Consider the following 137,441-nt stretch of genomic DNA (forward strand, 5'->3'; position numbering starts at 1 on the left):
GCACCTCCCCCACCCCCCCCACCCCCCCACCGCGGGGAGGGGCGCCTGCGTCTGACCAGAGACCGAGCCCGCCTCTACCTCCCAAGCACAGGGCAGGCACCGCCCCGCCGGCCACAGGGCCCGTGTCCTGGGCCACCGGCCTGGAGGACCCGCCCACCGTCACTGCAGGCCCCCGGGAGTGGGGCTCCCCGCCAGCGGCCACCCAGCCCGGCCGGGGCCCCGCCTCCGCCAGGCCCGCATCCCGTAACGCCTCAGGGCCTTCCTCCGCCGCGGAGCTGGGGCTCGCCTCCCTCCGCCCGGGGAAGCTGGGGGACCACAGGGTTTTCTGGAGGCTCCCCGGGGCTCAGGGAGTGGGGTCGTGGCTCTCTGGTGCCCCCCCCCCCGCAGCGGGAGGGAGGGGCGGGTGGTGGCGGCCAGGCCCCGTGGTGGCGGCGGTGACCGGGCCCGGCTCTGCGTCCCAGAAGTCCAAGCTCACGCTCCTGCGCTGCGCCATCGTGCACAAGTGGGAGTTCCGGAAGGAGCTGTTCGGCAAGCTGGCGTGGGGCGAAGGGCTGGGCGCGGAGAACGACGTTTTTATCTACGTGGTAAGGCCGGCCTTCCCTCCCAGGGAGGCCCTGCAGGAGCCCCGGGGGGCGGGGGGACCCCAGCCCCCGGGAGGAAGCGCCACCTTCCGTGCTGGGGCCTCCACGGGGAGCCCTGGAGACGCCGAGGCCCAGGGGTCCAGGTAGACCTGAGCACGGGGTGCCCCACAAACTTCCAGGCCCACGCGTGGGGGTGGGCGTCCCCATCCTCCTCCCCGCCAGGGACCAGGACGGCAGGCCAGGACTCTGGGGCCGGGTGTGGTGCACTCCAGGGCCCGGGAGCCGCCTGGCTGCTGTCCCTGGGCCTGGCCCCCTCCCCCTCGGGCCCCCTTCCCCTCCCACGGGCTAGGCGTGGCCGGTGTGGACAGGTCCACGGGAGCGGTCCGGAAGGCCTCTCGCAGGAGGCGGGGCCTCGGCCGGCTGACCCAGGACTGTAGGGCCCTTCCGCCCTCGCGCGTCTCCCCTCTCCCATCCCGAGGGTGGAGAAGCTGGGGCGCGGCCTGCTGTGAAAGCCTGGGAGGTGTGCAGCCGCGATGACGCCCACCCAGTCCTCTTAGGTTTAAATAACGGACTCAGGACACACGGGCGATCTCGGGGAAAGCTTCTCGGAATTCTGAGGAATTCAATCCAGGGTGGGGTTTATATGACAGTAATGGCGGCAGGAAGGGGTGGGATCTGGAGTGGCTAGCTATGTCGGGATCTCTGAGGACCCCTTCTCCTCGCTTCCCTGGAGGAGATGCTCAAATGTTGGGGTCTCGAGGACCCCTTCCCCCCGTCTCCCGGGGGGAAATGCCTGAACCTTGATTCTATGGAAGAAACTCCGCCCTACCCCTCATACCGGCTGAAGGAGTGAGGCGTGTCCTTTCTGGACTGCCCTTGGCTGAAGTGGGATGCGGAAATCCCTTCCTCGGTCCCCCCATAACGTGTCAGGAGCCGCAGGACAAAGATAACAGGGAGACGCTGTGATGGTTGAATGAGTCTCAAAGGCTTTAATTTGGGAGGGGGGCTTATATAGCGGTCATGGCGGGAATGGGAAGGACTTGGGCCATTGGCTAAGCCGGGCTGCCCATCAGGTGATGTCATGAAACTTCCTTTGTGGGTGGGACAACCCCATCATGGTGGCATGCACGTGTTCGCCCCCCAGGGGCGGGGGGCTTCTTTTCCGGTTGAGGCCGGAAGGTGGGAGGGGCTCCCTCCCACACTGTCCCAGGGCGGGGGGAAGGGCAGCGTCTCGCTCTTGGCGCCCTTCCCCCACCAAGGCCAAAACTGAGTCCCCAACATAGCTAGACACTAGCGATGGGCCGATAGGGGCTGTCCATCCGAGGGCGGCGTCCTGGGACCTCTCCACGGGCTAAAGTCACATCCCACATGTCGCCATTTTTGGCCTACACGAGGTCCGAGACGGGAGGCGGGGCTGGTTAGAGCCGCCTTTCTGGTTCCGGACCCGGGAAAAGGTGGGCGGGGCCCCTGCCAGGACGGCCTCTTCGCGCTGCAGCCAGTGCCCCACACTGGACAGGCATGGCCTTCGCTTTGTGGGGAGCAGCCGGGCCACCCCTCTCCCGCAGGCCCGTGTGTGACCTTGGCAGCTTGCTCCAGGACGCCCCACGGGTGGTGCCCGTCTGTCTCCTCACTCACGGGGTCTCCTCGCCCGCCTCTGATTCTCCCCGGAAGCTCGCGGGCTTCCGTGGCTGGCGCGTGCCCGGCGCAGTGGCCCCTCTGCGGCTCCGGCCCTCCTGTCCCTGCGCTTCCGGAGCTCTGCCCCCTCCCCCGCTGCTGCACTGGGGGGGGGCATCCTCCCAGGTGTCTGCTTGCTGCTCAACCGGGGTGGGCTTTCTGTGACCCTCACCCCTGGAAGGGGGGCACCGAGTGGAAACGCTGTTGCGCGTGGGACCCGCCCCGGTGCTGTGTCTCGGGGGCCCCCGTCGCCTGCTCGGCCGGAAGAGCTGGGTCTCCGGCGTCCGCCGCCTCCGGGCCGATCCGTCTGCGCTGCGCTGGGGGTGGCAGGCCTCCGCGCGGGGGGGGGCCAGCCTGGCACCCGAGCTGCGTCGGGGCGCGCGGGGTCCGTGGGGGTGCCCGAGCGAAGGGTCCCGCGGAGCGCGAGGCCCCCGTTCTGGGTGCTTGCTTCCAGTGAGCGTGAGGTGCCTGTCGGGCGTGGGGGCTCCAGGTGTGGGTGCCCCGCTTGCGTGGGAGCACCGTGGTGGCGTGGGAGCACTCCAGTGGGGCACAAGCGCCTCGGTAAGTGTGAGCAAGGGGTCTTCAGAGCCTGGGCCTCCCGCCGCGCCGTTGGGGGGCCCCTGAGCCCGAGCTGGCCGGCCCAGGCGTGTCTCCCCCCGCCCCCCCTCCCCAGGTGGAGAGCAACTTCGGCAGCTACCACCAGTTCCTCATGCAAGCCTTCACCTACCTGGGCAGCTCGCAGAGCAACCTGAAGGTGGCCGCCATGAAGTTCATCGGTAGGCGCTCCCCGGGCCACCGCCAGGCGCCCTCCGCCGGGCCGGCCGGGCTCCCGTCCCCGGGGGCCTGGGGAGCAGCCGCTCGGGGCCCCGCGGGCGGGCGGGCCCCGGCGGGATGCCCACCGCCCGCCTGCCCCCTCCACGCCCGCCAGGCGGCCTGCTGCAAGACTACTTCACCGACCTCTGCTTCTACTTGAAGAAGAGCGACGTGAAAACCCTGAAGAAGCGTGAGTGGCCCGGGGAGGCGCCGGGGCCGGGGCCGGGCCGGGTCCCCGCCGCCCCCCGGTGCCCCGCCGGCCCCGCCCAGCCCGACCTGTGGTCCCGCAGACCTGGAGGCCCTCAGCCAGGACACGGACTCGGCGAGCCGCAGGTTCTACCGGAGGTCCTTAGCGGACATCACGGAGCTGTCCTTCTACGCGTCCTGAGCCGCACGCAGCCTACCCCGTCCCGGTGGCCCTTGTTGAGTTCTATCTTTATTAAATACGAACAGAGCACGGTGGCTTCTTCTCTGGCCCTGCCCGCCCCTGCCTGTCCCGTGGACGGGCTGCCCAGGCTCCTGACGCCAGGCCTCGGGCAGGGCCTGGCCTCTGATCCCCGCAGAGGCACCGGGACAGCCTGGCGGTGGCCGCCCGGACTCGCCACCACGCGGCCATGGCAAGGTGTGGCTGGGAGGACGGGGGGGGGGGGGGTGGGCACCGAGGGGGCGGGCCGGCCTGGAGAGCTGGAAAGGGGAAGCGCGGAGCAGAGGTTGGGGCTGCTGAGACCCCGTGCTGGTCGGGACCCGGCGGTGATCCATGGCGCATGGGGGACGGCGCTGGCCGGCCGCCGGCTCCCGCGGTCCTCCGCTTCCCGGGCTGGGCCTCGGCAGCTCGGCAGCTCGGGCAGAAGGAGCTAGGCCTGCGCTGTCTGTGCGTTTTTGGTCCCCAGCGAGCCCCAGGACATGTCAAAGAGGCGGCGGCGGCGGCAGCAGCACAGCCCTGGATCTGCCGAGCAGAATGACAGGAAGACCTGGGGAGGCCCTGGAGCAGAGCCCTCCCGCCCTGAGAGGAGGGCCTCGGGCACGGTGGCCAGACCAGCCCTCCCAGCCGCGCTCAGGGACCTAACCCGCTCCGGCAGAGAGAGAGAAGCCCGCGCAGGACGCAGAACTGGCAGAGGAGCACAGAAGAGAGCAGAAGAGAGGCGAAGAGAGGAGCCGAGAACGGAGCAGGAGACGGCGGCTCGGACGCAGCCCGCCGGGCTCGGGGTGCCCCTCCCCGCCCCGCGCGCCTCCCGGGGACCAAGCGCAGCAGACCCCGGGCCCGCGGGACGCGCGGAGGTGGAAAACGCCTAGAAGATAACGGGGAGCGTCTGCGCTGCGAGGGTTTAGACGCCACATCAAAGACAAGCACGCCAGGAAAGGCTCGGCTTCCTTCAGGCGAGAGCCGCCTGCTCTCACAGAAGGCGACGCCGGGTGCGGGACGCGCAACGCCGGGGGCCAGGGCCGCGCAGGGCCGGCGCCGGACGCTCCACGAGGCGGCCACGAGGCCGAGACCCGGAGGGAGAGGTCGCCGGCGGCCCAGGCGCGCGGAAAGGCCGCCACGTCTCACTAGGGAGCCATCTGGTCGTTTGGTACACTTCTGCTCTCTTACTGGGTTCGACCCTCGGTACCACCGGAGAAGAGAGGAGGAGGAAGAAGAGTTGCGGCTGCAGGCAGGGGGCTGGGGGAGGGCTTGACCGGGGCCGGGGCGGCATGAGGGACTCGGGGTGTGCTTGTGCCGTGCCCCTTGGGACAGGTGCCCGAGTCTGGGGAGGAGGGCCACGACGCCCCCCGCACCCAGAGGACGCGCTGGCCTTCACGTGGGGGCGGGCTCTCGGACAGGAAGTGGCCCTCGCCGGGGGCAAACGCAGTGGCACTCCGGCGCCATCCCTGGAGAACCCCGTGGAGTTCGGCTTCCTGTCGTCTGGCATGACTTGGCTGTGTTTTTTGTTAAACCATGTTGAGGAAGAAAAAAAGTAAGAGCAGAAGTGTACCAAACCACCAGATGGGTCGCTTTAAAAATGTGCTTAGTGGAAAAATTTTAAACCCTGAGATATAGAACAACATAATTTAAATAAGGGTGCTCTCGGATCAGTGCTCCCTTGTTACGTAAGGCAAAGCTGGAGGCCGCCCACCGACACCCTCTGTGGGCGCCCCATGTTTTCCATACCTGAAGGGCACTCACAGCAAAAGGAACCCTTCTATACAAAGACCACCCACCCTCGGCCAGCAGAGAGACTGGGGCTTCCAAGGGGGCGGGGGGGGGGAGTAGGACGGAAAGGGGCACAGGGAGAGGGAGAGAGAGGAGGGAGAGGGAGAGAGGAGGGAGGGAGAGAGAGAGGAGGGAGAGAGAGAAGAGGAAGATAGAGGGAAGAGAAGAAAAAGAGGAGGGGGGAGGAGGGAAGGAGAGGAGAGACAGAGAGACAGATAGACACACACACACACACTGGAGTAGACACAGCCAGCCCCAGGGGCTCCCATCAAGAGCCCCCCTGCAGGCTGGACAGCGGCGTGCAGGGGCCCGATGCCTCAGGACCTCAAGGCAGGGAGGGGGGTAACTGCACGGGGGGGGGGGAATTTCAGGACGACGTCTCCAAAGCTGGTTAACGCCGCTGAGGGTGGTGCGGAGTGGGGCTGAGCCACGGGGAAGGAAGTGCGCCCGTGGGTGCCCTGAGACGCGGGTTCCTCCCCCCACCAAGCAGCCTCACTTCCAGCCCCCGGGGGGCGCCCTGCAGGCTCGCCCCACCCCGACACCGTCACACACCCAAGCTGTCCCAATGTCACACGCAGCAGGAAGCCCTCTGCTTGTCGCCAGGGGCTACGCGTCGTGGCTCCCATAACCCACTCATGGATTTGCTCGGGTGGCTCCCGGGGCGTGGGGAATGCCTTGCTCACTGCAAAGCGCACGTAAGACACGGATGCCCACATGCGGAGAGATGCCAGGGCTCCGTCCATGGGGACCCCCTCACCTGGACACCGGCACGTTCAGCCCAGAAGGAGGCCTCCACACCCTGTCTTTTGTGGGGGTCTGGAGGTTTCACTATATGGAAAGGTGGGCAATGCAACCCTCAGCCCCTCTTACCTCCCAGCCGCTGGGGCTGAGGCAGAAAGTTCCGCCCTCCAACCCCACCCCAAAGCTCTCGGTGACCTCCTCAGCTTTGGAGTCGTTGCACTTGTTTACAAAAGACACCGTCACTCCGGGGGCTCCGGGAGTCTTCAGAGCCAGGGCCAGATGTCCTAACAGCACCAAAGTGAAGAAGATTGGAGCAATGACACTGAGTATCTCAACTCAGGGAACAGAGATGATTCTGTTCCCAGCAATTAGAAAATGCACACCAAATATTTACAAAAACGATCCCATATTATGCAGCAAGACAACTGCCATACAGACCTCAAAAATAACTTATACAACCAAGTACAACTGAGGATAATAAAAACAATAACATAGGGAAGCTCTCAGAGTGAAGCTAAGGCAGCTCCCTGAGAGAAATGTATAGGCTAAAATGCTTACATTAAATAATGCCTAATATCTGAAGTCCACAAATTAATGTGTAAAGTATCTAGAGTTCACAATAACTCTAGCTCACACAAAACTCCAAGGAGGCAAAAGCCTAAAATGAGGAATTCACGGTGGGGGTGGGGGGAAGCACCCATCCCAAAAGACATGGACACACTCGTGTGCAGGAAAAGGAGCTTATAGTTTATGTGCCAGGGCATGTTAATGGGGGGGGGTGCATAATAGAGGGGCCTGTCAAGGTAAGCGAGAGAGCACGATTCAAATGTGATGGGAGGCAAAGGGACACCGATGGCCGACATGAGAAAATGGAAACATTATCAGAGCGAGTTACCAGCAACGCCAATTCCAACACACTTGAAAACTTGGCTGAACTAGAGTCGCATGAAGCACAATGTACTGACGATGAACCCACTGGGACCGGGCGGCTCACATCTGTAATCCTACTCAAGACGCTGGGGGGGGGGGGGGGGTCTGAGGATCACAGTTCAAAGCCAGCCTGGGCAGAGAAGTCTACAGGGCTCTCGTCTCTGACTAACCAGCAAAAGATCCAGAAGTGACGGATGGCATGACGCTTGAGACAGCGTGTTAGGACCTGGGAGCAGAAAACCCACCAAGGCACCGCTGAAGGTGGCAGATGAGTTTTATTAGTCAGTCTGCAACTGCCCTGCCCCGGGCCACCCCAGGGCGGGGAGCGGCTTCCAGGGGGAGGGTTTTCCTTTCCCCTTTCCCCGGGCCTCTTGTTCTCCGCAGTCCTCCCGGCTCTTCGCTGGCCTCCACTCTCCTCGGGCCTGGGATGCGGGGGCCTCCGCTCCCCAAGCCCACCTCTCCTCCCGCGGGCCCCGGGCGGGCGCGGGCCTCTCCTCTCCTCTCCTCTCCTCTCCGCGGGCCCCGGGCACCGGCAGCTGCCGCTCCACCCCAGCCGTGGTGCCAGGCACAGGGCGCGCGGCCTCCCCGTCCCCGGCCTCCCCGAGAGCGCGGCCTCCCCGTCCCCGGCCTCCCCGAGAGCGCGGCCTCCCCGTCCCCGGCCTCCCCGTCCCCGGCCTCCCCGAGAGCGCGGCCTCCCCGTCCCCGGCCTCCCCGTCCCCGGCCTCCCCGAGAGCGCGGCCTCCCCGTCCCCGGCCTCCCCGTCCCCGGCATCCCCGTCCCGGCCTCCCCGTCCCCGGCCTGCCTCCCTGCGCGTTGGCTGGGCCCGAGGCCCCCAGCTCCGCGGCCGAGGTGGTGTCCTGAGGCTGCAGACGCTGGGGCGCGTGGGGCTCTGGGTGCAGCCTTGGACCCGACCCCCGCCTGTGCCCATGCTCTGTGGCCTCTTTGCCTGGGTTCTGGGAGAAGCTTCTGGAAGCTGCGGCTGACGTCTCTTGGTGGTGACGCTGGGGTTCCGGCTCCGTCTGCCAGGTCCTTATTCGGAGGCGTTTCCGCTGCCGGGTGCCAGCGCCTTCTCAAGCTGCTCGGGGTGCCCCTCCTCCTGGTTATTTTTAGGGCCTGGCGGGGCGAGCCCGGAGCTTCCCTGCGGCTAGAGAAGCTTCGAGTGGCAGACTGAGGGGTACCAGAGGGCTCCACCAAACCCCCCCCCCCCGCCTGCTCCCCTCACACGGAATGGAGATACTGAGGGGGAGGTCGGGGCCGTGGGGGGACTGGGGCAGGCAGGAGCCAGTCCTGGGTGAGCAGCCAGGGGGACAGAGGCTGTGCGAGTTGGGCCTCTGCCCTGCACTCAGCGCTGGGGTCTCCCTTCTCTTCACGCCCCTCGTGGGCAGCTCTAAGCGGACCCCCGCCGGGGACTCGGAAGGCCTCACCGGGTGGGCCACCGTGTGGTGGAGGGCCGACCCCTTTGGGCCAGTCCTTGATGTGGGGGAGCCGGCAGCCAGAGCCCCAGACTAATCTGCCACAGTGCCCTGGCTGCCTGCCCCGGTCAGCCACAGACACTTGCTCCCCCACGGGGGAGCCGGAGCCCACACGTGCCCGGGGAGCGGGCAGTCGGCTTAGCGGGGCTCAGTGGCTCTCCTGGGCAGCAGGTTCCAGATCGAGCCCCGAAGCAGGAATCACGATGCGTATTTGCTCTCCTCTGAAGCCCAGGTCTCACTTGAATCCTGAATGGAACCCGGAGAACCCAGGACAGGGCCAGTCAGGGTGGAGGGAAGAGGGCGGAGCTAGAGAATGTGCCCGTGGCCACAGGAACCTCTCCTTCTGCTGCACAAGACCGGGTTAGGCGTGGAAGGACCTCCGGACAGCAAGTCTGTGTGCCGGAGTGCAGCCAGGAATGGAGCTGACAGAGCTGATTATGGAGAGCTCTGCCAGGAAGGCCTCTGGCCTGCCTCGAGGCAAGGCTTGGGGAAGGGATGGGGGGGGGGAACTTCCCCATCCCCGCGCTGTGTGTGCCGGCGATGGAGGAGACGGGGTGATGAGGAGGATCCCGGAGTGTGGGTGTCCGTGCTCAGCACAGCACCTGGCGGCCACCATGGCTGCTGGCTTCTCCCCCAGCTGACTCAGACTCCAGTCGTTGTCCTTAAGTGCCCATCCTTCCACCCACCCACCCGGTCCCAGATTCCTTCAGCCCATGACAGCCGGGGCAGAGCGCTGAGAGCTGAGATCGTAACCAGCCTCACGGCTGTGGAGATGGTGGCAGCTGCTGCCTTGGCTAGCACCGTCATGGAAGCCACTTCCTGTCACAAACGTGGCTATGGTCATCACCACCACCACAAACACCACCAGCATCAGCACCATGCCATCATCACCAACATGCCCTCACCACCACCATCCCCTCACCACCACCACCACTGTCACCACCACCACCATCACCACCACCATAACCATCACCACCACCACCACCATAACCATCACCACCATAACCATCACCAGCACCACCACCATCACCATCACCACCACCATCACCACCGCTACCATCACCACCGCCATCACCATCACCACCACCACCATCCCATCATCACCACCACTGTCACCCATGTCCCGCGCTACCATCTCCGCCACTGCTAGGAGCACCCTTGTCCTCACTGCCGGGGGGGGGGGGGGGGTTTAGCCTCCTGCGCTCTCCTGTCCTGCAGGAGAGACAGGAAAGCATGCCCCACGCAGACGAGTCCAGGAAGAGGAAATAGGGGGCTGACAGATCACCACCCAGCCCTCCTCTCCATAGAGAACAGACAGGCAGCCTGGGAGCAGGTCGAGCCAACTCGTTTATTCAGGAAATGATCTGTTCTTTTACAGAGGTTGAAGGGCAGCGGAAGGGGAGGGGTACGTGCACCTACGTAGGGGCTGTGATTTGATGCCTGAGCTGTCCATCAGGGGTGACGTCATGGGACCTCCCCCAGGGGCGGTCGCCACGACCCACAGGACCGCCTCGTGGGTTCATCACCCGCCGCCATCTTGGCGCACACGCGGGCGGAGGCGGGAGGCGGGGCCAGCGGGCAGGCGGCCCCAGAGGTGGTCCCGCCAGGACCCCCTCTTAGCGCTGCAGGCAGTGCCCCACATTCACCACCCCCTCGCGGTCACCGTCCTCCACCCACGCCCAGCACAGTGGCCATCACCGCTCACCCCTCGCTGCCAGCAGCGGCCCCTGAGAATCCTCACCGCAACATCTTTCTCCACAGCCCCACACTGCCCCATCATCTGCCCCGCCCGCCCCGGCCCTCCCCCGGCCCCGGCGGGGCGCTGCTGCGGGCAGGCCCGGGGTGGCACAAAGGAGGCTGCTGAAAGGTGGCACAGGGCAGCGAGGCCGTCACACGGGGGGGAGCGCCGCAGGCCTGCCCGAGAAGACCTCTCGAGACGTGGGGCGCTCTGGCGTCGGCAGGGCGGGCGAGGCTGGTGGTCGGGGAGCAGGTGGAGAAAGCACGGGTGCCCCCGGGGGGCAGGTCCCGGGGCCGGAGCCGGGAGGGTCAGGCTCCAGGCGCATCCCGACAGCCTCGCCCGGCCACCCTGGCTTGGGCACCGTCACCGCAGAGGGCCGCGGCCTTGCGCGCTCGGTGTTGAGCGCAGAGGACCTGGCAGCGGCCCCCGGGGAGGCTCTGCCTTCGCCTTGGGCACCTCAGAGCCCCTGGACTAAGCGAGGCACGGGCAGCAAGCGCCGCTTCCTACTCTGCCTGGGGTGCGGCAGAGTGGGGCCCAGAGCATCTGTGTGTCTGTGGGGCCTTGCCCGGGCGTCCGTGGGCGTCCGTGGGTCCGGCGCGGCCTGGCCCGGTGCCCTCCTGCGTGGAGGCGGGGAACAGCACTTTCAGGGCTGAGTCAGAGCGAGGAGGCCCTGAGCACAGATCGGCTGAGAGTGGAGGGCGGGCGGGGAGACGTGGGCCGGGGCTTCTCCTGGTGCACACGCGGCCCTCTGGGAAGGAGGGGAGGAAGGCCGGCCTGGGGTGGGAGGAGGGTCCCCCCGCAGGCCCCAGGGAGTGACTGAACCCCGAGCCCAGTGGCTCAGCCGCCCTGCTGTCCTGGCCCGGCCTGCGGCAGCGTGTGGCTCCGGACGTCTTTGTCCGGTGACGTTTCTCCTGTTGGCTGTAGAGCTGGGTGTGGGCAGGGCCAGGCGAGGGCCAGGGTCTGCCCACACACGCCTGGGGCACTGGTGGGCTAGGCAAAGCTGAGGCCTTCGGCCTGGCGCCAGGCAATGGCTGGGGACACCGACCTCTTACACCAGGCCGGCCGGGTGCTCCCAGCACCCTTCCCCAGCAAGGGGCGGGCAGGGCAGGGACCTGGCCACAGCCCCCCAGGAGCGCAGGGCGAGTGGGTGCACATGGAATGTCACACAGGCCGGGCACACAGGCCAGCCACGCGGGAAACCTTCTGGGGTTTTGGCGTCTGTGGATTGGGGTGGTGCGGGGCGCTCACTGGCCATCCCTGGGGCTGTTGTGGACAGCTGCCCCCTCTCTGCTATCCAGCGGCCCCCTGGGGTGCTCACGGCTGCCCATGGCTACGCAGCTGGTGGGTGGGTCTGGTGCTCCCTTCCCCCTCCTCCTCCACGCGGCCCGGTTTCAGTCTGGGGAGGCGGGGAGGAGGTGACCCATCTGACCCGGAGCCGGTTCACAGGGCCGGCGCCCTCGGCCGCGGGGCAAGGCCCAGGTGGGCAGAGCCAGGGCCGCCGTGCCGGCGCCCGGCCCTCCGCAGGTCCCCCTGGCGTTTGCTGTGGGATGATGACGCGCTCGCGTGCGGGGGACCCCGAACCACCTGCCCCGCACACCTCTCTCCTCGGGGCTGCTGGAGCCAGGCCCAGGCGGGCGTGAAGAGGAGCCCAGCAGGTCGATCGGCCCTCGGCCCGCGGAGGCCCAGGTCTGCAGTCCCGGGACCGGAGCGTGGGGACGGCCTGGCGCACGTGGTGACGTACGCGCGCGCACGTAGGCGCAGCGCGCGCACGCTCCCGGGCCCCTCCGCCCCGGGGCCTCGGCTCTCCCCGCTCGCCCGCTCAGGCGCTGTGAGAGGCTCAGGCCGCCCCCTGCTGGAGGAGCGGAGAGAGGCACCGGAAAGCCGCTGGAGGCTCGGCGTTTGCAGCGCAGTCCGCGTGCGCGGAGCGCGGCGCCCACCTGCCGGGGGTGCGGGGCGGGGGGCGGGGGGCGGAGCGCGGCGCCCACCTGCCGGGGGTGCGGGGCGGAGGGCGGAGGGCGGGGGGCGGGGGGCGGAGCGCGGCGCCCACCTGCCGGGGGTGCGGGGCAGAGGGCGGAGGGCGGGGGGCGGGGGCACCCGCTCCGCTCCGCGGCCCGGGCGGGAGGCGCCTCCGCGGGGCCCTGCGCCTTGGGGAGGGGCCGGGGGAGGGGGCTGCATCGGGAGGCCACACACAGAGAAGCCTGGGTTTTTAGTTCTTTTTATTGAAGAAAAGAAAAGGAGAGAAAAAATAGATTCCCCACCCTGCTTCTTCCCAGAGCCCGCTGCGTCCTGCCCCTGGGGCCTGGGGCGGGCTGGGCTCTCCCCTGGGGTCTGGAGGGGCCCGGGGCCCTGGAAGGAAGGTGGGGGGGGGGTCTGGCTGCTTCCCGAGGGGGTGGGGGTGTCTAAAAAACGGAGCCAGGCTGGCGGGCCCCAGGCAGTCCTCTGCGGTGGCGGCGGAGGCGGGCATCCTCGGAGGGCGGGCCCGCGGGGCCGCCCGTGTCCACAGCCGCCCGCCCGCCCGCCCGCCCGCCCGCCCGCGGGGGCTCCCCCACGCAGGGCAGAGTCTGAGGCACCTTGCTGCCTCGGGAGCCCCGTGCCGGCCGGGCCGGGCCGCCTCCTGTCCTGCTTCCGACTCTGGTCCCGGCACCGCGGGCCTTCGCCGGGCCGCCTCCCGGTGCCGGGGCGCGGGCCTGGCCGCCGCTGCGCGCGCCTCGCCCGTGGCGCCCTCCCGGCCCGGCGCGGGGCCGCCGCCTGCCGCTCAGACCTCGGTCTGGAGGTCGATGATGTCCTGGCCCACCAGGGGGATGGTGGCGCCCGCCTTCTCCCACTCCACGCTCCGCAGCTCCAGCGGCGACGGCGGCAGGGGCTCCAGCTCCTTCTTCACCCAGGCGGGCGGCCCGTGCGGCTTCCGCAGGCTCTCCCAGGCGCGCTTGCTCGGGGTCTGCTGCTTCTCCGGCTGCGGGGGCGCGGGCGGGGGCGGGGCGGGGGGCGGAGGAGAGGGAAGGCGGGCTCAGAGACAGGGCCGCGGGGTGGGGGGCCCGGGGAAGGGCATCCCGGAGGCCTGCTGCCCCCCTCCCCCGGGCCCGCCCCGCCCCTGGGTGAGGGGGTGGGTGACACCCCGCGCGCGGGCCCCGTCCGCCCGCCCTCAGACCTTGCTGTCCTGGCCCAGGGTGTCCTTGTCCTTCTCGGCCGCGTGCTGCAGCTTGCGGTTCAGGTCCTGGAACAGGTCCTGGTGCCGTTTACGCGTGTGCATGATTTTCTGCGGGTGGGGGCAGCCTGAGACCAGGGGGCACGGGCCCGCCCCACCCCTGCCCGCCCCGCGGCGGCCTCTGGGCCTCACGCGCGGGGAGGGAAGCGCGGTACCCACCTCGAAGTCCAGCTCTGCGTACCGAGACTTGCGCCGCTGCGGGGAGAAGAGTTGGGGTCGTGGGTAATGGCTCCCCCCAACTCCTGTCCTGCTCATGAGGAGACCTGGCCACGGGCTTGAAACCCGCCCAGAGGCGCGGGGGGGGGGGGGCCGCGACCCCAGGGCGGCCCCTCGGTCTGCATACCACGTGCCCGGGCCAGCACAAAGCTGGGCAAGGACGGCCAGCTCGGAACAGGCGCCCGCAGGCAAGGCCTACACTGGGGGCCATGGAGGAGCCCGGCCAGCAAGGAGCCACGTGGGGCCCAGCTGCACCGCCCGAGCCCAGAGCCAGGCGGGGGGGGGGGGGGGGGGTGGGGGTGGGGGAGTAGGGGGGGAGGGCTGAGTCAGGGCGGCCCGGCTCCAGGTCTGGCGGGCTCGAGATCAGGATAAGCTCGGGTTGAGCTAAGCAGAGACACCACCACCCTGCCGGCTGTCCCAGGGCACAGCGCCGGCCTCGGCCACCCGGGCTGCGCCAGGCCCAGCAAGCACCCGGCCACCAGGGTGCCCCCTCCTCCTCCTCCTCCTGACCCTCAGGCCCAGCGTGCCCACTGACGGCTAGGCCCCCCACCTGAGCCCTGCCCCGCCCCTCACCCCCTGCCCCCACCTGTGCCCCACCCTGCCCCTCACCCCCTGCCTCCACCTGTGCCCCGCCCTGCCCCTCACCCCCTGCTCACCTGTGCCCCGCCCCTCACCCCCTGCCCCCACCTGTGCCCCGCCCCTCACCCCCTGCCCTCCACCTGTGCCCCGCCCCGCCCCTCACCCCCTGCCCCCCACCTGTGCCCCGCCCTGCCCCTCACCCCCTGCCCACCTGTGCCCCGCCTCTCACCCCCTGCCCCCACCTGTGCCCCGCCCTGCCCCTCACCCCCTGCCCACCTGTGCCCCGCCCCTCACCCCCTGCCCCCCACCTGTGCCCCGCCCTGCCCCTCACCCCCTGCCCACCTGTGCCCCGCCCCTCACCCCCTGCCCCCACCTGTGCCCCGCCCTGCCCCTCACCCCCTGGCCCCACCTGTGCCCCGTCCCTCACCCCCTGCCCCCCACCTGTGCCCCGCCCCGCCCCTCACCCCTGATCCCCACCTGTGTCCTGCCCCGCCCCTCACTCCCTGCTTACCCCACCTTTGCCCCGCCCCCCTCGACCCCCACCTGTGCCCCGCCCCCCTTACCCCTGCCCCCCCAAGCCCTGCCCCAGCCCCTCACACCCCCCAACCCAAGCTGGGCCCTGCCCCGTCTCTCACCCCCGACCCCCACCTGAGCCCTGCCCCTCACCCCCCACCCCTCCTGAGCCTTGCCCCACACCTCACTCCCTGTTCCCCACCTGTACCCCGCCCCGCACCCCCCGACCCCCACCTCTACCCCGCTCCGCCCCTCCACCCCTCCCCACCTGTGCCCCGCCCCGCCCTCACCTCCAGGGAGCTCACGGACAAGGTGGCGACGTTCTCGTTCTTGGTCCCGGTCCCGGCCCCGGCGCTGGCTCCCGAGTGGGCGGCCGGCTCCCCCGCGTCCCCCAGGCCGGAGGGTGCTGGCTCCAGGGTGGGTGGGGGGGGCAGGGGCTGCTGAGGCGGCGGGGGCGGCGGGGGCGGGGGCGGCGGGGGCTGGGCGGGGGGCACCTCGGGGGGCCCGCCGCCGGGCGGCTCCCGCGAGGGGGGGCTGCGGGTGGGGAAGCCCGCCTCGGGCGCCATGTTCAGGTGGATGAGCCGCGTCTGGGGCATCTGGTCGATGTGGATGCTGTACTTGGGCTCCTCCTTGGGCTTGGGCCGCAGCGTGGCCGTGGCCGTGGGCAGGATCACGTAGCTCGTGTCCAGAGCCTTCTCCTGGGCCCGGCTCAGCTCGGAGTCCAGCTTCTTGAAGATGTCCCCGTCGCCCACGAAGGAGGACTTGGGCGCCTTGTCCTTCTTGAGGGTGAGCGAGTGGTTGGGGAAGTCGGGCAGCGGCCCGCCGGGGTAGCGGGGCGAGCCGTGCAGGTGCAGCTTGGAGACGTTGGCGGGCAGGCTGTTGAAGGTGGGGGGCGGGCCCTTGGCCAGCTTCAGCTTCTCCTCCTCGGGCAGCGACGGCCGCTTGAGCGTGCCCGTGATGGTGGCCGTGCGGCAGGCCGCGATGTCCTTGTTCAGCACTGGGGGTGGCACACACGGGGGGGGGGGTCAGGACCCCGCCTGGTGGCCCGCCGCGGCCCCGGGCCCCTGGTTTTCCAGACACGGCGGGGCGCGGCCCGGAGGGAGACCCCAGCAGGACCGCGGTGGGCTCCCGCAGCCAGCAGGGGCCCTCTGCGCCGCCCGAGCTCGGGTCGGAAGGGGTGCAGGGACGGGGAGGCTTGGCACGGGGCCCAGCCCAGGGCCCCCCGGGACACTCGGGCCCTGCACCCCACCCCGGCAGCCACGAGCCTGTGCCGGCTCCACGGCCCGGGGCCACCCAGCCCCACACCTGGGCAGTCAGCTTTGCGCCACCGTCCCAGGCCATCTGACCTCGGGCCTGGACTCCTGCGACCCCGACGTCTGCCCCGCCGTCAGCGGGGCGCCCGGGCTGGCCAGGCCCGAGCTCCGCCCCCCCTCCCCCGCCAGGCCGCCGGCCCCCGGTCCACCAGGAAGTCTCCTCGCCCCGCCCGCGGCCCGGCCACTCGCCGGCCCGCACTCCCTTCCCCTCAGCCCTGCCAGCCGCTGCCGCAGCCCCGTCCCCCTCGCCCCCACCTGCCCTTGCTCCGCCCCCCGTGTGCGTCGCAGGCTGGGGCCCCGCCCCCCGTGTGCGCGTCGCAGGCTGGGGCCCCGCCCCCCGTGTGCGCGTCGCAGGCTGGGGCCCCGCCCCCGTGTGCGCGTCGCAGGCTGGGGCCCCGCCCCCCGTGTGCGCGTTGCAGGCTGGGGCCCCGCCCCCGTGTGCGCACGGCTCGACCCCGCCCACGGGCGCCGGCCACCCCGGGGAGCACACCGCAAGCCCCGCCGTCCCTGAGCCGTGGGGACCCAGCTCTGGGAGGCTGTGGGGCGGGGTGGCGCCCCGCCCTGAGCAGACTCCCCTGGAGGCCCTCCCGGGACCGCCTGAGCCCGCACCCCGCACCCCGCGGGGAGCGCGGCCCCGGCTCTGCGGCTGAGGCCTTCTATCGCCCTGGCTTCCAGGAAGCTCCTCGCCGCCTAGGGCTGCGGCTGCCAGCCCTGCCCTGGCACTCCCGCAGGCCCCGCCGTGAGGAAACGAGGCCGCGCAGGGCACGGTGGGCGAGGGAGGACAGCCGGGGCCGGGGCGGCGGGGCCAGGGGGCTGGGCGGGGCCGCCGAGGCCCCCCGCTCGAGGAGCAGGGGGAGGGCCGAGGGGGAGGGCGGAGGGGGAGGGCCGGGGCCAGGCTTGGGCCCTGGCGTGGCCACGGGACAGACAGCCGTGGACGGGAGGATGGCAGACACACAGGGGCTCTGGGGAAAGAGAAAGAAGAGGGCGGCGCCCGGCCGCCCTTCGCCTCACCTGTCAGGCGCTCACCTGATCTACAGGCCAGGTCCACGTCCTTCTCAAAGTCAGTCTGCAAGACAGAGACGGGGACGGTGAGCCAGGCCCGGGGAGGGGGGGCTGCCACCGCGGGACGGCCTCACCTCGTGTGTGCGTGTGTGTGCAAAGCAGTCCATGCGCAGTGTGCCATGTGCTGTGCTTGCCAGAAGCCCAGTCCCACGCCCCTGCATTCACACAAGTGCTCTCGAGTGTGCACATGCCTGCCCACGGCCCGCCCTGGAGGCCACGCCCCTGCGCTCACACCGGTGCTCTCGAGCGTGCACATGCGTGTCCACAGCCTGCCAGGTGGCCACGCCCCTGCATTCACACAAGTGCTGAGTGTGCAGCGTGCATGTCCATAGCCCACCCAGGAGGCCACACACGTGCGCTCACACCAGTGCTCTCCAGCACATGGGCGTGTCTATGGCCTCTCAGGAGCCACGCCCCTGCACGCACGCGTGTGCTTTTGAGTGTGCACGTGCACGTCTGTGGCCCGCGAGGAGGCCAAACCCCTGCATTCACACGAATGTTCTCGAGTGTGCATGTGTGTGCCCATGACCTGGGAGGAGGCCACGCCCCTGCGCTCACACGAGTGCTCTTGAGTGTGCGTGTGTCTACGGCCTGCCAGGCGGCCACGCCCCTGCATTCACCCAAGTGCTGAGTGTGCACGTGTGTGTCCATGGCCTGCGAGGAGGCCACACCCCTGCATTCACACGAGTGCTAACGAGCGTGCACATGCCTGTCCACGGCCCGCCCTGGAGGCCACGCCCCTGCACTCACACGAGTTCTTGAGAGCTTGCGTGTACGTGGAGGTGCCGTGAGCGGCTCCCCGGGGCATTCACAGTGTGCGTGAGCGCGTGTGTACCTGAGCGCTCAGGAGCGAGCGTCTGTGCATGCATGCGCACCCCCACCTTCAAGGCCGAGCACCTGCGTGTGGTGTGTGTGCGTGTGTGCCCGTGCCTTCACAGGTGAGCGGCTGTGTGTGGTTCATGGCGTGTGTGTGTATGTTTACTCACGTCTTCATGGGCGAGCATTTGTGAGTGGCTGTGTGGCTCATGGTGTGTGTGTGTGTACCCGCACCTTCACGGGGGAGCGCCTGCCTGTGGTTCATGGTGTGTGTGTGTGTTTGTGTGTGTACGGCACCTTCACGGGGGAGCATCTGCCTGTGGTTCATGGTGTGTGTGTGTGTTTGTGTGTGTACGGCACCTTCACGGGGGAGCATCTGCCTGTGGTTCATGGTGTGTGTGTGTGTTTGTGTGTGTACCCACACCTTCACGGGGGAGCGCCTGCCTGTGGTTCACGGTGTGTGTGCACGTGTGTACCTGCGCCTTCACAGGTGAGTGACTGTGTGTGGTTCACGGTGTGTGTGTGTGTACCCGCACCTTCACGGGGGGAGCGCCTGCCTGTGGTTCATGGTGTGTGTGCACGTGTGTACCTGCGCCTTCACGGGGGAGCGGCTGCATGTGGTTCACTGTGTGTGTGTGTGTGTACCCACACCTTCACAGGGGAGCGTCTGCCTGTGGTTCACGGTGTGTGTGCACATGTGTACCCACGCTTTCACGGGGGAGCGGCTGCATGTGGTTCACTGTGTGTGTGCACGTGTGTACCTGCGCCTTCACAGGTGAGTGGTTGTGTGTGGTTCATGGTGTGTGTGTGTGTTTGTGTGTGTACCCGCACCTTCACGGGGGAGCGCCTGCCTGTGGTTCACGGTGTGTGTGCACGTGTGTACCTGCGCCTTCACAGGTGAGTGGTTGTGTGTGGTTCATGGTGTGTGTGTGCACGTGTGTACCCACGCCTTCACGGGGGAGCGGCTGCATGTGGTTCACTGTGTGTGTGTGTGCACGTGTGTACCCGCATCTTCACAGGGGAGCGTCTCCCTGTGGTTCACGGTGTGTGTGCACGTGTGTACCTGCACCTTCACAGGTGAGTGGTTGTGTGTGGTTCGTGGTATGTGTGTGTGTGTACCCGCATCTTCACGGGGAGCATCTGCCTGTGGTTCACGGTGTGTGTGTGTGTGTGTGCACGTGTGTACCCGCACCATCACGGGGAGTGCCTGTCTGAGGTTCATGACGTGCGTGCACGCGTGTACCCGCACCTTCGTGGGCTTGTGTCTGTGTGTGGTTCACGTGTGCGCGCGTGAACCTGCGCCTTCACAGGCGAGCATGTGTGTGTGGTGTGTGACGTGTATTGACAGATGCGTGCTGTTGGTTACCTGAGCACAAGCACGTGTTTATGCGTGTGCATGCGTGAGGGCGCTGCGTGTGTGTGAGCACCGCGTGTTGAAGGCCACGGGGTGCTGGCGTCTGGCTGTGTGGGTGCAGCAGGGCGGCCGGCGGCCGGGGGGGCTCTGGTCACGGTGGGCAGAGCCCCGGCCCCGCCACAGTGCGGGGCCACCGCGGAGAGTGGGGTGGCTGAGCGCCCCACGCGGGGCGGGTGGGGAGAGGGGCAGCGCTGAGCCCATCCGGAGGGGGCCCAGCTGCCCTGAGGTCAGAGGTCAGGCCAGAGACACATCAGGGCCAGGGAAGCTGTGTCCCCACGTGCCCAAGTGTCCCTCGTGTCCCGTGCCACAATGCCCGTTTTCTTCTAGAGAGATGCTGAGGTCGGGGGGCCCGGGGGGTGCCCTCAGGGCCGAAGCCCCCCGCTGCCCAGCCGCCCCTGGCAGAGCCGGGACAAGGCGGGGGCCTGAGCCAGGGCTGGAGCCCCCAGAGGGGGAGGGGGAGACGCGGCGCGCGGACGGGGCAAGGCCACGCTGACTGCCCCCCGGGGCCACGAGGGGGCAAGGCCGTCCCACACGGGAGCCTGGTGCCGGGGGTGCCCGAGGGCGCCCCGGGGCGGGGACGCGGCCCTCGGCAGCTCCACGCCCGGCCCGGGGCTGTCACCGTGGCAAGCCTCCGTGTCCATCGCTAAGCGGGCTCCGAGGCCGCCGCTCCCCGCCCCCAGTCCTACCATGAGCTGGGCGTGGCCGTTCTGGAAGGAGCCGCCCGAGTCCCCGTTGCCCTCCTCCTGGCGGTCCACCACGCGGCACTTCACGGCGTCCTGGACCTGAGGAGGGGGCGCGGCGTCAGCGGGAGGGACGCGCGGGCGGGGGGCGCCCCCCGCTGGCTGCAGGAAGAGCCACCCGCCGCGGCGGGGAGGGCAGATCCCGCCAGGCACGCCCCTGGGGACCAGGTTACACCCCGGCATGCCCCTGGGGACCAGGCCACACCCCGCACACCCCTGGGGACCAGGTTACACCCCGCACGCCCCTGGGGACGGGGTGTCCAGCTCGGGTGGGTGCCACCGCCCAGGGGACCTGTGTGGCCAGTGCAGGCGGCGGGTGGGCTGAGGCCAGCCCTGGGCCTGGACGGAGCTTGTCCGCCGGTGGTGACCAAGTCCCCAGGGTGGTCTCGGCAGGAGGAGGGACATGGGGGCAGCGGTCCCCCCGGGCCTGGCGCTGCAGGAGGTGAGCGCATCCCACCGACCCTGGAGAAGGTGGGCGCCCTGCGCCTCCGCCCCATTCTGAATTTCCCGACCTCGAGGCTGCGGGCTGGGCCGGGCCACCGGCTCTTCTCTGCCAGGGTCGCCTGACCCGCCGTTCCTGCACCGCTACTTCAGGCCCTGCGGACTTCCCCCTTCTCCTCCGGAAGCCTCCCTCCTCCCTCCGCCTGGTGGTGGGCAGCGCCCTCCCCCTCGGGGTGGTGGCGTTTGAACTCCTCGGGCTCCTTCTGTCCCGGGGCGTTCCCCGGCTGAGGATCCCGGGGCGGGGCGCGGGGGCTGAGGGGGCGGCGGGAGGGGTCTGGGCGAGGTCTGGCCCCCCGGCCGCCAGCGGCCCCCTCCTGCCAGCCCCGGTGCGCCCCGTGGGGGTGGAGGGCTGCGGGGCCCGGGGAGCTTCGGCCGCTCTTCTCCTCCGGGGGCAGCCACGCGCTGAGCGCCCCATCCCGCGGGGCCTCCGCCCAGGCCCCCCCGCCTCTGCCCCAGCCGCGGGGGCCGCCCACCACCGGCTGCGGGGTCGGGGAGCCCGTGCGCAGCCCACGGCACTGCTCTGGGAAGTTCCGGGAGGGAAGGGGGGGGAGCCCCTCTCCCCTCGGCATCCTGGCGGGGGGCGGCCGCACCCCACCGCGCACGCGGCTCTGAGGTCCAGACACGCCTCCCGCCTCGCCGCTGGCCTCTGGCGCGGCTTGGCGGGAACCTACTACGGGCACCTTCTAGAACGTTCCAGGGAATTCCAGAAGCACCTGCCCCGGGCCTCCGGCGGCAGCCACCTCGCGTGGGGTTTGGCCGCGGCCCCGGCCGCCCGGCCCGCGCCCCCAAGGCCGAGCCGGTGCCCACCTCTCTCCGCAGGATGCAGTGCACCATGACGATGACGAAGCCCTCCAGGGAGTCGAAGACGGCGAAGAGGATCTGGAAGAGGGCGGAGCGGCGGTCGGTGACGGCCAGCACGGCAGACATCCAGGTGAGCGCCAGCAGCGGCAGCACCACGCACGAGCTCCACAGGGAGGCCCTGGGGACGGAGCGCATCAGCCGCGGCCCCCGCCGCCCCTCCCGCCCCGCCCCGCCGCCCCGCCCGGCCCGCAGCACGCTCGGACGCAGACTCGCGGCCCCCGACTCCAGGAGGGGACAGGAGCTGGGGGGACGAGGAGACCTCTCGGCTCCAGCTTCCGGGGACCCGGATCCCAGATGGCGGGGCAAGATGGCGGAGGGACAAAGGGGGAGGCGCACCGGCCAGCCCACCGTGGGGGCGCTGGGCACGGAGAAAGGGAGGGACGGGCAGCTGAGGGGAGACAGGACAGACAGCGCACAGGACAGCCGGACAGGGCCAGAGGAGACCAACACAGACAGAGCCACAGAGGACGTGTGTTCCTACTCTTCAGGGATGCACCCCTCCTGAACCCCCAGTTCCCGGCCACCTGTGGGTCCACCCGGGGACCCCCTACCAGGGCGACACACCTGCCGCCGGAGGGGGCACTGAGGAGATGCGCCCTGGCCCCGACTCGACACCACGGTTCTCAGAGGCCACCTGGGCGGGGACCACGGGGGCTGTGCCTGCCTGCGCCGGCCCCCGCCCCCTCCCCCGCGGGGCGCCCTCCTGTCCCCACCGAGGTGGCGGGCCAGTCCGTTGGACATGGCCCGCACCGGCCTCTGCCTCCGGGCAGCTGGGACGAGAGGCAGGGGCCCGGCCTGCCCTCATCTGACCCCGTGGTCGGCCCGGCCAGCCAGCTGTCCCCCCACCTCGACCCCCGCGGCCGGCTCCGGTCCTTCGCCGGTGACCCCGTCCCGTGAGCTGCCGGTGCCAGCGGTGGCATCACCGCCGGACACAGCCGCCACTCCTCCCAGGGAACACCAGGGTGGGCTCTGCCCAGAAAACGCCTCCCGGGCCCCAGGGACGGTGTCGGGGGGACCACAGCCCGAGCCCCCCTCGAGCCCCCACGGGGCACCGCGTGGCTCCCTCCGCGGAGAGCGGCCGGTCTCTCCAGCCCCCCCCCCCCCCCACGGCGCTTCCGCCGGGCCGAGCGCAGGCTTCCGGGGTCTCCCCGCTGCTGAGCCGGGGTGGGCCGGGCCTCCTGCGCCTGCCGCCCAAGGGCTGCGTGGGGCGCAGGGCCTTCTGTGCGGGGTGCATGCGGGCACAGAAAGATCTGGAAGGGCGCACAGCAGCCTGACTGCCTCGGATTCCGCTGCCGTGGGAAGGTGTGGGTGAGGTCTGGGCCCGGCTTCCGGGTCAGGTGGGCTCCAGGAGCAGCTGCAGCCCCCACCCCCGAGACCCCTGGGCTGGGGCCCGTGGGGAGCAGGCGTGGAGGGGTCGGCCACCTGGCGGCCTAGGACTGGGCCGTGACTGACTGGCCGCAGGTGGGGCCCTGCGGATCTCCTCTCGGCAGCCCGGACGCTGAGCCCTCAGGCCGAGCCCACAACGCCCTCCCTGCTCTCGCCTGGGACGCCGGCCAGGCCAGGGATCGAGCTGCTGCCCCCCCACCCAGGCCAGGGAACCAGCCACTGCCCCCCCCAGGCCAGGGAACGAGCCACTGCCCCCTCCCCAGGCCAGGGAACGAGCCGCTGCCCCCCCCAGGCCAGGGAACCAGCCGCTGCCCCCCCCCAGGCCAGGGAACCAGCCGCTGCCCCCTCCCCAAGGCCAGGGAACGAGCCGCTGCCCCCCCCCAGGCCAGGGAACGAGCCGCTGCCCCCCTCCCCAAGGCCAGGGAACGAGCCGCTGCCCCCCCCAGGCCAGGGAACCAGCCACTGCCCCCCCAAGTCAGGGAACGAGCCGCTGCCCCCCCCCAGGCCAGGGAACGAGCGCTGCCCCCTCCCAGGCCAGGGAACCAGCCACTGCCCCCTCCCCAAGGCCAGGGAACGAGCCGCTGCCCCCCCCCAGGCCAGGGAACCAGCCACTGCCCCCTCCCCAAGGCCAGGGAACGAGCCGCTGCCCCCCCCCCCAGGCCAGGGAACGAGCGCTGCCCCCTCCCCAAGGCCAGGGAACCAGCCACTGCCCCCCCACCCAGGCCAGGGAACCAGCCGCTGCCCCCCCACCCAGGCCAGGGAACCAGCCGCTGCCCCCCCCACCCAGGCCAGGGAACCAGCCGCTGCCCCCCCACCCAGGCCAGGGAACCAGCCGCTGCCCCCCCCCCCCCAGGCCAGGGAACCAGCCGCTGCCCCCCCCACCCAGGCCAGGGAACCAGCCGCTGCCCCCCCCACCCAGGCCAGGGAACCAGCCGCTGCCCCCCCCCCCCAGGCCAGGGAACCAGCCGCTGCCCCCCCCCCAGGCCAGGGAACCAGCCGCTGCCCCCCCAAGTCAGGGAACCAGCCGCTGCCCCCACGTCCTCGGCTGCGGCCTCACACACCTGCTTGCATAGGTGATGCACACACAGGCACGCTTGCAAGTCACGTCCCTTACCTGGCCACACGCCCTCGTGCATCCGCACACACCGTCAGTCACAGACCCCAGACCCCCCCCCCCGTGTTCAGACCTGCCCGCCTGAGTTCTCCCAACACCCCACGCTCGCGCACACGCGCTCCGCACGCACGGGGTCTGCACAGGCCCCGTGTCCCACACGCACACCTGCAGAGCCAGTCACACGCACAGGGCTCACGCGGCCCCGGAACTCGCTCTCACAGGGGCCCCCACCCACCTGCACACCTACCGGGGGCGCCGCCCATCGGGCCGGCGGGGTGCAGCACGCAGACCCGCGGGGCCGCCAGACGGCCCCTCCGGCCCCCCGTGTCTCAGGGGCCTCACTCAGCCTGGAGCTGGGGGGCAGAGGGCGTGGAGGGCAGGGCTCCCCGGAAACCCCGAGGGGGACCAATGGTGGAAATGAAAGAAAAGGAAAACACAAATCAAAGAAACATGACCGGGGAGTGTGTGGGGCCTGCGTGGGGCTGTGTGGGGGCTGCGTGGAGCTGCGTGGGGCTGGCGTAGGGCCCTGTGGAGCTGCGTGGGGCTGTGTGGGGGCTGCGTGGGGCTGGCGTAGGGCCCTGTGGAGCTGCGTGGGGCCTGTGTAGGGCGGCGTGGGGCCTGTGTAGGGCTGCATGGGGCCCGCGTAGGGCTGCATGGGGCTGTGTGGGGCCTGCGTAGGGCTGCATGGGGCTGCGTGGGGCCTGTGTAGGGCTGCATGGGGCCCGCGTAGGGCTGCATGGGGCCTGCGTAGGGCTGCATGGGGCCTGTGTAGGGCTGCATGGGGCCCGCGTAGGGCTGCATGGGCTGCGTGGGGCCCGCGTAGGGCTGCATGGGGCCTGTGTAGGGCTGCGTGGGGCCCGCGTAGGGCTGCATGGACTGCGTGGGGCCTGTGTAGGGCGGCGTGGGGCCCGCGTAGGGCCGCGTGGGGCCACCCAGGAGGTGGCAGGCACTAGCGTGGCACTCTGGTGGCGCTGGAGGTGGCTGGGCTGTGGGGAGGCCTCCACACTCCACACACAGGGGGCAGGTGGGGGGGCTGACTGCAAGCGAAATCAAAAGGCTGAAAGAAAAGCAAACCCCAAAGCAATGGCAACAGAAAAGGGCAGAGCCACCTCGTGGCTGTCACTTGTGGCCAGCTGAGGGGCCCAGGCCAGGATGTGGGGTGTAGACAGGGTGCCCAGGATGTGGGGTGCAGACAGGGTGTCCAGGATGTGGGGTGCAGACAGGGTGTCCAGGATATGTGGGGTGCAGACAGGGGTCCCAGGATGTGGGGTGCAGACAAGGTGCCCAGGATGTGGGGTGCAGACAGGGTGTCCAGGATGTGGGGTGCACAGGCAGGGTGCCCAGGATGTGGGGTTCATAGGCAGGGTGTCCAGGATGTGGGGTACAGACAAGGGGCCCAGGCTGTGGGGTGTAGACAGGGTGTCCAGGACGTGGGGTTCATAGGCAGGGTGTCCAGGATGTGGGGTGCAGACAGGGGGCCCGGGATGTGGGGTGCTGACAGGGTGTCCAGGATGTGGGGTGCAGACAGGGGGCCCAGGATGTGGGGTGTAGACAAGGTGTCCGGGACGTGGGGTGCACAGACAGGGGGCCCAGGATGTGGGGTGTAGACAAGGTGTCCGGGACGTGGGGTGCAGACAGGGGGCCTGGGATGTGGGGTGTAGACAAGGTGTCCGGGACATGGGCTGCACAGACAGGGGGTCCAGGATGTGGGGTGCAGACAGGGTGTTCAGGATGTGGGGTGCAGACAGGGTGCCCGGGATGTGGGGTGCAGACAGGGGACCCTGGATGTGGGGTGCACAGGCAGGTGACCTTGGATGTGGGGTGCACAGGCAGGTGGCCCTGGATGTGGGGTGCAGACAGGGGACCCTGGATGTGGGGTGCACAGGCAGGTGGCCCTGGATGTGGGGTGTAGACAGGGGACCCTGGATGTGGGGTGTAGACAGGGGTGTCCAGGACGTGGGGTGCAGACATGGTGTCCAGGACGTGGGGTGTAGACAGGGTGTCCAGGATGTGGGGTGCACAGGCAGGGTGTGGGTGTCCAGGATGTGGGTTCATAGGCAGGGTGTCCGGGATGTGGGGTGCAGACAGGGTGTCCGGGATGTGGGGTGTACACAGGGGGCCCTGGATGTGTGGTGCAGACAGGGGGCCCTGGATGTGGCGTGCACAGGCAGGTGACCTTGGATGTGGGGGTGCACAGCAGGTGGCCCTGGATGTGGGGTGCACAGGCAGGTGGCCTTGGATGTGGGGTGCACAGCAGGTGGCCCTGGATGTGGGGTGCACAGGCAGGTGGCCCTGGATGTGGGGTGCAGACAGGGGACCCTGGATGTGGGGTGCACAGGCAGGGGGCCCAGGATGTGGGGTGTAGACAAGGTGTCCGGGACGTGGGGTGCAGACAGGGGGCCCGGGATGTGGGGTGTAGACAAGGTGTCCGGGACATGGGCTGCACAGACAGGGGGTCCAGGATGTGGGGTGCAGACAGGGGGCCCTGGATGTGTGGTGCAGACAGGGGGCCCTGGATGTGGCGTGCACAGGCAGGTGGCCTTGGATGTGGGGTGCACAGCAGGTGGCCCTGGATGTGGGGTGCACAGGCAGGGGACCTTGGATGTGGGGTGCACAGGCAGTGGGCCTTGGACGTGGGGTGCAGAGGCAGTGGGCCTTGGACGTGGGGTGCAGAGGCAGTGGGCCTTGGACGTGGGGTGCAGAGGCAGTGGGCCTTGGACGTGGGGTGCAGAGGCAGGGGGCCTTGGATGTGGGGTGCACAGGCAGGGGGCCTTGGACGTGGGGTGCAGAGGCAGTGGGCCTTGGACGTGGGGTGCACAGGCAGGGGGCCCGGGATGTGGGGTGCACAGGCAGTGGGCCTTGGACGTGGGGTGCAGAGGCAGGGGGCCTTGGATGTGGGGGTGCACAGGCAGGGGGCCCGGGATGTGGGGTGCACAGGCAGGTGGCTGGGCTGGAAGGCAAGGCTGGCAGTCTGGGTTCTCGACACCGGTGCCGGCTAACGCAGCCCTCACAGGTCCCCTGAGCAGTGAGCCCCCAAAGGTGGCCACGGCCCCCCTCCTCCTGTACAGATTCACCCGTGAGACCCTCCTGGGTGGCAGGAATGGGCGCCTGCCGTCCCTGAGGACTCGTGGGAACAGGTAGACAGTGAGGCGGGGCAGCGGCCTCTGGCAGGTGTGCCTGGATGTGTGTGCGCGTGAGCACGGATGCACGCCGGTGGCCTGTCCATGCCAGCAGAGGGTGGGAAGCAGCCCAGGGGCCCGCCGGAGAGCTGCAGCCCACCCGGCTCCTGCGGCTCTCACTTCAGAACCTGGGGTGCCTCCGCTGTAAGATGGAAGCAGGGAACAGAACGGCCACCCGGTGCGCCCCGCGCAGTTCAGCTGGGGAGCGCTCGGGACCACAGGACGGCGGCAGGCTGGCGGTGTGCGGCAGGTCCCGGACGGGGGGCGCTGTGCCTCTGTGGGGTGTGTCAGGTGTCCCACAGTAAGGGGGCGGGGGAGGCCTGCAGAAGCTCTGCCTTCTGCATGGCAGAGCAGGAGTCAGGGCAGGGAATCGGGACCAGGCCCTTAGCCACAGACACGCTCGGCTCAGACCCCAGGGCCCAGAGCCTCCCCTCGGCCCCCCCGGCTCCACAGGCTCCGGGCGAGACCCACCCGGGACCCACCCGGCACCAGGGGAAGAGTTCTGCTACTCTGCTCACTGGGGAGAGCAGGAGGAGCCAGGAGGAGACAGACAGAGAGAGACACCAGGTGGGACCGGCACAGAGGGGAGGGGGGCACGCAGATTCCAGCAGCAGGGCACAGACAGAAGCGGGCAGAGGGCGGAAGAGGACGTGGAGGGCAGGCGGGCCGCTCCGTTCTCCTGGGCTCGCACACCTTCAGTGCCGTGAGCCCGTCTGGTGTCCCCTCCCCACGACAAGGCCTCCCACGGGGCACCTGGCTGCTCAGGCAGCAAGCTCCTTCCTCCAGGCCACACAGAACCCTGTGCTGGGCAGCAGAGCCCCGGGAGTGGGGGCCTGGACGCGGGCACCTTCCACGAGCCTGAGCCTCGAGGGGAGACTGAGCAGCCAGTGCCCGTGGTGCTGGGGATCCTACAGGGCCCCGCTCTGTAACCACACGGACAGAGAAACTGAGGCACTGAGTGAGGTCAGGACCAGCTGTGGTCTCCGCTGTGCCCGCAGCCTCGCGGGACCAGAGGGCGGGAAGGGGCCGCTCCGTCCCCAGGGGCTCAGCGCGGGTGCGCGCTGCGGTTTTCCAGCGCACGGCGGCGGCCAGGCGCTAGGGCAGCCCAGGCCTACCCTGCCCGCTCCTTCAGCTTCTTGTCCGTGATGCCGTCTTTGGACACGAGCTTGTTGAATACCAGGATTCCGATCACCATGTTCACCTGCCGGGCAGAGGCGGGGTGTGGGCCGGGGCACCCCTCTGCACCGCGGCCGGCCGCAGCCACACCCAGGTACCTGGCAGGGCACCAAGGTTTCTCCCAGGCCCCCACCGCGAAGACCCACGGCACCGCGGGCCAGGCGAGGAGCCCCAAGGGGGCCACTCGGCCCCGCGCTCCGCGCTCCGGGGTCCCGGGACTGCCAGCACAGCCGGGGCGCCCCGCCTCTGCCCTGCCCCGCCCCTCCCCGGCCCCGCCCCTCCTCGGCCCCGCCCCGCCCTATCTCAATGCCACGCAGCTCCTCAGCCCCGCCCCTCCTCAGCCCCGCCCCTCCCGGCCCCGCCCCTCCTTGGCCCCGCCCCGCCCCATCTCAATGCCACGCAGCTCCTCAGCCCCGCCCCTCCTCAGCCCCGCCCCTCCCGGCCCCGCCCCGCCCCATCTCAATGCCACGCAGCTCCTCAGCCCCGCCCTTCCTCAGCCCCGCCCCTCCTTGGCCCCGCCCCGCCCCATCTCAATGCCACGCAGCTCCTCGGCTCCGCCCCTCCCCGGGCCCCACCCCTCATCAGCCCTGCCCCTCCTCGGCCCCGCCCCTCCTCATCTCAATGCCACGCAGGTGCTCGCCCCATCCCTCCCCGGCCCCGCCCCTCCCCATCTCAATGCCACGCAGCTCCTCAGCCCCGCCCCTCATCAGCCCCACCCCTCCTCGGCCCCGCCCCTCCTCATCTCAATGCCACGCAGATCCTCAGCCCCGCCCTTCCTCAGCCCCGCCCCTCCTCGGCCCCGCCCCTCCCCATCTCAATGCCACACAGCTCCTCAGCCCCGCCCCTCCCCGGCCCCGCCCCTCCCCGGCCTCGCCTCTCCCCGGCCCCGCCCCTCCTCGGCCCCGCCCCTCCCCATCTCAATGCCACGCAGCTCCTCAGCCCCGCCCCTCCCCGGCCTCGCCTCTCCCGGCCCCGCCCCTCCCCATCTCAATGCCACGCAGCTCCTCAGCCCCGCCCCTCCCCGGCCCCGTCCCTCCTCGGCCCCGCCCCTCCCCATCTCAATGCCACGCAGCTCCTCAGCCCCGCCCCTCCCCGGCCCCGCCTCTCCCCGGCCCCGCCCCTCCTCGGCCCCGCCCCTCCCCATCTCAATGCCACGCAGCTCCTCAGCCCCGCCCCTCCCCGGCCCCGCCCCTCCTCGGCCCCGCCCCTCCCCATCTCAATGCCACGCAGCTCCTCAGCCCCGCCCCTCCCCGGCCTCGCCTCTCCCCGGCCCCGCCCCTCCTCGGCCCCGCCCCTCCCCATCTCAATGCCACGCAGCTGCTCAGCCCAGTTTGAGGATGTCCTCCGCTCAAGACAGCAGCTGGGCCTGTGCCCCATGACCAGCTCTGCACCCTGAGGACCCGACTCTCTCTCTCCCTGGGTGTCTGCGTACTCCTCACCTCCAGGCAAAGAGCTGCGGGCCCCTGGGCTCTCGCTACAGAAAGGCTGACTCAACCACAGCCCCTGGGGTCAGGTCCTGAGGCTCAGGGTGGGAGCCCGCAACTCCGGCGGAGCCCACGCGCAGGTCCAGGGCCCGTTGCTAGAGGGCAGCCTGGTGACTCCCGGGGCGGAGGGGGAAGCAGCAGTCCCGCCTCGGCTACCCACTGGCAGCAGGCTCCTCACAGCCCGGACATGGAGGGGTGGCTGCCGCTGGGGTTCCAGGGGGATGGGGCAGGGGCGAGGCCAGGCACAGACCCAGCTCCGCCTTCGCCAGCCACTGCCCCTTCCCAGTCTCCAGCCCTCAAACGGCACCAGGGCGCCAGAGAGGCACCGCCAGGGACTGGGGTCTGGCCTCTACCACCTGGGCGCCTTTAAGGAAGAGCGAAGGTCCACCCATGGGTGCTGCACACCGCGCCAGGCTCCACACCCATCTCCTGCAGGGCAGCCACTCTGCCCAGGTCCGCTCGTCCCCCACGTGCAGCCCTATCCACAGTCCTGGGGTTCCCTGCGCTGTCGGCGGTCCTGGGGATCCCTGCGCTGTCCATGGTTCTGGGGATCCCTGCGCTGTCCTCGGTCCTGGGGATACCTGCGCTGTCCATGGTCCTGGGGATCCCTGCGCTGTCCTCGGTCCTGGGGATCCCTGCCCTTGTCTGAGGTCCTGGGGATCCCTGCCCTTGTCTGAGGTCCTGGGGATCCCTGCGCTGTCCTTGGTCCTGGGGTTCCCTGCGCTGTCGGCGGTCCTGGGGATCCCTGCGCTGTCCATGGTCCTGAGGTTCCCTGCCCTTGTCTGAGGTCCTGGGGTTCCCTGCGTTGTCCATAGTCCTGGGGATCCCTGCGCTGTCCTCGGTCCTGGGGTTCCCTGCGCTGTCGGCGGTCCTGGGGTTCCCTGCGCTGTCCATGGTCCTGAGGTTCCCTGCCCTTGTCTGAGGTCCTGGGGATCCCTGCGCTGTCCTTGGTCCTGGGGTTCCCTGCGCTGTCGGCGGTCCTGGGGATCCCTGCGCTGTCCATGGTCCTGAGGTTCCCTGCCCTTGTCTGAGGTCCTGGGGATCCCTGCGCTGTCCATGGTCCTGGGGTTCCCTGCCCTTGTCTGAGGTCCTGGGGTTCCCTGCCCTTGTCTGAGGTCCTGGGGTTCCCTGCGCTGTCCGCGGTCCTGGGGTCCCCCGCGCTGCCTGCAGTCCTGGGGCTCCCTGCGCTACCGCGCAGAAGGGGGTACGGGAGCTGGGCCTGGGGCCAGGCAGTGCAGAGGGCCCTGGGCAGGGTCCTACCCCACCCCTAGCTCTTGGCTGTGCTTGGCATCAAACAGACAAGAAACCATGGCCCATGACTGGAAGGTCCCCCTCCTGCTTCAGACCCCGAAGACAAGCCCGCCGCACCCCGGGTCCCGGAGGCCACTGGTGGAGGCCTGGGCCTGGACCTGTGCCGCCTTCTCCCTTGGGTTCCGCCGTTCATCTGTCCCTCTGGCCCCTCCCACACGTCACTCGAGCCTCAACCGAACCTGCGCTGCCCAATAACTAGGCCAGCTGTGCTCTCTAAGGCCCGCCCCCTGCCCTGCCCCAGCCCCGGCTGTGAGGCCCAAGTGGGGCTGGGGAGCTATGCTCCTCTGTGACCCACACACCCCGGAGGCCAGGCCCCGCGCGAGGCGCCCGCGGCGGTGGCCCAGAGGCGGGTGAGCTGAGGGGAAAGGGCCGGATGGAGGGGGCGGGCCAGGCCAGTACCAGCACCACAGCGGCGGCGGGTCCCACGAAGGCATAGAGCAGTCCTCCCTCCAGCGAGAGCCAGCAGCTGCGGAGGAGAGCGGAGGTCAGTGTCCGCGGCTCCCGGCAGGGGCTCCCGCCGGCGCCCAGCACCGTCCTCGGGAGCCCCACGGACGTGAGAGAGGGCCCAGCGTGGGGGGCGCGGGGAACGGGCCCGTCGAGCCCCAGCCCCGTCCACAGGCCTCACCGGATGTCCCCACCCCGGCGCCTAGCGGTGTGCCTGCACCTCGGCCTGGCCTGGCCGTCCCCAGTGCCCACCAGCCCCGGCCCATTCCCTGGACGCCACGGGGACACTTGGGGGGCTGCCCGGGTTCCACGGGGTCCTGGCCCATTCTGGCTCCCACATTCAGCAGCATCAACCCCTGCTCTGCCCCCCCTCATGCCCCCCAGGTCTCTGTTCTCCCCCTGCCCCCTCTGAGCCCCCCCAGGTCTCTGTGTCTCTGTGCTCCCCCTGCCCCCCTCAGCTCCCCCAAGTCTCTGTGCTCCCCTTGCTCCCTCCGAGCCCCCCCACAGGTCTCTGTGCTCCCCTTGCCCCCTTCAGCCCCCCCAGGTCTCTGCTCTCCCCCTGCCCTGCCCCCCCTCAGCACCCCCCAAGTCTCTGTTCTCCCCCTGCCCTGCACCCCTCAGCTCCCCCAGGTCTCTGCTCTCCCCCCTGCCCTGCCCCCTCTAAGCCCCCCCCAGGTCTCTGTTCTCCTCCTACCCTGCAGGAGGGGGTACTGGAGGCTGATGGGGGGTGTATCTGCCTTGCCTGGCTGTTCTGGGGCCTCGTCTTCACCAAGCTTGTGTACGGGAAGGCTGACACCCCGTGGTCACCCAATCAGATGGGGCCACACCATTTTACCTCATGAGGACTAGGCAGGGCTGACCGGCTGGGTGCAAGGGGGCTCCCCAAGAGCTCACGTGGGGTCCCCCGGGCCCGCCCTCCCTGAGAGCAGCTGAGACCTTGCCAGCCAGGCAGAGGGCACAGCGAGCCCAGGCCTCCTGGGCTGTGGAAGGTGTGGGGTGCGGTGCGGCTGTCCCGTACCCCCCCCACCCCTGCCCAACTCACTAGTTCATGGTGCTGTAGCCTTTGGCCTTGGTGAATCCCACGGAAATGGCCACCACCAGCGCAGGGAGCCCTGAAGAGAGACCGGGAGAAAGCACGTGGACCCCCAGCCCCTTCCCCTCCACCTGTGGGAGGAGGGCTAGGAGGGAGGTAGTGAGTGCTACCCCCCCCCCCGCGTCTGTGGACAAGGGGCACGGGCTGCGCGTCCCACGTCTCCCACCGACAGGGGCACTGAGTGCGAGAGGCGGGCCGAGGGTGGGGGGGGAGGAGATCGGGGACTGTCAGAGCACCAAGGCAATGAAAAGCCCCCAGTCCACGCCCAGCGCCGCGGAGAGCAGAAGGCGCTCCTAGTGGACGCATGCGCGGCTCACACCGCCGGACGGGCCATCTCCAAGCCCGAGCGGGCTGACGGCACACGGGCCCGGCGGTCCCGGGAAGGCTCGGGCGCAGGACAGAGGGCCCGGGGTGTGCACGGGCCGGAAGCCCCGGCAGGGCAGGGACAGGGACGGGGACACCAGGACGCTCGGCGAGCAGCCACCCCCGTGCTCACCCCAGCCCAGGCAGAGGAAGCGCTTGCGGACGAGCCGGCTCCGGAGGCGTCCGGTGACGGCCATGTAGGACTGCCAGGCCTCGGTGAGCACCCAGCAGAAGGAGGACAGGAAGAAGAAGTGCAGGAAGGCCGCCACCAGCGTGCACACCACCTGGGCAGTGGGCGGTCGGGAGGGCTGGGCGGGCGCCCGCTGGCCCTGGCCGCCCCCCGACCCCCCCGGAGAGCACCTGGCGGGCGGTGCCGGGAGAAGCCCGGGGCCAGGTCTTCAGCTGGAACCCACGAGTCCCCAGGCCGGAAGCGACCTCTGCCCAAGGGTGGGGTGGGTGCGCCCCCAGCTCCCAGAGTGGGGGTGCAAGGTGGATGCTGAGCCCCAAGCTCCCAGAGCGGGGTGTGTGAGATCCACAAACCGCCCGGAGTACACCCCTCCTGCAGCGTCTGCCTAATGGCAGCCCTGGGGCTCCCTCAGAAGCCCCCCCCCCCGGCTCGAGCCCCGTGCCTCGGGCGGGGACGCGGAAGCCCAGAGAGGGTGCGTCCCCACCAGGGCCTCCCAGCTCGCCACAGACAAGCTGACCGCGGCTGAGCGACGGCCACTGCACACAGGTGTCCCGGGCAGAGCTCCTCCTCCCCGACTCGCGGAGTCCCTCCGTCCCCACACGGCAGGGCAGCCCCTTGAGGAAGCGGAGGCCCCGCCCCAGCTGGGCTGAGACCGCAGGACGCGAGCAGGGGTGCGAGCCCAGGGGCCCCACCATGAGCTGCCGGGCCCCGTGGGGGGCGCCCTTACCCCACCGGAAGATGAGGGGTGCACGCAGCAGTCTGCAGGCTGCCTACCTTGTTGCGTGTCTGCGTCTGCCCGATGAGGATGAGGGCGTTGGAGGAGATGATGGACAGGCAGAAGTTGATGAGGATGACAGAGCGCTCGGAGCGGATGTACCTGCGGGAGAGGAGGGGCCTGAGCCTGGCACCCCATGGAGCCTCGTCCACACAAGGATCGGGGTGGGGCACCATCCTCTAGGTCCAGATCTGCTCCTTCTCCCCACAGTCATTTCCCCATTATCAATGTCACCACCACCACCACCACCACCCTCAATCCTCACCACCATATCCACCATCAACAACTCCATCACAACCACCATCCCTGCCACCACAACCACCTACCATCACCACCACCACCACCATCACCACCATATCCACCATCAACAATTCCATCACATCCACCATCCCTGCCACCACAACCACCTACCATCACCACCACCACCACCACCATCACCACCATATCCACCATCAACAACTCCACCACAACCACCTACCATCACCACCACAACCACCTACCATCACCACCACCACCACCTACACACCACCACCATCACGAACATCACCATCACCTCCACCATTGTGAGTACCACCATCACCATGGTTACCTCCATCATCATCACCACAACCAGCACCTGTACCATACGCCCAAACCACCATCACAATCTCCACACCAATATCCCCATCACTTCCATCATTACCATTACTACTAACACCAACACGATCACCACAACCAGCACCTGTACCATACGCCACAAACCACCATCACCATCAACGCCAACATGATCACCACCACCAGCACCTGTCACCATACCCCACAAACCATCACCATCAACGCCAACACGATCACCACCACCAGCACCTGTACCATACCCCACAAACCACCATCACCATCAACGCCAACACAATCACCACAACCAGCACCTGTACCATACCCCACAAACCACCATCACCATCAACACCAACACGATCACCACCACCAGCACCTGTACCATACCCCACAAACCACCATCACCATCAACACCAACACGATCACCACCACCAGCACCTGTACCATACCCCACAAACCACCATCACCACCAACGCCAACACGATCACCACCACCAGCACCTGTACCATACCCCACAAACCACCATCACCATCAACGCCAACACGATCACCACAACCAGCACCTGCCACCACCATACACCACAAACCACCATCACCATCAACGCCAACACGATCACCACCACCAGCACCTGTCACCATACCCCACAAACCATCACCACCAACGCCAACACGATCACTACAACCAGCACCTGTCACCATACCCCACAAACCATCACCATCAACGCCAACACGATCACCACCACCAGCACCTGTACCATACCCCACAAACCACCATCACCATCAACGCCAACACAATCACCACAACCAGCACCTGTACCATACCCCACAAACCACCATCACCATCAACGCCAACACAATCACCACAACCAGCACCTGTACCATACCCCACAAACCACCATCACCATCAACACCAACACGATCACCACCACCAGCACCTGTACCATACCCCACAAACCACCATCACCATCAACACCAACACGATCACCACCACCAGCACCTGTACCATACCCCACAAACCACCATCACCACCAACGCCAACACGATCACCACCACCAGCACCTGTACCATACCCCACAAACCACCATCACCATCAACGCCAACACGATCACCACAACCAGCACCTGCCACCACCATACACCACAAACCACCATCACCATCAACGCCAACACGATCACCACCACCAGCACCTGTCACTATACCCCACAAACCATCACCACCAACGCCAACACGATCACTACAACCAGCACCTGTCACCATACCCCACAAACCACCATCACCACCAACGCCAACACGATCACCACAACCAGCACCTGCCACCACCATACACCACAAACCACCATCACCATCAACGCCAACACGATCACCACCACCAGCACCTGTCACCATACCCCACAAACCATCACCATCAACACCAACACGATCACCACCACCAGCACCTGTCACCATACCCCACAAACCACCATCACCATCAACTCCAACACGATCACCACAACCAGCACCTGCCACCATACCCCACAAACCATCACCATCAACGCCAACACGATCACCACAACCAGCACCTGCCACCATACCCCACAAACCACCATCACCACCAACGCCAACACGATCACCACCACCAGCACCTGCCACCATACCCCACAAACCACCATCACCATCAACACCAACACGATCACCACCACCAGCACCTGTCACCATACCCCACAAACCACCATCACCATCAACGCCAACACGATCACTACAACCAGCACCTGTACCATACCCCACAAACCACCATCACCATCAACGCCAACACGATCACTACAACCAGCACCTGTACCATACCCCACAAACCACCATCACCATCAACACCAACACGATCACCACCACCAGCACCTGTCACCATACCCCACAAACCATCACCATCAACACCAACACGATCACCACCACTAGCACCTGTCACCATACCCCACAAACCACCATCACCACCAACGCCAACACGATCACCACAACCAGCACCTGCCACCATACCCCACAAACCACCATCATCACTGCCACACTGTCACCTGGCCCGTCACCCCCACCGCTATGTCACTTGGGAACTGGGAGCCACACGGGGGAAGCAGGGCCCAGCGCTGAGCCTCGGTGGCATGGGCATGGCCCCCATGTGCTGTAGTAACTGAGGCAGGCAAACTGTGCCCCCCCTCCCCTGTGGGTCCTCCATTCCCTCAGGGGGCTGTGTCAGCACCGACTGTCCTGTAGCTCTGGGTATCATGATGGCCACTGGTACTGGCTGAGGGAGGTGCTTCCAAAACCATCACATCTCAGCAGATCAGAGCCTCTGACCCCCAAGTCCAAGAGGGGGGACCTGAAGGGCAGCCGTGATCCCCATGGGAGGAGCACTGGAAATCTGCCCTTGGCCAGGACAGGGACTGCTAGGTCACCAGAAGGACTCACCACGATCCCCTTTCCTCTCAGCCCATCGACCTCCTGCTGGCCTCAGGCAGCAGTGCATGAGGGCGGCCATAGTGTGGATGCAGCCAAGCTTCCGCTCAGTGCCTCCAGCAGCCGCTGCCCAGCGACCGTGAACTCACCCGCCCTGCTCCTAGCTACTCAGTGGGGCTGGACACAGGTGGGCAAGAAGACAGCTGATAAGGCCGCACACGCCCACGGCCATGGATCTACACACAGAGGAGGACACAGGCCCACATCACAGATCTACACACAGAGGAGGACACAGGCCCACATCACGGATCTACACACAGAGGAGGACACAGGCCCACATCACAGATCTACACACAGAGGAGGACACAGGCCCACATCACAGATCTACACACAGAGGAGGACACAGGCCCACGGATCTACACACAGAGGAGGACACAGGCCCACATCACAGATCTACACACAGAGGAGGACACAGGCCCATGGATCTACACACAGAGGAGGACACAGGCCCACGGATCTACACACAGAGGAGGACACAGGCCCACATCACAGATCTACACACAGAGGAGGACACAGGCCCACATCACAGATCTACACACAGAGGAGGACACAGGCCCACGGCCACAGATCTACACACAGAGGAGGACACAGGCCCACATCACAGATCTACACACAGAGGAGGACACAGGCCCACGACCACAGATCTACACACAGAGGAGGACACAGGCCCACGGCCACAGATCTACACACAGAGGAGGACACAGGCCCACGGATCTACACACAGAGGAGGACACAGGCCCACGGCCACAGATCTACACACAGAGGAGGACACAGGCCCACATCACAGATCTACACACAGAGGAGGACACAGGCCCACATCACAGATCTACACACAGAGGAGGACACAGGCCCACGGCCACAGATCTACACACAGAGGAGGACACAGGCCCACATCACAGATCTACACACAGAGGAGGACACAGGCCCACGGATCTACACACAGAGGAGGACACAGGCCCACATCACAGATCTACACACAGAGGAGGACACAGGCCCACATCACAGATCTACACACAGAGGAGGACACAGGCCCACATCACAGATCTACACACAGAGGAGGACACAGGCCCACATCACAGACCTACACACAGAGGAGGACACAGGCCCACATCACAGATCTACACACAGAGGAGGACACAGGCCCACATCACAGATCTACACACAGAGGAGGACACAGGCCCACGGATCTACACACAGAGGAGGACACAGGCCCACATCACGGATCTACACACAGAGGAGGACACAGGCCCACATCACAGATCTACACACAGAGGAGGACACAGGCCCACATCACAGACCTACACACAGAGGAGGACACAGGCCCACATCACAGATCTACACACAGAGGAGGACACAGGCCCACATCACAGATCTACACACAGAGGAGGACACAGGCCCACGGATCTACACACAGAGGAGGACACAGGCCCACATCACGGATCTACACACAGAGGAGGACACAGGCCCACATCACAGATCTACACACAGAGGAGGACACAGGCCCACATCACGGATCTACACACAGAGGAGGACACAGGCCCACATCACGGATCTACACACAGAGGAGGACACAGGCCACATCACAGATCTACACACAGAGGAGGACACAGGCCCACATCACAGATCTACACACAGAGGAGGACACAGGCCCACATCACAGATCTACACACAGAGGAGGACACAGGCCCACATCACAGATCTACACACAGAGGAGGACACAGGCCCACATCACAGATCTACACACAGAGGAGGACACAGGCCCACGACCACAGATCTACACACAGAGGAGGACACAGGCCTTCAGACACAGATCTACACACAGAGGAGGACACAGGCCCACGGATCTACACACAGAGGAGGACACAGGCCCACATCACAGATCTACACACAGAGGAGGACACAGGCCCACATCACAGATCTACACACAGAGGAGGACACAGGCCCACGGCCACAGATCTACACACAGAGGAGGACACAGGCCCACATCACAGATCTACACACAGAGGAGGACACAGGCCCACATCACAGATCTACACACAGAGGAGGACACAGGCCCACATCACAGATCTACACACAGAGGAGGACACAGGCCCACGGCCACAGATCTACACACAGAGGAGGACACAGGCCCATGGATCTACACACAGAGGAGGACACAGGCCCACATCACAGATCTACACACAGAGGAGGACACAGGCCCACATCACAGATCTACACACAGAGGAGGACACAGGCCCACATCACAGATCTACACACAGAGGAGGACACAGGCCCACATCACAGATCTACACACAGAGGAGGACACAGGCCCACATCACAGATCTACACACAGAGGAGGACACAGGCCCACATCACAGATCTACACACAGAGGAGGACACAGGCCCACATCACAGATCTACACACAGAGGAGGACACAGGCCCATGGCCACAGATCTACACACAGAGGGGGACACAGGCCCACATCACAGATCTACACACAGAGGAGGACACATGCCTATGGATCTACACACAGAGGGGGACACAGGCCCACATCACAGACCTACACACAGAGGAGGACACAGGCCCACATCACAGACCTACACACAGAGGAGGACACAGGCCCACATCACAGATCTACACACAGAGGGGGACACAGGCCCACATCACAGACCTACACACAGAGGAGGACACAGGCCCACACAGTGGCCCCCTGTCCCACAGCTCGGCCCTGAGGCTGCACATTTCCGCACTGCCCCGTCACAACCTAGGTGGACAGAGCCTTGGGGAGGCCGGGCCTCCTTGCTGCCCCCAGAGCAGGAGGGTCTGGAGAAGCAGAGGTGTCCTGGGGAGGCCCGGCCGGCCCCAGGGTGCTGTGGTCCTGCAGGCTGGCCTGTGCGGACGCACAGGGTGCTGGTCTGGTCTGGGAGCCCCAGAAGGCCAAGGGAAGCTTCTGCGTGTGCCCAGCCGGGGTGTGGGCCGGGCCCCCGGGCGGGTGGGCGGGCACCCACCTCCACACAGACACGTAGATGATGACCAGCATGAGCAGGGTGAGGGAAGACACGCCGCAGCCCACGATCAGCGTCACCGACGGCACGGCCGCCTTCTCCATGGTCTGGAACCAGAAGGACGGGGGGCAGTGAGCCGCCGCCCCGCCCCGCCCCGCACGCCCCGCCCCCGGCCTGCCAAGGCCCCCCCCCCCACACCCCAGGGTCCCGGCCCTCCTGCCCAGCCCGCCACCCCTGCCTCTCGGCTGGGCCCCAGGGTTGGACGGCCCTGCTGTGTAGTTACAACCACAGCCATCGGCGTGCGGGCGCTGCCTCGCAGACCTCGGGTTTCAGGGAGACTCTGCAACCCCATCGCTGCCCGGGCCGGGCGGCTCTCGGGCCTGAGCTCAGTGAACAGGGAGAGACCCATGGGGCTGGGGCCCCTTCCCCCCCCCCACCCCACCGCCAGCCGTTCACCCCCCTCGCCAAGCTCTCTTCTGCCCTCCATCCCTCCGCGCCGGTCGGGGCTCGGTGCACCTCTGTATCTCTGCCGCCCCTTCCCGGCTGGCTCAGCGTCCCCCAGCTTCCTGCAAGGGCCCTGAGGTGGCCTCCTTCCTCCCGCCCAGGGCCTCTGCCAGCCATGCCCGCCGCGGGAGCCCACTGGTCCCCTCCCGTGTGGATGCTGCCTCTGCCACTCAGGGCTCAGCGTGTCCCGCTTGGCGAGGGCCGGGCTGATGCCCCCCTCCCGGCCCCCCAAGAGCCAGGCTGATGCCCCCCACCTGTCCTTCCCAGTGAGGACCAGGCTGACACGGCCCCCCCCCCCCAGGGCTAGGCTGACAGGCTCCCACCTCCTACCTGCCCCCTGGCACGGGCCGGGTTTGCACCCACCCCCTCCACCTCCTACCTCCCAGCTCAGCCCGGCTCAGCCCAGCCGCGCTTCTCGCTGCTTATGCAAGGCTGTGCTCACACGTGGAGCGCCGAGCTCAGAGCGCAGGGGCCCTGCCCACAGCCCACCCCCCGAGGCTCCGTCCCCGGGAAGCCGGGCTTCGGAGGAGCTCGGCAGGCAGCCTCCTCCCTCTCAGCGCACCCCCCCCCCCCGGCACCGGGGAGGAGGAGGGAATGAGCTGGAGGCAGGCAGGAGTTCAGCCCTGGATGGGTTCCTGGCTGCACACGCAGCCCGGTGCCTGCCCTGCTGCCCACAGTCAACTCCCCCCACCCCCCCCGCAGCTCTGAGCCCAGACGAGGACCCCACGCAGCCACGCCTCCAGTCCCAGTGCCCACCGTGCCAAGCCCCAGGCCCTGTGCACCCCACAACCCCCCATCCCTCTCCTCCCTCAGCTGAGCCCAAACCACCGCAGTCCTCCCAGGAAGAGGGGTGCTCCTGGGGCCAGAGCTGTGCTTCTACACCCCGCCACCTTGTCCGGCAGCCCGCCCCGCCCCTCTGGTGCCGCCCCAAGGTGCCGGCCCGATGCCGGTGGCGCCACCCATCCCTGCGCCCAGCCCCACCTGGCACCCCAGCTCCTGCGGGTGAGGGCGGGGGCCAGGGCGGGGCCAGGGCGGAGTCGGGAAGGCCACCGGGCCTGGAGGCCCCCACCCCTGAGGGCCCCCCCCGCAGCATGCCCGGGAGGGGCTTCCACGTGCAGAGCTGGGGGCTGGTGTGGGGGCCGAGAGGGGCCGCGGCGGGACCCGTCCGGGAGGCACCCCGGGGCACACACCCAACGTGACCCTGTGTGCTCCTTTGTGCTGACCCTCATCCACAGAGCCGCTGGCCTCGGCCCCAGCCTGGTGCCAGGGGGAGCTGGCCTCCGAAGGAGGAGAGGGGCTGTTTCCAGGCTGCCCCTGCCTGTTTCCAGGCTGCCCCTGCCTGGCTGACTGGCCGGCTCTACCTCCCCTGCCCCTCGCCGGGCCCCCGGCCCTCCCCCTTCAGCCGCGGCCTGAAGTGGCCCACTTGCTTGGGGCGGCCCCGGCCGCGCCCCGACCTTCCCCCACGTGTATCTGCCCGGCCCTGATGCCCCGTCCACTGTGCTGCACGCTGGGCAGCGTGGCCCCCCCTTCGCCTCTACAAGGCCCCCCGCTCTTCCTGGTCGACGCGGGAGAGCCGGGGAGGCCCCTGTGACAGCCGGGGGCCTCTGCACCCCGCGGGAGAGTGGGGGCTGCAGCCAGGGGGCACAGCTCCCCCCCCCGGCGTCCCAGCCCCCTTGCTGAGGCCCGCAGCCCATCCCCGCAGGCGGGGAGGGGGCGCGGAGGTGGCGCTGGGCGGAGCCAGGCGGGCAGGGGCGAGCGGAGGCCCAGGGGCCAGCAGGTGTTCCAAGGCCACGGCCAGGTCACAGGTGGCCGAGCGAGTGGCGGCGCCACGCTGGCTCCGGCCCCGACGCCCGCGGCCCCTGCCTCGTCTGCCCTCCATAGGCCGGGCAGCGCTGCAGCTCACACCCCTGCCGGCCCGCTGTCACGGTCGCTCTGGACAGCCCTTGCCCAGTCCCCGGCCAGGCGGGGGGGGGGGGGGGACAGCTGGGCAGGGGTATCAGAGCTCCAGGCCTTATGGGAAGGGCAAGAGGGTAAACCCACGTCCCACAGAGAGGAGGCGGCTCCTGGCCAGCCCGCGGGGGGGGGGGGGGAAGGGGGAGGGCAACTCCTACGCCCAACCCCGCGCAGCCCCAGGGCCTTCGCACAGGCTGCTCCCGCCGCTCAGCAGCCTCCTCCTGACCTTCCCACGACTCTTCCCACCACCTGGCGGAGGGCAGGCCTGCCCTCCGCCCCCCAGCCGTCCTTGTCCAGTTAGCACTGGGTTCTGCCCCCTGGACGCCCCCCTCGGGTCCTCCCTCCAGCCCTGCTCACGCCCCGCCCCTCCAGACACCCGTGTGCTGCCGCAGTTCCAGCGCCATCTACGCACAAACCCACCCCGGCTCCACGCACCCCGAGGAGCCCCGAGTCCTGACGGTGGCCGCCCGGTGCCCGGTAGGCACCGGGCCGACGGCAGGACACGCTGGAGTCTGAGCCCCGGCCACCTGCGGCCGGCTGCCCGGGCGCGCCGCTCCCTCCCCACGGCCAGGCTGCGTCGGGCCCGCGCCCCCCGCTGCTCCCGCCCAGGTGTGACTCAGAGCCGCCCGGCAGCACCCACCCACCCACACGCCGGCCCTGGCCGCCTCCCTCCCGCCGGCCCCCCTCCCGGGCACCGGGCCTCCCTGCCCGCCCACCCCGCACCTGCGGAGGAGAGGGGCACCCGTCCCCCGGCGTCGGGCCGCCTGGCTCTCCCCACCTCCCGCTCCGCTGCCGTCCCGGCCCTGGACCCCGCCGGAGTCCCCGGGGCCCCGGCCATCCTCGGCTCCCCTCCCTCCTGCCGCAGGACGGACGGAGCCCTCCCTCTGCACAGCCTGCTCTGCCTCTCCTGACCCCGGGCCCCACACCTGCCTCCCATGTCTGCACCTCCCTGGATGGCTGTCACTCCTTCCCAGAGCTGGCAGGTGACTCCCGCGCGTCCCTCAGAACCCAGCGCGCCCCTCCCCGGCCCCTGCTCCCCCCCGGGCTTCCTCAGACACGCCACGCGCACCCCTTCCGCAGAGCCCTCCCAGGGGAAGGAGGCTGCCCCCAGCTCACTGTCCCCCCCCCTCCAGCCCGGCTTCCCCCAGCCCTGGAGGGCAGAACTGGGTCTCTCCGGGCCATCAGTACTGGGGGCGTTCACACAAGTCAGGAGCCTGCTGCTCCCCAACAGGGCCTGGTGCTCCCCCCCCCCCCAGGGCCAGCAGGGGTGGAACGGTGGGCGGGCGGGCAGGCGGGCCTGGGGAAGGAGAGGGAGGGAGCGAGGGCACCGGTGAGCTCCCGACGGAGGCCAAGGCCCGGTTCTCTGCCCAGCCCCCCGGGCACTGGGGTCCGCACCGGTGTCCACACGGGGCACGGGGGTCGCACGGCCCGGCGAGGCTGCTGCCCCTCGCAGATGAGGAGGCTGCAGCCGGCCTCCGGTGCACGGCCATGGCCTTGGCTACCCCGTAGGGGGCTGGGGACCGGGCCCCGCACCCAGCACACTGGCTTTCGTGGCCGTGGCCTGAAGCCCCGGGGGAAGCCCCTGGCCCCGCCACACAAACCCGGGCTGGGAGACCTGCCCGCCCCCCTCCCGCAGCAAGCCTCCTCTCCCTCGCTGGCGCCTGGCACGCTGGGCTTTGCCCGGAGGCCTGGGAACCCAGCCCACCCGCCTCTCCCAGCCGCCACTCACCCCCGCGGCTCGGCTCACACCCACAGTGCTCCCGCTGAGGACACCGGGACTTCCGGGAGCGGGGGCGGGGCGGGGACGAAGCGGCCGGGGATGGAAAGCCAGCCCGAGGGCACAGGACACGAGGGACAAGCCTGTGGTCCCGGTGTCCAGTGCTGACCTCTTACAGCCCGAGCCTGCGCTGGGAGGAGGGGAAGTGGGACAGAACCTACGTCCTCCCTCCTGTTCCTGCTCATGCTCCCTCACGAGAGCCGCCAGGGGGGACCACAGCCTGGCGCGGGGCGGCCCGGGCCGCCTCCAAGGACTGCAGAGCGGCCGTGCGGTGCCGGCCACGGAGCTGCGGGCCGGCCCGGCCGCTCGGGGGCCTGCACACCGAGCGCCGTCCTGCCCAGACTCACCCCGAGTCCCCGAGGCCCTCCTGAGCCTCGGCGTCCCTGCCTGTCATCCAGGTCCCCTCTGGCTCTGAGCCCGGGAGGACCCCCACGGGGCATGACCTGCCCTCCCCACTTTTCGGAGAGGAGCAGGGCGGGCTGGGTCCTCTGAGGCTGGAGCTCCAGCCCCGTGGAGATGGAGCCCGGCTGCGACTCCCAGCAGCCAGGGACCATGTCCCCCGCAGACGGCCCCGCGCCGGCGGGCCCTCCCTGCACGCCAGGCCGGGGCCGCGGCCGGGCAAGACCCCCGCCGGCTGCCCCACCGCCCGCCCGGCTGACCTTGCTGCCCGGCCTTCCCCGGCAGCCCAGTGGGCCGGGCCCGGCATCCAGGGCCCCAGCCGGCAGGCTGCCCGGGATGTGTCACCATAGAAACCGGCAGCCCCCACAAGAATCACAGGAACAAAAAGGAGCCCCCCCCCATGCTGGGGCCTGCCCGGGGGACTTGGGCCGGGCCCAGCAGCCTCAGCCACCCCCAGAGCCCTGCCCGGGAACACGGGGGACACGGCCACCTCCGCACACCAGGCTGCACTTAAGGTGGTGCGGCACGCGGGGCCGGGAGAAACTGGCAGCGGCTCCCCGGCCCCGGCAGGTGGGGGACCCAGTGTAGGGGTACAGCCCGGCGCCCCGGGCCCCCCGCCGGCCGGGCCGAGTCCCAGCACTGCTAGGAGACCCAGCCGTCACTTCCTGGGGTCCCCGGCTCCCCGCGCCCCGCGGCGCCCGCCCGCCCCCGCCGCCCCGCGCCCGCTCCCCCCGCCCCCCCCCGCCGGCCCGGTCGGGGTCTCACCGCGTCGGCGCTGAGCTGGGCTAAGATGGCGAAGGTGGAGAGCCGGTCACAGAGGCAGCGCGTCCGGAGGGCGTCGAGGGGCACCGTGCGGCAGCCGCGCCACGACCAGGGCCCGAGCTGCGGGGGGGCGGGGGGGGAGGGTCTGGGCGCGGACACGGGGAGACAGCGGCGTCAGCGGCGGCGGCCCGGCCCCCCGAGCGCCGCCGCCCCGGCCCGGCCCGCCGCCCGCACCCGCGCCCGCAGCCGCGCGCCCGCCCCGCCGCCGCCGCCGGGCCCCGCCGCCCCGGCGCCCATGGCCGCGCTCCGCGCCGCCCGCCCGCCCGCCCGCCTCGCCGCGCGGCGCCGGAGACGCGGAGCGCGGCCCGCGGGAGCGCGGGGCGCGGGAGCGGCGGGAGGCGGGAGCTGGCCCCGAGCCCGGCCCGCCGAGCCCCGGAGCCCGGGACACGCCCGCGGGGGCGCGGGGAGCGCGGGCGGGCGCGCGGGGCGGGGGCGCGGCGGCCCGCAGCCCGCCGAGCCGGTGACCTTGGGCCCGCCCCGCCCCCGCCGCCCCGGTGGAGGCGGGGAGCCGGCCGGCCGCCGGAAACTTCCCTCCGCGGGCTGACCCGGCCCCCCGGCCCGCCGGCCCCGGGCCCCCCGCGCCGCGCTTCCGCTCGGCGGGGCGCTGGCGAGGCTCGGGGGGGCGCCGGGAACCGGAGGCCCCGCCAGACACTCCTCCCCCGGCTGCGCCACCGCCGGCACCCGGGCCTTCCAGGCCGCGCAGCCGGAGCCGGAGCCGGACAGACGCCTGGCGAAGCGGCCGGCGAGCGCGGGCCCGGGGTGCCGGAGCCACAGCCGGGGAGGGTCTCCCGGCACCGGCCTGGCCTTCGCCTGGCCCCCGCCCGCTGCCACAGCCCCCCTCCGCGGAGCCTGGGTCTCTCTGCGTCCCCGAGGACGGCCGCCGAAGGTGCTCCCCCAGCAGCCCACCCTGCGGCACCCAAGGACCAGGAAGCCGCAGCCCAAGGGGGTCCGTCCCATCCCTGCGGATGGACGGGACCGGCGCTGTCCAGCTGCTGATTCCACAAGCACCGCGAGCCTGACCTGAGGGAGTGCCCGCTGGAAGCACGGGGCTGCCCCGGAGGTTCTCCTGCTTACCCTCCCTCCCTCCGCGTCCCAGAGGAGGGAGCCCCACTGGGCACCGGCAGCACTGAGCCGGACTGCCCCGACACCATCTCCCCATGCGCTCTGGCTGGCTCCACTGGGGCTCCACGCCCTGCCCTCTTCTCGGTGGGGGGCGGGGGCAGGGAGGGCTCGGGCTCAGGCCTAGGGAGAAGGGACCCCCAGAAGGCCTTAGCACCTGCCGCCTCCGCTCCCCTGCTCCGGAGAAGTAGAACTGCAGCTGCAGGGGGCGGGGCCTGGCCTGGGGCTCCACAGGGCCTGGCCTGGGGGGCTCCGGGGGGGGCGGGGTTCTAGGTTAGTGACCTGGGAGCTCCGGCTCACCCTGAGAAGCAGTCCAGGGCTCTGGCCCTCCACCCTGGAGACCAGGGCTCTGCCGGGCGTGGGGGGGAGGGGGAGAAGAAGGCCTTCTGTCCACAGAGACGGTACAGAGCGGCAAGAGATCCCTGGAAAGACCCCAGGCTCCACGCGGTCCCCCGTTCCCACACAGCCAGAGCCCTGCCCCGTGCCGTGCCCCCCTCCACCTCCCCGTCCCCTGCCGGCCGGAGCCACGGGCCCCACTGAGTGCAGCACCCCTCCGGCGCAGGACGGCTGGCTGGCGGTACAGTCGCCGAGCGACGGCCGGCCACCACCCGGCCTCGTCACGCGCCCGCGCTCCAGGAAAACCCCACGGGCCGTGCTGTCCACGCGCGGGCCTTGTGGTGGCGGCACGCCAGAGAACACTTCCGGGGTCCCGCAGCCCCGGGTCCTCAGCCCGGCACCGGCAGCCCTCCCGCTCTGAGCTCTCCCCTGTCCCAGCTCCCCGGGGGCTGCGGGAGACTGGGCCGGGACGAGGGGAGCCGGGCTGGAGGAGCTGGCGGCCTGGCAGGCTCCCAGCCGCCCTGGCGGGGCCGCGGGGCGCCAGCCTCGCAGCTGCCGGCCCTCACCTGGGAGACTGCCAGCCCAGGTCTCGGCCCCCGGGGCGGCTGCGGGGCCGGCAGCGATCTCCTCGGCCTCCTGGAGGCCAGGGCGGCCGTGCTGACGGCCAGGGCGGGCGCCAGGGAGAGCGGACACCCGCCCCGCCGCTCCGGGAAGGGCGGACGGGGGCAGGTGGGCATCACTGACCACGGTCAGCTGCCCGGGAGAGGACAGGCTGGGGGCCCGGCCTCCGCCCCTCCCCCCAGCACCCCGACGTGCGGTCCTGAGCAGGGTCCTCCCGCCCACACACCCCGATCACAGCAGCTCTCTTCCCGCACGCAGGCCCTCGCACCCGCTCCCTGCCACGCGCAGATCCGCTTTGTAGATGAAGGACTCGGCTCCAAGGCCACACAGCAAGACAGCAGCGGGGCCTAGATTCCAGCTCTGCCCCACTTAGCGGCCCCGCCCCCAGCGCGGCTGCATCTGAACCCCGACCGAACGCGATCGCCACAGAGACGCCGGCACTGGGACAGGGCGCTGAACTGCCTGGCCCATCGGTCCACGAAGACTTCCCACGGACCACCAGAGCCTTCCCCGTGGCCCCAGCCCCCCCCCAGGAAGTCTTCCTGCAGGATGTGCGGTGGTCCCGACATGAGGCTGTCTGTGTGCACCTGAGACCCACGGTCGCCCGGGCCCACCAGAAGCCCTAGGGGTCCCCTGTACCCCGGTCCTGATGAGCACCTCACAGTCCACCCCCAGCGCGACGGACTCCTTCCGCGGCCGAGGCCGCCGGCTCCCGTCTTGGCGGTGGGGACGGGTCACCCAGCTGGCGCACGTGGGACACCACTGGCTGCCTCTCGTCTGGGTCACAGAAGACTTGCACTATCTGGGCCACAGAGCCAGGTCGCCCACCTGCGCCCAGAGCGGAGGAAATCTGGGTCACTCGCACTTGATCCCCGGCCCCGCGGCTTCCGGAGAAGAGAAGTCAGGGAGCGGCCACACGCTCAGAACCTAAGGGTCAGAGGACGGGGGTCCCGGCAGCCGGCCCCGGTGCCCCCGCGGTGGAGACCGTTCCCACGGACTTCCATCCTGCCCCTCATTCCTCCCGAGCCCCACTGCCCCCCCCGCCCCCGCCGGGGATGCCCTCTGCACGTCTCGGGGAGCGGGCTTGGCCGTGGGATGGGGTGCAGCTCCGACGCCAGGCGGGAGCGGGCGGGGAAGGAGGCCCCCATCGTGCACTGGCCGCTAGGAGGCCCGAAGCCGGGCACCGAGCGCCGCGGCCCGCCGGTCTCCGCTCGGGACGACAGGGCTGCCTTCTTGACCCTTTGTCCATCCGGTAGCCTCCACACACGCCCCCTGAAACCAGCCCCAAACCCTCGGCCAGCCTGCCTCCATCCCCCCACTGGCCTGTCGGCCCACCCGCCTCTGTCCGTAGCCTCTGCCCCCTGGGTGACAGGGTGACAAGGGCCAGCAGGGCCCCATGCTTAAGGGACACTGGGGGACGGCAGCACAGAGGGCGCGCAGAGCCCTCCTCCTGCCCCCGGAGCCAGGGCCTCCTGGGCATCATGACGCCGCCAGCCAGCCCACGGAGTGGGTGCTATTATGGGACTGTGCGCTGTTGGGGTCCCCTTGGGTTTGATGGGCTAATTCACACTCCAGTGTGAGTGACTCACAGGCCCCTCCCACGCAGCAGAGAGCAGCTGGGAGTGGGCACAGCCGCCCGCGGGGCGTCTCAGGCGCGGAGCAGGGGCGGAACCGCGTCTCTGCAGGCGCGGCTTCTCCCTGCCCGGCCCCATCCGTGCCCCTGACGCTGCCCCCCTCACCCCGTGCCACCTCCATCATGGACTCCGGGCCCCTCCGTCACGTGTCCCCCATCGGCAGTGCCCGCCTCCTACCCCAGATCAAGGCCGGCGTGACGGCGTCTTCCGGGAGGCCGGCTGGGGCGCCCCGCTACCTGCCGCTCCTCCCACACGCTCCTCGGGCCCGCGGCCAGCCCTGCCACCGGCCCTGCCTACCGGGCGCTGGGTGCCCCCCCGGGCCCGCTCAGGGTGACCCCTGGACGGGACCCACGGGTGGCCTCGGGCTGCTCCAGCCCCGGCCTCCTCCAGGAAGTCCTCTGGCTCCCTCCACTCCCAGCCTGGGGGACCCAAGGCCTGACCCCGCTCAGCGGCAGCCCCAGGCCCCGCTCTGGGCAATACCGGCGGCAGAAGGGGGCCTTGGCTCTGCGCCTCCAACCCCAGGGTTTGGGTGTGGGTCTCGGCTGCGGGGTGAGGCCCGGCCGGCTCTCCCCGCCTGTGGGAGGCGCGGTCTGAGCCCCTCGGCGCCGCACCCCGCCGCGGGTCTGTGACCGGGGTCGCCTCCCGTCCCCACCACTCGAGATGTCAATCTCATCTGAGGCAGGACTGCTAGGCACGGTAGCTCCACCCCTGGCGGTGTGCGGCTCCTCCCCTGAGCCCCCAAACCCCGCCCCAGGCATTGCAGAGCCCCCCACCCCACCCCCTTGCGCTGTGTGTCAGGCAAAGTGGAGGTTCTGGGTGACGCTGGCTCCACAGCCCAGGAAGCAGAGGCTGGCCTGGGGTGCCGGGGATTCTGCCTCCCGGTTCGGGGGCAGCACCGAGGACACCCGTCCGGGCCCTCACCCCTCCTCCAGGTCATTGCTTGCAGCCCTGTCTTCCCGGCCTGCCACCCACCCAGCCCAGGGCCCCTGCCAGACGCCCTCGAGGCAGACTCCCGACTGTCCAGGGGCGCTCAAGCCCTGTGCTTGCTCAGCACTCAGCCGCGGCCTGGCCTGCGCTGACAGGTGCACACCCCAGCCCAGTCCACTCCACCCCGAGACCTGCCCCCCCCCAGTGCCTGGCCCTCCCCACCGCCTGAGCTGGAGGGGCCCGGGGGACCGCCTCCCGCCAGTGCCGCCCAGAGCTACCACCGAGACCACCACAGCCCACGATGACAACCCCGTCACCGCCATCGCCGACCGACACACCGTGACAGCAACACCACGGTCACCAGCACCGACTTCGAGGCCACAAGACGGCCACCACGCTCACCGCCGCCGCCGCCGGCTGAGCCACCCCACGTGGTTAACTGGGATCGCCGCCACCATGGCCGTTGCGTAACCAACACCAGCGCGGTGGCCGTTCCGTGCCAGACCCACTGAGGCGATCACGTCATTACCACTGTGACCGCCACGGCGCCGGCAAGAAGACCACGAGATCACATCCAGTGGCCTCGCCACGCTCAACCTCCGGCCTTCTCCCGGCCCCTCCCGGCCTGGGGCGCGGCACAGGGGTCTCACCAGGGGCGGTGCCTCCTCGACCGCGCTCTCGGCCCCCCCTCCCCACGCACCTCAGGCGGCTCACCTGGCCCCCCGGATCCGACCCTCCGGAGTCCGCCACCCCGCCTTCCTCCACACCACAGCCAAGAGGAGAAAATGAACACCCCCGCCACGTGGGCCTCCCTGCCCATTTGGAAGTCCTCCCTTTTGTCTACCCCAAGTCCTACCTCATGTCCCAAGTCGGTTCTCTGGTCGTCTTTTCTTTCTGTGGTGCTGGGAGGGGAGCCAGGGCCCGGCGCGGGCCAGGCAGACGCTCTGCCACTGGGGTTCACCTCCACCAGAGGTGGCGTTTTGAGGCTTTGTCTCTTTTTCTGCGGCTGGGGGATGGACTCGGGATCTTGGGCGTGCTAAGCAAGCCGTCTTCCACCGAGCTCAATCCCCAGCACACACTGCTCTGAGGAGGTGGAGTGGGGAGACCCTCTGGTCTCCCCGCATCAACGCCACAGAGGGCCCTCCCCCACCTCCCTGGCGGGGAGAGGGGGACGTCGGGGCTGCCGGCTGACGTGGATGCTGGGGAGCGCGAGGGCACGGCGGGCTTCCTCTGTGGGACCCAGGCCCTGAGCCCGCCCTGCAGACCAGGAACGCACGATGGCTACCCCGGTGCCAGCGTCCTGTCAGATTCCGGGGCCCGGGGGGAGGGCAGAGGGAGGGGACAAGGTCCCTCTCCCCAGAGGCCCTGGACCAGGGCCATTCTCTCGTCCATCCACCACAGTGCAGGAGCCTGAGGACTGGGCTTGCACACCCAGTGTGGACAGAGCCCACGATCCAGAGCTAGAGGGGCCTTGCTGCAAGAACCCGGGGACTCTCAGCCCTCCCTGCGACGTCCCGCGGCCTAGGGGGGCTGTGTGGGCAGAGACTGATTACTGAGGCCATGCGCTCGAGTGAATGCGTGTGCGTGCGTGCGTGCGTGAGAGCGGACTGAGATGAGCACAGCGCAGCCTGGACGGGACCTGCGGAGGACTCGCCGTGCGTCTGCCCACGGTCGGGCCACGTGGGGGCCACCCCGCGTTCAGGCCTGGGGCTCGTCCCTGGGCGCGACCTCCTCGAGCAGTCCCTGAGGGCCACCGCCGCCCTGCCAGCCCCTGCTGCCAACTCCAGGGTAGGAGGGGACGGCCCTACCGGCCAAGGTCAGCCTAAAGGTCGGGCTGGAGACCGGACCCCCTCCTAGGACACCACAGGGCGGGAAAGGCCGGCTCTTCCAGGGACGCGGCGCCCAGCCCGGGCCCCCCGGGGCCAGGCACGGATCGGGGTCTCCACAGGAGGGGGGAGAGGCAGACCGCACCGGAACGCCGCCCCGAGGAGGCCCTGGGCCCGCGAGGGGCGCCGGCCTCCGGCTCCTCCGCCGCGCTACAACGGGCAGCGAGGCTGCCGGAGGAGATGGCCGCCCGGGCGCCAGGAAGGCAGCCGGGGAGGAAGCGGGGCTCTGGCTGCGGGCCAGGCCCGGGGAGGCCCCGTCAGGCGGGACGGGGAGCCGGGGCACCTGCCGACCCACTGGGACAGGAGCCCGCATCGAGACCTTTCGGGATCCCCATGGCTGCCGGCGGACCCCAAGGCGGGTCGGGCGCGGGGGGGCCCTTCGCAGAGCCCTCGCCAGCCTCCCGTCGGGCAGAACAGCCCGGCAGGGCTCGGTTCTGTGCCCCGGCCAGCTGAGGTCCCTCCCTGGGCCTCCCGGAGCCACTTGTGGGGGAGGACACCGTCCCCGAGCACCCCGCCAGCTCGACGCTCTGTGGCTCTCCGGGTTTTCCTCAACGAATGGGGTTCGGGAGATGGGGTGTGCTGTCCGCTCCGGACGAGGAGCTGGCCTCCCGCGCCGGCTCCCCGCCCGGCCACATCTGCCGTCTCTCGGCTCCTCGAGGGCCAGGTAACCAAAGGGGTCCCAACTGCGTCTGCTGGGCCCGCCCCGGAGCGCGCGCGCACGTGGCCCCACTTGGAGACGCGGTGTTTGCGGGCGTACCCGACACCCACCGCACCAGACTTGGGGCGTGCCAAAGAGTGACGGGGGTCCTCGGACGCCGAGGAGAGGACACGGAGGCTCAGGAGGGAGACGCTGTGTGGGCAGAGGCAGGGAGAGCCTTCCCGCAGCCCCCCCGGCGGCCCGCGTCAGAGGGGCCGTCCCCAGAACGCGAGAGAACCGACTGGCCACCGGGGCGACGAGAGCGCCACGCCCGGGGGACCCCGGGCACGGACGCCTGCCCCCCCGTCCCCTCTCCCCTCCTCCTCTGAGCGGCTCACCCCTGTCCGGGCACCCCGCCACCCGCGTCTGTCTGCCCCCGCCACCCCGGCGCCGGTCACTCATCCAGTCCTCTGTTCTTCCCTCTGCCTGTCCCCCAGACGTCCACCCTGGGCTCCTGCGTGTCCCCCCTGCTCGTCCACACTGCCCACCTGGCCCTCCGTCATTTCCCTCCTCACCGGGGGGGGGGGGCGCGACGGTGACACGGAGCCCCGTCCCCTTGTTCTCACGTGGCTGGACAGCATGGGGGTGTCATGCCACAGGGGCCTCGTCGGCTCGGATCTCTGAGCTCGGCAAGTCCCTCTTGCTCCCCATTTGCTGTCCTCGGGTCCCTGCTGCCGCTGGCCATGCTGGTGACGAGGCCAGACTGGGAGGAAAAGAGACCAAGGTGCAGAGTGGCTGAGGGGAGTCCAGGCCGGGGTGGGTGGGACGGAGTCACGTAACGCTGTCTGAAGGACAGAGCCGCCCAGGCGCTGGGGGGGGGGGGGGCTGGGCCCGGGGGTGCAGGCGTGGGGGGGGGCTGGGCCCGGGGGTGCAGGCGTGGGTGGGGGGCTGGGCCCGGGGGTGCAGGCGTGGGGGGGGGTTGGGCCCGGGGGTGCAGGCGCGGGGGGGGGGGCTGGGCCCGGGGGTGCAGGCGCGGGGGGGGCTGGGCCCGGGGGTGCAGGCGCGGGGGGGGCTGGGCCCGGGGGTGCAGGCGCGGGGGGGGCTGGGCCCGGGGGTGCAGGCGTGGCGGGGGGCTGGGCCCGGGGGTGCAGGCGCGGGGGGGGCTGGGCCCGGGGGTGCAGGCGCGGGGGGGGCTGGGCCCGGGGGTGCAGGCGTGGCGGGGGGCTGGGCCCGGGTGTGCAGGCGTGGCGGGGGGCTGGGCCCGGGGGTGCAGGCGTGGAGGGGGGGGTCACGGGAGGCAGGGCAGGAGCCATGTGTGGAAGCCTCACTGTTCGCTACCAGATGGACGCAGCACTAACCGCTGCCGCCTGCGGAGGTCCTGTGAGCACGTGACACGCGCGGAATGTGTGCGGCCGTGTGCAGTGTTTCCATGGAGACGCAGAGCAGGCTCCGTGGGTGACCCGTCACGGTGCGGTGTGCAAAGCAGACCTAACCCTACTAAAGGACTCAGTGTGACCAGGAAGAGGGGTGAGCAGGGTCAGGGGTCAGCGTGAGCAGGGCCAGGGGTCAGTGTGAGCAGGACCAGGGGTCAGTGTGATCAGGGCCAGGGGTCAGTGTGAGCAGGGCCAGGGGCCGGCGTGTGAGCAGGGCCAGGGGTCAGCGTGAGCAGGGTCAGGGGTCAGCGTGAGCAGGGTCAGGGGTCGGTGTGAGCAGGGCCAGGGGTCAGTGTGAGCAGGGCCAGGGGTCGGTGTGAGCAGGGCCAGGGGTCATTGTGTGCAGGGCCAGGGGTCAGTGTGAGCAGGGCCAGGGGTCAGTGTGAGCAGGGCCAGGGGTCAGTGTGAGCAGGGCCAGGGGTCAGTGTGAGCAGGGCCAGGGGTCAGTGTGAGCAGGGCCAGGGGTCAGTGTGAGCAGAGCCAGGGGTCAGTGTGTGCAGGGCCAGGGGTCAGTGTGAGCAGGGCCAGGGGTCAGCGTGTGAGCAGGGCCGGGGGTCAGTGTGAGCAGGGCCGGGGTTCAGTGTGAGCAGGGTCAGTGGTCAGTGTGAGCTGGGCCGGGGGTCAATGTGAGCAGGGCCAGGGGTCAGTGTGAGCAGGGCCAGGGGTCAATGTGAGCAGGGCCAGGGGTCAATGTGAGCAGGGTCAGGGGTCAGTGTGAGCTGGGCCAAGGGTCAGCGTGAGCAGGGTCAGGGGTCAGCGTGAGCAGGGTCAGGGGTCAGTGTGAACAGGGTCAGGGGTCAGTGTGAGCAGGGCCAGGGGTTGGCGTGTGAGTAGGACCAGGGGTCAGTGTGAGCAGGGCCAGGGGTCAGTGTGAGCAGGGTCGGGGGTCAGTGTGAGCAGGGCCAGGGGTCAGTGTGTGCAGGGCCAGGGGTCAGTGTGAGCAGGGTCAGGGGTCAGTGTGAGCAGGGCCAGGGGTTGGCGTGTGAGTAGGACCAGGGGTCAGTGTGAGCAGGGCCAGGGATCAGTGTGAGCAGGGCCAGGGGTCAGTGTGAGCAGGGTCAGGGGTCAGTGTGAGCAGAGCCAGGGGTCAGTGTGTGCAGGGCCAGGGGTCAGGGTGTGAGCAGGGCCAGGGGTCAGTGTGAGCAGGGCCAGGGGTCAGCGTGTGAGCAGGGCCGGGGGTCAGTGTGAGCAGGGCCGGGGGTCAGTGTGAGCAGGGTCGGGGGTCAGTGTGAGCAGGACCAGGGGTCATTGTGAGCTGGGCCAGGGGTCAGTGTGAGCAGGGCCAGGGGTCAGTGTGAGCAGGGCCAGGGGCCGACGTGTGAGCAGGGCCAGGGGTCAGTGTGAGCAGGGTCAGGGGTCAGTGTGAGCAGGGTCGGGGGTCAGTGTGAGCAGGACCAGGGGTCATTGTGAGCTGGGCCAGGGGTCAGTGTGAGCAGGGCCAGGGGTCAGTGTGAGCAGGGCCAGGGGTCAGCGTGTGAGCAGGGCCAGGGGTCAGCGTGTGAGCAGGGCCGGGGGTCAGTGTGAGCAGGGCCAGGGGCCGACGTGTGAGCAGGGCCAGGGGTCAATGTGAGCAGGGCCGGGGGTCAGTGTGAGCAGGGCCGGGGGTCAGTGTGAGCAGGGTCAGGGGTCAGTGTGAGCAGTGTCGGGGGTCAGTGTGAGCATGGCCAGGGTTCAGTGTGAGCAGGGCCAGGGGCCGGCGTGTGAGCAGGGCCAGGGGTCAGCGTGTGAGCAGGGCCAGGGGTCAGTGTGTGAGCAGGGCCAGGGGTCAGTGTGAGCAGGGCCAGGGGTCAATGTGAGCAGGGCCGGGGGTCAGTGTGAGCAGGGCCGGGGGTCAGTGTGAGCAGGGTCAGGGGTCAGTGTGAGCAGGGTCGGGGGTCAGTGTGAGCATGGCCAGGGTTCAGTGTGAGCAGGGCCAGGGGCCGGCGTGTGAGCAGGGCCAGGGGTCAGTGTGTGAGCAGGGCCAGGGGTCAGTGTGAGCAGGGCCAGGGGTCAGCGTGTGAGCAGGGCCAGGGGTCAGTGTGTGAGCAGGGCCAGGGGTCAGTGTGAGCAGGGCCAGGGGTCGGCGTGTGAGCAGGGCCAGGGGTCGGCGTGTGAGTAGGACCAGGGGTCAGTGTGAGCTGGGCCAAGGGTCAGCGTGAGCAGGGTCAGGGGTCAGCGTGAGCAGGGTCAGGGGTCAGTGTGAACAGGGTCAGGGGTCAGTGTGAGCAGGGCCAGGGGTTGGCGTGTGAGCAGGGTCAGGGGTCAGTGTGAGCAGGGCCAGGGGTCAGTGTGAGCAGGGCCAGGGGTCAGTGTGAGCAGGGCCGGGGGTCAGTGTGAGCAGGGCCGGGGGTCAGTGTGAGCAGGGTCAGGGGTCAGTGTGAGCAGGGCCAGGGGTCAGTGTGAGCAGGGCCAGGGGTCAGCGTGTGAGCAGGGCCGGGGGTCAGTGTGAGCAGGGCCGGGGGTCAGTGTGAGCAGGGTCAGGGGTCAGTGTGAGCAGGGCCAGGGGCCGGTGTGAGCAGGGCCAGGGGTCAGTGTGAGCAGGGCCAGGGGTCGGCGTGTGAGCAGGGCCAGGGGTCAGTGTGAGCAGGGCCAGGGGTCAGTGTGAGCAGCGCCAGGGGTTGGTGTGAGCAGGGCCAGGGGTTGGTGTGAGCAGGGCCAGGGCTTGGTGTGTGAGCAGGGTCAGAGTGTGCCCAGGGGAGAAAGCTGAGGGTGTGCGCAGGGTCTGGGGTCTGAGCAGGCTCCGGCTCAGGGCGCGTCCAGGTTTCTGGACTCTGTGTAACTGGGGTCACAGGCTCAGCCTGGGCAGCCAGGGCTCAGGCGAGAATGGGGGGCCCATCCTGGGCTGGGATCTGGGTTCCACTGTGGATCGCAGCTTAGAGCTGGGAAGATGCCCTTCAAGGGCTGACGGTCTCGGCCATGCCAGCCCTGCCCTCCCCGACAAGCCCCAGGCCCCTCCCCAGGCTCTGGTCCCTTCTTCATCCGGCACAGACCCAGGCCCGCCTGCCCCAGCCCGACTGCGGTCCACCGGCACCTGCGGGCCAACCTTGCTCTCGCCTCCACTTCTGGTGGGTGAGGAAAGGCCTGGCTTGGGGTCACGGGGAGGAGAGGAAGAGCTACCCCACAGGGAGCGGGGCAGGGCAGCGCCGGGGCCCCTTCCTGTCACCTCTGACGCCGCCTCTTGGACTCTGGGTGCCCGGAGGGAGGGGGTGGAGGGAGGGAGCGTCTCTGTCACCCCGGGGCTTTCAGCAGGCGGCAGGCTCTGGAGGCCCCGGGGGCTGCGGCAGGTGTCCAGGGCGCTCGGCCCCCGCAGAGCCCAGGATGCGGGAGGGCACCTGTGTGCCGGGGGCTGCCTGGGCTCCAGCCAGACGCCGACCACTCAGCCACCCTGGTGCCGTCCTCCTGTCCCTGAGGCTAGGCCTCTAGTGGCCCCATTCTGCGGTGCTGGGGGGTGGAGCGCACCTAGGTGGGTGGGTCGTGGGTACTCCCCACAGACGTCACCATGGTCCTTCAGGCACCCCACCTGCACCCCAACGCAGGCAGGTAGTCTCATTCCAGGGACTAGTAGCTGGGGCAGAATCTGTGCAAGGTCCACAGCCTGGCCTCCTGGGCTACACACTGGCCTCCTGGGCGACACACTGGCCTCCTGGGCCCCATCCTGGCCTCCTGGGCGACACACTGGCCTCCTGGGCTACACACTGGCCTCCTGGGCGACACACTGGCCTCCTGGGCCCCATCCTGGCCTCCTGGGCAACACACTGGCCTCCTGGGCTACACACTGGCCTCCTGGGCTACACACTGGCCTCCTGGGCGACACACTGGCCTCCTGGGCGACACACTGGCCTCCTGGGCCCCATCCTGGCCTCCTGGGCGACACACTGGCCTCCTGGGCTACACACTGGCCTCCTGGGCGACACACTGGCCTCCTGGGCTACACACTGGCCTCCTGGGCGACACACTGGCCTCCTGGGCTACACACTGGCCTCCTGGGCGACACACTGGCCTCCTGGGCTACACACTGGCCTCCTGGGCGACACACTGGCCTCCTGGGCCCTGGCCTGGCCTCCTGGGCCCTATCCTGGCCTCCTGGGCGACACACTGGCCTCCTGGGCGACACACTGGCCTCCTGGGCGACACACTGGCCTCCTGGGCTACACACTGGCCTCCTGGGCGACACACTGGCCTCCTGGGCCCTGGCCTGGCCTCCTGGGCCCTATCCTGGCCTCCTGGGCGACACACTGGCCTCCTGGGCGACACACTGGCCTCCTGGGCCCCGGCCTGGCCTCCTGGGCTACACACTGGCCTCCTGGGCCCCGGCCTGGCCTCCTGGGCGACACACTGGCCTCCTGGGCTACACACTGGCCTCCTGGGCGACACACTGGCCTCCTGGGCCCCGGCCTGGCCTCCTGGGCCCCGGCCTGGCCTCCTGGGCCCCATCCTGGCCTCCTGGGCGACACACTGGCCTCCTGGGCCCCGGCCTGGCCTCCTGGGCCCTGGCCTGGCAGGGTGGTGTCCTTGGTTCCCCTGGGAGCAGTGGAAAGCGGGCAGGCTGGCTGTCCCTGCCGGGGCGCGGGCTGCGCTAGCGCTTGCGATGGCAGAAAGGGGGGCAGGCTCTAGAGGATGCCAGCAGGGGCCGGCCGGGCGACCCCCACCCCAGGAGCTGCCGGGCAAGGTCCTCTGGGTTAGGAGTGGCTCGCATCGAAGTCCAGGGAGACGAGGATCAGCTCCAGCCCCACCCCATCCCTAAAAGGCGCAAGCCCAGGATGCCCACGTGGCCAAGGGGCCACCAGGAGCCAAGGGGCTCGGCCCTCACCTGTGCTGCCTCCGACATCGTTTCCCCAATCCAAGAGTTTACGCCACCAGCGGAGCCCGGGGGAGTCAGCAGCAGCCACCCAGGCCGGCAGCCAGCTTCCCTCAGCCTGGCCCCGGGCCCCCGCGTGCAGCGTGAACCACTGAGGCAGGGTGGCGCGGAGTCCCCCCCCCCCGTCCTGCGGCACCGACTCCTCTCCCTGGCACGGAGGAGGGGGGCCCAGGCTTCATAGGGCCGGGACACCGGGCATGGCTGACGATCCCCTCCCCCCCGACGGCCTTGCTCTGCCGGGCCTCGCGAAGCGGCCGCCGCCCCCGACCCCGGTCCCGGCACGGCACGCGCTCAGCCCGAAGGCTCCGGGTGCACGCGCCGCCCAGCGGGAGGAGGGTCGGGAGCGGGGCTGCGCCCCCACGGCCCCCCATCTGAGCCTGAGAGCCACGGGACCGAGCCCCCGAGCCGGCGGGACAAGTCTACCACGGGGCTCCGCCGTCAACCAAGCAAGCACAAGTCCAGGCTGCAGACGCGGCTCAAGCGGGAGAACAACAGCTGAAGCAGGCGAGCTGCGTGAGGGCTGGGTGGGCCCCCCGCCCCCCCGCCCCCCCCCCCACCCCCCCCCGGGCACCAACCCAGTAACTGGCGTGCCCTGCCCCTGCACACTTCACTCCAGACTTCCCGGTCCTCCCGGCCTCTGGGGAGCTCCTCCAGCCCTGTCCGCCCTTCCACAAAGCCCCCCGTCCTTCCCTGTGACCCAATCAGCCTCCCAACTCCCAGCCATGCGTGCGGCTCGGCCTCCGGTTCCGGCAGGCAGGCTGGTGCTCACGAAGGCTTCACGAGGGCTGAGGACCGAGCCGCGGGGCCCCCCGGCAAGGCTGCCCATCTGAGTGCTCTTGGCCCCCTCCCCTACGCCCCCCCCCGTCCCATGGCCGCCTCCTACTGCTCACGCTCACCGCTCACCACGGGCACCGGCCCGCTCTGGGCAGGGCCGCCCGGCAGGTGCAATCCGGGCACTCTGCAGGGCGGGCTTGGAGGCAGGCCGCCCCCTCCAGAGCAGGCCCGGCAGGAGGTAGCGAGAACCAGCCGAGCACATGGAGAGATGGGGCAGAGGGGTCAGGGCCCCCCGACTTAGCCCCTGCCCGCCCCCCCGCGGTCCCCCACAGTGCCCCCCCGCGACCCCCCACAAGGCACCGGGCCCCGTGAGCTTACATGTCTGTCTCGTCCCACAGGATACAGGTCTGGTTGGTGGTGCCCTGGAGGAGGAGCGGAGGTCAGGGCTGGGAAGAACGTCCCCGCCCGCCCGCCCGCCCGCCCTCCCCTCAGGGGCCGGGCGGCTGCCTGGGTGCCCCCAGCACGCCAGGCGCCCTGCCTGGGCTGGTCCCACGACACCGCCATTCCCACGCCCGGCCCAGAGCGCGGTGAGGCGGGCCCGGCCCCCCACGGCAGCGGTGAGGCCTCGAGCCTCCTGTCCACGCGGCCAGCGCCGTCTGAACCCCCTCGTCGGGATGGGGGGCTGAGGCGGGCCCACGGCAGGGGCTGAGCAGACGCCCCGGCCTCCAGCGAGTACACCCAGAGAGCGCCCCTGAGCACGGCCCAGGCCTGCGGCGGCCGGGGACCCAGCCCTGCCCCCCCCCCGCGTGAGAACCCCGAGGGGATGAGCCGTTCCCCAGGCCGCCGAGGGGACAGGGCTGGGCCCCCACGGCTCCCCTCAGCGAGGGCGTGCGGCCGGGCTCGGCGGCCTGCGCATCCTGCCCCTCGTGGGCTCGGGCTGAGACCCCCCTCCCCGCGGGGCAGGGCCAGCGGGCTGTCAGCCTCCTGAGGCTCTGGGTGGGGAGGGGGGGGGACCCGGGACCTCTGTGGGATCTCAGCCAGTGTCCTGGCAGCCACGCCTGCCCGCTGGGTGCTCCGGGAGGGGGCCCCTGGCAGCGCCCCCCGGGGCTTTGGCGTGGTCACACCTGGCGGCCGGTCAGCCGAGGGCTCGGCGGGGGGGGGAGGGCACCCCGGGTGTGGAAGGAGGCGCGCCCGGTGGGGGGCCCACACACGCCGCACGCGGGGGGGGGGGGAGGGCACTCACGTTGTACATGTGGGCGAACTCGATTTCCAAGGGGGTGAGCAGGGAGCGAGGGGGGGGCTTCACCGTCACCGAGATGACCTTGGAGTTCAGCACGGTGGTGTTCCTGGCGCAGACCCAAGCGGGGGCAGTCAGCACCGGCCCGCACCCCGAGTGGCCCACGGACCTACACCGGCCACCGCCAGGCCCAGACCCCCCCCCCCACCTCCTCTGGCCCGGCACCGCGCGCTCCCAGCAGCCCACCCTGCCCCCATCGCTCACCTCTGCAGGGCCAGAAAGCTGCCCAGGTTCCGGTAGAGCACCGTGCCAACCACGAACACAGACGAGTCATCGGCCTCTGGAAAGGAGCGCCCGGTCACCCCAACCCCGCCTCGCCGGCCCCTCTGGGGTCACACCGTGGCCCTGGCCAAGAAGGCCCGTCCCACCCCCAGGGGGAGCCCCGCAGCAGGCCTGCCGACAGTGTAGGCCCGGGGGCAGGGGAGCCCCGAGGGCTGCGGCAGACACCGTGGGGTCCACCCAGCCCTTCTCCCCGCAGCAGGCTGCGTCGCTGCCCACGGTGTCTAGCGAGCGGCCTGTCCCAGGCTCTGCCCCCAGGGAGGGCTTCCTGGAGGAAGACTCCCAACAGAAGCACGGCTGTCCCCCCGGCCCCCCGCCGCGGCCCCCAGGCGGCCCCTCCCCCCCGGGCCTCACCTGCCAGCCCCGTGGAGAAGACGCTCTTCGACACGGTGACCCTGTCCTCTGGGACCTTGGCCCAGTCGCCGTGGCCGCCAGCCCTTCATGGGGAAGCTGATGTCGGTGGCCCCGCTGGCCGGGAGCTTGTGGATGCTGAGCACTGGGGCGGGGGAGGGGGCGGGGGGAGGGGGGGACAGACGGAGACGGAGGGTCACGCGGCAGAAGCCTCGGGAGCCGGGGAGCAGGTGGGGGGAGGGGTCCCCGGTGAGGGTCAGGGGTCACCCGGCCGGGCTGGCACCCACTGCGCCGTTCCAGCTTCTACCGCAGGCCCGGGCCCGCAGCTCCTCTGCACACGGCTCCCCGAGCTCCCTACGCGGCCCTGACCCACGCGTCCAGGCAGAGGCCGGGGGTGGGCTCCGGGGTCAGCGATGCGCAGGATGGGGGAGACCCGCCCCCCCCCCAATGCCACGGGAGTGGGGTGGGAAACGCCGAGCGCGGCCCTCTGGGAGAGGACCCTCGGGTCTCTGCTGGGGCGGGGAGGGGCAGCAGGGAGGAGAGCCGGCCCCCAACCACGTGGACCCCGGGGCAGCTCAGAGGGAGGACTTCCCGAGTCTGACCACCAGGGGGAGCCGCGCCCAAGCCCTGACTGCGCAGCCCACCCAGAGCCCAGCAGCCTGCGGGGGGCGGGGGGGTATAGGGGAGGACGGGACTCTGGCCAGGCGATGGAGCTTAGGGCCCGGAGGGAGTGAGGCTCTGGCACAGGGGTCCAGTGGGCAAGGCTGTGCGGCCTGGGCTCCAGCACAGGGCTCAGTGTACCTGTGGGTGGAAGGGCCTGGTCTGACCCAGGGAGAGGGCGGGGAGGGAGGCCGAGCCCGCCCTGGGTGGAGGGGAGGGTGCCCGGCCTGTGGGGTTCTGCAGGCCCGCTGGGACCCCCGTGGGTGGGCACCAGTGAGGGGAACAGAGCGGGTAAAAGGGGGGACCCAGAGTGGAGGAGCCGCGTGCTGGATGGAGCGGGCACCCCGAAGCCCGGTTTGAGGGCACAGGCGCGAGGGCCCTGGAGGGCTGAGGGTTTCCATCTGGGGGGGTAGAGGGTGGTGGGGAGCAGACAACCGCCCCGAGAAAGGTGCAGCGGGCAGGGCGGGTGCAAGGCAGCACGTGGCGGGCTGAAGTTTGGGGTGACGCACAGGGAGGACCTGTGGAAGGGGGTGCCACGGTCCCCGAGAGACCCTGAGGCCATGGCAGGGTGATGACCGCAGGGAGAGTGGGGAGATCAGACCGAGGCCCGGCCGGGGACGCAGCGAGCTCCCGGAGTCACCCACGCCCAAGGGGTGTGCCACTGACCCCCTGGGGCCAGCGTGGTGCACGAGAGCTCAACCTCCTGGGGCCAGGCCAGAGCCCAGTAAGGGGTGTGCGGGGGGGGGGGGGGAGAGCCCAGTAAGGGGTGTGCGGTGGGGGCAGAGCCCAGTAAGGGGTGTGCGGTGGGGGCAGAGCCCAGTAAGGGGTGTGCGGGGGGGGGGGGCAGAGCCCAAGCAAGGGGTGTGCGGGGGGGGGCAGAGCCCAGTAAGGGTGTGCGGGGGGGGGCAGAGCCCAGTAAGGGGTGTGCGGGGGGGGCAGAGCCCAGGTAAGGGGTGTGCGGGGGGGGGCAGAGCCCAGGCAAGGGGTGTGCGGGGGGGGGTCAGAGCCCAGTAAGGGGTGTGCGGGGGGGGGGGCAGAGCCCAGTAAGGGTGTGCGGGGGGCAGAGCCCAGGTAAGGGGTGTGCGGGGGGCAGAGTCCAGTAAGGGGTGTGTGGGGGGGCAGAGCCCAGTAAGGGGTGTGCGGGGGGGGCAGAGCCCAGTAAGGGGTGTGCGGGGGGGGCAGAGCCCAGTAAAGGGTGTGCGGGGGGGCAGAGCCCAGGTAGGGGAGTGCGGGGGGCAGAGCCCAGTAAGGGGTGTGCAGGGGGGGGGCAGAGCCCAGTAAGGGGTGTGCGGGGGGGGCAGAGCCCAGTAAGGGGAGTGCGGGGGAGGCAGAGCCCAGTAAGGGGTGTGCGGGGGGGGGCAGAGCCCAGTAAGCGGTGTGTGGGGGGGGGCAGAGCCCAGGTAAGGGGAGTGCGGGGGGGCAGAGGCCAGGTAAGGGGAGTGCGGGGGGGGGTGTCAGGGCAGAGCCCAGGCAAGGGGTGTGCGGGGGGGGGCAGAGCCCAGTAAGGGGTGTGCGGGGGGGGCAGAGCCCAGGTAAGCGGTTGTGCCGGGGAGGGGGGGTAACAGTGCAGAGCCCAGGTAAGCGGTGTGCTGGGGAGGGGGGTAACAGGGCAGAGCCCAGGTAAGGGGTGAGGGTGTATCTGAGCTCTGAGAGCCCAGGTAAGGGGGGAGGCACCTGTGCTCCTGGATCCAGTTTTGGGGGAGCATCTAGAAGCGCCCCGATAAGGACCAAGGGTCATTGTTCTAGGCCAGGGCCCCAGGGCAGGGAGGGCATGGATGGCCACTGCCCCCGGTGGGGAGGGGGAGGGGGCTGGGTCCTGGGAGAGCAGGAGGGAGGAGCTGGCGGGGCCGGGTGGAGTCCTGCTGGCTCGGGGAAGCGTGGAGGGAGAGACGTGGCGGGGGGGCAGGGATTCTGGGGTCCATGAGGCAGGTGGGAAGGGGGAGAAGAGCTCGCCGGGTGCAAGGGATGCAGGGCGCACAGGTACTAAGGTGAGGAGAGGAGCCCGGGCCCCCGCAGTCCCCCGGGGCCCTTCCATCCAGGGAAGGCTCAGGAAGGCGGTCGGCCCCTCCGGAGGCACGGACCACGCGGGCTGAAGGGGAGAGCCCTGGAGGAACAGTGGCTCCGGCTCCCCTGGCTTACTTCCCAGGGGGCCCCCACAGTGTCTCGTCTGGGTTCCCCAGGAATGAGGCCGCTCTCCACAGTCCCAATGGCTCCCGCAGGGTCTGAGCCCTGAGCTTAGGAAGCGTGTGTGCGTGTGTCCGGCAAGGCCCAGGCAGCTGTGTCTGCGGCCACCGTACCTTGTCAGGGCCAGGCCTAGGTCCCCTGGGTGGGTGGGGATGGGTAGGAAGGCCGCTGACCAAGGCAGGAGGTATGAGAAGGCGAGGGGAGATGGAACTGTGGTGTGGTGTGTCTGAAAGGTCCCAGAAGCTTGTCAACCTAGCTGATCGCCCTGGTCCCAGAAGGCAGGCACGATTAGATTCCCGATAAAGGAAACGGAAGCCTGGCCATGGCCTTGGGACCAGAGTGGTCCAGACCCTGCCCCCCAGCAAGGCTTCGAGGGCTGCAGACTCCTGCATGGGGGTGGGGGAGTCAGTCCCCAACCTAGGCAGGTCAGGTGTGGAGTCCCCAAGCCGTCGCCTGGGCCTGAGCGCTGTCCCCAGCTCCGTCAGCCCTCAGGAGACGGCAGAAGGAAGACACGGCGTGTGAGATGAAGACACAGCCCCGGAGGCCTTTGTTCACACGAGGAAAGGGACACGCAAGCCCCTGTCCAGGCGACAGAGCCAGGGCGTGGGGGGCCGGGACCGGGGGGCCGGGGGGGGGGGGACGGCTTACCCAGGTTGTCCGTCACCTGGTACGCATCCCTCAAGTCTTTCATGCGGAAGCCAATGACGTCACAAAGTCTTCCACCAGCCGGAAGAGCTCCTTGGCATTGGGGCCCATCTAGGGGAACAGCCAGAGCTGGGGGGGGGGCTCCTGCACCCCAGGTGGGGGGTCCCGTGGGCCTCCTGTTCCCCCGCTGTTCCCTTTGTCTGGACCTCATGGTGACTACCCAGCCCTGGGGACAGGGACGGGGGTCTCGGAGCGGCTGCTGTGTTTTGTGGTCCCTGTCACTGAAGCCCGGAGGGGTCCCACGGGGGGGGGGGAGTGGGGGTCCTAGGCTGGGAGCGGGGGTCGGGATCTCCAGGGCCCCACGTCTGGTTACAGTTCTGGGGTTGGGGGTTGGATGTGGCAGCAGGTCTGGGCCGGCCTGGGGGAAGGGAGGCGGGCCTCCCAGGACCTGGTTCTCAGTCCCTTCCCGCTCGGCCCGGGGGCCCGCCACCGCCCTCCATGCAGTTGGTGGAAGGCCACCATGCCGGGCCCCAGGTCCAGGGCCGCTACAGGCCCAGGCCCAAGGGAGGCACCGGGATGCCCACGCCCACCGCGCCACGGCCGACCGCGGGAGCCCGGGCCCCGTCCATACCAGCTGTGCCTCCTCCCATTTGTCCCGGTTTTCCTCCGCCAGCAGATTGCTGAGGATCTGCACAAAGTTCTGGAAATGAGGGGAAGGGCGGTGAAACAGCGCAAGGTGTGTGTGTGACACGTGTCACGGTCAGGGAGAGGCCAGGGTCGGCGCTGGGCACTGGCCGGGGGGGAGGGCGAGGCCAGGGTCAGGGCTCAGCACTGGCCAGGGGGAGGGCGAGGCCAGGGGGGAGGGCAAGGCCGGGGTCGGCGCTCAGCACTGGCCGGGGGAGGGCGAGGCCAGGGGGAGGGCGAGGCCAGGGTGAGGGCTCAGCACTGGCCAGGGGGAGGGCGAGGCCAGGGGGAGGGCTCGGCACCGGCAGGGGGAGGGCGAGGCCAGCGTCGGGGCTCGGCACTGGCCAGGGGGAGGGGCGAGGCCAGGGTGAGGGCTCAGCACTGGCCGGGGGAGGGCGAGGCCAGGGTCAGGGCTCGGCACTGGCCAGGGGGAGGGCGAGGCCAGGGTGAGGGCTCAGCACTGGCCAGGGGGAGGGGCGAGGCCAGGGTGAGGCTCAGCACTGGCCAGGGGGAGGGCGAGGCCAGGGTGAGGGCTCAGCACTGGCCAGGGGAGGGCGAGGCCAGGGTGAGGCTCAGCACTGGCCAGGGGGAGGGCGAGGCCAGGGTGAGGGCTCAGCACTGGCCAGGGGGAGGGCGAGGCCAGGGTCAGGCTCAGCACTGGCCAGGGGGAGGGCGAGGCCAGGGTCAGGGCTCAGCACTGGCCAGGGGGAGGGCGAGGCCAGGGTGAGGGCTCAGCACTGGCCAGGGGGAGGGCGAGGCCAGGGGGAGGGCTCAGCACTGGTCGGGGGAGGGCGAGGCCAGGGTCAGGGCTCGGCACCGGCAGGGGGAGGGCGAGGCCGGCGTCGGGGCTCGGCACCGGCAGGGGGAGGGCGAGGCGAGCGTCGGGGCTCGGCACCGGCAGGGGGAGGGCGAGGCGAGCGTCGGGGCTCGGCACCGGCAGGGGGAGGGCGAGGCGAGCGTCGGGGCTCGGCACCGGCAGGGGGAGGGCGAGGCCAGCGTCGGGGCTCGGCACCGGCAGGGGGAGGGCGAGGCCGGCGTCGGGGCTCGGCACCGGCAGGGGGAGGGCCCGTGCGAGCAGGCTCAGCCCGGGCCGGGGCTCGCTGCGGTGGCAGGTCGCGGCCCCGCTTACGGCTCTCTGGAGCCCCTCGCCCGGCCCTCCCCGCTGCGGACCACCCCAGGGGGCCCACCTGCACGTCCCCGGGGGTGGGGCTGTAGTAGGCCCTCCGGAAGATCTCCGTCATGTTCCTCAGGACGTCCATGGTGGACAGCAGGTCCCCGCTGTAGCTGGCGCCGTCCTGGGAGATCTCCACCAGCGTCTGGATGACCTCTGACACGCCCTCCCCGGGCAGCCCACGCTGAGCCTTGGCCAGGTGCTCGCGGGTCTGTGGAGGATGGGCAGAGCTGAGGCCGCGTCGCCTCTGCCTTTCCCTTCCGGGCCGGTGCGGCCCCCGCCTGGCGTCCTCGCCTTCCAAGGTTGCGGGCCGGGGGATGCGCTCACCATCATCTGGATGTTGCGGTAGTCGATGGAGACGCAGCGGATGTAGGTGGGCGGCTCCCAGTAGGCGATGCCCTCCTCATCTAGCTCGCAGCGGCGCAGGATGAGGCCTGGGGAGACCGCTCGCCGCTCAGGAGGACGCCCGCGCCCAGCACCGGGCCTACCCAGCTCCCGGGCAGGCCTCCCGGCTCAGGCCGCCTCCAGACCCCAGACGCGGGGCCAGGCTGGCCCTGTCCACGTCGCGCCACGCGCTTCCGAGCTGCTCCAGGTGCTGGGGGCCGGCGGGCGCCGAGCCTTCCAGGACCATACGGCAGGGGGGTGGCGTTCTCGGCCAGGGCCGCTCTCGGGGCCCCTCGATCCGGGGTGCTGGAGAGGCCAGCGCCCAGGCCGCAAAGCAAACACGGGCAGAGCCAACCTCCTTGGTCTGTGGCCTCTCGGGTACACAAGCCACCTGCGCCGTTCACACAGGAAGAGCAAAGAAGACCAGGGCAGGTACAGCCAAGCCCCTTCCAGGGAGCCCAAGTGTGCCCCTCGCTCCTCAGAGTTGAGACGGGGATTCAGGCTGCTGGTGCTCCAGGGACCCCTCCTTTCCAATCGGCACCACAAGCCCAGAGTATGTTGACTTTCCTGCCTCCGCACTCCACCAGGAATGGACCGCGATGGCTACATCACGGTTAGGGGCTCAAGGAACAATTCACGGAGAGGCCTTGGCACAGGCCCTGCCCTGGGTACACGTTCAGGAGGGTAGCTGCCACCATGTCCCCAGCCTGTGGCCCCAGACTCCAGGCCTATGTCCCCCGTCTCCCCACAGAGCTGAGGGCCTTGGCTTCGGGCCTCACACAGGGGCAGGCGTGCTGCGCCAAGGCAGGACCGGAGCGGAGCCCCCCTCGCTGGGCTCACCTGTCGCGTTGCGAGGACATCGGACTGTCGCCACCTCTCCAGCTGGTGTCTCCTTCCAGACCACTGCCCCAAAGCTGTCCTCGTCGCAGATCTCGTGGGGCTCTGCGGACAAAGAGACAATGAGCAGGGTTGGGGCCGGGAGCTGGCCGTGGGCAGGACGGGGGCCAGGAGCTGGCAACGGGTTCAGGAAGGGCAAGACATCTGTGGCAAGCCCGCGCCCAGTGCCGGCCCGCCGCGCCCAGCCCCTCCCGGAGCCCTGTGTGGTAGGGGACAGGTCTCACCAGGACACCGCTGCGTCCCGCACTGCCGGTACTCATCCTGAGGGCCCTGGCAGGCTGCCCCGCCGAAGAAGGGCCCCGAGCAGAGACGTTCTCGTCGCTGGCTGCCACCCCCACACGTGACGCTGCAGCCTCCCCACGACGCCCAGGCCTGCCACTTGCCGTCCACTGCCCCGGACAGCCGGACACCCAGGGGACAGGGACCGGAGGGAGGGGTGCAGGCACCCAGGAGCGTGGGGCCCCAGGCCACACAGAAATGGGGGCACAAAGACACAGAGGATCAGCGGGGAAAGACAATTGAGACAAGGAGAGAAGCCTGAAGTTAGCTTGACACCGAGCAGAAAGGAACACCTCCCGTGCCATGGTAACCTTCCACCCCTTCTACCCTCACCCTGAAGCCCAGCCAGCCCTGTCACTCCAAACCCATAGTCACAGTCCCCCCCCCCCCCGCCAGGGCCACCCACTCGCTGGCAGGTGCTCTCACCTGGGCACTGCTGCAGGAAGCAGTCTCTGGTCTCCACCCAATGGCCCTGGCACTCGGCACCCCCGTAGGAGGGTCCATTGCACTCACGGTGCGCTGCTGCCGGCCCTGCGAGCAGCTGGCGGAGCAAGTGCTCCAGCTCGACCATTCATTCCAGTTTCCCTCATCCACTGCCCGGCCCGGGGAGGAAGGCGAGGAAGCCTTGTGAACACCCAGCAACGCAGCAGTCCTGCCCGGGACACCCGTCTACACCCCCCAACCCACAAGCACCAACCCCCCAGGGTCCTGCGTCCACATGCAGCCGGGGCACCGCAGGCTCTGCAGCGGGTCTGGGATGAGCCCAGTGTGTATGGGAGGGGGGGTGTCCTGGTGCCGGCCCTCCCTTCTCCTCGCAGCCCCTCCCTCTCACCTACCAGGGCACAGGGCAATGTTGCAGAACTTGGTTTGCTTCTCAGGCCCCTCGCAAGGGTTGCCTCCAAACTGGGGGGCCTGCAGGTGCGCGTTCGGTCCCGGAAGCCGCGGCCACAAGTGCTGGAGCAGAGACTCCAGGGTGACCACTCGTCCCATGCACCGTGCACTGCAGAGGGAGAGGAAGGCGCTGCCGCCCTGGCGTCTGTGCTTAGCGCTGGGGCCCTGCCTGCAGCCCCGCCCCGCAGCCCCGCCCCCACCGCTGACCCCGCCCCAGGCCACGCCCACACCGCGCTCCACAGGCCACGCCCACACCACTTACTGAAGCCCCTCCCACACCGCTGTCCCCACCCCATGCCTCGCCCACACCACCCTACTGAAGCCCCGCCCACACCGCTGTCCTCACCCAGGCCCCGCCCATGTTAGTCCCACAGCCCCAACATGCAGCACTGTCCCCGCCCACTCCACTTGCCCAAGCCCCACCCACATTGCTGTCCCCACCCAGGCCCCGCCCACGTCACCTGCCAAAGCCCCTCCCATATCGCTGTCCCCGCCCCAGGCCCACCCACGTCCGTCCCACAAGCCCCACCCACAGCAATGTCCCAGCCCCCGCCCTTGCCACCGGCTGAATCCCTGCCCACATCGCTGTCCCCGCCCAAGGCCCCGCCCACACAACCTGCAAAAGCCCCACCCACATCTGTCCCACAGCCCCACCCGAAGCACTGTCCCCGCCCCTGCCCCCCGCAGCCCTACCCACAGCGCTGTCCCCGCCCCCAAGCCCCGCCCATGCCACCTGCCGAAGCCCCGCCCACATCCGTCCCACAGCCCCACCCCGCAGCACTATCCCGCCCCGGGCCCCGCCCCCTCCCCGCAGCCCCCATCCCGCAGCACTGTCCCCGCCCACAGCGCCGGCCCCGCCCCCGGCCCCGCCCACCTGGACACACGGCGGAGTTGTTGCACAGCCGCTGCTCCCGCAAGGGCCCGCTGCACTGCGTGCTGTAGGAGGACGACACGCAGAAGCGCGTGCGGGTCTGCCAGCCCTCGCCGCAGGTGCTGGAGCACACGCTCCACGGGGACCACTCCTCGGCCGCGGGGTCACCTGTGGGCCCAGGCCTGCCGCGTCACCGGCCTGCCATTCCGTGGCCCCCGGGCTGGGCTGCCCAGGGCTCCACCAGGCCACCTCCGCGGGCCCGGGCCTGGCCGGGACAGGCCCTGTCGTGTGCACACCGGCTCCCGCAGAGCCAGCCCCGCCTGGAGACAAGCGCTGGGCAGGCTGCGGAGTGAGTCTAATTACGGCGTTATTACAGTTATTACTGATAATTAGCAGCAATTACTAACTTAGCATGTTTACCCCACACCTGGTCCCGGACGCAGTCATCCCTGATTCCGTGCGGAGGGCTGGGTGCACCGCAACCGTGCCCACCCCGCCACTCACCGGTCTGCGGGGAGGGGAATCCGAACTGCTGCAGCTCGTCCCCCAGCTCCTCGCGCCGCCGGGCATCCGTGGACCGCAGGGACTGGCTCCGGGAGCTCGTGCGCCCAGCGGCTGCGGGAAGGGCTCGGGTCAGTGTCCCCCCCGCGGCCCCCGCAGCGGGCAACTCCCCAGCACCGGGGCTGCCGGGCTCCACCCGGCTAGCAAGGTCGGGCCCAGCACCCGGCCTGGCCCCCGACCCCGGCCTGGGCACCAGCCCCCCTTCCCGTGGGCCTCTGCAGCAGTCCCTACCGGCCCGTGCCCGCACCCATGCCCCCCCACCCCCTCGCCCGCGGGTTCGCAGAGGAGCTGTCGCCCGGGAGAGTTCATCCAGGAGAAACAATCCAAAGAATGACAGCCTCATTAGGGGCTTGATTTAACTTTATGGAAGCAGCTAAAACATGCATGAGGTCATTAGAAAGCCTTATTAGGGATATACATCCTGGAAGCCCTATCCGGCTGGGGCGGGCCGGCCTGGCCAGGGCTCCCGGGGTGGAGGAAGAGGAGGTGTGAGCGCCCCCCAAAATCCCGGCCTGCCCTGGAGAAGGAATCTTCCTGTAACGGTCAGCCCCAGCAGGGCCAGGCTCCGCCCCCCACCCGGCGCGGGTCCGCCCCCCAGCCCAGGACCACGCCCACCCCTTCCCAGCCACTCCTCGTCTTCCCGGGCCCCCCGCCGGCCCCGCCCACCCCGCCCAGGCCCCGCCCCGCGCACTCACGGCCGCAGGCCTTGCGGTTGCACAGGCGCCCTTCCTCCAGCACGCCCTCGCAGCCGCCGCCCTCCACGCCCGCGGCGGGCAGGCAGGTGCGCGTGCGCGTCTGCAGGCCTCCCCCGCAGTCCCGGGTGCACTCGCCCCACAGTGACCACAGCTTCCAGCCACCTGGGGGGAGCCAAGGGGGAGGGCCAGGGTCAGAGGGGCGCTGGCCACCGGGTTCGACCTGGGGGGGGGGGTGTGTGCACCCGGTGAGCACCGGTGTCAGCGGAGGCCGGCCGGGTGCAGGGGAGGGGGGAGTGGTGTCCCCAGCCCCAGGGCGTCCTTTGGGGAAGTCGGGTCAGCCCTGAGCCCCGGAGGCCTCAGTGGGGGGCACGTGGGATTTGTGCAGTGGTTACCCCCCCCCACAGCCGCACCCCTCAATCTGGCTGTCCTTGCATCCCCACCTCATCTGTGGCCTGAGCCACCCCAGCCCCACACAGCCCATCAAAGCCCCACATCCGGCCGCCCCGACCGGCAGAACCCTCCCTTCGAGTGGGTGGAAAGAGCTGAGTACTGGGAGGAACCCGCGAGGAAGGCCTGGGCCGCACCCCGCAGCCTAGCCCGGCCAGCCCTCACCCCTGTGCGGCCAGGCTCCTAAACCCCCGACCTCTGAGAACACCGAGGACAACCTGGGCCCCCAGCCCTGAGCACCACCTGGGACTCAGCAGGGGAGCAGTCTGCACAGGGACAGACGCCTCCAGGCCTGCGCTCTGGTCCCTCCCCTTTCATGGCCTGCCACCCCTGCCACCTGTCCCCTGTGGGGCTCAGGCCACACGCATGCGCACACGCACACGCACACACACGAGCACAGCAGCAAGAGCTGGGGGCTTGAAAACAGCTGCTAATCCTCCCCAGGTGCCTGCTCCCGGATGGGGGTCAGGCCCAGGCAGGTGGCAGGAGGCCAGTCTGGGACAGGTGTCCTGTTGCTTTTGAGAAGCAGAGAGACAGCTGGGTAATGGTAATGGCTGCCACCCATGACTGCCTGCTGGGGCATCAAGGCAGGCCGCTCTGCCCCTCCAGGCACCATGCACCCACTGGCCAAGGGCAGTTCACTCCTGGCAATCAGAGGCTCCCAGTGCCTCAGTCCTATCTGGGGTGTGGGAAAGAGGTAATAATGGGGTGTTGGGAGGCTCCAGAGCGCGGACGGCCCCCTCCCCGATGGGTCCGGGGTCACCTCCCTGCCTCACACCCATCTGCCTGAGGAGAATGGCAGGAGGATAAATAGCAAGCGAGGTCTTGGAAGGGGCAGGGCATGGTTAGGTCTGAGCTGATCTGCCCTGGGGCCCTGGGCCGCAGCCGGTCTGCCCATCCCTCACCTGCCCCCCCTACCCCGCTACGCCAGCAGGGGGCGCCAGCAGGAGGCAAGTGGCTGGGAGCAGGAGAAGGGATCACCTTCACAAATGGGAGGGACTCCTCCTGCCCCCTGCTGCGGGCCGGGAGGAGGGGCAGGAAGGAGGCGGGGTGAGAATTCTGAGCCCCTCCTCACTTGGGGTGGGACACCCCTCCTCTTGTTAGGAGACACCCCCCTCCCCCGCCATTTCCATTTGCCAGAGGAAGGCAGAGCCTGCTAAGGGAGGCAGATGGAGACCTTTGTTCTCAGCTAGGAAGAGGCTAAGCAGGCAATGTGCCAACGTGTCAGACCCCAGCCTACCCTTCAAGGAAAGCTCCCCGAATGGCACCCGAGGTGCCCTGCCTGGCCCGCGGCACGGAGCTCCGTCCTGTGCCAAGGACCGCGGCCCTGGACCCTCAACTCCCAGGCCAATACAAAGCCACTAGTCTACAACAAAGGAAACCCAGGCTGGGAGCTGAAGACAAGAGCTGCTCCAGCAAGGTGCAGAGGTCCCGGGTCTCGAGGGCTGAGTGAAAGACATATCTGTGGAGGACACTACATCAGTGCCGTTTCCTCTTCCACGGCAGATGCCACAGGCGCGGGGCGGCGGGCACCGACGCGCACGCCCTCGGCGAGGCCTCCCAGTGCGCTCAGGGCGGGCCTGGGCGGCAGCTGCCCCAGAACAGGCCCAGGTGGCGGGCTCTGGGGCCGCGTGGTCACGTGCCTCGCTCGGGACAATCAGGAGCGGCGCGTGAACCAGGTCAGGTTCCGAATGCTGACCCAGGTCAGGTTCCAGATCCCCACCTCCTCGCCCTCGGGAAGGCCACCTGCCAGGACCGACCACGGCCCCCGTCCTGGCCCTCCCCGCCTGGGGAGCCTCACCTGCTACGGCATCCCATCTTGTGGCCGCAGAGGGAGGGCCGAGGAGCGCGCCCCGCCCGTGCCCTCCTTGCTGCCCCGGCCCAGCCCCCACGAGGAAGCCTGAACGACGTGGATGTGGAGACCGGCGGCAGTGGGTGGGAGAGAGAAAGGGTGTCCAAGCCGGGCTAATCGGAAGATGCCACTCAGTTCCCATGGCAACCACTGCAGAGCGCAGCTTTTCAGGATAGACCCAGGTTAGGCCTCAGCTGCCAAAACACCCACTATTTTGGGGCTGGTTACCTTGGTGACCCAGGTGGTGAGGATGGGGGAGGGGGATGGGAGAGGGAGGTGGGGCCTGGGAGAAGAGGATGGGGAGAGGGGAGCCTGGCTCCTCAGGTCCAGGTCACACACTGAATTCCGACTGGTCACACGTGAGCCTTGACCCTGATTACATGCTGAACCCTGGTTCCCAGACCCAACACCAATTTCTGACACCAAAGACTGACCCCCGATCCTGGGCAGAGGGTCCCCTAATCCCGCTCACATACTAAGCCCTGACTTCAGCCACAGGCTGATTCCTAACCTTGGCCACACTTCCTCCAGTAATGAATGCTCAGAAAATGGTCGCTGCTCTCATGATCATTTTCGATTCTAATGTGTGTCCTCACACACAGCTGATACTCAATTGATGTTTGCCCAGCGCGTGCTCCGGTGCCGGAGGAGGTGGGGGGGGGGGAGACGTCCTGGGGCCCGCAGTGCAGGGCACCGGGGGACACAGAGGTGCTTCGGGCCTGGGTGGGCCGCAAGGGGGCCGGGCTGGGGGTAGGCCGCCCCTCCAGACCCGGAAAGAAGCCGCCATTCTTCCCCACTCAATGCCCCCTCTGTCTGGAGGCCTCATTTCCATCTCATTGTGGGGATGAATAGGGCCAATTATGGGCCGCCAGGCAGGCCGGCTGGCCACCCAGGAGGGAGGGCGCCCCGCGAGGGGGTCTGGGTGCTCTTCCCATCCTGGAGCTCGGGCCTGGAGACGTGGGCTCCCCAGGTCCTGTCGCCCCGACGGGCGGGCTGCAATGGAGACACGGAAGGGAGGAGTGCCCGGCCTCCAGGAACCTCCTGGGCTTCCAGGATCCCGACTCTGGAGGAGGGGACGGTGCACTGCCGCCCTCGTCCAGCAGAGGGCTCCCGAGCCCGCCAGGTTGGGCAGCACCCGGGCGGCCGGTCAGCTCCCAGCCTATTCCTCCCGGTCCTCGGGGTCAGCAGCCCCAACAGGCGCCCGCCCCGGGGAACCCGGGCTCTGAATGAGCACGGCGGACCCGAGAGCCGGACCCGGAGCCCCCGCATGGAGAGCAAGGAAGGCGGCCATGGGCAGGGCAGGGGGCAAATCCCGAGGCCTCGCTCCGCCCTCCCCAGCGGGCCTTAGTCCCTGCCAGCCACAGAGACGCCCTGGGCCCAGGCTGCGGAGCTGAGCTTGGCGCCCACTTCCCAGACGGGCTGGCACGCTGAGCACTGTCCTCTCCGGAGCCTGCGGGGGGCGCCATGCCCCTGAAGCCTCCCCCGGACCCCGGGAGCGGGGTCGGCTCCATTCTCGTGCCCCAGCAGGGAAGCTCGGGCTGGCCGAGCGCAGCGGGCACGTCTGCGGGGGCTCGGGCCTGCCGGGTCCCTCCTGTCCCACGGACGGTGCCGCTCCTAAGCCGGAAGTCCAGGCCATCACCGGGGCTCCGGGCAAGTCCTCGCGCCTCCTACGCAGCCCTCCATCATCAGATGGGGTGGCAGAGACGGCCCGGGCTTTTAGGAAGCGAAATCCAAACTCAGGCCATACAGGCCGGGCCCCGGAGCTAAGGCCGGGGGATGGGCCGAGGACCGAGGGTCGGGGATTCCCCGTAGTCGCGGCATTGTACGCGCTTAATGCCGCCACCATCCCTGCACATCTGGAAAGAGCGAGCTGTCTGCCATGGGCACCGAAGCCTTGTTCCCTAGATTCCTCTGGACTCCCGGGCAAACAGGGTCCCCCACCGAGATGACAGACGCCGAGTTCTCCACACGGAGCCCACCTGCTCCCCGCCACCCCACAGCCGCACCGCAGCTTAGGCTGCGCTCCGGTTCCGCGGTCTTCAGCGTCTGCAGGCCCAGCAAGCCTAACGCACGTCCCAGGCGCAGAGCCGGAGCCTCCCTGGGCCGAGGGGTGACCCGCCCCGTGGGGGGGAGGTCAGCCGCGGGCCCGCCGTGCCTCGCACGCCCTAGCGGACCTACGTGCCAGCAGAGCACGCGTGCATCCACACCCGGACACACGTGCAGCCCAGGGCCCCCACAACGCTGACACGCACGGACACACACACACACACACACACACACACAGCCCAGGCCCCACACCATGGGCGTGCGCGTGTGCACACAGCGGGGGACACCCAGGAACACAGAGACACACAGTCAAGGACACGGAGGGACCCATACAGCGGAGGCACACGCACAGAAGGACACACACAGACACACACAGACACACTTGCTCCCACACCAGGACACTGGTTTTTTATTATGGTACATGTCGCCACTGCAATAAAGTTCTCTAATTAAAACATGAATATTTAAAACGGCCCCTGAGAGAGGTGCTCCATCTCTCCAGAGGCAGAGGGAACGATGCGGAGCGGGAGGGGATACTGAGGCCGAGGGAGGGGCGGCAGGGCGGGCGGGGGGGTCACCGAGGCCGGGGGAGGGGCGGCAGGGCGGGCGGGGGGGTCACCGAGGCCGGGGGAGGGGCGGCAGGGCGGGTGGGGGGGTCCACTGAGGCTGGGGGAGGGGCGGCAGGGCGGGTGGGGGGGTCACCGAGGCCGGGGGAGGGGTGGCAGGGCGGGCGGGGGGGTCACCGAGGCCTGGGGAGGGGCGGCAGGGCGGGCGGGGGGGTCACCGAGGCCGGGGGAGGGGCGGCAGGGTGGGCGGGGGGGTCACCGAGGCCGGGGAGGGGCGGCAGGGTGGGCGGGGGGGTCACCGAGGCCGGGGGAGGGGCGGCAGGGCGGGCGGGGGGGTCACCGAGGCCGGGGGAGGGGCGGCAGGGCGGGTGGGGGGGGTCACCGAGGCCGGGGGAGGGGCGGCAGGGCGGGCGGGGGGGGTCACCGAGGCCGGGGGAAGGGCGCCAGGCTCTTGCGGCGTGGAGGGAGGAGGCCGGGAAGGGGGGACAGGTGCTCTGGCCCGAGGAGAGCCGGCAGAGCCGGGCGCGTGACGTGGCCATGTGGCGTGTGGAAAGGCCTGCCGGGGACCGGGCTGAAAATGGGCCACAGGCTGCTCAGGCCACCTCCTGGCTCCCCGCGCGGCCGGGCTGGGCCTGCTCGGCTCCAGGGACGGGGGTGGGAGGGGGTGCGGCCTCCACCCCCCTCAACCGGCAGCAAGGCCAAGCCTCCCCCGCCCCCCCCCCGGGCACGGGGCTCAGGGGGGCGAGATCGGGGCGTCAGGGCCTGCCTGGCTCTGAGGACTCGCTGGCCTCTCCCCCCCGTCCCCCCTGCCGCTCTCTGGGGGGTGCGCCCTGCCTGAAGAGAAGCCCCAGGGGCAGCACGAGGGGGCGTGTGCCTCCGTGTCTCTGCGGAAGCCCGTCCCTCGTGCCCGCTGCAGCTCGGGTCCCGTGTGGCATCCTGGAGAAACGTCTGAGAATGGGGGGGGGGGAGCCCCTCCCGGCTGGAAGACACAGCAGGGGAGCTGCGGTGTCAGAGAGAGGCAGAGCAGCAGGGAGCGAGGTCCTAGCCCCCCCCCCCCTTGTTTTCAACAGCACAGGGCACCTGGGCAGGGTGAGCGGGGTGTCTGGGAGGGGCCCCCCGCACGCCCCAGGTGGGGAGCCCCCCTGAGCAGCCCCCACGGTGGCTGCAGGAGGTCCCCCACACTGAGGACACGCGGCTGCTTCCGGAACAAAGCTGACTCCCCATCACGGCTCCGCTGGCGTCTCTTCCCCAGGTCCCGGCAGACTTCTGGGAGCCGGGCCTGGGCTCCAGACTCCGAGCCGGGCCACGACGGGCCGCCCCCCCCCCCCCAGGAGCCACGTCCTGCTTCCTGTGGCCGGCAGCCAGGCCCCTGTCCCCCTCCAGGCAAGACCAGCAGCCCCCGCACAGCCGCCTCTCACCAGGACGCCGACGGAACCACGCAGAGCCCACTCCCGACACACACACACACACACGTGCACACGCGGGATTGCCACGCACACACCCGGTGCACGCGTGTCTCCATCCACGGATGCACGGATAGGTACCTGCACACTTCATGCATTGTGCCACACACACGTGCACACAGGCACACACTCGAGTGTGTGTCGTGTATACGTGCGCACTGTACCACACCGTACATGTGTACATACGGTCCTACATGCACGTGCCTACCACCGTGCACACACACACACAGTGTGCTGTATGTATATGCACGGCCATGCCAGAATCGAACACAGCACACGAGGGCTTGAACACCGACGGGCACACACACCAAACCTACATCCGTGAGCGCATAGGACACTGTGCTGGGTGCGTGTGCACAGACGCGTGTGCAGGCGGTCGTGTGGCACACGTGTACACGGATGTGCACACACGTGTATGTGTGCACCCCAACATTCTTCCCCAGGACCTGCTCACACAACCCAAACTGCCCAGGTGTCATCCCCCCCACCTGTCTCCCCAGGGGCCCCGTGGAGTCTCCGCCTGCTGATGAACCAGCAGCCTTGCTTCAGCGTACGAGCCGCACTCGAGGAAACGAGGTATTTTTACTCTCCTGGCTTTCAAGGTGAGCGCCCGGGAGGAGCGTGGACGGGATGGCCCCGGAGGGCAGGGACAGCCAGGGGCAGGCGGGCGAGGCCTCGGGCCGTACCCGGGGCTCCGCGCCCAGGGTCCCCGGTGCCGGCTCAGCCGGGCTCCGTCCTGGGGCTCCAGGTGCCAGCGCGGTGCTCACGAGGCCCCTTCCCCCGCTCTCCCACGGCTGGGCACCCCCGGCTCTCCCTCCACCCTCATCCCCGGCTGTGCCCTGGGGCGGGCCAGCTCGCTCCTGCTCACACCCCCATCCTCCCCGAGTCCTCCTCTTCCCGGCCTTCACCGGGCCCGGCCAGCCCCTTCCCCAATGCCCGCCGTGCAGCCTGTTCCGGCTCCGTCCCGCCCCCGCCCCCACCCCGCAGCTCCCCAAGGTCACACGCGCGTCCCACGGGGAGGCCTAGCTGTTCCTCCCAAGCGCACAGTAGGTGCTGGTGAAAGGCGTGATCAGCACCTCCGGCCGGCACCCAGGCACCCGGCACCACGCCCGCCCGCCCGCCTGCCTCGCGGCGCCCGATTCTGCCAGCCTGCTCCCCGACGGCGATGACGCCACTCGGGATTGGCTCCTGCCTGCGGGGTGTGACGGTGGGCCGGGCCCCGAGACCCGGGGCGCCCCGCCGGGAGAGGCCCCCCCCCGGGCAGGACGCCTGGCCAGATCCGCCCCAGACAGCGGGCCCCAAGTCCCGTGTCCTCCCACCCAGAACCTGCCGCCGGCCGTTCCGCGGCGCCCCCGGTGAGCACGCCCCTCTTCTGCTCCGTCCTTCCCAGGGGCCGCCCGGGCCCCCTCCCCCCCTCTGCTGCACTGTGGACACTGTCCTTGCCAAGGTCACCGTGACCTTCAGCCCGCTCAGCCGGAAGGCTGATCCTCAGCCCTTCCCTGCTGCTGCTGCTGCTGCTGCTGGACTCTGATAGGGCGAGGGGCCCGGGATTTCCGCGGGGCTTCCCCGTCCGTTTGGGCACCCTGCCCCTGCCCCGCGCAGGCCCCCGGGGTGTGAGGGGGGCAGTTTGGTTCAGTTCAGCCGAAGCCTCCCCCCAAGTCCTCGTCTGGCAGTCCCTGTCGGCCTCCTGGAGGTTTTCCATCTGGGGTCCGCGGCCCAAGGCCCCAGGAGGGGCGAGATCCCGGCCCCTGGCCTCGAGTGTCCCGCGCGGCCTGCTCCATGCCTGTAGTGAGGGCTCCGGGGCGGCCACAGGCCTGAGCGGCCACAGAGAGGCCGGGGCGCCCCGTCACCCGGCCCCGGCCTCCGGCCCCCTTCTGCCGGCCACGGGGGGGGGGGGCCCTCCCACGCGGGCGCCACGCCCCCAGCCCGGCGCCCGCGGGCTCTTCCCGAGGATCGCCGGGGCCCCGCGTCCAGGCGGGACGGAGCGGCTGCACCTGGGCGCCTGGCCCACGGGGGCTCCCCACGCGTGGCCGCCCCTCCGGGGGGCGGTGTCCGCCCCGGCTCCCTGCAGATGCCCCGACCCCCGCCCGCAGCTCCGCCCGGGGCACCATCCCCTCGCGTCCCGCGGGACCCCACGCGAGTCCCCCGGCCTAGCAACCTCCAGGCCCCCGGAGTGGGCGCGCGGGGGCTCCACATCCAGGAGCTGCTCCAGGGGCCTGCGTGCTGTCTGTCACGCAGCCGGGTGCCTGTCTGCGCAGCGCGGAGCGCTCATCCACGCGGCCCGGGCCCCACGCCGGGCGGCTGCCCGCCCCACAAAGCCCCCCAGGCCCCCGTGCCCTCAACGCCGCCCCGGGAAGTTCACGCTCTTCCCTGGGAGAAACAGGACGGGGGGGGGGGGTTCGCTGTGTGCCCCTCCCCCGCTCGTTCACGCATCCCGCGACAAGCACCTCCCGTGAGCCGGGTCCCCCTCGAACCCGGGCCCTCCCCCGGCCCCGCCCCCCACCCGCAGCCGGGCTCGGGGTGCCGCCCCCCCCTCGGCCCCGGCGGTGCCCGACACTCACCGGCCGCCGCGCCGTGCCCGCCGCGGTCCTGCGTGAGGCTGGTCAGGCAGTTCTCGGGGCCTCCGGCCAGGCCGTCCCTCAGGCAGACGTCCCCCCGGGGGGCCGGGGGGCCGGGGTCCCCGGCGTCGCCGCCCAGGCAGGCGCAGGGGGGTCTGCATGATGCCGCAGGGGTGGGAGCTGCGGCTGCCGGCCAGGCAGGCGTCCAGCCAGCGGCACAGCATCTGGCAGGCGGCCCGGCTGGGGTTGCGGTTGCCCACCACCAGGTACTCCACCGAGAAGTCGTCCGCGGGGCCGCGGGGCCCGCCGGGCCCCCCCCGGGGGCGGTCCCGGGGCGGCTGCTGGTGCTGCATCTGCAGGAACTGCTTGCCGGCCTGCAGGAAGGCCAGGGGCGCGGAGGGGTCGCAGAGCCGCAGCACCTCGTCGAAGCTCTCCACGCCCAGGTAGGTGCGCGTGGACTCCAGGAACGAGTCGAACTGGTAGGTGCGGACGCGGCCGGGGCCCGCGCAGGGCGCCGCCGCCTTGGCCACCTTCATGTAGAGCGTGTACCGCCGCGGGTCCGGGTTCCGCAGGGTCCAGGAGCAGCGCGAGGCGTTGGCCGGGAACACGGCGGCCGCCGAGAAGTAGCCGAAGAACTTGCCCTGCACCAGCGTGGCGCAGGTCTCGGCGCCGGGGCCCGCGTCCGCCCCCGCGGCCCCGCGAGCCCGGGGCCCCAGCAGCAGCGGCAGCAGCAGCAGCGGCGGCAGCCGGGCGAGGATCCAGAGGGGGCCCGGGGCGGCGGCCTGGCCCCTCATCCTAGCTCGCGGGGCCGCCAGGGTTCCGCGGGCTGGGCAGGCAGGCACGGGCCAGGCCTTGACATGCCAGGCTCTGGCGGCAGGCTGGGGCTAGGGGGCCGGGGCCGGGCGAGGGCGAGGCTGGGGCGGGCACCGCGTCACGCACGCCACCCCGCGGGCCGCCGGGCTCCTCGGGTGCAGGGCCGGGGCCGCCGGTGGCCGCTGGAAGAGAGAGAGCGGAGGGGAACGGCGTGAGAGTCTCACGGGGAGCCACTCTGGCCTCATCCCCAGGCCTGCAGAAGTGGGTGTGGAACCACACGCACGCACACGCACGCACGCACGCACATGCACACACACACGCACATGCATACACACGCACGCATGCACGCACGCACGCCAGGAGGGCTGGGCCTCAGGAGCGCGTGGTCGGAGGTGGCGCTGCCGCCCGTCCACCCTCCCCCGCCCGCCGCAGCCCCTGCACGCTCCGGCCGCAAGCCCGCCCCTCGCCCCCACCCCACCATCCCGCCTGCTCCTTCTTGCCTTACCCCCACTTCCGCAAGGCCACCGTGCCTCCCCACTTCAGGGGTGGGGCGATGCGGAAATGGGGCACAGAGAATCAAGTCGCTTCCTCCAGGTCCCAAGAAGTGGACGGAAAACCCAGACCGGGACCTGGGCGACTGCGGTGCCCGGAGCAGGCCCTGGCTGCGTGGCCACACAGGCGCGGGGGGCAGGGACGCCCCACCTTCGCCAATCCCTTCTGCCTGCCCCCCTCCCCACCTGTGTTCCCACCCTCCCCCAGGGCCCCGGCTGACGGTCTAGTTCCCTCAGCCACGGAGCCAATGACGGGGTGCCCAGGTAGGCCCTGCCCCCCGGTGTGGACGCCTCTGCTCTGCTGACCCGCCCCCAGCCGCCCTGCCCGCCCCGCGAGGCCCCCCGGGGCAGGGAACGCCAGCTGTGCGTCCCGGCACCGCGGGTGCTCGGGCACCCAGCTCACTGCGCAGGCCCCGAGCACGCGGCAGGCCGGGCGGGCCCCGGGCGATCCCTCCGCACGGACTCGGCGTCCGGCGGAGAGCGGGGAGCCTCACCGTGCTCACCGAGGCGGAGCCGGGCTGGGCGGAGGCGGGGCGGCGGAGCGGCTCTGAATCCTGGGGCGCAAGGCAGCCGTGCCCAGCCCTGCAGCCTTTGCAAAGGAGGAACGGACATGCCAGCTCCCGACCCCCAGCACCTCCGCTCCCCTTGGGAAGCAGTGTCCACATCTCCCTCCCGATGCCCTGGCCAGCTTCGGCTCCGTGACCACGCAGTAGCCTGACTGAGCCCGACCCCCCCCACCCAGGTTGTCCCCCCCTCCCCCTTCCCCGGAGGCCCTTGGAGTCAGGAGCAGCCTCAGTTCCAGGGAACATGACATGGTCTGAGGGGAGCACACGGCCAACCTGGAGCCACCCCAAAGCCTCCAGTGCTCCACCCTCGCTCGCGGATCCCAGGAAGCCTGCGCCAGCCCACGAGCCCCAAGTCTCAACGGGAATTATCCACAAGCCCCACTCCTCCCTCCACGGCCCTTCCGGAGGTGGCCGATTTTGGAGGCTGACGGCAGGCCAGGAGCTGGGGTGCGTCACCCATTTCCACCGGCGGTGCACTCCCAGAAAGCCGACCTCACCCGGAACAAATGCCCGGCAACGAGCCTGGCCCCCACAGGGCCGGCGTGCCCAGGCGCCGAGGCCGGGTCAGGGCACCCACAAACCACCCACGGTGTCGTGGTGGGGCTGGAGAGAGGGCTCTCCCTGGGCTGCGGGCTTAGGGGGCTGGAGACCACAGCGATGGTGGGGTGGCCCAGGACGGGCGGTCAGCCCACGTGGGTGGCTAGGGGTCTCCGACTGGCGCCCCCTCCCCTCTGCCACAGCCAGCACCCAGGCCACTGGTTCCCAGGGGTGCCTGGGCCTCAGGGTCCGGACCAGGTGACCCCACCTCTCAAGTCGCGCTCAGGGCTGCCTGACGCAGCCCTGCCCCAGGGTGACGTTTCCCAGGCCTCCTGCTCAGGCCCCGGCCGTGGGGACAGGCTAGAGGAGGCCGGGTGGAGGCCGGGGTCCCCGCCGTGGGCTGAGGCCCCTCTGGGACTGCCCCAGCTCCTCCCCCCCACCCCGGGGGTGGGGGACGGGGCTCCGGCAGAGGCAGGAGGCAGCGCCGCTCACGGCGTCATCACGGGATGGCCCTTGGTCCCCTCGCCAGGGCGTGGGGGACACCAAGCGGCCTCCGTGGTCTTGAGTCCCCATGCGCAGGCCTGGGTGACGCGGAGCTGTTCCCGCTGTCCCTTCAGGCTCCCGAGGCCGGTGACCAACTACTGGCAGAGCCCCAGGGGCCCCTGAACCTCCTGCAGAGTCTACGCGCTCTTGGGGCCGGTCGGGTCCCGCTTCGCGCCTAGCTGCCGTCCCTGGACAGTGGCCACGGCTCTCAGAGCCTGCAGTAGGGCAGCAGCTCAGCGCAGCTCGGGGGGGGGGGGGTTGGCTGGGGGGGGTATGCCCTCCACACAGGGAAGTCCAGGACTGGACGGGGGGACCCAGAAGGGCTTCAGGGCAGGGATGGAGAGCCGCAGTGTGCCCACCCCCCCCCCAAGGCCGGCGCTGCCCCCGCCCCGGGCGAGTCCGCGGCCACGGACCCGACCCAGGGCTCGCGTCTCCTCACCCCTCCCCGCTCGCCCTGGGCTGCCAATGGCGTCCCCAGACGCCAGCCACAAAGACACTCTGTAGTCCCGGGGCCTGGCGAACAGTGCCCGCCTGTGTCCCGAGGAGAGGCTGTGCTGGGGGGAGGGGCGGCGCCCTGGGCACAGAGGACCGCCCGGGGGCGGGAGGGCCGGGGATCCTTGTCCCCCAGGGCGCCCCGCAGGCCACCGGCCCGCCACAGACGGAGACCTGCGGGGCCCAGGACACCCTGTGTGCCTCCCGGGGCTCGGAGCTGAGCATCCCGGACGGGAGGCCTCCCTCCAGAGAGAGGGAGCCCGCCTGCCCGCCTGCCCGCCGCAGCCCGGCGCCAGCAAGGCCCCTGGGGCCCCGCCGCGGAGGCCGGGCGGCCGGCAGAACGGGGCGCCCCCCCTCCTGGGGTCACGGGGCTGACCGTGACTGCCGGGCCCAGGCCCGCCCAGGGCTCCAGCCTCCGCCCACCCCCCGGGAAAGCCTGCCGGAAGCCGGGCTGAGAACCCGAGGCTGGCTGCCCGGGGGGTGTGGCGGGGGGCCCTGCTGGGACCACACCACAGGCCCTCTGCCCGGGTGGAGACGGTCATCTGGTCCCCTCGCCCGCCGTGGGTGCGGGGCTGGCGTCTCAGAGGCCTGGGGCCCCTGGAGGGGCAGAGAGCCAGGCTCGCCGCGCATCCCGCTGCCCAGGCACCCCCCCGGGCGGGGCCTCTCTACCCAGGGCCCAGCACCCCAAATCCACCTGCGGGCCCCCAAGACATCCCATGAACTCCAGCGGCTGGCCTCTGCCCTCTGGGTGCCCCGCCGCTGTCAGGCCCCGGGGGCTCGGGGTAGTGCTGAGGCCATTGGAGGATGAGCGAGCGAGCCACACCAGAGCCGCCTCCGGAGGCCGCAGGACTGCGGGAGGGGCGGCGGGAGCCGGGCGTCCTGCAGGAGGGCAGGCCTGGAGCCCCGGTCATGGGGGGGGGGCAGGTGCATGGCTGTGTGTTGCCGGTGCATGTGAGTCATGCAGAAGTGAGCGCCCGGTGTGGTGTGTGTGAGGGCGAGTGTACGTGTGCAAGGGTGAGTGTGTAAGTGTGTAAGGTGAGCGTGTGAGGGTGATTGAGTGTGTGCATGTGCGTGAGGGTGAGTGCAAGTGTGTAAGTGTAAGGTGAGCGTGTGTGAGGGGTGATTGAGTGTGTATGTGTGCAAGGGTGAGTGTGCAAGTGTATGTGTGTAAGGCGAGCGTGTGAGGGTGACTGAGTGTGTGCATGTGCGTGAGGGGTGAGTGCAAGTGTATATGTGTGTAAGGCGAGCGTGTGAGGGTGACTGAGTGTGTGCATGTGCGTGAGGGTGAGTGCAAGTGTGTATGTGTGTAAGGCGAGCGTGTGAGGGTGACTGAGTGTGTGCATGTGCGTGAGGGTGAGTGCAAGTGTGTATGTGTGTAAGGCGAGCGTGGTGAGGGTGACTGAGTGTGTGCATGTGCGTGAGGGTGAGTGTGTATGTGTGGGAGGGGCGAGTGTGTACGTGGAGGCACTGTGTGTGCCGTTGGTACCTTTGAGTCATGTAGAAGTGAGTGTGGGTGCACAGAGTTGTGTGCAAGGGTAGACACACCACATGTGTACTAGAAGTACACAAGCATGCACACGTGCGAGCATGGGCAGTGTACATGTGGTGTTGTGAGCGAATGTCACGTGTGGTGAGCTGTGTGTGCAATGAGTGCAGATGTACACAGCTGTGGTATGCAAGGAGGAGGTAGCTGTGTGTGTCAGCGTGGTGTGCAATGGGTGAGGGTGTGGCCATGTGTCAGTGTGCAAGGGGTGAGGGAGTACCTGTGTGAAAGTGTGCTGTGTGCAAGGGTGGGGGCGTGGCTGTGGTGTGTGCAAGGGTGGGGGGTGTGGCTGTGTGCAGGGGCAGGGGCGTGGCCTGGGTGGCCGAGTGCAGGGGCAGGGGTGTGGCCCTGGGTGGCCCTGGGTGGCCGTGTGCAAGGGCAGGGGCGTGACCCTGGGTGGCCGTGTGCAGGGGCAGGGGGCGTGGCCCTGGGTGGCCGAGTGCAGGGGCAGGGGCGTGACCCTGGGTGGCCGTGTGCAGGGGCAGGGGCGTGGCCCTGGGTGGCCGTGTGCAGGGGCAGGGGCGTGGCCCTGGGTGGCCGTGTGCAGGGGCAGGGGCGTGGCCCTGGGTGGCCGTGTGCAGGGGCAGGGGCGTGGCCCTGGGTGGCCGTGTGCAGGGGCAGGGGCGTGGCCCTGGGTGGTTGTGTGCTGTGGCTCTCAGGAGGAGGCCGTCCAATCTCCGCGGAAGGCCCGGGCTGCAATGGGGAGAGGCAGGGCTGGGGGCTGGGGGCGGGGAGGGAGGGGGGCAGGACGGGGTTGTGGGGGGCAGGCCACGGCCCTGTCCCTGACCCAGCCCATGGCTCCTCTCTGTTCCGGCTCTGCCATGGCGCTCAGCTCCGTCCCTGGAGCAGACCCGGCCCCGCCTGGCCGGCCGCCACACCTCTGCTCACGCTCGCGAGCAGCGGGTGGCAGGCCAGCTCACTCTCGTCAGGTGGCCGGTCCCCAGTCGCTGCCCAGAAGCCACGGGTGAGGCTCAGCTCTACGGAGGAGGCTGGGGGGGGGGCGGGTGTGACCCCCCTTGAGCAGGGCGTGGATGTCAGGGGGTGAGCCCGGACAGAGCTTCTTTCCATTTCCTCTGAACCTCCACAACAGGCAAGGTCGTCCAGATCCGTCTCAAGGGCGTACCTTGGCACGGCCCCGCGGAGCCACAGAGCCCCCTGCCTCGGGCCCTGCCGCTGCCTGGAGCCCGCAAACGGTGGCCCGCGGCTGGGCCAGGCGGGCCGGGGCCCCGGGCACAGGGGCCAAGCCTCTGTCCACCTGGCCTTGCCTCGCTGTCCAGTTCTGACGCTCTTGCTTCCGGGCACCTGCCCGGCTGGGTCAGAGGTCACAGACGGGGAGGCGGCCGTGGGCGGCCGGTGGTTGTGCGTGGGTGTGGGGCCAGTGGAGTGGAGAGCTGCTGCTGCTGACTGAGGATGAGGACAGAGGGAAGGGTCCTGCGTGTGTGTGCACGTGTGTGCGTGCACATGCATGTACACAATGCTGTGCAAATGGCCACGCAGAGGAGGGGGAAGGGGAGGGCAAAAGGAGGGACAGGCCACGGTCAGCCCGGGACAGTCGCAGGCCAAACCCATGATCCTGCTAGTGGAAGGTTCTAGAAAGACAACAGCAAGTAGCCGGCCAGGGGGACACAGCGGACGGAGGCTCTGCCGGGCGGGAAGACACTCCCTTTGCAGGCTGACTTTCCACACCGTTCCATGTCACTCTGTCGCCAACCGCAAGGCGACAAGGCGGGAAGAGGGAGGGCAGTGGGGCTCCCTTCCTTCCCGACGTGGGAGAAGGCTGTCCTCTCCACGCAGGTGACGGCACGCAGGGCCAAGGATGGCAGAAGGTCCCACGAGAACGGGGGTCGGAATGTGGACCCCACTGCGTCCCTGTGGGCGGGGGTGAGGACGCTCCCCTGCCCTTCTAGCACACACGTTCTCGGAGCAAGTGTCAGGGTCACATCCGAGGGGGTGACCAGCTACGTGTCCCTCCTGCACACACATAATACATCCCAGTGAGTCCGCGGGGGACACGGAGTTTGGGGAGGTGGCACGCACGTGCAGACGGTGGCGCGGCCTCGGAGGTGGCCGCCCTGCTTCATCCGTGACCTCGGAGGCCCCCCACCATCCTCAGAGCCAAGGCCTCCGGGAAGCCCCTGGCCCTGCCTCCACCCTCCCCCCCCAACCTGCCCTCCCCTGCCCCCGAGCCTTCGCACTGCACGGCAGTCCAGTCCCTCCTGACCCCATCCCCCGCGGCGCCTGGGGGCTCCCATTTAGCCTCCTTGCCCTCGAAGAGCCCCCCCCCCCGGGGGAGCTGCACCCCCGGGGTCCCGGGAGCCCTCACACGGGAGGGAGGGCCCTTGCTCGGTGTGTGCTGCTGGCGTGTGCTGCTGGCGTGTGCCCGCGTCCCCGCACCAGGGGACCCCAGGCCCTGTGTTTACCCAGAAATCACAGCTCCGCACCAAGGCACAGCTGCTGCAGGGGAGGCTGGAAGGCCACGAGGGAGCGGCAGCCGGCACGCAGGGCGTCACAGCCCTCTGGGGGGTGTGGGGGGGCGGGGGTCCAGGAGCTTCTTCCCCTGCAGTACACGCACGTGTGCATGGGCTCTGCCCATGGGCAGCAGTGAGACATGGCCTAACTAGGTCCTGCCTGTGCAGGGCACACAGGCACACAACACCCACCAGTGGGGTCTGCACACACGCACACCTGCCCGAGGCCTGCGGGCAGGGACAGGCACGTGCGTGTGATGTGCACAAGGCGCTGCACACCAACACGTGCGCTCACGCCCGTGCACGGCAGCCCGCGGCCAGAAGAGCGGGGGAGAGGCAAATGACACGGGCTGGGGCCCGGAGGCCAGGTGCGTCCCCGCCCTGGCAGTGGGAGCCGGGAGACGGGAGAGAGGGCTGAGCGCGCCGCCGCCGCCGGGTGCTGCCCAAGATGGGGCCCGAGCGCCGGCCAGCCGGCCGCGCAGGAGACGGAAGGGGCGGGCAGGGCTGGCGCGGTGCGGCGCGGCGCGGGCGCCCTCTCTCGGTGATCCGGGGCAGCGCGCCGGCCCTCCGCCCTCCGCCACCGCAGCCCGGCGCCGGCTCCCCGAGGCCTGGAGACCGCGGCGTCCCCGGAGCCCGGCCCCGGGGGCCCGGCCCGAGCCCCCGGCTCGCCCCGGAAGGCGCGGCCGGGCAGACGGGCCGGCTAGGAGGCGAGGGGTGCCGCGAACAGCGGCCGAGGGTCCCGGCCGCAGGGCCGGCTCTGCCCGGGGCCCGCGCTCGCCCGGCCTCCCGGCTGGGTCCGCAGGCGCCGAGCTGCCAGGGGACCCCGCCGGCTCGGACGCCGCAGCCCCGGCACAATGCGGACCCGCAGCCCTGGATCTCGGGCCCGGACGGTCCCGGGAGCAGAATCCGCGTCCCCATTTCGCTGACGCGGCCACCGAGGCCCAGCGGGGACTGGAGCCTGCGGGCGAAGGAGGGGACTTGGAGGGCTTTCCAACTTGGCGGCGCCCCCTCCCCGCCCAGCAGCGCTAGGAGTGCGGCGAAGCCCAAGGAGACACATCTCCTCCGTCCCCGCGGGCCGCGGAGGGCCCCGACCCGCCCGCCCGCCCGCCCGCCCGCGCCCGGAACGCGGCGGCAAACTCCGCGTTCGCGCTCCCCGCGCAGCGCCGCCCGCGAGCCGCGCGCCGGCCTGACGCCTCCCCTGCCTGGGCTGGGGGGCTCGGCTCCGGGCAGCCCGGGCGCCAGGGCTCCCCCGGCCGGCCTTCCATCCCCACACCCCGGTGCAACAAGTATGAAAACAGGGCAGAGCCGCCGCGAGCAAGCGGGAGAGGAGGGCGCAGGGCCTCGCGGCGGCGGGCGCTCCGGGATCTCCGGACGCGCGCGACGTCCGCCTCCGGGGACCGGGCGCGGGTGGCGGGCACGCGGGATGGACTCGGCGGCGGGATGCCCACACCCCCTTCCCGGGGCGCCCGACTCCGCGCCGGCGGGGGCGCTCCCGGGAGCCCCCTCCCCCTCTTTCGCTGCTTGACCTTGCTCGGGTACTGCAAGCCAGACCCGGTGGCGGTGGCCGCGTCCGGGCGCGGAGTTTCACGGCCGCCCGCGGTCCGGGGGAGGCGGCTTGTCCCTCCGCCGCCCTGCTGCTCCCCAGGCCGCAGGGTTCGCCGAGGAAAGGGCGCCAGAAGGTTCCCGAGGACCCCACACCCCGGATGCCGCCCTCCAGATACGGAAAAGGACCCCGGCCCCAGCCTCCCTCTCCGCCCGCCTCCGCCCGCCTGCGCGGGCGCTTCTCCTTCGGCGGGCGCTCGCTCGGAGGGGGCGTGGGTTTGTGGGTTTTGGGTCAGGGCGCCGAGGGTCTCCGCGGACCCCAGGGTGGGGCGGACGCGCAGACCTCCCAGCCCCCTCCCCAGCAGGAATGCGAAGCGGCTCCTGGGGCGGGGGTGCGCCCCTTGCCCACCCACACGCCTTCGTGCTTTTTCACTCCCAGGGAGTTGCAGCTAAGGAATCTGAACCCCAGACCGGGGAAGGGGGGCGGGTGATGGAGCGTGATGGGGTCCCCGCGGGGAAAGGAACTGAAGCAAGAGGGGATCAAGGCTGGCCTGGCCCTAGTCCCGGTCCGTGAGCTCCAAGGAACTTGGAAGCCCCAAATAAAAGTGGAAAGGGCACGCTGGGCACCGCCAGGCCCTAGTCCTGGGGTGCCAGGCTGGGCGCCTCCTCCGACCGCCTGGCAGTGACCAAGCAGGAGCCGCCGCGGCCAGGCGGAGGGACCGGACTCGCCGCAGCCCTCCCGCGGCCCTCCCGGCCGCCTCTGCGCCGCGGTTCCCGGCTGCTATCCCTGCCTCGGGGCTGCGGCGACCCGGAGGGAGGGTCCCCGGCCGACGCGGAGCCCCCGGGCTCCCGGGAGGGGGCGGGGGGCGCTCGATCCTCCCGGCAGCTCGGGGAGAGCGAGCGCGGCGGCGGCGGCGGAGGCCCGGGGGACGCGGACCCGGGAGTGCCCGGCGCCGAGCTCGGGGCCGACCCAAAGTTCAGAGAGGCGCCTCCGCGCCCACCGTCCGACCGAGCGGAGAGGACCCCCGGGTGTGGGGGGGGGACGGGCGAAGGCGTCTGCGCGTGGCCGTGGTGGCGGGGGGCCTGATTGGGGGGGACCTCAAGGGTCTCCTCCGCGAGCGCGGGGTCCACGGCGAGGCTGCGAGGGGGCGTCTGGGGCTTCTCCGCCCGCCTCCAGCTCTGCGCGCGCGCGGGGGAGGGACGGCGCGGGCCGCCGTCACGCGTGGAGGGGGCCGCGCGGTAAGGGGCGCGCTCCGGGGTCGGCGCGGGGCTCCCGCAGACCCCCGGCCAGCGCCCGTGTGGGGGCCGCCGCGGGAACGCCTCCCCGGCCTGCCCGCCGGGCCCGGCTCCGGTGCCCGCCGGGGTGGGGGAGGCGCGCGGCGCGGGGGGCGCCGCTCCCACGTCCGGGGGCGCCCCCTCCCCGGGCCCGGGCGAGCGGGGACCCGCCAGATTCCGCCTCGGCCGCCGCGGGCGACCGGGGACCGGGGGTGGGGGGGGGCTCGGCGGAGCCCGGGCGGGGGTCTCAACTCCCGAGCCCCGGAGCGGGCGCCAAGCCCGGAGCCGAGAAGCCCCACACGGCGAAGTTGGGAAGTGCGGACGCCCCCCGCCCCGCGCCCCGACCCCCGCCCGCCCGCCGCGCCCCGGGCCCCGCCGGAGCCTCCCCTACCTTCCCCGGCGGCTCCTCGGCGACGACTCGATCCGGCGGCGAGTTGCGAATCCGCGGGGCGTCCGGAGCCCCCCCCGCGGCCGAGCCGGGCTCCCGACCCGGGGGGAGGGGGGAGCCCCCCGCCGCCGCCCCCGGCCGCTCCGGGCCGCGCCCGCGGGCGCTCGCAGGCCCCTCCCCGCCCCCTCCCGCCGGCCGGCCGGAGCCCCCGGGCGCCCGGAGGGTCCGGGTCCCCCGCGCTGCGGGCGGGCGCGGCGGGCGCTGCGGGCGCTGCGGGGCGCGCGGGGGCCCGGGCCCGGCCAGGACGCGCGGGCGCGGCCGCCTGTGCCTCGGGCTCGCCCGCTCCGCTCGCTCCGCCGGGGCCGCCGCCAACGCCGCGCCCGCCGCCGCCTGCGCCTTCGCCTTCGCCGCCGCCGCCTGCGCCCGCCGCTCCCTCTCCGGCCGCGCCCGCCGCGCCGCTCCGCTCCGCGCGCCGTCCCCGCTCTTCTCGCCTTTTTTCCCCTTCCTGAGGGGGGGGCGCCGAGCGGAGCCGGGGGCGGGGCGGCGGGGGGGAGGAGGGGGAGGAGGGCGGGCGGCGCGCGGCTCCCCCGCCCGCCCGGCTGCCGGCGCTCCCCAATCCCTCGCGCTCGGAAACTGGATCCCGAATCGGGAGCCAGAGACTGCATTACGGATTACATCAGGCTGGATGGGGCTTCCAGATCGCGCAGGAGGGGGGGGAGCGCGGGCGGGGGGCGGGCGGGGGGCGGGCGCGGGAGGGGCGCGAGGGGGCGACCCGCGCGAGGGGCGCCCGCCCCTCCGGGAGCCGGCTCCGGCCCCACGCCGCGCCGCGGGAGAGCCAAGTTAGGTCTCTGCTGGGGCAGCCTCTTCCCGGAGCAGGGGAGTGGCCGCCCTCCCGGGGACGGGGAGGGACCGACCGATGGACGCACGGACGGACGGATGGAGGGGGGGTTGGGGGCGGGGGTGGATGGATGGGTGGATGGAGAGGAGAATTTAGGGGGCTTGCACAGACACATAGGTGCGTGGTGGGTCGGTTAGCTTAGACAGAGGTGGCGGGAGGATGGACGGGTGGGTGGACGGACGGACGGACGGACAGACGGATGGCTGGGAGAGCAGGTAGGGTTGGCTGGTAGCTTGTGCGTGCGTGAGCAGAGCCCAGGGGTGAGTGGACGGAAGGCACGGGAGGGGGGGCTGGCAGGGAAGGGGTGGGCCACGCAGATGGAGGGATGATGCATGGGTAGGTGGGGTGAGGGGGGTGGGTGGGTTGGATGAGTGATGGGCAAGGAGATGGAGCCAGAGGCAGGGACTGGGACCCATCCAAGAGGAGCAGGCGGCGGGGGGGAGGCCACGCGAGCTGCTCAGGTTGGGGTGGTCCGGTCTTTGAACCGGGGAGGCCTGTCCTGATGCTGAGGGGAACGTCTAGGGGCAGAGCCCAGAGGAGACAGGGCGAGCCCTCCCTCGGCCCCGGGTGGCTGACCCTCCCACCTCCTCTGCCCTGCTTTGAGTTGGTGACAATGGGGACCCCCCCATCCTGGATTAGGATGTCATTTCCAAGCCCCTGCTGATGCCCCCCCCCCCACTGCTGGGCCTCCCGTTGTCCCTGTCCCCCGAGAACTTTAGCCAGGCACCAGCGGGGTCCTCCTAGACTGGAGCCACCGACTGGAAGGGGTCCCCTCAGAGACGTGGAGGCGGCGTCTGCCTCAGGCCTGGCTGCCACGCGTGTGGTCCGCTCTGGACTCGGGGGTCCCTTGTACCGGGCTCCAGTCCTCCCCTCCGCAGCCCATCCCCCGCGGCCCCCAGAGGCTGCTGCGGCCCAGCGTCGCGCTTCTCTCCACCGGCCCGGCGCGCGTTTCCCTCGGGTGTGACCACCACGGCACCGACGTGAATCCACCACCGCGGTCACCACACTGGGCCCGCGTGTCAGCAGCCACCCCCGCGGCTGTCTAGGGGCCGCCTCCATAACCTCAGCCGGCACCCCACTTAGCGACGCCGTCCTCACCCCGGTCTCCCAGGGGGAACGGCTCGGGTCGGCTGGGCACGCCGTATCTCACCTGCCCACGTCCACCCGGGGCCTGCTCCTCCTGGGGTGTCTGGAGGGACCCCCTTCCACCAGGCAAGGCCGAGAGGTCCTGCCTCCCAGCCTAACCGCTCGAGCAGAACGGTCCCCGCCGCTTCCCGAGGCGCTGGACGTCCACACGGGAGGAGGTGGCGTCCTGGGTGCCCCTGGGGGAGCCCTGCCGTGCCCGCCTGGGCCCCGCCACCCTTGCCTGGGTCTCCTCGCTGCAGTAGCAGGCGGGGGCCACCAGGGGGCCTCTGACATCACGCCAAGAGGCAGCCACGGCTGCTAGGCTCTTGGCTTGCCTCTCAGCCCATTCATTCAGCCCCAGCCTCCAGGCGATGGGGGAGGGCGGCAGAGATGGGGGGGCCCTCCCCTCCCCCAGAATGGACCTTGTGAAGCGATGTGATTTTCCCTGCCAGTTTGGAGGGGTGGGGGCACATGCCTCTCCTCTCTTTGTCGTGGGAAGGCCCCGTTAGCTTAATCCTTAAAGATCCTCCTTCCCCAGCTCTGATGCAGAGCCCCCGGCCCAACCACCCCATTAGCTGGGCGCCTGAGGGTCAGAGGCAGGCAGTTTCTTGCCCCTGCTGCGGCCTCAGTTTCCCTCTTGGTATGCGACTGGCTTCACTTTGTGGATTTGAAGGTTTCCTACAGCCCAGATGCTATGGGATCTCAATACTCTAAGCCAGGAGACCCCTCCCCCAAGTTACAAGCCCCCTCCGGGGGGGGGGGCTCTTCCCCCAATACCTGTTACAAGTCCTGGGTCCACCAGGGACCATTCTACTCCTAGACCAGTTTTCTTCTAGAGCATGGTCACCAGGAGAAGCCCTGGAATCCATGTGTCCTCACACAGCCCAGAGGGAACAAGACCCCTTGGTACCCTGTAAAGGCTGCCCCGGGCCATCAGCCAGGCCCTAGCCAGAGACACAGACTCAGCCATGACCCCTGATTGACACTGAAGGCCCCGATCGCGGGCTGAGTCCGGATCTGGGACACACTCGGAGCCCTGCTCTTAATCATAGGCTGACCCGCGGTCCCGGTAAAGCAGAGAGTACCTGCACAGATGCATGGCTCCTGTGCCACGAGTCTGGCCAGGGTTCTGATTTCTGGTTACGTACTATGCCCTAATTGGAGTCCATTTCTGAACCCTAACCCTGGTCCCACACTGGGCCCTGATCCTGTGGGAGTGTTCCGTATCCAGGACTTGGCCAGAGGCGGAGTATGGACTCCCAGGCATCTCTGGGGCACTGGAACCAGAGAAGCGTGGGGAGGGGTAGGAAGCCGCCACGTGAGGAAGCATATCTCAGAGCCCTGCATGCCTTCAGTCACTCCAGTCATCATTGCCCGTCCTGAGGGAGCAGACAGGTTTATCTGGGGTCAGTGGCCGACCCCTGACTCCTTACCCCATGACCCAGCCCTGCCCTCGGGAGCTCATCACCTAGCTTTCTCCATGGATGGGGAGAAGGAGGGCAGCCTGGGTTCTGGCCTGGACACACAATGGACCTTGCAGGGCTGAGGCAGAAGGGGCCACCGCAGGGTGCAAAGGTTGCGCATGGGATTAACCAGCTGATTTCTGCTGCTCAGAAGAGGGCCGCATCAAGCCCCCCCCCCTCACTGTCTGCTTGAGCCCCAGCCTCATGGCAGGAACCTCAGCTCCATCCAGTCCTCAGCCAAGGCAAACCACCCCCTGCTCCCTCTGCCCGTGGGTTCTTCCTGGTCCAGTGACCGGTCCCTCCAGAGGAGGCTCCGTGCCCCGAGGCCGGCTGGGGACAAGGTGGCCCTGGGCACTCAGGGACTGGGCTCCTGTGTGCTGTGCATCCTTCTTTGACCGTGGCCGGCATTGCGCTGCCTCACCGGGAGCCGGCCTGCGCCCTTGGGCGTGGCGAGCATCTGGGGGTCCCACTTCTGGGCCGGTTGGGGTGACGGCCGCTCTGAGCGGTGTGTACCTCCCCCCACCCAGCCCAGGGGTCTACACAGAAGGAGCGTGTGGCCGGAGGCCCTCTGCTGTGCCCACCTTGTAGCCTAGGGACTAGCCTGTCTCTTCTCCCCCATCCTGGGCATCCGTGCCCCACCCCCTCCTGAAGCCCACCTCTAGCAAGTACAGCCCGAAACGCCAGAGCTCCGGCTGCCCCTTCCCGCCCTTGTTCAGGGGGCCGCACTCTGTATGGACAGCTAGAGGAGAAGACCCACTGCCAAGACTGCGCTAGGGCCCTCCCCTCCCCTCCCCTCCCCTCCCCCTCCCCTCCCCTGCCTCACACTTCTGGACAAGACCTAGGTTGCCTGCCTGGCTCAGGGGTCGCGAAGCCACTGGAGGGACATCAGGCCCGACACGCACGCACTTCCTATGGGACCCAAAGGCGTGGACCCTCGGGAGCTGCCCTGAAGACTGGGGTGGGGGTGGGGGGCAGATGTGGTCCAGAGCTCATGGCGGGGAGCCTCGAGTCCTGCTGGGTGTCTGCCCAGCTCCCGTCAGCTGCGAGAGCTGAGTCGCGCAGTAGGCAACCGGCTCTCCGAGGCGAGGCTCAGAGCGGAGCAGGTGTTGGCCCAGGCCAGCGGCAGGTCCCGGCTGGACCCGGAGGAGGTGGAGGGAAGGGCATCGCGTTGGGGAGGATTTGGGGGACTCAGGGCCCACTCAGTCCCCCAGCAAAGTGCCAGGCTAACTGCCTTTTCCCAGGCCGAGAAGCCGGGCCTGCCCTGCCCAGGTCCCGCTCGGGCCAGGCCCCCCGGGCCGCAGGCCCTCACCCAGGGGGCAGGTGGCTGGGGTTTTCTCCCGGCTGTGTTGACAACTTCCCGTCCACAGCCCTCCCCGCAGGGCTGTAGTGGCCGCGCGGTTATGTAACCAGAGCGGCACTGCCCACCCACCGGGCACCCTGCTCCTCCCGCCCTGGCTCGGGCTATTTTCAGCCGCTCCTCACAATTCAGCGGGTGCAAACCAGGTGTGATCTGCGGGTTTTCCTAACACCCCTCAGAGAAATGCAGGTCAGGGAGAGCCGAGGGGGAGCCGCGGAGCCACGGAGCCCCCGGCTCCTGGGGTGAGGGTTCCCTGAGCCTTGGGGGCCCCCACAGATGGTGAGGCCCCGCTGTGCCTTCTGGACTTGGCGAGGCAGGCCCTTCCCCTTGGAGAGAATGCACCGGCCCCCCCCCTCCCCCCCGTCACCGATGGCCACCAGATCTGCACCCTGACTGGTGAGCTCGGCCTTCCAGGAATGTCTTCAAGACTGACCCCCGAGCCTGGCCCAGAGGCGGCCCGAGTCAGCGTCCCCGCGGTGTCCCGACTGCCCCCTGATCCCGACCCTGTTCTCGGAGAGAGACTTCTGGGCCCTTGTCTCTGTCTGAATCTTGGCCGGACCAGGTCCTCATCTCGCTTCCTGGGCACAGATGGATTCCCGGCCATGGACTGAGCCCTGACTGCGAGTGTGCGCTCACGCCTGGTCAGAGACTGAGCCCAGTCGTTAACTGAGTGCTGACTCTGAGTACACCGCCGGTCCCCGATCCCGGACGACCCGGGGTGCTTCGTCACCCGCTGAGCCCCGCCCTCGCCACGTGCACTCACACCGCTGCATAAACCGGAGCTTCTCGTGCCCGTCTTGGGGGGCCGGGCACCCTGCCGCACTCAGTGGCCGTCTAGCCCGGGCCCTAATGCAGCCTCTGTGGGCGTCGGGGCTGTGGAAACAGCTGCTCCAGCTCCCCCTCCGGGCCCCGCGTCTGGGCTTAGGGAGCCCCCGGGAATACAGGATGCCAAGCTGGCCTTCAGTGGAGAGAGATTAAGCACTTAATAAGCAGCACAGTGAAAATCAATAGCGGCCATCAGAGAGCCGGGGGAGCCGGGGGAGCCGGGGGAGCCGGGGCAGAGGAGGCTGGAGGGGCCCGGCGGCACCTGGCCTCCTCCGCACACGCCGCGCTCCCGGCCCCCCGCCGCGCGGCGAACCCCACCCGCGGTCTCCCTCGCCTCTCAGGCCCCCGCGGAGGCCCCCGCATCTGCAGGAAGCCCTAGGTGGCCTCAGGGATCCGCAGGAAAGTTGAGAGGAAGCCGCCCTCGTCCGCCGGCCCAGTGTCCTCGAGCCACTGCGGGCGTGCTGGTGCACACTGCGTGTGACAGCAACCGCGTATTAGCAACTCTTCCATTGCAACACACGAAGGGCACTGATGAGATGCACGTAATCGGGGAGGGGGAGGGGGAGCACTGGACTTCCACTCTAGAAAGGTCTGTGTAAACAAATACAACATGACGAGCCTTCCCTGCTGGCCCCAGGAGAAGGCCCTGGGCGCTGTCCCGCGTGCGTGCAGGCGTGCAGGCAGGCCCACGCAGTGGCACGTGGGTGTCGCACGCCTGCACGCCACCTCACAGCTCAGGGCTGGGAGTGGCCTGAGGTGGGACCTGAGCGCTCCCGTCTGCCCCGCCCCACCTGCCTGCTGCCCCCGGCCCAGCCCCCCGCCTGCGCCAGCCCTGGGTCACCATGAGACCACAGGGCCCTGCCCACTGACGGGGCGCAGGGACTCCTCCTCCTCCTCCTTCTCCTCCTCCTCCTCCTCCTCCTCCTCCTGCTCCTCCCCTCCTCCTCCTCCTCTCCTCCTCCTCCTCCTCCTCCTCTCCTCCTCCTCCTCCTCCTCCTCCTCCCCTCCTCCTCCTCCCCTCCTCCTCCTCCTCCTCTCCTCCTCCTCCTCCTCCTCCTCCCTCCTCCTCCTTCTCCTCCTCCTTCTTCCTCCTCTTCCTCATCTTCTTCCTCCTCCTCCTCATCTTCTTCCTCCTCCTCCTCCTCCACCTGCACTTCCTCCTTCTCCTCCTTCTTCCTCCTCTTCCTCATCTTCTTCCTCCTCCTCCTCATCCACCTGCACTTCCTCCTTCTCCTCCTCCTCCTCCTCCTCCTTCATCCTTCCTCCTCCTCCTCCTCCTCCTCCTCCTCCTCCTCCTCCTCCTCCTCCTCCTCCTCTCCTCCTCCTCCTCCTCCTCCTCCTCTCCTCCTCCTCCTCCTCCTCCTCTCCTCCTCCTCCTCCTCCTCCTCTCCTCCTCCTCCTCCTCCTTCTCCTCCTCCTTCTTCCTCCTCTTCCTCATCTTCTTCCTCCTCCTCCTCATCCACCTGCACTTCCTCCTTCTCCTCCTCCTCCTCCTCCTCCTTCATCCTTCCTCCTCCTCCTCCTCCTCCTCCTCCTCCTCCTGCTTATCTGCCCCCTCCTTCTCCACTTCACCCTCCTCCTCCTCTTGCTGTCTGTCCCTCCTTGATCTGGGACACCCCCTCCCCTGGGATACATGAACCGTGTTGCACTCCAGAGAAAGCCCCCTTCTGCTGGGGTGAGGGCCCCTGTGTCTCCACAGGACTTTGTGTACCGCCGCACTGGTAGAGGAGGGACTGGAAGCGAGGAAGGAGCACAGGGCCTAGCATCTTTTCTCTGTCCCCTCCCCCAGCCAACCTCCCCACAGTGCAGGGCGTGCAAGGGTTCTGGGGGAGAGGGAAGAAGAGAAGGAGGGAGGCCCCCGGTTTGGGACCACGGAGGGTGGCTTGAACCTCTGTAAAGTCAGCTTGACGCTTTATCAAACCGACGTGGCTGCAGTTGGGGTCAAAGGCTGGTGTTTCAGAGTCTGGTCCTTCACCCTGACTTTCCAGCCCTGGCCTTCAAAGGCAGGGCGGCTGATCCCGGAGGACCACAGCTGGAGTCTCCCAAGGGACCACCAAGAATGTTCATGTTGGTTTGCACAGAGTCGCACAGAGTTTGCTTCCTGGAACTGCGGCCTCTCCAGACCCGGCAGGAGGGGGGGGGGGCGGGGGGAGCGGGGTGGGGGGGGATTAGGGGGAGGGCAGGCCCTGCCGGGAGTGGACTCGGCGTGGAGAGATGAACGCCTAGCATTTGCTCAGCCTTGAAAATGTGAGCGGTGCTTTTAGAGATTTCAAACTATTCCACTCTCCAAACAGCACTGAAGAGAGGGGGAAACGGAGGCTCAGAGATCACAAGTCGAAGCACAGAGTCACCTAGTGAGCCACTGGCCTGGCGCACCCTTCCCAGGGGCTCCGCAGCTTTCTCCCTGCAGCCTTCAGGGAAGACGGTGCCGGTGGCCATGGTGGTGGTGGTGGTGGTCATGGCAGTGCTGTTGGCATTGGCGGTGTGGGTGACGACAGGACGGTCGTGGTGACGGTCGTGTGTTTTTAACAGAGCCGGTCAGCCCGAGTCACCCCCCCCCCACGCTTAGTTCCCCGTCTTCTCCCGCAGCCAGGGGCTCTGGAGGAGGAGACTCTGGTTCCTCCTTGGCGTCCTCCTGTGTCCCCGCTCCAGACCCCGGCCGGCAGGGCCGGACGCTCTTCCTTCGTCACTTGTCCCCTGGCCCAGGCAGGCTGTGTGCGTCTCGGCCTCGGTTTGGGTGTGCACACGTGCATGCGCGTACACACACACAGGCCTGTGAAATGTGCACGAGAAGCACCCCTCCAGCCGCCACACGGGGCACAAGGAGGGCCCCTGGCCGTGTGGCCGGGTAGAAAGGGGAAGGGCTGGGGAGGCTTTGCCCTGGGTCCCGCGATCCTCTCGCTCTGCTGCCCCTCGGGTGGCTTTGCATGTCCCTGATGGGTGCCACCGGTGTAGCGGGCGGGGGGGGGGGAGGGAGGGAGCTGCGGGTGGGGGAGGGGTCCTTCAGCCAGCCAGCGGAGCTCTCCTGGGAGCTGGCAGCGGCTCGGCGCCGTGTGGAGAGAGACCTCGGGCTGCCCTCCCCTAGGGGAGACGCGACCGCCCCGGGCACCGCCACCCGCGCGGCCCGGGTCCAAATCCCACCCCCGGGCAGCCGCGGCCCCGGAGCCCTTCTCCCTTCAGAGCGGCCCGGGTCTCCCACGTGGCGGAGCTGGTGCTCGGCGCTTTGCGTGCGTTCCCAGGGCTGGGTCAGTGGGAACCGTGTTCTTTGAAACATCATGCCACATTTCCACCCCGCTGCAGAGTAAGGGCCCGCTGCCTCCCCTCCCCCAGCCTCCCCCCTCCACAGAGCACGCGGGCGGGGGGGCGGGGGCAGCCTGCCTCCCCTCCCCCCACTCTCCACACCTCCCTCGGGACCCCCGGGCTCCCCTGCCTCCTGTGGGGACCCAGGCTCCTCTTTGCATCTCCTGCCCACCAAGTAGCCTGCTGGCCCCCCGACACTCCCCACGGTACCCCAAGCCGCACTCCTGCAATACCTTCCTCTCTGTACCCCAAGCTGTCTGCGAGGCGACTCCGGAGGACGCTGTGCCTCTGTGCGTACTCATGCTCAAGGCTGTATAGTACTCCGCGGTGGGCCGCACCGCAATGCTTCTGTCCCTGAACGCCCTTCCGACAGTTTCAGTTTCCCCAGTTGTCCCACTGAGTCAACGAAATTGCGTTTGTGAAACGCGTGCCGCTGCCGCTTCACGTTCTCTCGCTTCAGCATCTGGGGCGCCCACCCAGAGCAGACGAGCTGGGCGGCGGCCGGGGCGGTGCCGGGGCGGTGCCGGGGCGGCGCCGGGGCGGCCAGCAGGCTTGGTGGCACAGAGGCCCCGGGAGAGGCGGGCCGGCGGCGTCCGGTCACACTGGGCCGGGGCCGTGGGGAGGGAAGAGGGTCGGCCCTGCCCTTTCCCCGGGATTTCCCTGCTGGCAGACATTCCCGCGGGCCCCGCGAGCCGAAAGGGAGGAGGACAGAGGCCCCGTGGCGCGGACCCCGAGGCCCACGGCCTCCGCGAGACACCCCACTTCAGGACGCGCTGTTTCCTGAGCAAGGGTTCCCATGTCACTCCACCGGGATTGGGGGGGGGGGGCTGGTCGCCGTCGGCTCTGCGTCCCCCCCCTCGGAACGTCAAACCCCGCTCTGCCCGGGGACACCGCCCCGGCCTTCCGGAAGGTTTGTCCCGCGGTGGGCCGGGCCCCGGGCCAGGTCGAGCCCTGGTCCTTGGCGCCCTAGGCTCCGTGCGGGCCCCGGGCCGGGTCTGAGGGGGACGGGCCCGTGGACGGGGAGGTAGCCCCTCATTGCAGGCAGGGCGCCGTGGTCTCCAGGGGAAGACAGCGGCACGTGGTCTCTGTGGCGGTGCTGGGAGCTGGGTCCACCCCACTGACAGAGCTAAGGGGCGCTCGGGACCCGCTGCCAGAGTCAGAGGGGAGGACGGGGCTGCCGCTTCCCGCAGGGGCTTTGTCCACCCGCCTGATGGGGGGTGAGGGCTGCACCCCAGAAGAGGAAGGGGGGGCGAGGTACAGGCGGGAGCCTGCGGCGGGCTGAGCCCCCTCCCTTCGGGGCTTGCTCCGGAGGGGGGCTGTGGGGGGCAGGTGAGCCTCTCCGTGCAGCGCGGACGGTGAGTGGTTAGTGCGGCCTGCCATATTGAATTAGACTCCTTAAATTAAAAAAACGAAATGCATGTTTATTTTAGCCGGTTGGGGTGTTCAGAGGGAGATGAAAGGAGGGAGATGAAATATTACAAATTAGATCATTTAGGCGGCGGAGGAGAGCACGCTGAAATGGGAGCGAGGAGGGCGAATCGCGAATTACCCTCGCTACGCGCCGCGCCGATTTAGAGGGAAGGAGAAAGGGAAAGAAGTGAATAAACGAGCCACAAAACCCAGCCCCCCCACCCCCCCCGCGGCCCTCCACTAGTGTTTGCGCAGGGAATTAGCAGAGTGGCCAGGGCAGCGTAGCTGGGTGGGCCGGGGGCCGGGCGGGGTCTGCAGACCCCCTGTAGCCCGGTGGGGGCCCGCCCAGCCAGCCGGCCCCGGGCCGGGACCAGCGCAGGCGCCCAGCGGCCAGTCCTGCTCCGGGAGGGTGGGCTGCCCTGGCAGCCTGGGGTGGCTCAGAGGCCGGAGAGGAGGCCACGCCTTGTCCACATCCCGCCCTGCTGCCCAGTGGCTCAGGAACTGAGGCGCGGTGGTACCAGGCAGGGCTGGGCCGGCCCTGGGAGAGGACAGTGTGGCCACGGGGAGGTCCGTACCGCGGGACACGGGGCCACCAAGGCCACGGAGACACTCTGCAGACCACGCAGACGCCTTGCAGACCACGCAGACGCCCTGCAGACCACGGAGACGCCCTGCAGACCACGGGAGACGCCCTGCAGACCACGCAGACGCCCTGCAGACCACGGAGACGCCCTGCAGACCACGGGAGACGCCCTGCAGACCACGGAGACGCCCTGCAGACCACGCAGACGCCCTGCAGGCCACGCAGACGCCCTGCAGGCCACTCAGACGCCCTGCAGACCACGGAGACGCCCTGCAGGCCACGCAGACGCCCTGCAGGCCACGCAGACGCCCTGCAGACCACACAGACGCCCTGCAGGCCACGCAGACGCCCTGCGGGCCACGCAGACGCCCTGCCGGCCACGGTCACCACAAGCCTGGTGTGGAGGGTGGAGTGGGCAGACCCCGCCGCTGCGCTCTGTAGGGACAGCGTGCCGGGGTGTCCGGGCAGCCCAGGCCCCCATCACCCCGTGTGAGCAGCCTGCAGCGCTCCGAGCGGGACAGGCGGGGATGTGGGTCACCAACGGGCGGCAGCTGGTGTCACACACAGCCCCACCCGGCTGACCTCCTTAGTGCCTCTGGCCGCCGCCAGCCACCCGCAGGCCCCAGATTTAGAGGGCGTGAAGAACAGCTCCCCAAGCCCTGAGAAAGCGGGGGACGGCTGCCCCCATAATGAAAAGGAGAACAGGACGCAGGGCTGTCTGCGCCCGCCCCCATTGCCAGCCCCACCTCAGAGGAAGGGGCAGAGCCGTGCTGGCCTGTGGCCTCCAGATCAGAGCACACTGGCCACCTGCCCAGGGGTGCAGCCCGGTCCGTTAGCAGGAAGCTGTGGGCGTTGGGACCCTAGCAGAGGACAGTCATGCTCTCTGCAGAGTTCCCCGAGGCTTCAGGGCTGCGTGAGGGGCGGCTGGAGCTCCAGCTCTCACACCCACCTTCTGGCTATCAGGAAAGGCCTGTGCTTCTCTAAAAAACAAACAAAAAAAAATAAGCAGGTACTTCCTAGGGACCTTCCCATCGTTTCCCACAGTTCTTACTGGTCAGAAATGAACTACCCAGCTGCAAGGAATGCTGGGAAGTGAAGTCTTCTTCCGCACCCAGGATTCCTGCGGACAAGGTGGCCAGCGCGGGCTGGCAGTTTGGCTCTCTGTGCCGCAGATGCCACCTCCCAGGGGATTTGGAAGCCAAATGGTCTCTGCCAGCCGGCCCTTAGCGGAGGGGCTCCGCAGATAGGTCTCCCCTCCTGTCCAGGCTTCCTGCAGGGACAGGAGGGCTCTGAGTGGCCGCTGGTCAGTCCGTAGTCTGGCGGGGGAAAGGACCAGCGTGGACCCAGGGCAGGGGTGGTGAGGGTCACAGGGACGGCGGAGTGATGGTGACACTGCGGGTGCTCTGGGAGGGGCAGGCAGGATGGCCTGGCCGGGGAAGACCTCCATCCTGAGCAAGCCTGGCCTGCAGCCTGCCTGCTGGCCATGCTGCCTCCTTCTGCCCTTGGCTCTACTCCAGATCTCTGGATGCAGAGTTATTTGAGCTCATCGGTCATGAAGGTCACTGACCAAAGGTTATCGAGCTCATTGGCACGTCCACCGCAGTACAGGGGGAATTCGGCTCCACCCAGCAGACTTCTGCACCAGCGCCACTGACAGACGGGAGCTGACTGTGAGCGAGGGGATGTCCCAGGCACTGGGGGCCTTCTGAGTACCCATGGGACGCCTGACTCCACTGGTGTTTCCCTCTGGCCTCACTGCCTGTCCCCTGTCCCCTGCCCCTCGCTCTGTGGATGCAGTCAGAGAGGAAAGAGCGGGTGGATGACCGATATAAAGGCAGAGGGGAGGCCCTGCACAGTGGTTCCGAGCACCTCGGGGTTCACATCCCAACCCCTGTTGCACACCCTGCCTTTGCTTGGCTCCTGACTCCACTTGCAATGGGGAACTTCTCTTTTCTAGGGCCCTCGTGGGGGCCAGCAAACACACAGAGGCTACTCAGTGGACACCTCCACCTCTCACCACAGAGCTTTGCACCTCAATCCTGGAGTTCCAGAACATGCAACAGAGGTGGAGACCAGGAGGGGTGTGGCGGGGAGCAAGTGCTGCTCAGGGTCACTGGCTAACATCACAGCACCATCAGGACCAGGACGCCCGCCCTCCCCACCCCTGTGCTCCCAGGACTTCAGGCCTTTCCAGCCTGAGGCCCTCAGCAGAGACAATCGTAACCATTTAATTCCCCAGTGGGCTCGCTAACCACTCCCGCTGCTGTGAAGAGGCCCCCAAAAAAGAGCTGAAGGGAGGATGGGTTCATTCTGGCTTTCAGATTTAGAGGCTTGGTGATCACTTGGTTCTGTTCTTCAAGTCTGTGTGTAGGAGAGCCATCGTCTTGGGAAGCATATGGTAGAGCGAACTGGCTCCCCTCATGGTGGACAGGAAGTACAGAGACAGACCAGACGTGTTGGGGATTCAGTTTTGGCCTTAATGGGGGAAGGGCGACAAGAGCTCCCGAGACGCTGCCCTTCCCCAGCCCTGGGACAGTGTAAAAGCTAACCACTCCCATCTTCCGGGTTCTGCCGGAAGAGAAGCAAAGCAGCCCCGCCTCTCGTCTCGGCCACGTGGGTAATTGGCAGAGACCCGGTCCTTGGGGGCCTGTGGTCTCCGCCATAGAGGAAGTGCCATGACATCACCTGAGGGACAGCCCCATTAGCCAATCGTTAATATTCAGTTAGTCCCTCCCCTTCCTGCCCTCCATTACCGTTATAAATCCCCACCCTGATTAAAGCTCTTTGAGACTGGTGGAACATCCAGACCGGCTCCCCAAAATCTCTGTCCTGCGTCGGCTCCGGACACGTGAGGGGACGAGGGGTGGGGAGGGATTTCGGCATCTTTCCTCAGCTTAGCGTAGTCCATGAAGACCCGCTGTGCTCCTTCCGTGGCCGGGGGGAGTGGAGCCGAGTTTCTTCCACAATTTGGGATCGAGCATCTCCCTGGGTGAAGCTCAAGACGAGGGTCTTGAGCCCTACACAGAAGGGGGCGGGGCCAATACCAACACTTCCTGTGCACACCCAGGACCCACTTCCTCCACTCGGCCCGCCTCCCAAGACCCCACTCAGTGTGAACTCGGGGATGGATTAGTCCACTCATAAAGTTAGGGTCCTGGTGATTCAGGCACCGCTCAGCACCACCAGCTGCGGCCCGAGTCTTCCACACACAAAACTTTAATTTAAATTGGAGCACGGGGCGGGGGGGGGCTCTGGGTTTCCTCATAGTTTCCTATGTGGCAGCACAGTCAGGATACAGAAGACCTCTGCCCCCAAACCTGGTCACCCCGACCCTCCATGCGATGCCCGCAGCCAGCTCCCCCAGAGCTCCAGAGACCATGGTGGGGGGCGGGACTGCGCAGGTGCCTCCATCTGAGACTGGCAGCCAGCACGGCCATACCAGCGCCACGTGGGTGCACTCTGTCCGCCTCGGCTGCCTGCCTTGGTGTGGGAGGCCAGCTGCTGCCAGCGTGGGGCCATCACAGAGGAGGACACCTGGAGGACCTGGGTGCGAGAGGCCTGGGAGGGAAGGCTGCGTCTCACTAGGCGAAGGGCCTCGTGTGGCCTTTCTGGGCCCTCAGGTCTCGCGAGAAGAAACCTCCCCGCTGTCTTCCAGAGGAGCTGGACCATTTTGCATCCCCACCTCAGTGACTAAAACGGTTGCTCCCAGTCCTTGATGCCCGGCATCTGCTGTGCGTTTGGTCTTACCTTTCTGATCTGAACGAGATGGTTTCTTGCTCGTTGTGGCTTAGGCCTGCATATCTCTAATGACTACTAATGCCGAGTATCTTTCCATTAGTTTATTTTCCACTCAGACACCTTCTTTGGAGAAATGTCTGTCTGAACCTTTTGCCCATCATTTTCCCGTAATTATAATTGCTATTATTATTTCTGTGGGAGGCAGGAAGTGGTGCTGATGTTTGAACTCAGGCCACACAGGTGTTCTGCCACCTGAGTCAGGCTCCCAGCCCTTTTTGGTTTCCTAATATTTCTAAGAGGGTGTCATTTTTTTGGGGGGGGGAACTGGGGATCACTCAGAAATGGCCCTCCTACTTATATGGCCACATAGCAAGGATTACAGATGCATGCCAGCATGCCCAGCTTATTGATTTAGATGAGAGTCCCAATATCATTTTGCCTGGGATGGTCTAGAACTACGATTCTCACGACCTTAGGTCCTGGAAAAGTTGGGATTATGGATGTGAGCCACCGCTCCTGGTCCATTTCCTTTAACTCTTTATTCCAAAATCATGATAGATTCCCGGGAAGTTTCCAAAACAGTGGAAGTGTCTATACGTTTACTCTAGGTAAGTCCCCCATTCCTACTGGCTGTGGGCTCTGGGTATAGGATTCCAGTCCATAACTCTTTCCCCTCAGCTCTGCCTTGCGCCTCTTCTACCTGACTCCTCACACATTGAGTCCTTTGAGCAATCTCTCCCCACCTCTAAGGGAGTGTGTGTGTGTGTGTGTGTGTGTGTGTGTGTGTATGTGCGTGTGCGTATGCACTCCATCAACTCCACCCCTCGTCTCTCTCCCTCCCGCCCTCCCCCTGGCCAGCGGTGGAACCGTTTCAACAGGTCCCATTGCTCTAGCTCCATTCCTTCCTGTAAAGCAGTCCCGCCCTTCTCCCCTTCGCCATTTCCCCTCTCCAGCTTCTCCCTTTTAAAGAAGCCATTGTTTCTCTGTCTGCTTTCGAGAAATTATTTTTTCTGACTTCAGTTTCTAGCAGTTGGATTTCAATGTGTCTGAGAATACATACCTTTGGACTTAGACAGCTTGGCATTGTTGGATCCATACGTTCATGTAGATCAAATTTAAGAAGTTTCCAGCCACAATTTCTTCCATCTTTTAAAAAGAGCCAGTAGCACACATTTCACTTGCCCACTGGGGATCCTGACTGTGGATGTGAGGCTTTTAGATCCCATCCCACAGTGTGGAACAGCCGTGTTTCTTCCTTGAATTCTCCCCATGTCCTTCATCTCCATCCTAGTCAGCTCCTACTCCAGCTCTCCATCATTGTGGTGATGTTTTGTGCAAAGCGCAGGTTGTCCTCTTCCAGCTGTCCGGGGGCCAAATCATTTGGGGCTGTCGGGAAAGTTTCAAGCAGGACTGGGACTCGATCCGAATGCTCACGAGATAGACACTTGTGTTAGCAGCCAGTCAGCCCGGCCAGCTCTCAGCTGCCGGTTTGACCAGGCTTTTGTGGGGCTTGTTCTGTGCCAGGCCTGTGTTCAAAGCCGGGGTGCACCCGGCACTTATGTCCTAGGTGTGACCGTTCTAGGGCCTGAGCTGTGTCCTCCTGGAGCAGTTCTCAGCGTGTGGTCCATGGTTAGCTATACATAGTGGAGCCTGGCGTTGATCCTGGGAAACCAGAAACAACGTTAGGGTCACTCGCAGGCTCCCTTCTCTGCTTCCCTTGAATCCTTTATTTGCTTTTCTGGTTCTCAGGGCACCTGTCACTCAGACACTCTGTCAAGCACTTTCCACGTGGAGCACGGGAAGCAAACTAACACCAAGTGGAGGAGAGGAAGTTTGGGGCCCACCTCCTCCCATAATCCCCTTGGTCAGAGAGCTGTCCTCTCCATAGCCCACTGCGTGTACCCTGGGCTGGATGATCCCCACACTGGGTGAGCGAGAAAGACCCCGGCAGGACTGGAAAGGCAGCTTCCCCATCTCCCGGCCATGCGATGTCCTGCCCAAGCCGCAGGCTGCCCGAGCACAGCAGAGGACCCCAGAGGGAAAAGGGGCCTCACCGCTGGCTTGAGGGGACTCCAGAGGGGAAGGGGGGCTCGCTGCTGACTTTGGGGCGCAGAGGGAAAGGGGGGCTCACATCGTCTTCCAACTTTCCTCCCCAGTCCACATGCATGGATTGCTTCCTGCCTTCTCTCTGGGTTCCGCCTCCTCTCTGAAGTTTCTGGACTTCAGAAGCCCTGGTGAGCTGGCCAGCCAAGGCGTGTGAGACCCAGCCTTCCTAGGTCCTGGTGACCCTGAGCCCATGCTGGGACCTGGCCTAGGAGCCAACATGGCTTCCTGTGGTATCCCTGCAGGAAGAGCTATCCTTGCCCCAACATGGGGCTCTGCGCCTTCCCCCTCTCACCTATGTGCAGCCCCCTGCCTGCTTTGAGTCCCAGCCTCCGTCACTCCAGCTCCTGCCCGTGTCCCTGCCCCTGCCCCTGCCCCTGCCTGTGCCCCTGCCCCTGCCCCTGCCCCTTCCTCTGCCTGTGCCCCTGCCCCTGCACCTGCCCCTGCCCCTTCCTCTGCCTGTGCCCCTGCCCCTGCACCTGCCCCTCCCCCTGCCCCTGGCCTTGCCCCTCCCCCTGGCCCTGCCCCTGCCCCTGGCCCTGCCCCTCCCCCTGCCCCTGCCCCTGCCCTCCTGGCCCTCTGGCTCCCAGGCCTGCTTGGCCCATTTCAGGGGGGGCCCCCCTCTTTCCTGCCTCACGGCCCCATTCTCACCTCCCAGGTGTGGCCCACACTGCTTGGAGCTGTGGCCTCACACCTGCACGGCCAAGCCGTGTGCCATCCACACCAGCCCTCCCGCCATGTTCTCTCCACCCCCACACCCCCCAGCAGAGAACCAGCGCTGACAGAGGCCTAGAAACAGGCAACTTGACAAGTCTGCACCCACAATGACCAGCGCAGGGCCAAGTCTCTGCTTTGGGTCTCAGGCCTTCATCTTAGAGAAGAGAGACAAAGTCCACTTGCACAATCTGCTTATTCCAGAACACCTCCTACCCTAGCCCCAAGGCCCCTCTAAGATGGGGGGCTTGGCGGCAACCCCTGGGGAACAAGGCTGGAGAGGAGCTGCCCAGTGGGATGTGCTGAGGACAAAGAAGGCCAACGGTCCTAGCTTTGAGGATCGAGGGGGAACCAGCCAGGGGTGGAAGAGCGGAGCCCATGGTGTCTGCTGGCAGAGCCGCGTCCTGAGCTGGCCGGGGCCTGGGGCTTTGTGTGAAAGCTCATTGAGTAGCTCCGGGCAGAGGGCGACAGCTGATTTCCTCTGCCCACGGGAAGGGGTCTGTGGAGCTGGAACAGTCATGCAGAGCCCGAGGTGCTGCCCGGGGCAAAGGTTCAGGGCCCCGGTCAGTCCTGGGGAAGGCGAGCCATTCCTCGTAACCGAGGCTCTTCCCAGGGTCGGGTGGGGGGAGGCTGAGCCGGCGGCACGCCCTCCTGGATGGGGGGGGATCTGTGGTTCTCACACAGTCACCCTGAGCTCTGCGCTCAAAGGTGGGCAGGCTCGGACCACAAGCAGGTGCTCCTCAGCCCAGGGAGGCGGCAAACTGCACGGTGCCTGTGACCCCTGAGGACCCATCGCAGCCGCGGAGCTCAAGGCCAAGGGTGGACGGGAAGCAGGAGGAGACCGGGGCTCCCTGGAGGACACAGGTGGGGCTCTCACGTGGGAAGGGGTCCTCCCCCCTCCCCCCCCTCCCCCGCAGAATGGCTCAGTACCTCGGGAATCCCTGGAGGGGACGCTTCAAAGCCAGGCAGGTTCCCTGGAAGCCATTCTGCAACGCGTTCAGGACTATCAGAGCCCTCCTGTTCCTCTCCCTGGACCAGGCTGGGTCCTGACCCTGGTTACCTGCTGGCCCTGACCCCGGCCACACACGGAGTCCTACCTCGCTGGGCACTTACTACCCCAGCCTTGGGCCCAGGGAGCCCGAGACGGGGAAGCGGAGGGGCTGCGGTCCTGGAGACTCTGCCCCAGACTTGGCAGGTCACCGCCCTGTCCCAGACCCAGTTCCATCATGGGCCTTTCCCCCTGGCCCCTCACCAGGGCCTGCCCAAGCCTCTGCACCCAGGCGGGAGAGGCAGAGACCACACTGTGAGAACGCAGTGACTCAGCGGGCTCCTCCTCACTTTATTTTTATCTCCATCAAGCCCTATAAATACAGCGATCATCACCAAATACTGTCAATATTCCCAGTGCCTCCCGCCCCCGGTGCTGGCCCACTGGCATGGGGGGGGCTGCGGGGGGGCGGGGAGGATGGTGAAGAGGCCAAATGCAGAAGGACGGGTGCTTGAGGCTCATGGTGGGGGAGGGCGGCCGAGCCTCAGCCGGGACCCTAGGTGAACCCCATCTTCCTCCCTGGCGGGCAGTCCGCACCCCTGCTTTCTTCTCCATAACGGAAGAGTGGCGTTTTCCTATGCTGTAGGCCCCGTCTCAGCTTCCTGCCTGGGAAATGGGGTGGGGGGGGGCTTCACGGGGTGTGGTCTGGGCCCCTCGTCCAGCGTGCACTGGGGAGACGGAGGGGCGAGGGGCTCAGTGTGGCTGTCCCTGGAGGAGACACGGTGACCCCTCCTCAGAGCGCAGCCCCAGGGCAGGGCGCAAGCCGCACACTCCGCCCCTTCTCACACCTGCGCCGGGTGGGAGACCTTGAAAAGCTGGCTGAGGGGTGTGCCGGGGGGCTGAGGGGATCACAAAACCCCCCACCAATCCCTGCGGCCACCCGGGCCAGGCCCTGGGGACGCATCTCCACGCCATGGGTGTTCGGTGCCCATTCCTCCTGCAAGAGCCCAGCGATACAAGTGACCGGCTCAAGGTGCACGGCTGGGGGAAGAGGACGAGCTGGCGGCCGGGACCTCCGTCTGCCTCTGCGGCGGAAGCTCGGGGGGCCTGTGGGAGCCCCGCTGTGCCCGGGGCCCTCGGCTGCCGTCAGGGCGCCGCTCCGCTCTGGGGGTCCTGTCTGAGCCGCTGCCCCCACGCCCCTCTCCCAGCTGCCCACGTGCGTGGGAGGGGCTGGCGGACGCTGAGCGCCGTGTCAGAAGCCCACCAGGCCGGGAGCTTCCCAGGCCGCGTGTGGCGCAGCCCCGCCAGCTGCCCCGGCGCCGCCCACGGCACTCCTGCCTCGGCTGACCCGTCTGGGGGCCGTTTCCCTGGATCTGAGGAGGGCTGCACAGGGCACGGTGCCCCCCCCTCGTGTGTACACCAGCTGGCCCCACGCTCACCCGGCCCGTGGCTCCACGCCGTGTGGCCCCCTGCCGTGCACAGCCACGGGGAGGCAGCAGCCGGCGGCGCCCCGGCGGCTCTCAGGTGGACCCCGGCCTGGGGCGGGCGGGCAGGCGGGGAGGAGCAGCCGGAATGGCCAAGAGGCAGGCAGGGAGACGCCGGCCTGGCGCTCCTGCTTCTCCAGGGGGTGACCTAGGATGCTGTTGGGGGTCTCTAAAGGCGACAGCGCCCCCATGGAGAGGCAGGACAGGGGCCAAGGCCCCCTTTCTCCAGACAGGGCTGTGGATGGAGGTCCGAACGGGCTGCTTCTGCAGCTGACCCAAGGCCGCTAGGGCGGCTGGGCCGGGCCTCTGGTCTCCTCACTGACCACCATCCTGGGGTCGCTGCCTGGCGGAAGCCCGCACGCTCCCTCGGGTGGCCCCACGAGGGCTTGGCACAGGGCAGCCACTCCAGGCCAAGCCAAGCCAGGAGCGGGAGCTAAGGCGGGGAGGAGCTAAGGCGGGGAGGAGCTAAGGCGGGGAGGAGCTAAGGCGGGGAGGAGCTAAGGCGGGGAGGAGCTAAGGCGGGGAGGAGCTAAGGCGGGGAGGAGCTAAGGCGGGGAGGAGCTAAGGCGGGGAGGAGCTAAGGCGGGGAGGAGCTAAGGCGGGGAGGAGCTAAGGCGGGGAGGAGCTAAGGCGGGGAGGAGCTAAGGCGGGGAGGAGCTAAGGCGGGGAGGAGCTAAGGCGGGGAGGAGCTGAGGGAGGTCTGGCCCCACGGCAGGTCCGAGAGGGGATGATTCTGCACGGCCAGTGGCTTGGGGAGGGCTTCGGGTGGGCAGTTTGCAGGCCCCCCAAGTCGCCCCAGGGAGAAGCCATGCTGAGCCCGGCCCGGTGTGAGCAGGCCAGGGTGCAGGTCTAGGAGTGGCTGAGCCTCCACCCCGGGGCACCCCCGCGACCCCCATCTCCATCCACAGCCCCAGGCGCCGGGGCCTCCAGTGGATTATTTCCGCCCCCCCCCCCCCCCGCCCACGGGCGCCCCAGCAGCTCCCGCGCCGCCGGGGAGGAGCCCCTGGAAGTTCAAACTGTTGTGATTTTGCAAAGTGCTGTTCTCTCGGATTTTTACCTTCACCCATTAGCATCTCATTACCATGTTTGCCTGTGCGAAGCTGTGTTGGGGTGTTATGGGGTGGGGGGGGGGAGGGCGTCGACTGCCACACTGTCAAGTTCCCTCTAGACCGCGTGTGCATGTGTGCATACTCGGTGGGAAGGGAGGAGGTGGAAGGGGAGGGAAGAGGCCTGGGTAAATCTCCATGCAGGTTTAGGAGCTTGGGCAGAAACCGACAAAGGAGGCAGGTATGGCAACCATGTGGGATTCACACTGCCCTGGCTTGGCAAGCTTCTACTTATCCTTCAGCACCCCGCCCAGATGCCCTCCTCTGGGACCGTCTCCGGCACTGGGGCAGGGTACTGTGGTGGCCCAGCAGGTGACTCCTTCGGGACCGCCCCTTCTTGCTTCGCTGGAGGCTCTGAGGCCCGCTCCCCATGTTTGGCGCTCTGGCCCCGGTGGTTGGAACCACTCAGGATGGCACGGAGGACGCATGCGTGTCTGAGTACGTGTGCCACGGCTCACCAGGTCCCAGGATTCCCTTGGTCCTGGCCCTGAGCTGACGGATGCCAGAGGGAACCGGAGAGTGAGGAAGGGGGAGAGGAGGCCATATCGCCTGTATCCGCGAGGAAGTGCTTGGCACCTAACATAACGTGCAGGCTTGCAGAGCCCTGGGGGTGCTCAGCCCTGAAGACCCCAAGTCCCTCTGGAGGAGCGCCAAGCCGGGCTTGGCTATTCCTCCATTCTTCCCTTTCCCTGAGGGGATAGGATGCGACCTTTCCCAGGAGCCGCTGCTCTGTCCTGTGCGGTCTCGGGTAGATCCCAGTGCTTGTGTGTGGTCGACATGTGTGTGGTTTCTAGGGGGTCCCAGGGCGCATGTGTGTGGTTTCAGGTAGGTCCCAGCGCACATGTGTGTGGTTTCTAGGGGGTCCCAGCGCGCATGTGTGTGGTCTCAGGTAGGTCCCAGCCCACATGTGTACGATTGTGGCTCCTTCACACTGGCTGCCTGGAGACCAGGGAATGGAGCTGAAGCCTGATGAAGGTTGGGGTTCTAAGGAGACCTGTCCTCCTCTTCCTACTGGGTGCCAGAGCCCAGACGTTGGCTGGGGACACAGCCCCAGGGCGGAGATTTCTAGCCACCTTGAAGCTAGAGGTGCCCAAGTGTCCAGTTCTGGCCCAGGGCAGTAGAAGCAGATGTGGTACATACAGTATGCAGGGAGCATCTTTCAAAGGTGGGGATGGCTGTATGCCACGCAGCCCAGTTCTGCTGCGAGAAGGCAGACTTGACAACTGAGTTCCAGAAGCATCTACCATGAGGCAGAGTCCTGTACAAAGATGGGTGGAGAAAGACAAAAAGCAGGCTGGGGTCCTGGTGGTTGCAAAGCTGTCTTCTTTGGACTTGAAAAAATATCGTTAAACATAAAGACTGAAATTGTTGAAGCTACCTGTTTGGGGGTTTGTGTCATTAGCCACAATGGTGGTAGCCTGAGGGCCTAGCATGTTATCTGGCACTGAATACAAATTTATTGAATGAATAAGTGATGGAGGATAGGCTTCAAAGGTGCGGTTTGCCTGCTGCCACTCCCTGCGATCTCATCTCTACCAAGGACGCAGGACCAGCCCAGGCTCCAAGCAGGGAGCAAGCTCATCCCTTACTGGGAGGAACAATCCGCAGATGACACTGACACTCTTCAGGTGGTCCTTCTTACTTCCCCCCCTCTACCCGCCCCCCCCTCCCCCACGCTTGGCAAGAATGGTCCAAAGAAGGCTGCTAGGACTCATGCGGAAGCCAAGGGCTAGATCCCGCGTTCTGCCTCCAGGGCCCTTGCGGGGGACAGTGGCTAGCTACCCCTCCCATACCCTGCTCCCGGTTTTGCCCAGCCTTTACCAACCCTGTCCTTGGTCAGGCCTCACAAGGGCTGGGTGAGCCCTTGCTTTGATGAACAGGCCCAGAGGCGTGTCACCTGCTCATCACACACAGCAACATGGGGCTGGGCACAGGGCGGGAAAACCTGTGAGACTCTCATCGTCAATCAACCACTAAAAAGCAGGAAGTGGGTTGTGGCTCAAGTGGTCAAGTGCTAGCATTGAGCAAAAGAGCCCAGGGGCAGTACCCAGGCTCTGAGTTTAAGCCCCAGGACTGGGGAACAAACAAACAAACAAACAAACAAAAAACACCCCAAATAAACTGGACCAAACCAAAATGGTGCTGTACTTTTAGGATGAAAGCTACATGGGGATCATGTAACACATTCACACTGTGAGCATGCCCAAGTGTTCACCCACACAGAACATGCTCCCAGAGGCTGTGCCCTATGACCCAGAGTGGGGAACACCCACTCTAGCTGTGGGGCCCGTCCCCATGGACCCCAACATCCTACCCCGTGGGCATGGCACACCCCAGGAGGCAAAGCTCTTGCCCCAGTCCCACAACAGTGTTGGCTTCATCTACAGAAAACCCAGCAGCACCCACCAGACACGCGGGCAGGGGAAGCCAGGTCTTACATCCATGTGGGGTGGTTGGGGTGTGCAGGGAGCACAGTGCACAGCTGCTCCCTCCCCCAGGCCCCGCCCGCTCCCGGCTGGCAGGATGGCGGCTGTCCTCGGGACACTGTGGCTGGAGTCCAGGCTGTAGTGAGCAGAGGGGAGACCGTGTGACCCACTAGCCAGCCACATCCATCCATTCTGAAGGGCCTGGAGATTCACTTCCGGGTCAGTCCCTGGTGAGAACACAGGCAGGCACACGCTTGGTCCTAGCTGCCAGGGAGGTAGACTGTGCGGATATATGTCTTTCTGTGTGGGCCAGGGTAGGGTGGATTGAGGGGTGGAGCAGAACCTCCTGTGGTTTCATAGCCAACACTGCAGGGCAGACCGTGTCTTTCGGGGCCAGAGACGCCTCTTGGCCGGTGTTACTGGGGCTCTCAAAGCCTCAGGACCCTTCTATTGAAGCCCTTCCCGGGCATGGAATGGAAGGCAACTTGAGGGGCGGCCAAGAGTCACCCGTGGGGAGCAATCCCAGCCACTCAACCTGGGGCCTCCTTGATGAGTTCGGGAAGGACCCTGACCTCTTCCTTTGGGGGTGGAGGGGTGGGGTTCTTCTGTGTGGGAGGGCAGAGCCAAGAGAGTCCTCTTCACCCCTTCAGCTCGTCTCAGCAAAGAGTGGGTTCTCTGTCCCCCCCCCAGGCCCCCCACTTCGGGGTGTGTGAGGAAGACTTGCCCCAGACTTGGGAGCAACCAACAGGTGCTGGGTCCCTTCGGTGGCGGTCCCCGCTCGTGCAGACCCTCCCTGCGGTCCCCAGGAAGAGTAGGGGGAGGAAGCGAGCCCCCACCCCATTTCCCCTCCTTCCTGTGTCCTGCGGGGCACCGAGTGCCAGGGCCGGCGTGTCACCCAGGCGCAATCCTCCGGTCTCCCCGGGAGCTCGGGGGGCGGGTGGGGGGCGGGCAGGGGACCTTCCGCATTCTGTTCCTCCAGGGGCGGAGCAGGTGGCGTGGGGCTGGCCGTGCCGGCCCTCCCGGGGCTTGGGTGGCCCCAGGAGGGAGGGCCCCTGGTCAGCCGGGGTCCCGAGAGATCGGGGCGGGGGGGGGCGCCGCAGGGGGCGGCCGGGCGGCCCGCCGGCCGGGTGCTCGGGGTGACAGCCCGCTGCCCGCGGAGGGCCCCGAGCGGCCGGCCCGCGGGCTCCGCGCCCAGGGTCTTTTGGCCGTGCGGGCCCCCGTCGCGGCGCGTCCGCACGCGCAGGGCACGCCGGGGTTCGCAGTCCGCGGGCCGGCGGCGGGCGCGCGCCATTGGCTGGCGGGGCCGTCACGTGACGCGCGGGTGCTCCGCCCAGCCGGCCCGTGCCGGTCTCCCGCGCGAGCCGCGCTGCCAGCCGCGGCTCCCGCAGGTGAGGCGGCCGGGGGCGGGGTCGCGAGGCGCGCGGGCCGGGGTCGGGGGCCCGGCCGGGCGGGCGGGCGCGCGCTGGGCGCCCCGGGGTCCCGGAGGGAGGCGGGCGGCGCCTGCGGCTGGGAGAGTACAGGAGTCGGAGGGCCGGCGTGAGGCTCGGGGCGCCGGGGTGAGGGGTCCGGCCTGGGGTTTGGGGCTGGGAGGGGGGCGGGGGCTTGGGGTCCGAGGCACAGGTGTGAGGGGTCGGGGCGCCGGGGTGAGGGGTCCGGCCTGGGGTTTGGGGCTGGGAGGGGGGCGGGGGCTTGGGGTCCGAGACACAGGTGTGAGGGGTCGGGAGCCCCGGGGTGAAAGGCCAGGTGTAGGGTGCACCCTGCGCTGCCCCGGGGCCGGGGGCGTGACCTCAGCCCCCCCTGCGTTGATGGGGGGGGCGCTGCCCGTGCACCTGGATGCCACCCTCGAGGACCGGGTCACTCATCCCCACCCCTATTGGTTGGTTTGCAAGAAGTGGGTCCCCAGGGGCCTGTGGTGGCCCCCGCCCTCCAGCCGCCGTTGGAGACCCCGATTGCACGTGCCCCTCAACCCTTTGAGGTCCTGGAGACCAAGGGCATCCATTTCAGGGGCTTTCAGGTGGTCCTGATTGGAGCCACCTGTGGTTGGCAGCCCGGCTCGCTCCTCTCTTGGCTCAGGAAGCTCCATCTGTGTGTGATGTCCAGGATCGCAGCTGCCAGTCACCTATTAACTACTGAAATTGGCCTTACGCTGCTGAAGAAGCCACTTTGGTGATGACTGTGTTGGAGAGGGCTGGTGACACTCGCTGTCATCACAGAGTGTTTTGTGGGCCAGGGTGCTGTTCCTCTGCTTAACCTACCAGACACCAATCCTGACAGTCTTGGCACCCTCTCTTCCCCTGCTCACTTGCCTGGCTTTCCCTTAGGTCCTGGTCTGGAGGTCACTGACCTGAACCCAGAGGCTGCAAGTCTGGGCCACTGACATTTCTTGTCTCATTCCTTTTCCTTCCCCCCCCCCCCCGCCCCCGCCCAGCACCTTTTGTTTGTCCTGGCCAAATTTTCTGTTTGTTTCCTGTGGTGTCTTTAGGTAGGGGTTGGGATTATTCCTTACCTATCTCAGGTATGGACTAGTGGTAGAAGATGCAGTTAGGGCTAGTTAGAAGGTACAGTTGAAGTTTGATAGTGGAGTTCCTCTGGTGGGTAAACCTGTATTAACTTTCTATACCGCAGGTGGTTGACAGTGTAGCCATCTTGTGTGGAAAATGCCTGGACACAGGGAACTTGCTATGGGAGGCCAAAGCATCCTGCAGGAAGTTGAGCGATAGTTGAGTATCTTCATCCTCCCCTCTGCTGGTCTGGTGCTGTGTACCTCTAGCTTCCTGGGGCTTTACTAATGTTTCCTGTGCTCCCCGTGTTTGGTCCTGTAGGGTCTGGGGTGACAGCCTAAACCTAGGCACTGGATCTTTGGAATCATGGGCAGACAGATGTCCTTAAATCCCTACTGTAGCGCTCCACTGGCGGGAGGGTAAAGGGCAGAATCTGGTATCTGCCTAGGGCTCCTGTAGTGTCTTCTGTGTCTTGTTTCATGTGTCCTAGCACTGATGAGCTCTTTGTTCCCGGCCCGCAGATGGGCTTTGCCCATCAGTGTGTGTGTCTGTGTATGCATGCACACTTTTGGTTTAGAACGCAGTCGAACTTGAAACTAGAGAGAACTCTGCTCTGGCTGTCCTTGTCCCTTGAGCATGGTGAGCACCCATCAGGTGCCGATGACTGAATAAGCTGCATTAGAAGTGGAAATGAGGGCTGGGGATATGGCCTAGTGGCAAGAGTGCTTGCCTTGTATACATGAGGCCCTGGGTTCGATTCCCCAGCACCACATATACAGAAAACGGCCAGAAGTGGCGCTGTGGTTCAAGTGGCAGAGTGCTAGCCTTGAGCAAGAAGAAGCCAGGGGCAGTGCTCAGGCCCTGAGTCCAAGGCCCAGGACTGGCCAAAAAAAAAAAAAAAAAAAAAGAAGTGGAAATGAGGAAGTTCCAGGTTTGGCATGCTCCAAGTAGGGAGCTGAGGCTATACCTTCTGGGTAATGGGGAAAGATACGCTTACTATGACCATAGGTATACTCAGTGTTTACCGCAAAGCTGTGTGATGGGGACCCAGAAAGGGCACCTCTTCAGGATGTAGGGCAAGGTCAGGTTGGCAGAGAGGATGAACATGATCTGCAGGGGTAACTAATATTAGCCACACCCACTTAGCCGTCCTGGAGGCCAGGTTCTGTGCTAAGTGATGTTCTCTTAGTACGCCGGGGCTGAGGGCTTGCTATGATCCTGTGTCACGGAAGCGATTGAGGGCGGAAAGGCAGGCTGGCCTGAGTCCCTCAACACTAACATGCTAAGATGTCCATTAGACATACAGCTTTTGGGAAGTTGCAGGGTGTCCTTAGATGATTGAATAGTTGGAGATGAATACATAATTGCTGAAGGCCTAGGCCCCTTAGCTACAGATGTTGTTTTGGCCACCGTGGCTTGGTCCAGCTGTCTGGAATTCATTATGTCTTCAAAATAGGATGTTGTGCATTAGCAGCAGCAGGCTTGTTAGCAGTGTGATGTTAGACCTCCTCCCTGATTCATCTGTTTGCTGCCATGCCCAGAACTTACTTGGCTCCAAAATATTTGCTGGGTCTGTGAATGTGGGCTGAGGGCACTGAAGACTGAAGGAGACAAAGAATGAACAGGGTGGAAGGACCCAGGGTGAGAGTTGTCCTTTCTGAGAGTGGGGCGGGAGGGGGGGGGGACTTTTGGCTGTGTTCTCTGAATTCTGAGGTCTAGGTTTGCACTCTGTTCTTGTGGTATTTGTATCCTTTTCCACTGGCTGCCTGGAGACATGCAAGAGAGGGTTATTCCTTTCTCTTAGGTGAGAAACTTGGGATCCAGCCTACCAGTCATTTTCTGCCTCCCCGTGTATTGCCCTACTCTTATTCAGCTGTGGCTCAGGGCCTGGGAATCCATGCTTTCCTAGTAAATGTTGGTTCAAGAAATGGGGACTTGTGACAGCTGACCTTGAACTTGGCTGCTTTAACTCCATCAGCCCTCTGGTTAGTTCTGCACTGTAGCCATTTAGGAAGAGTTGTCTTTGGGCCTGAGTCCTCTGGCACAGAACTTGGGAACCTACCAGCAAGTATAAACTAGCTGCCTTGAAGAGTTTTCTGAAGGTGCTGTGTGGTCAGGGTGCCCTCCTCTGAGACCTGAGTTGGGCGAGGGCCTTCTGAGCAGGCTTTGCAAGTGTAGAGAGCCCTGGCTGTCTTCCAGAGCTGTCCTTTGGAGTCTTTAGCCACGGGTGGTGTGCATGGTCTTCTCCCAGCTGTCAGCTTCTTCCATCAGCTTGAGGCTTACTGAGTTCAGGGAAAGGTGGAGATGACTCCCATTTGGTTTCAAACTCAGATCACACCGGATAGAATCGTTCCTGGCGTGGGTGGGCTCTGGTGGGATTTGAGGGAGCTTGGTGAGCTTGGTGGCCCCTGCAGGGAAGCATGGTCATCTGCTGAGGTGGGCTGCCCACCTAGCAGGCTCCCGAGCTGTAGACGCAGCAGTCAGGGCCCTTGTATCGTGTTCTGTGGGGATACTCCAAGGCCTCTTGTAACTCTTGGCTTGTGGTGGCCAGCAGGAAAGGAGCTGGCCTCCAGGCTCTCTTGGCCTTTCTGGATTGCCACTGTGCACCTCGCAGAGCAGGACCTAGAGAATGGTCCATGGAGGAGTGCAGACAAGCCCCCACAGTGTGTGTGGCAGAGGACGTGTAGGCCTGGGTGATCCTGGGAATGGCTTCTGTGGTGCTGTTGGGACCTCCACAGAGGCTTGAAAACTGCGTATGGGGAAGCCAGAGATGGCAGAGGACTGGCTGCAGGCAGAGCCCAGGAGTGTTTGCTGTGGGGAGGCTCAGTCAGCGATGCTGGCCTGTGAGTGTCTGTGCAGTTGAGGGAGGCCTGGGCTTGGGTCCTAGTTGTTGGTGCTGAGCAGGAAGGACAAGATGAACTATGCTGAAGATTAGAGACAGTTTCATGGGGCAAGGGCTCCACCTGAGGCTTTTGGCTAGAACTCCAAGGGTGCGGGCCTGTGTGTGCTAGTCTAGACTCTGCTGTGTGTTGGGGGTCCCTCGTTGTGAGCATGTGGCACTGTACACCCTCTGCTGTGTAACCATGGGCTGGCAGGGGGCAGCTGGGTCTTGCCTGGACTGGTAGCAGTAGCTGCTCATTATTCTGGCAGCCATAGGCTCCGGGAGCTAAAGGAGAGTGCCCCCCCCCGACTGGAAACAAGCAAGCAGGCCCAAGTGGTCACTCTGGCCCTGTGAGACTCTGACCATGCTCGGGTCCAATAAACGTTTATTGTTTTCTTTCACTGAATTGATGGAAGATTGTCTTGTTTTCTGCTTGTGATTTCCCCCGAGAGAAAGACTGAGTCCCAGCCCTGATTTGTGCTGCCTCTTGGTGTGAGTTCAGTGTTGGAAGCACGTTAGCTATGAACTCTTAGCCACACTGTTCCTTAGCCCTCCGGAGCTGTGCCTTTTGTGTGTAGCCCGTGTGGATGACATCCTGTCTATCTGAGACATAGAGGCTCAGGGCCTTTTGGGGCATCATACGGGTGCAGGTGAAATTCCCAAGGCTCACAAAAGGGCTGTGGTATGTCAGGGAGTAGAGTCCTAAGATGGATAGAGCTGCAGAGATGGAGCCCTGCCCACACAGCCTCTCTCAGCTGCCCTGAGAGCCCGTTTTGCCCAGATGGCCAGGGCCTGGCCTACCTTTCAGTAGATTGCAGTAGAACTGACTATCCCTGCTCCTTTGGATCATCGTTGTAATAGTTACCACCATCTACTGACCCCTGTGTGTCTGATGGGTTCTTTACATACTTCAGATCAGCCAACTTCCTGAGGGTGAGTAACTTATCCCCAGTCGCAGGGCTGGTAAGCAGCTGGCCATGCCCGGAACGCTGGTATTCTGCTCTGGAGTCCATACTGCTAAGCACTCTGCCACCCTGCTGCTTAGCATTTTGCCCCTTTGCTTCCCGGGAAGACCAGATGGGTAAAAGCTTTACAAAGAGGATGGTGCCTGTGAGTTAGAGTATAGTAGTAATAGCAGTAATTATACTAATGAAGACTTAATCCTGGTTTTCTCTTCCCTGTCCATATGGCATTCTCAAGGTGAGCTTGGCAAAGGTTTGGGGCTTTGAAGAGCTCAGGTATTGAGGTTGGCTTTTCTGACAGAGGGGGAAGCTGTGGTAGAGCTGAGGATTCTTGTTGCTAGGAGGGCTTGGTGGGAGATGAATGTGGAATGGGCTCACTAGCCTGTGCCTGTGGTGGCCCCTAGGCCTGTGGAAGGTGTCCAGTTACTGAGTGAAGCGCCCCAGGATTTCTGGGGCAGATGCCACGCATAGCGCATCCAGACCTGTGTACCCTTGTGGGACCTGAGCCTGACCCTAGGCACTGTCTGAGAGATTCAGGCAAGCCTGTCCTGATGGGAGAGTGGACACTAATGCTGGGCAGGTGAGGGGCAGGCGTTCCAAGGAGCCAGAGCTGTCGGGCGTGGGATGCATGGCACCGAGGGCCACAAGGCCCTATTCTAGTCAGCTCTAGCCGGAGGAGAAAGGGTGCAGCCCCTACCTCTCTGTGCCCTAGCAGCTTTTGACAGCCCCATACCCAGATCCGTCATCCATTCTAGCCAAGTTTTTGAAAAGGGACATATTTTTTGTTTTTTAAAACTAGAGGCTCAATCAGTTGCTCAACACTAAAAAACAGCACCACGGTGCTCTTCCTGGCTTGGCTGTCGAGCACAGGCTTTTAGTGGCAGTGCTAATGAGGAGCCAGGGTCATTTCTTGGAGCTGGGCCTCCTTCCTCTGTGCTGCTGCTGCACAGCCAAGGCTAATGAGCATGGTGGGGGAGTGGGATGCAGACAGGGAATGAGCTGGGGGAGGGGGGCGGGATCCTGCTGCCATTTCTTCCCAGTATGGTGTCCAGAAAGTCTTCACTTGTGGGACTGCTCCAGCTTGCCCGCAGCGCCCAGCCTGTGCTGTGGCTCATGCATGGTATCATGTTTCAGCTCTTCTGGCTAAGGTGTTGGTCTGCCTGGGAGTCCTTGCAGGCACTTTGTCATTGTAACCTAAAGCCAGGCTCTCAGCCGGGCAGTGCAGCTTTTCCTGGTCTCCCAGTCTTGGGTACTTGCTGAAACTTGTCCTCACTGACGGTGCTGGGGCCGCCCCTCTCTGTGGATGTCACTTTCCCTGCTTTGCAAGCTCAGCTTGGTGCTACCATCAGGAAACCGGGGCTGTTCCTGAGGAAGTGGTACCTGAGCTCACATTTGCCATTTTCTCTCCTTGGGGGACGGCAAGGCGGAGCAAAGGCTCAGGACACCAGTAACAAACAGTCTCAGTGTGGCTCTTCCTTCTAGTTGCAATCATTTGTTTCTGTGTCCTCCTCCAGTGCTGGACTGGAGTCTCTGCTGACGATGGCCCAGCACAAGAAAACATATGCAGCAGGGACTCCAACACCTGCTTACCCATTACCAACGGTTGAGAAGAACATCATCTCTTCGGCCTCTCCAGATGGCAGGATGTGGGGGACAGTGGCAGTGACACGCCACACCAGTAGGACCTAACTTTGTAGGGCAGCCCAAAGCAGCAACCCCCCTCCTGTCCCCAGCTTGCAGATGGGAGCCCAGCCTGCAGCGGTGGGGCCTGCCCCAGGCTTCCTGTGTACAGTCTGGCCTTCGGGGGCCGGCTCCTCTGGACCTTGTGGTCCCCAGGGTGGGGGCACATCCTGGATGCCGTGAGCACAAGGGCATTTGGCAGGGGACACCGGCCCGGCTGGTGGGCGGGACATGAGCATGCCACAGCAGCCTCAGAATACAGCCTGTGGCTTAGCCGAGTGACCTGGCAGGCAGTAGAGCGGCTTTGTCCTCTAACCCAGAGGGTGATGTGTTCTCCTAGGACCTTAGGCTGGTGCAGGGCGCAACTGGGAGCAGAATCCACTTGTTTTCAGCCTGTTCCCACACTACCTCCCCAGAGTTATGACCCTGACGGAAATGCTTTCAGGTCAGGGGGCTTGAATTGCTCCCCGAACCACTGAGGTTTGTCATGTCTGCTGGGGGCACCAGGGCTGCCAGCTTGACTGGGCTGTCTCAGCTGGGGTGAAGGTGCCCCGCTGAGCAGGGAATAGGGCCAGGCTTTTAGGAAACAAGCTCACATTTGGGGTTTCTGTGGTCTTGGGCCCCAGGTGCAGAGCTAGCAGTGCAGTGGTATGAGCAGGAGGGGGACTAGCCCAGCCAGGACCCTGGTGCTCTGCCACCCAAAGGCCTGTCTGCGTTCCAGCCATACCTCCTTCCTGCCACCCCACCCAACTCCTGGGGACCAGTGTCTGCTGTTTCTTACTGTCATCCCAGGTGCCGTGGAAATGGAGCAGTAACATTGTGTGGCGTTTGGACACTGGCTTTTCCATTAGCTGCAGTTTGTGGAGGCTGCTGGGTATGTCATGGTGCGTGCTAGGGTGGGCCTCAGACGGTTGCAGTTTCAGCTCCTGAGTCTGCTGTGTCCCTGGCCAGTCAGTTCGCTCTTTGCTTCCCCAATAAATCCATCTTTTTGCTTGAGACTGTCTCTGAGTAGTGGACTCTTGGAGGGACGTGAAATTTCCTCCCTTGAACCCCGTAACACATGGCATTCTTTTATTATATTTTCTGGTATAGTTGTTATACATATATGTGAATTTTGCTGTCTTCTACAGGCTGGTTTTAAAAAAAATTATTAATTAAACAAAATTTTTTTGACAAGGTGTTGTGCAAAAAGGGTACAGTTACATAGTAGGGCAGTGTGTACATTTCTTGTGATATCTTACACCCTGTTTTTCTCTCCCTTCCCTAGGTCAGGTAGACATATATACAATATACAATGTACCAAGAACATATACAGTAGCTACGTGGCCTACGCCAAAGAAAATTCACCTAGGGCTTTAAATGTAATGTTGACAATAGATAATATGTCGACAATAGTCTTATATGAATGTACATACATAGCTTTTGAGCTATTGTGATCCACTGAGATGTCTATTTTTGACCTTTATATGTTGAGTAGTTGTTTGGTTTTAGTTACATAATGTAGGGTCGCTGACCCAAACCTGTGGGAAATACCATTTGACAAGAAGTTTTTGGTTTCGCAGACCTGGTCTCTACTGTCTCCCCGTCACCCCATGTTAACAGTCATATATCAGGGAGATCATGCCCCTTTGTTTTCTGTGCTCTAGGCTTGTCTCGCTCAACATTATTTGTTCAAGTTCTGACCATTTCCCTGCAAATACCAATATTTCACCATTTCTAATCGCTATGTAGTATTCCATTGTGTATAGGTACCATATTTTTTGGATCCATTCATCTGTGGAGGGGCATCTGGGTTGTTTCCATATTTTGGCTATTGTGAATTGTGCAGCGATAAACATGGAAGTGCAAATGTCTTTTTGATATCTTGGGACCTGTTGTTCAGGATAGATGCTTAGAGGTGGTATGGCTGGGTCATAGGGTAGGTCTATGTTGAGCTTTTTGAGAAACCTCCATACTGTTCTCCAAAGTGGTTTTACTCCCACCAACAATGGAGAAGGGTTCCTCTTTCCCCGCACCCCCTCCAGCATTTGTTGTTGCCTGAGTTCAGAGTATAGGCCATTCTAACTGGAGTGAGGTGGTATCTCAGGGTTGTTTTTATTTGCATTTCCTTTACTGCCAGGGATGTTGAACATTTCCTCATATGTTTCTTTGCCATTTTTATCTCTTCTCTTGTGAAGTCTCTCTTTAGCTCCTTTGCCCATTTCCTAATTGGTTTACTGGGCTTGGAGGGGCTTAGTTTTTTGAGTTCTCTGTAGATGACAGATATTAGGCCTTTGTCTGTTGCTGTGCTGGTAAAGATCCTTTCCCATATGGTTGGCTGTCTTTCTATTTTGGTGGCTATGTCCTTAGCTGTGCAGAAACTTTTTATTTTGTAGTAGTCCCATTTGTCGAGTCTCTCCCCTATCTGTTGTGCCCCTGGGACTCTATTCAGGAAGTTCCTTCCTGTGCCTATAAGTTCTAGGATCTTTCCTACTCTGTCCTTCAGTAGTTTCAAGGATTCAGGTCTGATGTTGAGGTCCTTGATCCATTTTGAGTTGAACTTGGTGCATGGTGATAGGCTAGGGTCTACTTTTGAGTTTTCTGCATATGGCTACCCAGTTTTCCCAGCACCAGTAGTTGAAGAGGCTATGTTTATTCCATTGTGTGTCTTAGCTCCTTTGTCAAATATCAGCTGACTGTAAGAATGTGGCTTTATTTCTGGATCTTCAATTCTAATCCATTGGTCTTCCAGTCTGTTTTGATACCAATACCAGGCTGTTTTTGTTATGATGGCTCTATAGTAGAGCTTGAAGTCTGGTATTATGATACCTCCTGCACTGCTTTTTTTTGTACAGGCTGGTTTTGTCTCTTGCTGTTTTCCTGCAGCCTTCAGTTGTTTTTAGTTGACTCTTTCTGTTCTCCAGATACCCAGTTGTACCTTCCACATGCAGCGATGGATACCCTTCTTCCCAACTCTATGCCCTAGGCTCTTCGCTGCTCTCTTCAGTGTGGTCAGACTTCATAGTGGTTATAGCCAGCATGTGAGGGAAGTTTCTGGTGTTACCTACCAAGAGAAGGGAGCTTTACGTTGATGTAGGAATGCTAAGGCAGATTCCGGCTATATTCTGTTTCATGGCTATTTCCTTTTTCAAATGAATCAAATGATTGCATTTTGTCAGTTCCTGTTTTACTCATCTGTAGATGATCCAGGATGTGTTAATTGTGTGGATTGTTTTGATGGAGTCACTGCTATGAAGCTTCTTGAGTGCTGAGGCCCTGTCCTGTGTCCTGGGCCTGCTGTGCTTTCTCTTGAGCTTTGCTGGACGCTGTTAATGTTGGCCTTGTCCTCTGTGGGCTGCTCTCCATAAGTAAATTGACATGAAGTTTTGCTTTATCTGTACCATTTTTGCTTTTGATATCAGTGTTATACCTCATGGTCTTTATTTCCTTTCCCACTCTCTGGAGTAGTTAAATGATATTGAACTACCTGTGAAACTTTTGGGGCCTTTGTGATGGTGTTGTCTTGAGGGTTAAGTTCTTTTTAAAATTTTTTATTTTGGCCAGTCCAGGGGCTTGAACTCAGGGCCTAGGCAGTGTTTCTGAGCTTCTTTTGCTCAAGGCTAGCACTTTACCACTTGAGCCACAGTGCCACTACTGGCTTTTTTCTGTTTATGTGGTACTGAAGAATCGAACCCAGGGCTTCATGCATGCCCGGCAAGTACTCTACTACTAAGCTACATTCCCAGTCTGAGGGGCAAGTTCTTTTATGATGATTTTTTGTTTTTGTTCTAGTCCCAAGGCTTGGATTCAGGGCCTGGGTGCTGTCTCTGCTTTTTTGCTCAAGGATAGCGCGCTCTACCACAGCTCCATTTCCAGCTTTAGGGTGGTTAATTTGAAGATGAGGGTATCATGAACTTTCCTATCTTGGTTGGCTTTGAACCGCAATCCTTAGATTTCAGCTTCCTGAGTAGGTAGGACTATAGGTGTCAGCTACTCTATTTTAATTTTTTTTAAATTATAGTTTACCCTGGGAAATTTTCTACTTAAATTTTTATTTTCTAGGATCAGTTTAAAAAAGGTATGTTTTCCTAGAAAATTACCAGTTTGATCCAATTTGCCTAATTCATCCACAAAGTGGATTTTCAATAATCCTCTGTGGGTTACTCAGATTTTGAGTAAAGTGACCCCTTAGGGTTCTGTCAACTTTGTTTACTTGTCTCCTTTTCTTGGTTGTGTTTCACATTGTTGCTTTAGTTTCTCATAAACAATTTAGCTATTTACTTCCTTCCTCCCTCCCACCCTCCCTCCCTCCCTCCCTCCCTTCCTTCCTTCCTTCCTTCCTTCCTTCCTTCCTTCCCCCTCCTTCCATCCCTCCTTTCCTCACTCACCCTCCCCCTTCCCTTCTTCACTTCCCTCCCTCCCTCCCTCCCTCCCTCCCTCCTTCCCTTCCTTCCTTCCTTCCTTCCTTCCTTCCTTCCTTCCTTCCTTCCTTCCTTCCTTCCTTCCTTCCTTCCTTCCTTCCTTTTCTCACTCCCCCCTCCCCCTTACCTTCCCTTCTTCTCTTCCCTCCCTCCCTCCTTTTCTTTCTTCTTTCCTTTTTGTGCCAGTTCTGAGGCTTGTTCTCAGGGCTTGCTTGCCATCCTTTAGCTCTTTGACAGAAGCTAGTACTTTACCACTGAAGCCATAGCTCCGCGCGCGCGCGTGTGTGTGTGTGTGTGTGTGTGTGTGTGTGTGTGTGTGTGTTTAATTGGAGAAAGCAATGTCACAGACTTTTCTTTCCTGAGTTGGCTTTGAACTGTGATCCTCAGATCTCAGTCTTCTGAGTAGCTGAGGGTACAGATGTGAGCCATTGGTACCTGCCTTGCTGTTTTCCTTTTCTTTCCCTTCCCTTCCCCTCTTTCTTCCTTCATTTCTTCCTTCTCTCTCTCTTTCAAACTAGCTTAATTGCCCCGTTTGGTTTTCACCTGATAACTGCTTGCTGACAATTACTCCTTCTTTTCCTCAGTGTATTTTATCACCCTTTTTCTAAAGGCACCTTAGAAAAAGGTACCCTTTTGATCTGGATGCTAGACTCATTTTCACATTCTGTTCACAAAAGCACTTAGTATTTAAGACCCAGCAGAGCATGTTTTCTTTTCACTAGCTGCTACCCAGAGGCTCTGTGGTTTTAGATTGTGTTTCCCTTTCTGTCCAAGGGTTGTGGAGGAGCATGCCTTAGTTTCCAGGTGGAGGAGGAATTTGATTTGCTCAGCCATTGTTTCCAGTGGAGTTCCACCTTGGCATTCGCCATTGCCAGAGGCTTCCTGGATGCCTAGTGGGCAGCCTGTTTCCTCACCATTCACAGGGCTGGCTTTAACAGAGACCATGTGGTATCTCACCTCAGCTGTATGTAATTCTGGCTGTGCCCTCAGCCCTCTGGTTCAGTGGTAGGCCAGCCGAGGGACAGTCTCCACCACTGCCTTTCTCCTTGGGCCCTGTGAGTGTGACCTGCTGTGTTCACTGGCACACAGCTGTTGTCGTGATTGGGCTTTTGTCCTGAAGGGCACCCTTTGTACTGCTGGAAGGTCATCTGTTGTCCCCTGGACTTGTCTGTACTTGGCTCACCTGTTTGCTCTTGTATTTTAACTTGAGGTATCTCTCTCTCCCTCTCTCTCTCTCTCTCTCTCTCTCTCTCTCTCTCTCTCTCTCTTTATTTATTGCCAAAGTGATGTACAGAGAGGTTACAGTTTCATATGTTAGGCCTTGGGTATGAGGTGTATCTCTTAAGTGTCACCTAAGTGAAGTTCTGTCTTGTGATTTTCTTTTTGTAATTAAGCTAATTTATGTTCATTGATAGTTCATATATAGTTGATACTGATTCTGTTTTGTACATGGGATATTTTTAAGTCATTGTAGCCTGTTTATTCACATTCTTTTTCCCTTTTCTTGTTGATAAAATTCTTCTGATATTTAGGAGTATGTATGCCTTTGTCTACAGGAAAGAAAGTATCTCATATGAGGTCGTGTATGGCCTATATTACTCTGTGACTGCAGAGACTGTCTGTTAGGGATGTTCGTGGGTGGGCACAGTAGCTTTCCCCTGTCCCCGATGACCACACGACTCCTGGGCATCTGGGAGGATGTCATGGGAGGTGGCACAAAGGAACATCTCAAGTGAAGACTTGGACTGAAGGGAGATGGATGATTGGGTGGGCTCAATATCATTCTCTGAGTTTTGAGTTCCAAACTTCCTCCAGTGAGAAATGTGGGACCCCAGCAGGGAGTTTCAGGAATGAGGTTCAGGATGGAGAGGGGTCTGGCTACTCACCCCAGAATCTCCAGGAGAAGTGCTGCCTGCCTTCCCTGCGCAGGCTCCCTGCCCGGTGTGTCTGCTTGCTTCAGACTGCCAAGTTCTTGTAATTTGATATGATGGCAGTAGGAAACTAGCACACCTTCTATGAGCAATTATCCAATTAGCATGCTTCTGTTCTTCCTCCCATTACCCAGTTTTAGTCAACAATGGTACCTTTGTCAGTGTTTGCCTGCTTATTGGTAAGTCTAATTGTAGCTGAAAATGTGGACTCTGTGTCCCACTCCAGTTCTTCTTTGTCCCACTCCAGTTCTTCTTTCAAGGCCCTGAGCCCCTCGCTCTTCCTCCTCGGTCCATCCTGTCTCTCCTAGTTGTGGAGTTGTCGTGACTGCCTAGTTAGGGCTCTGGTGTGCTAGTCATGTCTGCAGGAGATGTCTAGCCCTTGACAGCCCTGGGGGGTGTCTTTTACAAAGGCTCATGGCAAGGAGTGAGGGTCCCTAAGCACTGGGGATTCCAAAGGGCAGCTAGCTACAGGACAGCTTTGAGCTGGTGTCCCCATCCTAGATCATGATGGTTCTTTGTGTGGTAGATGTCCCTTCACTGTCTTTTGGCTTTTTGAGGCTGTTAGTGAAGCATCACCCCTGGGCTGTAGGTGCTGTGTGGATCTTTTTCTCCTGTCTCTACTGTGTTGGCTTTGCTTTGCGCCTCCCCTAGCTTGCCGGATGGGTCACTGCCTGTCCTAGCATCTCCCATTGTCTCCCTCCAGGAGCTAGCTGAGTCTGCTGGGCTTGGCTCAACAGCTTGGCACCTGGTTAGCGTCTCCGCTAAGTCTTGTGAAAATGGCTGCCTTTTGGGGAGTTTTCTAGATTTCTGAGAGCTTCCCCAGGTGTGGCTGGTGTCTGACAACCCTCCCACTGGCCTACCATCTCATCCAATTGAGCTGTGTCCATCCCTCACGACCAGCTGGGGTGCCAGCTGTGAACACGCAGGCACTTCTCCTGACTTCCCATTCTTCCATCTTCATGGTCACAGCTGCTCTGAGCCAGGGCGAAAGTCCTGGTGGGCAGGACTGGCACGGCTGTGGTGGTAGGGGGACCTGGGCTTAGATTCCATCTCATCCTTTGACTAGCTGCATGGCCCTAGGAAAGCTCTGACCTCTATGGGTCTCAGCTTCCTGGTTGAGAAATGATGACAATAGAAACTCCCTTTTCAAGGGTTCTAGAGTTTTAGGACTTGCTGGCCACAGGCTTAGAGTCAAGGCCTATTGTTCCCCGACTTGCCTGTGAGAGCCGGGCTATCTGGTGAGGTAGCTTCCTTCCTAAGTAGAATGTGCCCTAGTGAATGGAGGCCGCATTTTCCTCTTCTCCACAACCCTGCATCTTACCACCCTATCCCTACGCCCTATCTGTTTCCCTCCTCGCCTGCCTGGGCATCTCAGCCTGAGAGCCCAGCGTGACTGGGCTACTGTGTGTGCGGCTGTGCAGGTGGGGCTCCTGAGCTTGTGCCCCCATGGCTGGCACTGTCCTTTTGCTCCTTTGCTGCTGCCACCCTGGGGAGGAAGGCTTGCTCATAGTTCAGGCAGCAAGGGTGTGGGCAGAGCCGGGGACAGATGCGGGCCTCTGTGGTCCTCCGCAGAGAGGGAAAGGGGCTGGGTGGAGGCCGCCTTGGCAGGTGGAGGGGAGAGGCGTAGACTGTTGGCATTCTGACTGCCCTTTTGTGCTGGAAGTGATCGTGCTTCTGTGCTGCTGATTCCTGCGTCATTTTGCAAGGTGCCTGGGGGTGCCCGGCTCCGTTCTGTTTGACGTGGAGTTGAAGTTGCTATAACAACACTGATTCATGTAATTGCAGCTCCCCCAGCAAGGTCCTTTTTCTCTGGCACTCTGGCACTTGCATAGGCATACATGCTTGTGCATGCACACACACGTACACATACACACACATACAAACGCCGCAGAGGACTGGAGGCTGGGCAGGGGTGTGTGGGCATTGTTTCCTGCCTCTCAGCAGGTGGCCTTGGTTTGTGGAGTGTTGGGTACTAGTCAGAGGAGTGGGTAGCAGTCCCCTCCCCGGGGGGGGGGCTACATGTGAGAGGGGGTGTGGACGTGAGCTGTGTTCTGTGACTCAGCATCTCCCACGGGCAGCATAAGCAGTGGGCACTGGAGTGCCAGCTGCTCCTGAGGCTGGGAAGGCAGGCCTTGTCTGCTCACCACTGGGGCCTGGAGAGGGATGCAGGCCTGGGGCTGGCTGGTTCACTAGACACAGGGAACTCTGCGGTCTGCTTCCTCACGTTTTCTATGCTAAGTCCTGTGAGTGCTTGCTTTGTTTTGCTTACCCTCAGTTTCCTTCCTCGTGGACAGGCCAGATCCCTGGCCTGAGATCCCTCAGCGAGGGCTAAACAGACTCCAGGACCCCAAGGCCTCTGCTGCCAGTCCCGTCACCCTGGCTCCCTAGGCCTCCAAGGTACTAGGCGATGGACTGGCTTTCCAAAGACGCCCCACTGGGTCCTAGAAGGTGGTGATGTTCTGGCCGCCAGTGGCCTCAGGAAAGGGAGGGCCCTTGAGCCACTCTGCGTCCTCTAGGTCCCCAGTCCTTCCTCCTGGGGCTAGGCCTTGGCCAGGCAGGTGCTGGTGAGGTGGAGGTGTCTGTGGTGTGGCCTTGGGCCTTCCCCTGCCTACAGAGGCTGGGTGGGGAGGGGCTTGCAGAGTGGATAGTCCCCTAGTGCCCAGTACTTGCGGGACAGGCTGGGCAGTGCCGCTTCCCAGGAGAGTGGCTTTTGGTGAGGATTTTGAAGATGATAGGAGCTGAGCACCTGGGCCAGGACAGCGCTTGGAACTCTGCTTGGGGGGGGGGGGTCTGCAGTGCTGGGGAAGAGGTGGAGCTGAGCTGGTGGCAGATGTATGTGCACGTGTGTGTGTACACGCACGTGTGTGTGTGTGCATGCGTGTGCACATATGCTCACGTGGGGGTGGGGGTGAGCGTGGGGAGGGAAGTATTAGAGAGTTTTGGAGCATTTTCATGCTTTATTTCAAAAAAGCTTCAGCTCACTTCTTAAAACATAGAACCCGTTCCTTGAGGTAAATGTAAATCCCAGTGTTCAGTGGTAACCACTCAGACTCTTCTCCAAACTTACTTTCTAGTCTTTTCTATTGTGGGTTTTGCACAGAACTGCAGCTTGACCATGCAGTCCTCTTTTCCGTGGCTCTTGGTGCAGTGCTGGCCAGCAGGGACTCGGTGATGCTTTGAGACTGTCCCAGGCTTATGGCTCCTACGAAGCCCAGCCATGTCCCCTGAGGCTACAGTGGGCCTGCCTCTTGAGAGTCCAGGCTGTCCTTGTTGTCATACTATGACCTTGGGCTCATCATTGCACCTCTCTTCCCCAGTTGCTTACCTGTGTCCTTGTGGGGATTGACATGAAGTACTTAGGACAGCATCTGGAACCAGGTAATTGCGTAACAAAGGTTGAAAGGGTGCACATTCCCCCTTGTGTTATGGCGGTCTTCTTTGCCATTGTTGTCCTTATGGTCTGGAAGCTTCAGGGCTGGGTGGGCAGGAGCAAGTGCTCAGGGCCCTCAGTTTCTTCCTTTTGGGCGCTTGTACAAGGGGGCTTTTCAGATGTCTGCTTCCCTCCCGGAGGCCTCAGGGACCTGCTTGGGTTGAAGCACCAGTGAGGGGCTCCCTCTCTGGGTAGTTCTGGTGGGGCTGGAGTCCTGGAGGCTGACTTGCAGGCACTAGCAGCTCCTGGAGCTGGGGCTGTTGGACTTGGGGGACTGTGGCTTCAGGAGGTGTTGACTCTGCCTGCCTGAGGCCTGCCTTCTCTGGCATGGTCTCCGGGCACAGGGTTCTTGCTGGTATCTCCCTTCATGGGAGGTAGAAGGCTTTCAAGGGCTTAGAAGGACATCACCCCCTTGGGTCTGAGCCCCAAGGACAATTGGCCCATTTGCCACCTTCCCTAGTGCTCCTGGTGGGAGCCGTGTTGGCTGTGTTTATTTTGGAAGTGGTGAAGCTATTTTCCCTTTCCTTGGAGAGGAGCCTCTCTGAGCTCTGTGTACACACCAGCTAATTAGCTCATGTGCTACTTGTCGCCCTGCTTGGTGGCTTCAGGCTTGAGCACATGTGGGGTGCTGCCCCTTGGCACTGAGAAGCGCTGGGACACGGCGGGGGGCGGTGGTGGCTGACTCTGCATCCCTGGTGACAATCACACCCACCTGGGTGTGATCCTGGCTCCATGTGGGGTGCTGCCCTTGGCACTGAAGAGGGATGGTGCCTCAGGAGGGGGGCTGACTGCATCCCTGGTGACACTCACACCAACCCAGGTGTGGTGCTGGCTCGGAAGTATGCCTCACCCTCCTGCGGCAGTTCTCTGAGGCATCGATGCTGTGCTAACTGCAGATGAGACTTGAGACTGTCCTGGCCATGGCTCTGTGGTAGAGTGACAGGTTGTCCCCATGCTCCCCCGCAGAGGACACTACTGGTCAGTCTTAAGAGGCTGACGTCAGAGCCACATCTGGGGAGTTGCCAGTATTGGTTTTTCCTGGTTGTAGACTGTAATGCTTGTGACTGGCAGAAGTTTGAACCGCCCAGTGGCAATGTCTTCATGCCTCCTGGATGCAGAGTCCTGAGTATGGGGCAATCGTCCACAGAGGCGTCCTTCTGCAGCCCGAGGGGATGGAGGCAGGGGCTGCATGGTCTCCCAGCCTACCTCCTTCAGCTCTGGGTGATGGGGCAGAGGGCTGAGACCTTTCCTAGTGTGTCCCCCCACAGCCGGGGTGATGGGAGCAGGGAGCTGAGCTCTCTCAGTCTGTCCCTCAGCCATAGCCATGCTGGCTTGGCATCACAGCTTTGAGCTCTCATCCAAACCCCAGACAGCCCCCACATGGTGTACGTAGCGTACAGTTCATTGGTTTTTATTACACTAAGATGTGAAACCATCATCGCCTTCTAACTCTGGAGCATTTGCGTTATCCAGGGAAACCCTGTGCCCGTGGCTTTCCCTCCAGCTTCCCTCCTCTGGCCTGCGTGGCAGCCAGTCTGTCTCTGGCCTGCGAATTTGCCAATTCTGAACACTTCCTGTGAATGGCCTGGTGCAGACCGACTTCATTGAGCTCGGTGTGTTAAGGTTCATCCTGTGGCGGTGTCTGTCAGAAACTAGAGTGGCACTGGAGCTAGCCTTCTGGTCTCCTGTTCAGTTTGGATGGAAACATGATGAGTGCACAATGAGACACAAAGATCTCGTGTTCGGTGGGATGAGTTTTGATGACTGTGCTCACCTTGTGATGCCCCCCACAAATACCACCTGGTGCACTGCGCCCCTAGAATGACACCACATGGGAGTTTGAAATTCTTGTCCAGAAATTTCCTATAACTTGAAGTTAGTACGTGCCATTTACATACACAATTCTGCCATGAATTCCTGACTGTCGAGCGCACAGACTTCACGTGGCGGGAGTCGTTCTGTTGTTGCGGTGTGGCTGTGAGTCTGTCTGTGGCTGGGACGGTATGCCCCCAGTGCAGTCTGTCCCTTCCATGGTCCGTTCAGCTGGGTGGTTGTGGCAAGAGGGCTCTTAGCTATTTCCTGTTCTCCTGGAGGGGCCTGAGGGGGGAGGGCTGTGCTAGGGTAGGTGCATCATTCTCAGAATCTGCCAAACAGTTCTCCTGCATCGCAGCTCCCTTGTGCCTCCCAAGGCTGAACGCAAGCTCCTTGTGCTGATCGTAAAGGAACTGTGATACGCGTCCAGTGGCTTTAGTGGGGCCCGAGTGGGGGACAGTTGTCCTCTGTGCAGGTGCTACAGATGCACATTCTATGTAGATATGTGGCTGGGCTTATTAACTTTATTATTGATTCTTTAGCTAGTTTCTAGTCTCTCTTGTTTTGCAATTGGAGCTGCTGAGTTTCTGATGACATATTTGGATTCTTTGGAGCGTGTGTGTGTGTGTGTGTGTGTGTGTGTGTGTGGTCTTTCCGCACAGTAATTTGCAGGGACTTGTGCTGTTTTGTATCTGTACTGTTTTCCCCTTTCATTCCTCCCCTCCACGTCCCCCTGCATGCCCCCACACTTCCCCTGACTCCCCCATTTCTCATTTACCCACTGCAGTAATCGGATTACCCACTTCAATAATCAGATTGGTGGGTACACAACTGGCTTTTCTGTGTTTTCTTCCCCCCTTCAGTATGTACCATGTTGGAGTTGTAGCAGTGCTAAAATTAAGAATAGTGCTTTTGTCATATTGTTCTAAGTATGTTTTCACTGTATCTTTTGCTTTTAAATTTTGTTTTGATTATATTTTGATTTATAGAATCTTCTTTTAATGTCATCATATCTGCAAGTGTGTGTGTGTGTGTGTGTGTGTGTGTGTGTGTGTGTGTTGGGGCCAAACCTGAAGGACTTCCAGGGCGTCTCACTGAGGCCCTAGGGCCCAAGGCCTAGAGCTGAGTGCCGTCTATCTCAGCATTATCCTGGCCAGTTCTTGACTTCTATGTCTGTCCCTATAAACTGTCTGGATTTGAGAGAGCTCCTCAGGGACCTATAATCCACAGATTTCTCAACTCTAAAGGGATTTGTTTGGAAGCCAAGTCACTAGAGAGTAAATTTTAGCCTGTTTCCCCACCCCCCCCCGCCCCGAGTTTTATAACTAACAGCTCTTGGAGACCTTCTCCCTTGTCCCACAGGACAACACACTTAGTGGAGATATAGGGATGTTTTCCATGGCTGTGTCAAGTCCTTCCTTTCCTCCCTGTCCTGGTTACTTTCTCGAGGAGTCCAGCAGCCATCTTGAATCCTAGAGGCAGAATCTTTGTCACCATTCTGCTCTGACACTGTGTGCCTAAGCCAATTCCTATCTCAGGTCAGAACTTCACCTTTCAGCCCTGGCTTGTAGGGCAGCCACGCAGTTCTAGGCTGGCTTTCCTGTGGCTAGATCTGGGTAGTTGGTGGGAGGGGTCTGGTCCTATGGTCATTTTAGAACCGAGGGTAGTTCTTTGCTGCTGTTGGGACAGTTGAGAGTGGTCTTGTAGGGTCCAGTTGCTGGGGCATAGTTGGTGGGCAGATGTGCCTGGCTTCTGCTCTCTGGGTACCCGCCAGAACTATCTTGGTTTAAATCATGGCCTGGTGAGGGACTGAGGGAACCAGCAAGGCTGCAGTGTGTGGGTAGTGAGCCACTCCTGGTACCCACACTAGCCTTTTGGGGAAGTTAGGGGCAGTTGAGGTACTGTGGTGTCTGAGTTATCATGATTACCCTATTTCCTGTTCCGTAGTGGATATTTCTCAGGCTTCTAGTCTGGGTGAGGCCTAGCTGGGCCAGGCCACAGCCTCCCAGGGCCTTGAAGATCAAGTTATCCTTCCTCTGAAGGGGCTTGGGCTTGAGCCAGCTCCATGTCCTCGTCCATGTCTGTGCCCTACAGTACCTTCAAGATGATCTGCTTCCCAGGGGAGGTGTTTCTAGTGCTGGGAGCTTTCCTGTCCCTCTCTTCCCAGAGGGAATTGTGGAAGGGGGTGTGGAGGCAGTGTAGGGAGAGAATTTAGGAGGAAAGCAAGACTCACTCAAGGCAGGAAAGGATAGGATAGAGCACAGGAGCCTGACCCAGGGAGAGTGGATGGCCAGGTACAACAGTGACCCATCTGCAGTGAGGAGAGCACCAGGGAGCATTGAGAGCACCCAGCCCCTTTTCAAGGAGCTCAGTTTTACCTCCAGCTGCCCTCTGAGACAAGAAATGCTGCTAGGCCACTGCCGGGCAGAGGGCACTGAGACACAGCGGTGGGACCATGGCAGGGCAGTGCTTGACTTGAGCGAGGATTCGTACCTTGAAGGCCTGCTTCAGGCTGAGTTAGGACGGCTGCATGTCAGACCATCCCTCTTTGCTTTCCTCTTGCCCACAGCCTTCTGTCTGTCCACTCTTGAAGACTCAGCACCCTGCTTTCCCTCCTTACCTTCCTGAAGCCAGAAGTACCTGTTAGGCCTGTGTGTCAGCACTGTCCCCCTACTTTCCTCTCTTCTCGCTTACCCTGAGCTTTTTGTTAAACCACGGGAGAAGGGCTTCCCTGACATGTTATCTGACCTGGAGTTTGTGCACTTGATCCCATAGTGCATCTCAGCTGGACTACTACTGCCTCCCACTCCTAGCATTGAGGTGTCCGCCTCCCTGAACTTGTCCTCTATAGGGATTCTCCCTTGAGCTCCAGCTCCTACTGTCACCCAGGCTGTGTTTGCAATGCAGTGGCTTTCCAGAGCTCCCACAGCATTTGTTGTCTTGATGGCCTCGCTGGGGTTGCCACACCTGTCCTGCCCCAACCAGACTGACTGTCTCCCGCTTCCAGCCATCCCTGTACTACTGTTGTGTAGTGCGGAAGTGGCCCATGTGAGAGGATGAGTGAGCCATGGCGTGCTCTGGCCAAACTCTGTGGAAGAACTGTGCCCACCCTGGCTCACACCCAGCATCTTGTTTCCTTCTGAGGGCTTGCACAGAGGACCCAGAACTTGAGAATGTAGCATGACTTTTCACACGTGCACTTACAAGTAGCTACCACAACGGCTGTGCTGGCATCTCT

The 137,441-nt window shown here is 66.3% G+C and overlaps 3 protein-coding genes across 3 annotated transcripts in view; 1 reads left to right on the top strand and 2 right to left on the bottom strand.

Moving 5' to 3' along the window:
* Positions 1-3,480, top strand: part of LOC125361028 (maestro heat-like repeat family member 5) — a 17,755-nt gene extending 14,275 nt beyond the window's left edge. The window contains exons 21-24 of the mRNA XM_048359228.1: positions 462-584; positions 2,929-3,031; positions 3,184-3,258; positions 3,359-3,480. Coding sequence (XP_048215185.1) covers positions 462-584; positions 2,929-3,031; positions 3,184-3,258; positions 3,359-3,456 — 399 coding nt within the window. The 3' untranslated portion in view covers positions 3,457-3,480. The remainder of the gene's footprint in view (positions 1-461; positions 585-2,928; positions 3,032-3,183; positions 3,259-3,358) is intronic.
* A 9,386-nt stretch (positions 3,481-12,866) lies between these two features.
* Positions 12,867-81,267, bottom strand: Adgrb1 (adhesion G protein-coupled receptor B1). Its single transcript, XM_048359002.1, is given in 35 exon segments — positions 12,867-13,093; positions 13,289-13,396; positions 13,505-13,540; positions 14,944-15,650; positions 16,993-17,032; positions 19,945-20,040; positions 21,307-21,478; positions 28,155-28,240; positions 31,410-31,476; positions 32,497-32,566; positions 33,044-33,194; positions 33,872-33,974; positions 39,932-40,035; positions 45,327-45,468; positions 59,966-60,009; positions 60,831-60,933; positions 61,089-61,164; positions 61,518-61,588; positions 61,590-61,659; positions 65,007-65,069; positions 65,072-65,114; positions 65,635-65,703; positions 66,875-67,069; positions 67,186-67,292; positions 68,083-68,184; positions 68,364-68,528; positions 68,845-68,934; positions 68,937-69,011; positions 69,255-69,323; positions 69,326-69,418; positions 70,184-70,348; positions 70,685-70,795; positions 71,437-71,598; positions 80,372-80,519; positions 80,521-81,267. Coding segments are annotated over 35 exon segments (4,743 nt in total). The 5' UTR covers positions 81,163-81,267; the 3' UTR covers positions 12,867-12,895.
* Positions 81,164-101,434, bottom strand: LOC125361031 (collagen alpha-1(I) chain-like). Its single transcript, XM_048359235.1, has 11 exons — positions 101,133-101,434; positions 100,393-100,656; positions 99,106-99,221; positions 95,212-95,311; positions 91,090-91,591; positions 90,097-90,944; positions 88,990-89,804; positions 88,177-88,839; positions 87,855-87,929; positions 83,276-83,593; positions 81,164-81,363 (listed from the first exon to the last, which is right to left on the bottom strand). Exons 1-11 carry the CDS (start codon positions 101,432-101,434, stop codon positions 81,164-81,166), a joined length of 4,203 nt encoding a protein of 1,400 aa, XP_048215192.1.
* Between the last annotated feature and the right edge of the window lie 36,007 nt (positions 101,435-137,441).

The sequence above is a fragment of the Perognathus longimembris genome, chromosome 12 (genome assembly GCF_023159225.1).
Source record: "Perognathus longimembris pacificus isolate PPM17 chromosome 12, ASM2315922v1, whole genome shotgun sequence".
Classification (NCBI taxonomy): domain Eukaryota; kingdom Metazoa; phylum Chordata; class Mammalia; order Rodentia; family Heteromyidae; genus Perognathus; species Perognathus longimembris.

Bases quoted from the DNA above. Each gene is read 5' to 3' on its own strand.
- LOC125361031 (XM_048359235.1), bottom strand. From the start codon at position 101,434: ATGGCAGGCCGCACTAACCACTCACCGTCCGCGCTGCACGGAGAGGCT. The intron at 91,592-95,211 runs GTGGGGCACGGA...CCCCCCCCTCAG, and splicing joins GAGGTGGGCTTCAGGAGGGG to GAAGGGGAAAAAAGGCGAGA. The intron at 83,594-87,854 runs GTGCGGAGCTGT...GCCCTACTGCAG, and splicing joins CCTGCAGCAGCTGTGCCTTG to GCTCTGAGAGCCGTGGCCAC.